Source organism: Aptenodytes patagonicus, chromosome 1, assembly GCF_965638725.1.
Source record: "Aptenodytes patagonicus chromosome 1, bAptPat1.pri.cur, whole genome shotgun sequence".
NCBI classification, from domain to species: domain Eukaryota; kingdom Metazoa; phylum Chordata; class Aves; order Sphenisciformes; family Spheniscidae; genus Aptenodytes; species Aptenodytes patagonicus.
The window spans coordinates 103,836,954-103,958,849 of NC_134949.1; the positions used below are offsets into that span (position 1 = coordinate 103,836,954).

A 121,896-nucleotide genomic window follows, 5' to 3' on the forward strand; every position below is an offset into this window, starting at 1 on the left:
CTTAGTGCCTGAATAGCTTGCTGTCTTGTTCGATCGGCTGTTGAGATGTAAGCAGAGGCAACATGGAATCACAGATGAGATATCCACGTGCAAACCTTGTAAAACACAGTGTTTTCTGGGGGAAAAAATGTAAATTCCAGGTAAGTGAGAACGAAAAACAGAGACACATGAGAATGGGGAAAGGAGATTTAACATTTAGAAGTGGACCCCTCCATCCAGGCATTTCATCTGTGCTGCTCTTACTGGCCCATTGCTCTAGGTAGTAGGAGCAAGGCTTCTAGCTGCCAGTCAACCATTTTCTTTTCGATAATTATTCACATTGCTGTAGAAACAGAAATTATCTCTATTTTCTCACTTCCCAATTGAAAACTGTAATTGCAGCTGCTCCCTCCTCCTTGTTTGGAAGTCTTACATGCAGAGAGTCATCAGCCAGGCTTGCCTTAAATCAAATCTTCCCATGCAGCCTGGGTTATAATCTAGCGAGCACAGCAGCTGCCTAGTCTCAGTAAGGAGAAAAGCAACACATTTCTCCAGCCACTGGCTAGGGAATTCCTGCTAAAAGAAAGGGGCTATGCCTTGTCTGATGCCTTTATAAAAACGTAAAGGAGTCAGTTTCCTGAGGGCTTTCACAGATGCTGCTAATCATCTTAAATTGAAACAGGGCTTCCAAAACCAGCATGTAAATCCCCGTAACACACCTTCGATTTCTGTCTCCAAGGCTACCCAGCTGCCCTGATCCTCCGTGACAAGCACTGGAAATGCCGTGATATGTCCTTTCGCACTAGTCCTTCCTCACTCTTCAAGCCCCCTCACTCTTGGGTCATCTTGCTCGCAGGAGAGACCGCTCCACAGCATTGCTGCTATGGTGGTGGGTGAAGAGCTGGTCTGAAAGCCCATGGGGAGTCTGAGTGGCGGGGAATGCACAGGCTTTCATCCCTTCCACCAACAGAGAAATGCTGATTTCCTCGAGGATACAAGAAAATAGCCAGAGCCCCCACGCAGACCTGCCCTGCCCGGTTTTGCTCACTCATCTATGCAAAGGCTGGATTGGAGGTCTCTTTAAAACAATGCTAATAGTATTTATTCATGCTGTTTTTATCCAACCCTCTTATTCTGCTATAAGACATGCAATTCATGAATAATAGCAACTACTCCCCAGTCACAGAAGTGTACTTTGAGGGACACAGTATATGTAGCTTTATTGGACATTTTCCAGTGACTTTATATGCAGACACTGCTTTCTCACTGAGAGCCAAAATCTGTCCTCTTCTGAAGTCTCTTGGGTCTAAATTAGTGAGACTTTCATATATCGTGATTTGAATCTGAATGTGTTTCCTTGCTTGCAGTCCCTGCAGTCACAGAGTAGGCAAGAGGACTTTGTGCTGTAGTTTACCTCGTGATGGTTTTTTTTGGCTGTCCTGGCGAACCATGTGATCAGCAGACACATTCCCTGTGTTGCCAATACAGGAGCACCTTCTAAAAGTGAACATCCTCAAGGATGCAAGATTTGCAAAGGCACAGATGTATGGAGCAGTGTCCTAGCAGCCTGCAGGAGCCTCCAGCTGATGGTTCAACTGAAGGTCTGGGGTAAGATACAGCTTCTCTGAGAAGTTAGCATCTGAGTTGCTTCCCTGACCATTATCCAAGACTCAGAGAAGTGCTGGATGAGCTGATGAGCCTTTTGTACTGCAGATACCCCCAAAACGCTGCAGGGTCAAGAGCAAAGTGCCAAACTAGAATCACTGAGGCCTTATGTAGACACTCAAGAATAACAGCCAACCAGTAGATTTGCAGGCAGACTGTAACAGCTTGTTATCTGATGTCCCCTGGGCACAAACACTGAGACATCTGCAGTTTTTGACCCGTTTTTTTTTTCTCTGCTGGCTCAATAGCTACTTAGCTGGTCATCCGATGTGAAAACAAAACAGAGGGAAGAAGACAGCAAATTGCAATAAGCAGGAGATGCTGGACTATTAGGATGCCAAAAGGACTGGAACTAAAATAAGTACACAGGTTGCTTTGCTCTCCTTTATTATTTGTGCATGAAGCTCTCGGAGTTTGTTTCTGGAACTCTGTTAAAAGCAGAGGTTTCAGTTTGCCAGTTGTCATTGAACTTTTATGTTGGTTTTATTTTGCATGTATTTTGCATCTCTAATCTCTTTGCTTGGCACTGCAAGTTAGAAATGAATCTGAAAAACACCCATTGATGCTTCACTGCCTTTCCCTGATTTTTGTCTGAGAACACAAAGTTTTTTTCATATCATCTCCTCCGGTCCCATCAGGGGGAGGGAAGAGCCCCAGAAGACTAACTTCTGGATTGTCCTTTGGACTGAGATCTCTGCTCCTTGGGATGCAGTGACTGCACTAGCTTACATCATGCCTCTTTCCTGTTTCTAGGCTCTCGTTAATAAAAGAGTGTGCCCAGATTGTCAGACGGGGTCATGATCACCAGTCCCAGCCTAATCACTTAATTAACTCCTGTTAATGTAAATGCACTTGAAAAGATCTTTTAGCCACAGTGTTTAAGAAATTAGAAGTCCTCTCAAGAAACAGCGTGTTTCTTCTTTCATGGTTCGGCATAGTGACAACACTGTCTTGCTGTATGAGAAGGATTTGCCACATCCTATGGTGCTCACTTCTTATCCCTGGATTATAGATTATTTTAAATCAACTCAGGATAATAGGTGACAGCTCAGTGTATATTATGTGTAGCATTTCGGTCTTGCATAGGCATAGACCTCCTGGCTTCTTGTTTCTGTAATTTCCATGTCTCAGAATAGCCTAAAGTCAAGGTTGGATTATGCACCTTGTGTAGTAGAAGGTAACAATATGTGAGGTTCTGGGACCTGCCAGAGAAACGCAGTTACTGCTTCTGATTTAATCTGATTTATCCTCATCGCGTGGATGTCCTACTCATTGCAATCAAGGTCAGAAAAGGATTTGAGCCCGTTTCTGATGTAGGAAGACAGCAGTCCCACAGGTAAAAAAACACAAAGAGCTAAGCTCAGGTTGACCTTAGTGGAAAAGAGCAAGCTCCCAAAATGGGAGTGCAACTGGACTGTATCAAGAGAGTGAATTTGGAGCAAGGTGAGAATTGTACCTGCTCATGTTATAAGCAGAGACTCTCCCCTCCCTCGTGATTTCAATTTTGCCTAGGAGAACCCATATAAAAACAAACAAATGCCAACAGAAACGTTTCTATTGTTTTCCTTCTCTGTTTCTAATGAAAACTGTTCCTTTAAAACAGAGCAATATCCTCTCCTATGATTTTTGCAGTCACAACGCAGAAAGAAAGAAAACCTGAAAGCAAAATTGACTCCTTTTGATTTTTCCTAGTTCAAGAGAGGAGAGATGCCAGCGGGAAAGAAAGAACAAAAATCATGCCGAGTAAATCTGGATTTTAAACTGCCTCTAATGATCAACAGCAATCATACAAATATTTATTTCCAGTTTTATAGTTTATTTGTGTTCAAGCTGACAGCTGGCAGCAGACCTTTAATTTGATATTCAGTCTTTCTTACATAAAAATATGTATCTTTTAGATCGGTTCTTTAATTATTCACTTCCGTGAGGAGTTCAGACAGCAAGTTGTTGGGGGATACTTTTGTCATATACTGCCTTAGCATGTACTTTCTGTTCACTAGTTCTTTGGTTGCTGATGCTCAATTTGGTACTAGAGATCAAATCGTGTTTGCACTGAAGTTGACAAGAAAATGTCCAATAGTTTGAATAGGGTGTTGATTTTATTCTTACTGTTCATGCCACAGTGGGAGCTGCCATAACATCTAACACCAAATCTTTAATACCTACCTAGTGCTCTGAAGTGCAGCACCTCATGTTGGATAGTAAGCATTCACAATTTCAACCAAAAAGCGAGGGAGGGACTGCAGCCCTGCTGCTGGAAGTGCAAAAGAGAGGCATGAAGTAGGAGGATGTCTCATTTATTGCATAACAGGTTGGATAACTTCTTTGCATGTGGTTTGCTCATGTAGTGTCAGTGACATGGATGCGCAACCCACAGCCACGGACAAGTCTCTGCAACCTGCCTGTTTCCTAGTTATTATGGCTCTAACCTGTAGACCATCATGCAGGCAAGCATCTAGAGATATGCTGCTAAATCTATACGTATGCACAGAAATAGCACGATACATGGGATTTTCTCCTCATGTGTTTAGTGCTCAAAAATTCCATCAAATTCAACAAGAGCTCAGCATGTAATATAAAGCAGCTGTTTGTGAGTGCTTAAGTAGTTACGAACCAAACTTCAGGCAGCCAGATTTGAAAAATGTAGTCAGTCTTTAAATGATGTGCTCTATTGAAAGGAGTCTAGTCTAAAAACGCTCATGAAGTCGGAGAGTTTATGATGTAAAGAAACCTGTAGCACGTGGTGTGCGCTTCCTACTTTTCCTGGATTTCATTATGCCTTCCTGCCTCACAGGACAGCTGTAACATTAAACCCACTGAAATTTGTAAAGTGCTTAGAGATCCGCTGAAGGGAGGCAGTAGTGGAGTAAAAGGTACTCAATTTTCATTGCTATTATATCAGGCAAGATTGTTTCCAGAGTGTCTTCATAATAAATAAGAATAAATAACTGCAGATGTAGAATCTGTTCTGTGCTCATTAATAGGTATCTTTTGGGCTGTGGTTGAGGAGAATCTCTTTTAAGGAGAAGGTGAGTGTAGATTTGAAGATTTGAATTCATATTTCAATACCTTTCTTAAGGCCATGGCTTCAGGCATCGGGGTGCACTTTACTTGTGCATGAACACTATCCAGGTCTACTGGAATGTGAATAATAGTGGCAAATAGTTTGTTTGACCATTTTCTCCTGTCAAATTTCAACTAGATTTTCAAATAAATCATTCACCAATATTTTTCCTCATGATTTGGTTAGCTCAATAGCCAGCTGAACAATATTCATCACATAAATTACTTTTTCCCCATCAATATGCAAATAATTTATTCACAAATACTTTTTACATGAGGCAGCCAGCTCTAGCCAGGACAAATCAAGGTAATTTCCTACTCTTTTGATCAAATGCCAGTAGGACTTTATCTTGGACAGCTCAATAGAGACAGGTTTTAATGCATAATACATAATGGGTAAGCTGAGTTTTTCACAGTTCTTTGTGAGCTCTCTGCTATTGCCCATATTTCTGTTCAACTACTGAGAGAGGAATGACAGGGGGGCATATATTTTTCATCCAGGTATGCTTGGAAGCATTTCACAAAACCGACCGTACAGCTTCGAGGGCATAGGGCTCACGTCAGCCACAGCCGTGATGGGGCAGCCCCTTGGCTGGAACATGCAAGCTGTTTAATAGAGCAGGGCAAAATTTAACAAGAGTTGAGCAGAGGAAATGAAGACAAGTATTGTGCCCGCTCCGAAACACAAAGGGAACCTAGAGGCAGAATGAAATCAAGCAACGTGGAATTTGGCCAGCACACTGGGGATAACATCTCTAGCTCTTGAGAAAAGGGTCTTTAATGAGCAGCCAAGACATGAGACAGCACATCCCCATGTAGATGTCTCCAGGACAATGTTCGCGCTGTGGTTCCCTTTCTCCGGGGTTCTCATGCAAGCAGTTTGGAAGCTGCTGACAGTCCCCTTCCTACCCTTAGTGGCTTTCGTATTGCTGATGGAGCAGTTGAGCGTGGCCTTATCTGCCTGTCTGCCTATCCCTCTCTTTTGTTGTGGAGAGCGTATGGCTGCCACGCACCAGCAGCAAGGGGCCTCGCATAGCTAAGGCAATGGGACCAAAAGATTTCTCCCCTGCTGAAGGTTTGCAGCCAGCAATCTGCACTGCACGCAAGCAGCACTTTTGCAGCCCCCGCCACTAAACAGGGTGCTGGGTCCTTGTCAGGGTGGGTCCTTCTGCTGTTGGTCAGACATGTATGGGACTTCTGAATGCTGTTTACCCTTGTGCTCCACACTGTATGCGGGCCCGCTACACAGCTGACTTGCCTTTGTCCTCTGCTGCTCAGGCAACAAGATGGGGAGAACAAGATTTGTTTATCCATGTTTGTCACGAGAGAAACTTTGCAAAAGCTAGCAAGTATATGTTGGAGGAGTGGCGCAAGTAGGGAGTGGTTGCACGTGGGTTTCTTTAGGATCAGCATGTGTTCATGTTCATGCACATATGTGCACGCATATTATTTAATATAACCCTTCAATCTTGATCCTTCCCTGGAATTCTGTCAGCTAATCCAGTTACCCCAAAATGAGAGATGCCTTCAGTCCATGCATTATGCAGAAATCTAGGTATGAAGAAATGTAGGCAAACATTTCTGCATCATCATCAATAAATGAACTATATGTGGTATCTACCCAACAACAACAACAAGCTAAACACTGAAAGTCAAATGGGATGCCCTCCTGAGAAACAAACAACTGACCACATATTTACTCTGCATCTCATAAATAAACATGGAGAAAGCACAAAAACAGAGGAAGATTTTGTCTCGACTTTATACTCGAAGAAAGCTTTTGACTCAGTCTGGGTCTCATGGCTGAATTATACAAAATGGAATTGGCAATGGGGAAAAATGACATAATCACATACATGTAACAATCCATTGAAAGTAGGACACACAAAAAAGAGAAGAAAACAGGCTTTGGAGGAGAAGGTAGACTAATACAGCGGTCAGCTTCAGGCTTGCTCTTTCTGTCATCTATGCTGGCGTTTTATCAGCCCCAGAAAAACAGCTCTCAAATTGAATGAGGGATCTCAAACACCTGCTTAAATTGTCACAACATTACGAAACGTATTTTAACACACCCTTCTGCAAGGCCGCGTAGTGAGGAAGGAAGAACATCAGTGATGAATGGCAGGATAAAGATGGTCTCTTGGAAAACACAGATGCAGAGACTTGGGGATTCAACATGGGTGATGGACTCCACGCGCTTTTTGTGCAGTGTAGGCAGTTAATGGTCTAATTCCATTTTTAGATATGTGAGAAGGGGAAAACCAAACAACGACTGAGAAAAGATTTTTACTCTGTGCACAGTATGTGTGTATAGACCACAATGACATTGTATCCAGGGTGGGTGCCTGTGAGTCAGAAAGCACTTAGAAACATTGGAGAGTCCAGAAAATTCTGCAGTGGCTGAAACTGAATCTTACAAGGTGAGGCTTCAAAGAAAACAATCTGTTCGGTTTAGCAAGGAGAGGTGATAGGAGCACCATGTATAGTTACTTATCCATGAAAATGGGATGGGTGTGCAGTTTTGTAGACAAAGGCATAACAAGTTCTGATGTCTCGAAGTTGAAGTTAGACAAATTCAACCTTGAAAGAAGCAATTTTCTAGCAGCAAGGATAATTAAACATTGGAATAAATTAGTAGGTGGAGTAAGGCACTTGCCATTACTTGGAGTCTTTAAGACAAGATGTGTTGTCTTTCAAACTCACTTTGATCCAGCTGCTGGGAAAAAAAATCTATGGCTTGTGTATATGGTCAGATTAATGGGTTACAGTGGCCCCTTCTGTCTGGAAGTCTGACTATATGGGAGGGACAGTCTTGCTAGATACGAAGCAAAAGAGTGAGATGACACTTGTTGAGAGTACCACACACCATAGCTCAGGATAGCAGGGGTTTACCTATTCTTTTCACCAGTGTAACTAACGGTGCGTAGCAGTGGTGAAGTAGATGCTGGTATCTGGCAGTTACAGTAAGGACAATAGGGAGTTCCAAACTGGACAGTCATAAGGAAAATCTTTCCAAGGACATAATGAAAATCATCAAGTCACTGCTGTAACTTTTCAGCACAGTAATTCAGGTCCCGGATCGGTGATCCTCAACTAGCAACAGAGCACAGGAAATAGGAAGCACAGAGCAAATGGGGACTGGGGTTCCTGCAAAGTCAGTGGCCTTGTGCATACAGTGAACTTGCATCCATGACTACATCCATGCGTACGTATCGGGATCACTGCTGCAAGGCTTAAGAGGCACAAGGGGATATATTTTCAGGACTACAGTTTGATGAAGGATCAGCAGTTTAACCAGCATGACAGAAGCTGACCAGTACGGGTGAGAGATCTACTAACCTGTTTTCTGAATTTGACGTAAGGGACATGTCTTAGTTTACAGAAGTGATGTTTTCCAGTGAAGAAAAAATGTGTTTGAATGCTGGCCAAAGAAGGAGGTAGAGCAGAATAATTGGAAACGGGAAGCAAGAACAAACAGGCACATGAGGGTATTGTAAACGTAGGTGAAGACAGTCTTGTTTTGTTTGGGCAGCCCTTTCTCAGTCACTCTTGTGGATTCAGCCTCATTTGCGGTTTGGGAGCTCGGAGAACTTCAGTGTGGACAGGACTAAGTGTCCCCCAGGCGCCTCATGGCTGCAGCTCTGCAAAGAGATCTACTGTGTGCGGGAGCTCAGGTAATTGTGGTTGGAGGGTGAAAGTTCTCCTCATCAATTTTAGGAGGGTCTTGTTTCATTCCTATCAGGCAACACCCTCTCTCCTGTAAAGCATTACAGAATTAATAACAAAGTCCAACCTAAAATCCAGTCTGATAACCATGCTCGGTTACGAACTCAGCGTGCATTTCCTGCTAGTGGGAGCAAACAACTTTGCCCAAGCCAAGGCATGCTCAAGACCAAGGTGGCTGGAGATGCTAGAATAAAGCCTAAACCAGCCATTTTGTGTGGGAGCAGCAGCCCAAAACCGTGCATAGGCTCTGGAGGTTCCCCACACAGGGAAATGCGTAACATGGATCTGGCTCCACCAAACAGCAGAAAATCAGGTAGCCTGAAGGGAGCCTGGGCAGCACACAGCAAAATGCACACAAGGAGGGCATCAATTTTGCAGTTAATGTGGCAAAGCGATTGAAAGAGCAGATAACTGTCCAAGTTACTAGAGAGCAGGCCAGCACCTCAGTTCTTTGTTTTTACAAACAAACAGGAAATTAAATCCCCAAGCAAACAAAAATCTCTGTGAGCAGGCCGGGAAGAAAGGCGGTGAGCGGTGGCATGAATGCCATGTGGCAGCAGCCCTTTGCTGAGTCGAGCGGGAACACAGGCAGGGGAAAAGAAACCCACTCCCAAAAGTGGGCAGCGCTGCTTGTGGGACGGCTGCCTGGCATCGGTGGGGAGGAGCAGCCCTGGCCACGCACCACCTGGGGCAGAAGGCATCCGTGCTTCCCAGGCGGTGAGGCCAGCGGGACTGCTCCGGGGAGCGGGCAGGAACACAGGCAGGCCGACAGGCAGGCCCACTGCTGCCACGTGTGCCTGTGGAAGGGCAGGGGACACGAGTGGGCCCACCCAGCAGTGGTTTTCGAGACTATGCGTGCATGGATGGGGACATGAGCGGACCCTGCAGTTAGGGCTGTGCGACCAGGTGTGGGGGAGCCTCCGTGCTTGGGGGGTGTGCGTGGACCAGCAGGCAGCCCCCAGCTGCGGTTTGTGTGCGGGGACAGGGGTGGGAGTGACGGCCCCCCCCCGTGCGATGGCTCTATGTGCGGGGATCCTGTGCTGGGGGTGCGTCTGTGAGGAACGGGGCCATCAGCCGACCCCCACGCTGGGGGTACCCGCGTGTGCTAGAACAGCGGACACGAGCAGACCCCACCCCACAGCGGCGGGGCCGGGGCGCCCCGCAGCCGGGGCAGGACGAGACTGGAGCGGCGCCACGGCAGCCCCGCGCGCCCGCAGGGCCCAACGGCCGTTCCCCGGGGGCCGACCGCTGCCGGCAGCGGGGCGCCCCGCGCCGGGGACCCCCCCCAAACCGGCGAGCCCTCCCGCCGCCCGGGCACCGGGGCTTTCCCGGGCCACGTGTGCGGGGCGGCGGCGGGGGCAACCTCACCCTCCGCACGGCCCCGCTCGGCGAGGGGCTCCCCGCCCCTTTAAGGGGGTGGGGGCCGGGCCGGGCCGGACCCCCGCGCCGCCCCCGCTACCTGCGGGCGGGGGCGCGCGGGGGCGGGCGCTGGGGAAAGTTTGTCTCTCTGGTTGGCTGCGCCGCGCGGCGCGGCTGGTCGGGGCGGGCGGGCGGCTCCGTGTGCTGGCAGGGCAGCGGGAGGCGAGCGGCCGGCCGAGGAGCGCGTTGCCGCCGGTCCCCGGGCGAGGCGAGCGTGTGTGCCGGCGATCCCCCTCGAGTAAGGAGAGGCACCCGCGCAGCCCTGCCAGCATGGGGCACCGCGGGGAGAGGGCGTCCTGCCTGCCTCTCTTCCTCCTCCTGCTGCTGCTCGGTGAGCCCGGGGGGTGCGCGACCAGGGGCGGGGGGAGGGGCCGGGCTGGGCTCGGCTACCTCGCCCGCAGGTAGCGAGGGAGGGCTGGGCCCGTGGGCGCGGGTCCCTTGGCGGGGAGGAACCGCCCGCCGTGCTGTGCCCGCCTGAGGCGCGGCGGAGCCCAGCCGGGGCGCTACCCTCCGAGGGGCGGCGGGGGGCCGGGCAGCGCCGCCTGCCCGCCGGACTGTGCCGTCCCCCGGCTGGCCGGGCCGTCGCCACCTTCGCTCTCTCCCGGCCCGCCCGCGGGCGTTAACGGCCGGCGCAGCCCTAACGGCTCCGCGGCCCCCCGGCCCCCGCTGCTCCCTCCGAGGGCCGGGACGCGGATTGCTGCCAGGTATCTCCCCGAAACTTTAAGGGGCCTCCTCAGAGTAGAAATGGGGCGTGGGGGGTGCTGCTTGGCGTGGTTCCCCGGTGAGAGGGGTTTCCACAGGCGGCCGGGGTCCCGCGGCGCGCCGGCCGGGGTAACGTGATGGTGTAGCCGTAGTGCTCTTCCGCGACCTGGTGCATGGGCTGTGGCCGCTCTAAGGTAAGGGCAGTGAAATTTCACCTCGCAGAGCGTGAAGTGACTCGTTTCAGGGCCCGGGGTGGGGATCCTTCTCCCTCCTGCTCCACGAGGGAGACTGCAGGAGGGGCCCCCCACACCCTGCATGCCGGCAGCAGAAACCGGGGTTCTCCGGGCACACAGGTGTTGTGGGGGAAGTGATACTTCTGTGCCCTCCCCTCCTGGCTCTCAGGGTTTGCTGCCTCTGCCGTGAAGTTCTCCTGCTAAGAGATAACGAGTAATTGTGTCGGTGATGTTTTATGCCGCGTTCACGTAATTGTGTAGCTGTCGTTAGCTTAAGATGTGGCATTGTTCCTTACCGGTGTCTATGCCAGGCAGGCAGTGTGCAGAAATAGACTGTAGCAAGAACTACACAAAAGGGTGGGTGGTGGGTTTTGGTTTTTTGCCTTTTTTTTTTTCCCCCCCCAACATTGGACTTGTAGCATTGTTGCTAACGGTGTTACTGAAGTAGCAGTGAGTTTAACTAGAGAACAAGAAGATTGTTCAGGTAAGATAGTTACGCATATTATTTAAGCGGTTCTGTGTCAGCTCTGTGCACTCAGAAGTACTCTAGGTGCTGGTGAACAAGCATGCCCCACAAAGTACTACATACAGTTCTTGATTCAGAACACTTGACTAATTGCGGGTAGTAAGTGGGAGCCTTTTCCAGATTTGGGGTGGAAGGAGTGAGTAACTAAACGGTGCCCCAACCCCATGCTGCAACGCTCTTCTTTAAACAAAACTCTATTTGCTGACTTAGTTTGTACTTGTACTTTTGACATTGCTATGACTAATTCTTTTTTTAAAGTCTGCCAGAGCACTTTCCTCATGGTTTGTCTGTTGAATCTTTCATAGCCAGGTCTGCAGAGCAGATAGTTACAGTTGAACAGTCAGCTTCCTAAACCTGAGCTCTTCCCAGTCTCTTTCCTGAGGCTGCTTGCAGGCAGTGAGGCAATCGGGGCAGAGGGGTGTCTACCTACAAGTCAAGATCCTACCACACAAAGGTGTCCACTGTGCTTTCTCTTACTTGCAGCTGAGGTTAGTAATCTTGTTTATCTTTACAATATAGGTATTCTGCCAGCTGGGGAAACAGTGAAGAACTGGAGAGAACACATTTAGTGTTTTTGTTTAGAAACAGAAAGGGAATAAAATTTTTCAAGAGAATGGTTTAGTAGGACAAGTGGAAAATCAGGACTCTCAGATACTCAAGGTCATGCAGCAAAAAGGAAAAACTATTAAGGCTGATGTGCAACAGGGAAGTTGTTTCCTTAATTCCAGATGAAATAATTAGAAGAACTTAAAATGTACATGCACAGATATCTGGCCACTGTTTATGATATGCTTTGTCTGGATGTTCTGAGTTGCCTTTTGAGGATATATATATATTTTTTTTTAATTGGCATGGTGCTGTTAAAATTGAAAGTGCTTTTGTTTGCAGGAAAAAAAACAACCCAAAACCTGAACTTTTCAGTCTTACTTGTGGTGTGGCTATCTTCTGATACCATTACTTGGTAGCTTCTGTGAGATTCCAAATGTTAAGAGGTTGGGAAGGTGGTGGTGTTCTCGCTCAGGATGGGAAAAGTATGCTTCTGTGAACATGTGTTTTCTAGCAGTTCTTTAATAGAGACAGGTTGGGGCTTTTTGTTAAATAATGTGCTGCAAGTGTTGAGGAATTCTTGTATAAGGGAGGTGGAGGGAAGGAGTTGAAGCATAGGAGAGTTCATCCCTTGCGTGTACTTAGACTTGATTGTTTTGTTCAGATCTTTACAAAATAACCCAGCAAAAGGATGCAAATGGCTGAAGTATTTGGCTGTAACAAATAAGAATGTTTTCTTATCCTTTCTCCTGGATCCTTATACAGTTATAATCTGTTTGGTAAGGAGATTGTGGATCTTGAGATTAAGGCTTGATCTAGTCTCTCTCTTTTCTTCCCTCCTCTCTTGTGGTTAGATCCTGAGGAGAGGGCAGGATGAGGGCATTTCGTACTGCCATTGCCTGTTTTATGTGTGATTTCATTCTGCAGTCAATCTGCCTAATCAACCTGTGAAATGCTCTGGAAACCAAAGTATGCCTCCTAGGACAAGACATCCAAAAAACAGAACAGGTATCTGGTGGTTACCAGGGCTCAGACTGTAAAGTAAACAGTAAGCCTTGCAGCTCCTGAATTTTTTTTTTCCCTGGTTCTTGTTTGAGATTCAAGGTAAGAATTTCGGTGTATCTGAAAAAAGCTGGTTTTTGTTTAAGTGCCATGGGGCTTGAGGAGAGCAGACACTCGGCAGAACCTGGGGGAAAACTGTTGATGATCAGTTTCCCAGAGATGGCCTTTTTCTTACTACCATTTAGACACTCGCTGTCCGCTATGATGAAAGTCAGTTCCAGCATGCCAGATCCCCAGGAGCCTTGTGTATACATGAATAGAGTTGTTTCCTACAAGTCGTATCTGAAATTCTTTTTTTTTTTTTCTTTTCCTCAGAAGCTACAACAATTAGTCATTTGAATCAAGGTTTAATTCAAGCTCTGCAATAGAAAGCTTTTGGTAATTAGTATAAGTTATTGTGATCATGAACTTCAAGGAAAAGCATGCTTTAATCTTTCCCTGCATTTGCAGCTAAAGTGAAAGCACTAGAAAATGGGAGAGCCTCAAGGTTTAGGGCAGGGAGATGGTGTAAGGATGATTGCCCACGGAGTGTTCAAGGTGTTAGAGTGGAATCTGCTTCCTGTTCCCTTGCTGGTGCCTGCTCACCTGCTGGTGAGCTCAGGGCTGGTGCTGGTGGCCTTTGCCTGCTCGGATCCTCACTGGTACTCGGAGAAGGAGCTGACAGCTAGGCCAGGCCTGCCTGTCTCTGTTGTAGCTTTAGAGGTGGTTAAAAAGGTTCCCAAAGGGGAAGTACCGACAAGCCTGTCCTGGTCTTAGCAGCTGCAGGCTGCTAAGGCAGTAGAAGCATGTAGTGAGCATTGGAACTGGATTGGTGAGGCACTGAAGGGCAGGTGGTGTTACTGAGGAGGAAGCGCTTTCCATGTGTAGGCTGTGGGAAGATGTGGGAATCAAAGGGCGAGCAGTGTAGTGAGTGTTTTTTCCTTTACATCCTGTGTTCTTTTGGGTTGGCGAATGATAGCTTAGTCACTTTTTCTGGCTCTCTTGTGTCTTTGTAGGTTCCTGTCCAGGGCTCCTTTTTAGGGAGTCCGTGTGCTTTTTCTGAAATTCTTCGACCTTGTTCTCCAGGTTTCTTGATTGTTACATTTCAACATAGCAACAGCTTGCTCTCTTTAGGTAGCCTCTGTTGTATTTGGCTCTAATCCCTGAACTGAGGTATAAACCTGCCTGAACAAGATTTGAAGTAAGCAGTAGGGGTCATTTAAAAATGCAGCCACATGCTTGATTAGAGGGGAATGTACTTAAGAAATAATATATATCCATAGTCTAGCTATATAAACAAACATTCAGGGACACTTGTGATTTCTGCTTTCACATGTAATAAATTTATGGGTTGATTTGGTTTTGTGTGGTTGTTTTTTGTTGTTGGTTTGTTTTTTTTTTTTTTCCCAGTCTCCATAATTCTTGTCGAACACTTACCTGTGAAACAGACTTGTATATTTTTTTTTTTAGTAGGGAAATGGTTACATATCTCAATAAGATACTTTTAGAAAGTGAACATTTCAGTTGTCTGGTTTTAGATGCCTTTCACTGATATATTTTTTGCGTGGAGTTCTATGTTTTAGAAGGAAGGGAAATGGATACATTATCTGAAAATGCGAATTCTTTCTGATTATGTATAGAAATCAATCACTTGAAAGTTAAGTTGGAAAGAACTTGAGGAAAACATTACTAACATGAGCTGGGTCAAAGTAGGGGTTATGTCAGTGTCTATCAAGGTCTCTAGTAGTTTCGAAAGAAAGATATTAGGTGGAGTATAAAGTAAGAATCTATATCATAATGCAAAGAAAAATATCTTTTTAATACTTTGACTTTTATTGGAGATGTTGCAGTTACTTCCCAGGCCCCTGCAAGACGTCCTGCTTTCTTAGAAGATCTGCAGTAGTAAGTGATAGTCTGTTTTCTAGAGACCTGTAAGGTGAAATTGCCTAGGGACACCAGTGTTTCAATTTCTGTCCAAGAATAATAAGCAGTTTCCTGCATGACCCTAGTTCCTAACCTGAACAAGGTACCCCAAAACTGTATCGAACAAGACAGGGAGCGACTGTAACACAAGCAGTTTTTGTCTGGGCTGTTAGTATCTCCTGTCCTAAAGAAGGAATGAGCTTGTATCAATGAGATACTAAGTTCTCCAATTGTCCAGTTTTTTGTCAGTTGATTCTTTAGAAAACCTCAAATTGTAGCTTTCTTCCAAGGCTTGAATACCTGCTGAGAAGGGCTTTGAAAATAATGAGATAAACTTTTAATACACCTTATGCATTAGGTTTTGCACAGGGCAAAGGTGTAAAATCAGTTTCAGACCAAACTCCTTTTGGGATAGGATGATCTGAAAAATAGCGGCTCAGATGCCAAAAGCCTTGAATAATGTCCTTCAAGATCATCAGCATATCTAAAATAAGATAAGTAAGACAGAAGTTACGGAACGTGAAGTTTCTTAGTTTTTTGAGTTTCATATCAGAAACTGGCTTATTCATTTACATGTAAGCTTTCATAATTGTAAAGTATAACTGATTTCTTCTAACTGAATGAGACAGAAAAAAGGATGGTCTTTTTTTTTTTTTTCTCTGGAGTTGGAAGAGGTTTCGAAGCTGGGTTTCCACTGGAAACCCAGCTTATCAACTTTAACTATGGCATTCTGACTACGTTTAAAGCAAGCTAGATATAAGGTAGAACCAGTGTTGCTAAATGCCTTTGAGTCTTGTAAAATTATAAAGCAGTATGGTAATGCTGGTAGATTTGAGTTGATGTAATTGCCATGAGGACTGCTTGAAACTTGTGGGAGAGCATTGCAGTTGGTGCTCCTTTTCATTACACTAGATGAGGCAAGTTACAGGGAAGGTCTTATGTGACAGGGTCTAAAGAAGCAGCCTGGAGAACAGTATCTTTTGTATGCAGTGGTGGCAAAACACTGCTGCAGAAGTATGAAGAATTGCTGAAGCAAGCTGAAGTATTTGACTAGTGATAATCTCTGTGGCCAGACGGAATTTGCATGGATGCTCTAAAGGATCTGAACTGTTAGCTGAGCTATGGGAAGAATAGGTAAGTAAGGCACTGAGTCCTGGACAGGATTTCCTTTAAAAAAGGATCTGAGGATGTTTTTTGGAATTAATTGACTTGTGAACTTCAGGAATGAGAACTAATTAAAGACTGGAGCTCCCAGGCAAGCTGTCACAGCTGCTGATAGGCAGGGCTGCCAGCAATGCCTGTAGTATATCTGCTTGATACTTTTTGTTATGAGGGCCATCTCTTAAATGGTTTATTATTCTGCAAGACTTTAGGCATTCATGCTGAAATTTTCTGGGCTGGGTGTCTACCACAGGTTGACTTTTTTGGTAGGAAATACACCTCCCTGCTGCCGCGCCGCCCCTCCCCCCCCCCCCCCCCCCCCCCGAAAAAAAAAACAAACCAAAAAAACCTCCAGTATTTCCAGCCATTACACTTGAGGAGGGAGCAGGGAGAAGCAGCTTTTTCTTCAATTCTTGCATGTTCTGGCCAATTCTCCCCCCTCACTCTTGAGCAAATAATAATCTCAGCTGCTAAGCTGAGAAGTTCTAGCACCTCCATGCTTTAGAGCAAGAGCTGGAAATTTGGCTGGAGGGTTAACTTTGCATCAAGAACGTTGCTTTTGCTGTTCTTATGAAAAATGTCCAAATTTGGCCACATTATAAGACTTGGAAAAGCATCAGTTTGTAAATGCTCGGTAGGGAATTAGTCTCAGGTCCCTAGAGAAAGCACTCTGTCATTGCTTTTAAGGTGTCAAAGGATTACAGCTGGAATTGGGGGTGGAGAAGTGGAAACCTCCTTTTTATTCCAGTTTCAGACTTCCGTAAATGTATTGTGAAGTTTTTTTTTTCTTTTTCTCTCTCCCCCTTCTGACAAATTGGCCAATGCTGGAACAGCGTGCTGGTCTGTGTGGATCACTGATCATATTTGCTGTGAGAGTCTGCTGCTTGTAGTACACAAAGTATATATATCATCTTTCTTATATGTGGCTTTAAAAAAAAAAAATCAATGTAAACTTTATGTGTGGTTTTTAACTTTTGTTCTCTGGCTTCAGTTCTTCTCTCAGGCTTTTTCCCAGGTGTCTCCCATTGTCCTTTACTTCATGCTGGCTGTAAAACAACTCCTGCTGCTATAGTTGCTCTCAAAAAAAAAAAAAAAGTAAGAACTTATGCCACTCTTTCTGTTTAACAGGCTTGATTAGTCTGGACTTGCCTTTCTGCTGACTTTCTTAAAGATGTGGTTTAGCTGTGCTGCTTAGTGCTTTCTTCATGACTGCAATTTGCATGCTTTCATGCTTTTTGGTTCACTCTTTTCTTGCCATATCAGTAGCTATTAAAAAGAGTTTGGTGGAACCATTACTGGGGGTCATGTTGGTTAGTAAGAGTCCAGTTCTGACAAAAGCTAGCTCTGCTTAGGTTTGCCAATCTTAAAAAGGATAATTGCCAATGTAAAGGACTTGTTTCCGTGCGTGTTCCACTGTTAGCTCCAACTGCAGAGATTTAGCGTTGTGTTTCAGTCGGTCTTTGATGCAATGTGGCTGTGGGGAATCTTTGAGCAGGCTGTAACGGCATTGTTCTCCTACACGCATTAAAATGATTGTTGCAAGAGAGGCATCCACGGGGACCTCTGCCAGCTTCTTATTGATGTGTTCAGTTTCAGCTATTGACACACTACCCTTCATTATTACACAGTGAATCCTGTGGCAGTGGAATTTGCTATTAAATCTGCCCTGCAAAAGAGAATTGGCAGGACCTGCTTTAAAAGCAGCGTGACCCCTGCGTTTGCAAAGAATAGCTTCTAAATACGAAACAGATGCTGAACTAACAGAGGATGCTTCCTAAATTTTCAGGGTACCAAACATAATTGTTTTGAGGAAAAATTCAGAATTCACATAATTTGTGAATAATCATTTAAGTTTCAATACCCTTTTTTCCAGAAACGTATGTCTAATCAGTACATGTATTCATTTGTGCTTGAATACAGCAGGTAATACTGAGGTGAAAATAGGCAATTATTTGTTAATGGAAACTGTTAAATAAGCAGTGAGATGTTAGTCTTTCTGTCTGTGCTGTAATCCTCTTCTGAGTGCTAGAGGGTGGGAGAGGTGATGCATCTTCCTTTGCCTTTTGCCATTGCCACAAACTATTTTGTGCTTTCAGAGTGCCACCCATAATATTTACCCAGGTGTTACAACCTCCACCATCTCCCAAAAGAAGCATTATGTTCTTTAGAAGCCCAGTGACATACTGTGTATCGGGAGGTGGTGTCAGTGGATGGAATTTATGTCTATGTAAAGAACCTTTATGTTGTATGTAGAGTGTGCTTGTTCATATTCAGTTCATATGGAGATTTGAGTTAATGTGGAGTAATAAGTATTGCATCAACCTTGTTTCCCTTTGATCTCAGGGTTTGGTTCTTGACAAGGCATGCTGTACCTCTTGGCTTAGAGAGCTTAAGTGCTTGGAGCAGGCTTCATCAGTGAGAAAATAAAGAGCATGACAGCTTATTGGAGACAAAATCACTCTGTGATTGTCTGGAGGTGGGAGGTAGCAAGGTAAGCCTGGGTCTTTCATGTCTATCACAAAGCAGGGTTGAATGGACACTAAAGCTATTGACTAAGCCCTGGTTGCCAGCAACTGTATTGATAGGCACCTGTCAATAGTTGCAAAGCCAAAGCTGCTGACATCTCTAGGTTTGTGGGTTTATTTATTTAAAAAAAAAAAAAGGTTGAGAAAATAGCATATATAGCCAGGAGTCAATGGGCACAGAAGTGTGGCTTTTGCTAGAAATCAGAGGTGGGGGAAGGAAGGTGAGGAGAGAGTACTGGAGCAGGGCACACTTCCCAGAGAGAAAGGGAAGTGAGGGAATAGCTTGTTTAAAATGGAAGAATGAGTTAAAGGTGTGTCTGTGTGAGATGGTGGTGTTGGGGCAGTTATCACCAAAAAACAGCCTTGGTAAAGACCACAAGTTTCTCAAAGCTCTGCAAGTAAATCTTGAAGTACTCTAGTTTTCTAAGTAAGGTTTTCTGCTCACCATTGGTGGGTAAACGGAATACCTAATTGTAAACTCCCGCAGAGTTTAAAACAAGGACTGAAGTGTGATGCATGTGGCTGCAGGGTATGCTGTGGCATCTGAACTGATGCTGGTGTCTGCCTTTTGAGTCTGAAAGGGAGGGGCGAGGCGGAGGCTGCAGTACTGTGAATAGAGTTAGTGTGGGGATGTCCTTCCAAAATAGCAGAAGAACAAATGAGATTTCAGATGGTACCCTTGTTCCCACTCATGACCAGAGGGCGCAGGGAATGTGCCTGTTCCAGACTTTGCCTCATAAACCTATAAGGATCAACAGAGATAGGCCAAAGCTACTGAGAAAGGAGCTGTTAAAGGTGATTTAAAGTATTTCTCACTGACTCTCCTCTTGGTGTGAGCAGTCAGTTTTTGGTTTGTATGTATATAGAGAAATTTTTCTCCCTGTCTGAAGCTGTAGAGAAACGCTTAACCTCTTCGTGCATCTGGGCAAGGCTAGTAACCTACAGATTAATGCAGGGCAGATGCACTGGGCACTTCTGTACCCAGACTTGTAAGGTGGGTTCTTTCCTTGCTTTAATAATTCCTACCCAGAATAAGAAACTAGTCACCTTACAGTGGTTTCATGGAATGTGCATATGCCATCAAAGTAACTTGCTGGCTTTTCTTTCTTCTGTTTTTTCTTATTTTGCCGTACTTCTAGTATTGGTGCACTGGGGTGAGAACGCCTTTTGCATATGTGGGTTTGGCCAAAGTCCAGCGTGAATGCTGTTCTCACATGAGTGACAGTCTGGGGTCAGCAGTAATCCTCCAGTGTCAGGGTTGCCTTGTTGCTGTAGGATCTTGCTTGCAGTCCAAAGTGGGACTTTGGTCAAGGGACTGTCATAAGTACACAGATGTTTCTTGGAATTAAAGTCCTGCTACTGAGGTTTCCACCTCAGAGGAGGCTGCTAACATGAGACATCCTGTGACTGCCACTTAGGCTTAAACAATGTGTTCACAGAAGCTGTTTTCTGGGGAGATGATCAGTCATGGAGCTACAGAACGAGCCTTGAAGAAGAGCAGGCTGTGCATGGGGGTGGGAAGATGTTTGGAGGTTTTGGCAGGGAGGAGGCAAGGGCTGAAGCTGCCTATTCTGTGAATGGCATAGTGATGAAGAGCACTTACTTCATGCTGATGATTTCTTCATCTTGGCCTGGTGGCATAAGGTCTATTTTGACCTTGGGTGCACGGGTGGGGGCGTAAAAAGAAAAAATGGCACCTGGGGTACCTGGGTGTGAGGAGAGGGGGCCATGGGCTCATAGAATATCTAGCAATGACACATGCTGGGCCTCCTTAGGACCCTTTCCTTAGGACCTGCGTGTATTAAATGTATTGAAGGCCTGTCGAGAAGGCTGACTGTAGGTTAGGTATTCTTTCCCCCTACCTCCTTGCTTAGGTGTCAAACTCTTATGTTGACAGGGTTAATGTGATGGACAGCTTTGGGCTTGAAGCCTTGTGCTGATTGTCGGAGGACAGAGATACCTGATATAAGGGCCCATGTTGTGAATTGGTGGTGGAGGACAGCTAGTCTTGGGGAGTTTGGTAATGTGAAGCTAGAGCTTTCTGCTTTTGAGTGTGCAGGTATGAATCCAACCTTGCGTCTACCTTTTGCTGGGCCCATGTAAAATGAATTACTGGTTTTGCTTCAGTTGAGTGAACATATGTCTACTGGCCTCAGCAAAATAGCAGCAGGTACTAGGTGGCATTCTAGTCAACAAGGTTGTTCCCTGAACAATGGAGGCTGTTGAGGGGACAGCCCTGTTTGCCCTGTTCTAGACTGTTTTGTTTATGTGGGTGAGTGAAGAACTTTGGTCTTCAAAGTTATTTGAGTGTTTCTCAGTACTATTTAACATCACCACTTCCCTCTGCACCTCCCCATCAATTGTTGTTTTTACACGCGTTATAAATTTGAAAGGCTCATGAATTGATAATTGCTTTCAATACATACAGTCAAGGAGATTTTTAACTTGTGGTAATTAATGCCCTACCTTTAAGACCTCCGTGTAGTCCTGGATGTATGCCACCAGTTTATGACAGGAAATATCCTGATGATTGTTCTGGTCTGTTTAGCAAGACCCCTAAATTCCTCACAAGCAATTGCATGTACCCAGTCTTGTAATTTGATATAAAATTTGCTCGTTACATTTACCCTGTTTAAAATGGATCTCTAGTACTTCCTCAGAGGCAGTAGTGTGTATGGGTAAGTCATGCTGGGTTTGGACACTTACTCTCTAAAGGTGTGCAAAATGGAGCAAGTGGCTATCTGTGTTCTTGTTCTGCTGTGGCATTCTTTGGAAACAGCAGGTTCATACATTGAGTGTAGCTTGGATGGTTGGTGGGAGCTTGCGGGGATCTGTGGCTCTGCTTCAGTAGCCTCTGTCACAGGAGCCTGAGACTGTCTCCTATCTAGCCTGCCTGTACTGAGGTGGTTCTTCTTTTTCTTGAAAAAGACGGCATGCGTGCTTTGTATCGAAATAGATAAAGGGTAGTGAATACCTGTTGGGAAACTTGAATAGCACTCATTTAGACAGAATTCTGCTTATCTGGTGGTATATATTGTTGGCATTTTTAGGAGAGTGGAATCCCTCTCTTGCCTTCTTTCAGAACATCTGTTTCTGTGCATGAAGTCATCTTTTGCCTGCCTTTTTTCCTCCATTTGAATCCACTTCTACTTAGACAGTCTTTTCTGCAGCATCAGAAGTATGAATGCCAGCCAGCATTTTGTCAGGTCATCTTGGGTGTTTTGTTCTGTAGGAAAGTCACTATGGGTAGAAGCACTGGAGTGTATACTTCTGATAGGGCAGAACTGTGGGAGGCTGTGGGACTTGAGCTGAGTTTGAGCTCGTTGGTGCAGGATGATAGCAAAGGTATAACTGCATGTGAAACTTTACAGAGTTCACTGCATCTGTCTCAGAAGAAGGACCTGTATGCCATCTCTTCTGACTGTATCAGCTGGTCCAATGAAAGATCTCTGAAGAATATTGCCTTAGACCACTGTGGTTACATAAATACTGCTGCTAGATTTTACAGTTACTCTGTGACTTGAAGTTATAATTCTGATGATGATTTCTGCCACGTGCATGCTGAATTATGCATTGCATGGAAGCTCCTGTCACAAGTCCCAAGTAATAATAAAACTGGAGTTTAAAACCAAGTAAGCTCTAAAAATGAAACAGTTGGCAGAACATTCTTTGAATTTATGGTGATAGTCATATAGAAATGCCACTGTCCATTTCTGGAGTGGAAATGGACATTTCCCTGCCCCCTCCCCCTTAGCATCTTCTAACTCTGAGATTGTTGTACAAGGTGGATTTTTTTGTTGAAATAGAAACTAATTGGAATGAGTTAGTGTTTTCTTTCCCTGTCCTTTGACACTTCTGGCATTTAAGGAAGAAATAGGGACAAACATTTAACTGAGTGACATCCAGACTTAGCAGGAGCTTGTGAAGTTAGGCTGAGGAAGTCTGTCCTTTTTTCTTGCCTTTTACCGGCAGAAGTTAAGAAGCCTCATTTTAAACTTTTCCTGCAGGATGTTTCTTGTAAGTCCAGTACTGTCTCATGGTCTTAGTCTGGCTTTGATGTCTGCAATTCAACATTCAACTGTTGTGCATTTCCACAAAAATATATAAATGCTGAAACAGTCCACAATAGTGATGCTAAATTTGTTATTAGCTTCCAGTGTATTAGTAATATTCTAGTACTAGCTTCCAGACATTCAAGGATGCAGCTTTTACCTCTGCTGTTGTTTCAGGCTCTCTGCAGATAATTTATAGCCTTGGCTTACAATGCATCTGTTTGGGTGGATTTCACCCAAAGTTTGGGTTAAACAGTGTATAAATACATATCCTTCCTGTAGAAAATAGGGTTCTGATTATAATCTCAGTTGAGCTCTGCTGCTTAACAGATGATCGTTTCAGTGATAACCGGTTGACTGACCATGCCTGTGACTCTTCCCTAGTAGTCAGCTATGTACATACCCTTTCTTGAAGCGCTTATCAGGTAGGAATCAGAAATGTTTTTGATGATTTACAGCACCATGCCCGAGAGCTTTCTTTTTCCAGAGACTTTGTAATCTGAATAATGTGATGCGAGTACAGCTTTATTAGAATTGTAAACTCCCATAATGATTAGAAGGGAAGAATACATCCGCCAGGCGGATTAATCAAGGTGGTTCTTTTCATCAGTAGAGATTTTTTTTTCCACAGGATGTCAGAGAATTCTGGGAGATCTCACTGATTGTACTGAGCAACTGTAGGTGATGGACAGGTAGTGAATTTCTTGCATTGAACTGCTAATAGTTGAAAGTACAGTACTGTGAGCAGGGCAGGCAAAAATACAAATACCTTAAACAAAACTGCCCAGGGAGGATAATTACTCAAGTGTTAAACTGATTTGATTTTTTTTTTTTAAAAAACACCAGTTCTCTTTGGCAAAGAGAATCTCCTTTTACGATAAAGGCAAAGAGTGCTTCTTTTCAATCTAGGGATAGACGGGACTTCTGTACTTTAAGACTTCCTAGCAATCTGTTGTCCAAGGCTTGCTTATTCCTTGTGAAAGGGACAAAGATCTTGAAATAATCTGTGTTTTGTCTGGGGAAAGGCAAAACCTGATCTAGTTGTGTGCTTTGTACCCTGCATTTTGACTCTTGGTAGGCTTAGGCTATAAAACTACAAACAGTGGAGGCATTTGTAGGCTGCTCTTGCATTGCATTACAGCGGGTGCTCTTCTGCTTGAATTCTTTGAAATGTCTTAATTTGATGTTGTGCATTTTAACTGGTTTAAGCTCCTGGGAAATGCTCTTCAGATCATTAATCTCTAAAAACCTGTTCTTTTTTCTGAAAAATTAAGCGGGGGGGCAGGGGATGAGGTGAGAGGAAAGTTGTATAGTTAACTACAGCTCTGTAAATGCTGTATGTACCTTCTATTTAGGTCTTCGCTAGCAGCAGGAGTGCCTTCTAGGTACTTTGTTACTTTCTTATAACAGTAATAATACTGATTACTCTCTAATAATAAACAAACTTTGTTACAGGATAGTGCTGTTAACGTGATTTGTGACTGCTGTACCAACAAGAGAGCTAAACCCAGTTGATTTTGTGATGTAGTAAAATAAAAAGTGAGCAGGGAGTATAAATAGTACTTTGAAGCTTTAAAGTACGAATTCACAAACAATGAAGAAATTAAAAGAGAAATAAACAGTTTTGTATTTATGTATGAAGGGCTTGTCAGTCTTTTTGTTACGGTTCTTAAATTGTTGTGTATTGCTGACATTGGACATGGATAGATGCAGAGCTGGGAGGAGGATCCTTTATTTTTAAACCATGCATTGAGAAGTCTGACTACATGTATACTGTGTCTCTTTCTGAGTATTAATGAAGGCATAACTCCTTTTCTTTTGCCCACTGGGGTTTAGATGTAACACTGACTTTTTCAAGCAATGCTATCTTTTCAGATGTTATCATGAAGCATGAGGGCAAGGGGAGTTTCCTGATACTGCACAGCATTCATTGCCTTTCTTGCTTATCCTTTTTTTTGTTGATATTTGTGAGATCAGGCTTTCAGTTCAGTTTTTTGCAGCCTGAGTTCAAGGCCTAAGTGCCAAATGAACACCTCTTGGGTATAGGTTGGCGTGGTACAAATGTATTTCACATTCCTGTTTTCTTATGTATGGGTCTGTTTTGTGTTTCCATTCTGAAGGATATGTCAGTTCATATCATTTCTGGTGCTAAGGCTGGGTGAACAGGTCTCCTTGACTTGACATGGCTTCCAGGATATGTTCTGATAAAGGGATCAGAGCTTGCTCTGCACATTGGACAGCAATGTTTCATGCTCTGGCTTTCTGGGCCTAATCAGAAGTACCTCTGGGGAATATTAGCTCCCCCTGTGCATTGAGTGCATCTCCTTTGTTACCTGAGGGCTGTTTGCCCTCGAGTGAAGGGGGCGGTTCAGGGAGACACCTGTTAGCTAGAAATCTCAAAGGTGCTTAAAAGGTATTACTAAGAATCTTCTCTCACAGTTTGAAAGTGTGGACTGCTAATTCTAGTGTCTGTGGCCAAGTCCACCTACAGCTTTCCAGGTGAATTTTAACACCCTTGACTTTCTAAATTGGTGGTGTATTTTCCACTTCTGTTCTTATGCTGCTCTATATTGTGTGCTGTTAAGACAGCTGCTGCATTTGCACCAGACATAATTTCTTCTCAGTTGATGTTAAAATTGTTTCTTTGTGTTAACACAGTGGCTGGTAGAGACTTCTGAGACTTAGTCTGCAGTGCACTATTGCTTTTGCAATGGGTATTTGGAACTTGCAATGTTGTCTTTAGTTCTTATGCTACATACGTGTACCAGTTCAGGATCCAGAAAATGGCTGGCATGCTCTCTGTTGGGATGAAGTTTGGCTGTAGAGTCTTTTGTTCTGTTAAACAATGTACTATGGGACATAACTGTTCTACCCAATGTAGCAAATGTGAGGATGCCTAGGGTGAATGCAATCTGCTGTCTGTTTCAATGTAAGCTGATTGTAAGTGTTAGTTACTGAATAATTTCAGGATATCCAAGTTTCACCCAAATATTAACAGCTACTTATTTTGTACGTAGGTTGTCTTATTAAATAGTATAACCTAGAACAGCTCTGCAAGGAGACTGGAGCAGAAAAGAAACAACTAAGCATTTTCCCTCTGGGCATCTTTCAAAAACTGTATTCTCTTCCTCCTGCTATTTTAATGTCATGTTGGTTCTCTACCTGCTTTTCTCTCTTGTTTCATGCTCAAAAGGATTCCCTCTCCTGATTTTGAAGAGTTACTTGAAAATTCTTTGTTCTTTCATTGTTTTTTTTGGCTCTCTTCTCACTGCTGGGCACAGCCTAGTCACCAGCCTGGGTGTCACTGAGGAGCAACAGTAGTAAAAGGGTACTTCCTCCAAGATCCTACTTCCTAAAGCTGTAGGAAAAGAGGGAAGGCTGACACCAAAGATCCATACAGTCTTGTGTCTTGCCTCTGACAGTGGCCAAGAGCGGATGCCTAGGGAAGAGTGAGCATACCCGGTTACTATCCTAGTGTATCATCTCATGATCATCTGTAGCTTGGAGACCTCTTAAGTTAGAGGTGGTATCCTCATGTTTAACCTTGGATATTTCCTCCAAGAGTTTGCTGGCTCATGGGTGTTGCATTTGGCTACCCCTGAAGTTTCATTTTCTGAAATGTTCTGCGTGATGGTGCATACTAGCTGATCTCTGACTGTGTGTTAACTTTCCCTTTCTCTTTTATCACCTGTGGTGTTGACCTTCCTATACGCAGCATGCCAATGACAGCAGCAAAGTAAATACTTCTGAGGTACACTTCTGAAAAGTGGGAATGACGGGAAACGTTTTAAGATGTGTATTTAGGCATGCCTATCTGAAAATTAGTAGCTAATGGCTGAACGCCAAACTTTACTGAGACTCCAAGCAGTAATATGTTGTGATGCAGTCTTTTATTACATGGCTACACGTGGGTTTTCTCAAATGTCTAATGGCATAAAATTCTCCCCAAAAGCTTAAATGTGCATGACATTCTGTCGCGCTATGTGTTACTGTGTATACCAGGGAGACTATTCAGTATTGGTTGTAGAGGTAAGAGTAGATACTACTGCAAATGCTGCAAGTTAATCAAAACAGGTAACAGTGAAAATTTACTGGCATATAATCTAAAGGGAGAAAAGACTTTCAATTTTGGATGGGGAACATGAGAAGACTGCTGGACTTCTTCAGCCAGGTACTGAATTGATGAACCTTGCTATTCTGCTACTGGAAATAACAAAATACCTGCATTGAATACAGGGCAAGATTTTCAGAGGTGATGGAAGACTTGAGGCTGTGAGCCTGAAACTTTAAAAAGAGACTTGGTTCCCCAGAATGTTAATGCTCAGGGTTTTTTTTTGAAAATTGAACCTCTTCATTTCTTGAACTAGCTAACTTTGGTCATAAGAGTAGAGTGTTTCTTTTTTTCTGCTTGCTCTAGAAGGCGCAGGTACAAAGGAGTTTGTTTCTCTCCAGGACTGGGGTAATTGGGAGTGCCGTCGCACCAGATGTGTCTTGCATGAGGTAGTTCAGCTCTGCTGGTTTCTGAATATCTTGTGTGTTGCCCTCATGCACATGCCTGCCTACCCGTTCCAGAAAGTCTCTTCTTTTTGTCCAGTAAAATTAATCTTCTAGTAAATTAAACAGCAGCCGCATACAATACCATTTCCTTTCATGTGTGAGAATAGCTTTCTAGACGTAGAATTCAGGGGCACAGACAGCTAATTACACAGCTAATTTGCCTTCAACCTCTTGGAGGCACTGAATGCCAGCAAATTTTTGACTCTTGCACGCTTTTTTTGAAAATTTTGGCTGTTAAATTTGTTGAGCAGGGATAAGCAACACTGCAAAGTGTGGGTGGATTTCGTATCCTAGCCATACATTTGTTCATGGCTTAGCTCACATTTGTGATTTAGGGAAGAGTTCCCATTTCCACACTGAAGTTCAAGTTAAATGTGAACAGCCCTTTAAGTATCCTTTAGGAGCACACAGGCTACATCTTCATTTCCATTTTAGTTGGGGCAAGGACTGAATTTCTGAGGTGAATCTCCTTACTGTCCCACTTCCTGCACATTGCTTTTTACTGGGAAGCAATTTGAGTGTGCAATTAGGCTTCCTTTGGATGTAACTGAACCAGAAGTGTCACTCCAGGAGCGTATCTGCTGTGCTTCAGGTGCCCTTGGGTCTTTGGCCTATGGGACCAAACCTGGTCCAATGCAAACCCCCAAACATGCATAGTGGGATTCTTGGGGCCTCAGCACCAACTGCCCTCTACAGCCTTTTCTCCTTTTGGACTGTGCCAGGTGCTGAAGTAGACAGTTGTGCTAGTCTTAAATTTCTATGTGACGGGGGATAAGCTTTTTTGCTTTTTAAATGTTAGTGAAGTAAATAAGCAGGCTGTCTTGAGTTCCACTTACTGATCTAATACCTTATTCTCAATTTTCAGGAGTCTTAATGCAACTAACCAGATTGATTTGAATGTTGTTTGTGAAGCTTTTTCCTGTGTTTCCAGAACTGTCTATGTTGGTATTTGTCTCTTTCAAATAATGAAGAGTGCTGTGGCATGCCTGTTTTTAAAGCCAGCTGTTTTGCAGACCCATCTGGGGGTAATTTTATTTAATGGTCTGTGTGGGGGTTACACAGACCCTCTTAAAGACCTTGACCGGAATCCCCGTGTGCCTTCTAGATGTTGTTTTATTTCCCTGACCTCTCATCTTTTTCTTATCTGGACCTCTTACCTCCTCTTGCCCCCTCCGAACCGCTGACCCTCTCCTTTTGCAAGAGGGAAACAACACTGTAATGAAAAATGTCTCTTCCTGAAACAGGGGTAATTTCACGTGCCCACTTTTTTGTGCCAGAGACCAGACTAGCTGCCTTTTCTGGGGCAAGAGAGTTTCTCATCATCAGTGCCATAGCAAATAATAAAAGCTCAGCAGCAACAAGTACTGTAAATACCTTGCAGTCCTGTTCTCAATTACAGAATTAGTTATGCAAATCTTGTATTAAAGGAGGAAGAGACCTGATGTCTCTTAAATCATACTCTGTGTGTGCACACATGCGTACAATTCCTTCTTGTCTAGGAGAAAAATATCTGTGCTCCTAACGTGCAGGCTCCATAGAGATTAGCATACTAAACAGTATTGCTCTGCATGACCCGAAATTGGCTTTTGAGTACTAGTTGGATCTATGGGCTTTGAGAGAAGGGGTTGGAAAACATTGCAACCTGGAAAACCTGACCAGACAGCAGTATGGATATGGTGGTGGTGTAGGTGCCCAAATGAAGTCCTCGGGGGGGCTCCTGAGCTGCGGGGGCACCAGTTGATAGAGCGCAAGCTAACTGTCTGCTTCGCATTTGCTTATGTCTTTGCCTAGCTGTACGTATCTTTCTGTTTTCATCTTTATGTAAAGAAACAGTGTGAAACAGTGAATTGAGCACTAAGCCTGAAACCAGGAATGCCTGTGATCTATTCCTAACTGCTCCTGTTCTACTGTGTGAGTTTGGTCTAGTCGGTTAATCTGTCCAGGTATATCTTCTGCAGCAGAAGAGCTGGCAATAGCTGTGCTACTGCACTTACCTGCATGTGCCCATGAGGCACAGGCACTCATTCCCATGCTGTAACACCCATTCTGTGTGCATCTGTTGTTGGCATTTTTAACGTGGCTGCTTGCTTGGAGGTTATTTATGGTGAAGATGGGACCGTTAGATAATTAAATTACAGACAAAAAGGATTACTCTATAAACACTGAGCTCTATCCCTCCACTGGCTCCTATGGCTGCAAATCAGTTGTCAAGCGTGGAGCCAAGGTGGGCCAGTGCCATATGCTGCCTTGTTCAGCAGTTCCAGCAGCCTTGCTGCCCAGCCACCTCCTTCCATAATCTCTCACAACAGCAGATGCAAACAGGCTCTCGGACTCTCTGGTTGGGATCCTGAAGGGCAGCTTCACTCTAATGTGTGTGTTGGGTTGTTCAGTGTTGTGGCTGCTGACTTCTGTAATCGGGCTTTGCTCTGTTGCTATTTTTGCTGAAGCCTACGTGATGCCTTCACTCATGCAGTGGAATGCTTGCTGGGAAACTAGTCTCTGTGTACTGAGACTTGAAATGATCCCCAAAAATTGTTTTTGGGGAAGTGGAGGTTAAGATTAATAATATCTGGATTATGAAAGCATGTGGCTTTTTAATCTCATCTTCCGATCCCCTTTAGACTTAACTTGGCTTTAGACATGACTTTGGCATGGATGGGGTGTTTGGTTAAATTGCAGCGGATGAGTGCCACCAAATTTAAGCAGGTAAAAAAAAAAACAAAACCAAAAAAGCAACAACAACAAACCCCACAAACCCCCCTGCAAACCCAAAGACACAACCCCGCCCCTCCCCCCCAACCCACCAAAAAACAAAGCAAAACAACCACCCAAAAAACCAACACCACAAAAAACCCCAAACAGCTGTTGGTGGGGTTTTTTTGTTTTGCTTTTAGTAGAATTGTCAATGAAAAGTAAAAGACTTTATATTGGATTCAGCACTTCTTATATTTGAAAGCATTTTGAGTGTTTTTGGGATATTACCTAACATTAAAGATAACTTGGAAAACAAATGATTACTTCACACCAATAAAAATCAATACCTTCTGCTCTGGAAGGAAAAGGGGATGATAATAATGGAAATTATTTTTGGGAGAGGGGAGGAGGGAGTGTTCCAGGATTTCCTTTTTTAAATGTATAATTTGTGAAATTTTAGATTTGTGAAACACATGGATATTGCTATATGTGCATCTTTTAAAAAGTCTTTTGACAAAAATACTTTTTCCTAGCTTTCCAGCTTTCTCACCTCTGCTAGGTGCTATGTCCTGTTTAAAATCATGCTGGTTAAAAAATTTATTAGCTTTTTATAGTTTAACATGATCTTGTCTGGGATTTGGATTTTTTTGTCTTGTCTTGGATTTTCACACTCAGTGTATGATTTTAGTATGATTTTAGTTAATGTAGATGCAGATTTAGAAATGATCTATTCTAGTTTGATTGTTTTCTCCAGTTAAATCCAAAGAAAGTTCAGTTTAATCCTCGTGGTGTGCTGCATTCCATGTACAGCAAAGAAAATGGTTGGTCTCTGCCCAGAGGAAATTGTAGTATAGAATGAATGGATTTGGACTGCTCTGCTCAGTTTCAACTGCTTTGGGAAAGATTTAAGATAACAGATAAGTGCAAGTTAATGATGTTGCAGAACAGCACTGGTTTTAATTCTGTATATTCCAGTTTGAGGACTTTTTTTTAAAATATTGGTAAATGTACACACTCCTCGAGTTGGAATTAGTATTACAGTTTTTAACCTGTGTCCTTCCTCCCCACTAAAGAAAATGTGAAGATACTTTAGATACAGCATTTCTGCAAATCTTTGCAGCCCTGCTTCCAACTGTGCTAGCTCTTCAGCTGTGAGTTGTGGGCTTTACTGCTTTGTCAACTGTTTTCCTTAGAATGTAACATATTGAACCTCTCCTCTGGCAAAACAAATGCTTCTGAGGCAGAACAACAGAAAATCACCTGTCTTCTGTGGCAGTCTAAATACCACTTCCAGAGTCCCTGGACTTTTTGGGTCAGATGTCACCAGCTAACCTAAATAGGCTGCTCTGGCAGGGTAGGGTAAAAATGGAGTTCTGTGAGACTATTTGGAGGAAAGTAAATGAAGGTTGTTAGCAGGGACAGGTATTTCAGGTGAGACCCAGGAAGAAGCAGCATCTTGACTCTTGCATTTCATTGGTGTTTTTTTTCCTCTCCTTCTCCTTTTGCTCCCAGCTGTATTTTGGAGACTTATCAAAAGTAGTTCTTTAGCTACAGCCTTTTATCTTCAACTGTCAGCAGTGGCAGGGAAAGGAAATAGAGATCATATGTGATGGAGTTGTTTGACATCCAGAGGAATCTAAAACACGATCTTTAGTATTATCTCTGCTTGTTAGATGTTTGTGCTGTTTGGACCAGTGATGCCATGGTTCTCTGCCTGCCAAGGGCCACTCCATTTGACAAACTAGCCTTCTGCTTTGTACAGCTGGGAAAGGTTTATATGCCTTCTCCTTTCCCCTCTACCTGCCGTATGCCTTGCTCTACCTTCCAGTAGCATACCTCTCTACATGACTGAAGCAGTGGTACACAGTGGGATCTGTGCTGTCAGCAGCCGGCGATAGTGTGTTAAACTCTAATTAGTACTGCATATGCAACCTGGTTTCTGCCTTATGAGCTTCTACTGTAATTTACTCGTCTCTTCTCCTTGTATTGTAGCAGGAATAATCCACAGAAGCACTTATGGCAAATTCCTGTGGCTCATTTTGGCAGAGAATTGAAATGGGTTGTGTGCTTGGGTGAGAGAGATGCCAGTCAGTTGGCCTTCAAAAGGGTGGAGCTGAACAGGTGAACAGTGCTTCATTCCCCATAGCCTGAGAGATAGTCAGAGAGGCAGTTCTGCTTGTTGCAGTTGCCTTGGCAGAGAGACATGGCAGAGGAAGGAGGCTTTCCTTCTTGTGAGACAGTTCAGTGAAGTTTTTCCAAAATAGATCTTTTGGGGCAGTGAGCAGATGATCTGCTGACTATCTGCAGTGATACAGTGTATTTTATATGGTGAAGTATTGTTCTCTTATTGTCCCTGTCTTTTTAGATAACAAGGCCTTCTGACTGCTGTTTCCAGATCTGAACTTGCTAATTACTATGTATTTATCCAAAGTAATATCATCCAGATGCTTGTGTTGGGCTGAACAGATCAGATCAAGTCTGACTTTCTGACTCACTGGATGTTCATCTGGCCCATTGTGCTGATGTGTTTTGTGTATTTAGAGTGGTTGGGATTTTTTGTTGTTTTTTTGTTTTGGTTGGGGTTTTTTGTTTGTTTTTCTGGTTTTGGTTGGTTTGTTTTTAAAGGCATGGGGGAGAAGGGGAGAAGCATGGAAAATCTATGTAGTTTTTCTGCTGAGCTCAGGTGGTTGTCTCCCTAGGCTCTAACTATAAACAGCAGTGGGAGAGAAGTTTTTCACAGAGCTTCTCTCCATTGATGACAGGTAGAGCTTGGGTAACTAGCCATATAAGGCAGCAAACATCTAACAGCTATGCAGAAGGACTCCTGGAAATGGAAAGATGCGCCATAGCATGACTTAACTGCTTGACTAATCTGGTGGCCTTCTATGATGGAGTGACTGCATTGGTGGATAAGGAAAGAGCAACTGGTGTCATCTACCTTGACTTCTGTAAGGCCTTTGACACAGTCCCACACAACATCCTTGTCACTAAATTGGAGAGATGGCTTTGATGGATGGACTATTCGATGGATAAGGAATTGGTTGGATGGCTGCATCTAAAGAGTTGCAGTCCACAGCTTAGTGTCCAAATGGCAATGAGTAAAAGTGATGTTCCTCAAGGGTCTGTATTAAGACTGGTACTGTTCAGTATCTTCATTAATGACATAGTGGGACTGAGTGCACCCTCAGCAGGTTTGTGGGCAACACCAAGCCGAGTGGTGCAGTTGATTCGCTAGAGGAAAGGGATGCCATCCAGAGGGACCCTGACAGGCTTGAGGGATGGGTCCATGTGAACCTCATGAGGTTCAACAAGGCCAAGTGCAAGGTCCTACACCTGGGTCAGGGCAATCCTCAATATTAGTACAAGCTGGGGGATGAAGGGATTGAGAGCAGCCCTGCAGAGAAGGACTGGGGATACTGGTGGATGAAAAATTGGACATGAGCCAGCAATGTGCGCTCGCAGCCCAGAAAGCCAACTGTATCCTGGGCTGCATCAAAAGCAGTGTGGCCAGCAGGTCGAGGGAGGTAACTCTGCCCCTCTGCTCTTGTGAGACCCCACCTGGAGGACTGCGGCCAGCTCTGGGGTCCCCAGCACAAGAAAGACACGGACCCGTCGGAGTGGGTCCAGAAGAGGGCTGGAACACCTCTCCTATGAAGAAAGGCTGAGAGAGTTGGGGTTGTTCAGCCTGGAGAAGTGAAGGCTCCAGGGAGACCATATTGTGGCCTTTCAGTACTTAAAGGGGGCTTATAAGAAAGACGGAGAGAGACTTTTTACCAGGGCCTGTAGTGACAGGACAAGGGGCAATGGTTTTAAACTGAAAGAGGGTGGGTTTAGATCGGGCGTCAGGAAGAAATTCTTTATGATGAGGGTGGTGAGACACTGGACAGGTTGCCCAGAGAAGTTGTGGATGCTCCATCATTGGAAGTGTTGAAGGTCAGATTGGCTGGAGCTTTGAGTAACCTAATCTAGTGGAAGATGTCCCTGCCTGCAGCAGGGGGTTGAAACTAGATGATCTTTAAAGGTCCCTTCCAACCCAAACCATTCTGTGGTTCTCTGATAATGAAGACCTGTGTCCTAGTGAAAACCTTGTGGTTTGCTTAGGTGCATTTGAAATCCCTTTTCTTGGGGGTGCTGGGTGAGGTGGGTGGATGGGGAAGACAGCAAGTCATTACTGTGCTGCAAAATATGTTGTTTTAATCTTTTCGTGTGAATCTTAATCCATGTGGTATAGATGGAGTCCAGCTGGGAAGGTACTTGCTTTTTCACCCAGTGCTGGAGATGTGGCTTTTCTGAGATACCTCAGATGGCATGGAGATTAGAGCAATCCAGCAGCCTTGCAGTTTGATAGCATTTCTGAGGCTTCACTTAAGATGCAGTATGCGTTTCTTCATCCTGATAGAGATAATGGGTTTTAAGCAATTACACCCAGGCTAATTCCTTTTGATAAGAGCTCTGCATTATCTAAAAAAAGAATCCTAGCCGCCTGGGAAAGAACAATGTAAATGTCTCTCTCATGGACTCTTTCATTTGCTCTTCTCCGATAATCTTCGGATGATATGCTGCAGAACTTTCAAGCCATAAAAATCTATCAGTCTTTTTTTAGGTCTTGAGTATTGCAGTCAGGGAGGTGTAACAGTAGCGTTGGCTTGCAAGGTATGAAGGGAGCCCTGCATGCTTCAGATGATTCTGGGCTACTGTGGTGATTACATCTTCGACATAAGTAATCAAATTTGGTCTCTCTTAAAGGAGCCCCTTGTTCCCTCCCTATGTAGGCTGTCTGGTTGTGAGGTGTGGGTTGCTTCTGCTGATTAGGGCGATCTAAATTTTGTAATTTGGAAAGAGTAGCAAGAGCCTACCACTTTATTTAGCATAGATCCCAACCCCTACTGTGTGTTTGTCTGCACTGGAAAGAAGAGTATGATATTGTCATGCGTTAAGCAGGAATGGTAAGAGATCTCACTTAGATTTTTTTTTTTTTGAGACCAGTAAAGAAACTTCAATAGTTAGCTGCATTTCTGGTACTTAAAGAAATTCCTTTTATTCTGCTTAATTTCTCTGACTTTTCCTCTCATACATATACAGTGTAGGATAGAAAATTTAATTGATTGCATTTAAAAAGAGGGGGAAATCCCAAAGCAACATGCTGTTTGTGTAAACGTGCCACTTCTAGGAAAATCATGTTATATATTTAAAAAAAATAAATCACATTAACAGCATGGAAAGGTTTTCAAACATCGTAGGCATGTTTGTAACAACTTGTTCTTTCTCTCCCAGATAGTCGCAGGTGACATTCTTGACGTGTAACTGCCTGATGATCATTGGAGCTGGGAGGAGAGGCAAGGGGAAGATTGGAGATAAGGATTATAATCTCCCATGCTGATATGCTTTGGTTCTCCTTCCCCAGAGAAGAGCCTGTGAACGTGTGGCATGCTGTCTGTCCCTTCACCTGCCTGCTCGCTAGGGAAAGTTGCTGAATGCCTCCCAGCGGGAGCCTGATCAGTTCTCTTTCAAGACAGAGGAAGAGGATTTGTGTGGACGTGTCTCTTTGGTGGGACAAAAAAAGATGCAAAAATAAAATCTTTTTTCCCTCCATTTTGTGAAATGGCTTCATGGATCACAAACACTGTAGTTAAGCAGTGCAGTACAGAAGTGGGAGATTTGGGATTTTGCTAGAAGTAGGAGGCAGAGTGCACAGCTTTTAATGGTGGGGAATCCATTGCTTATTCTCCAGTGTGGCACAAGAAGGGTTGTCCCTGCTCAACCCCCCCTCATTTACACAGTGCTGCAGCAAAGTGATGCCTAGATTGAAAATAAATGGAGGAGTTCAGGGAGGGAAAATTGTTACCACCATTTGCAAAGTTGGCTGCAGTATTTTTCTTCCTGTCATAAACTGTTGTGAATTTGAAAGGGCTGCTGTATTTCCTTCCCAGACATGGTAATGTTTAGTTGGCAAATGAAACAACCTTTTGTTTGGAAAGCTCTTTTGAGATGAAAGGCATCAGCAAAGTTGTTGCTGTGTCTCCTGTGACTGTCTTGGTTGAGGAGCTGGACTGTGTGTTCTAAGTCTTTCTGATGCAGAGGCTCGAGTGCTTAGTCTGAGCCAATTTACTTGTTCTTCAGCTCTTACTTTTTTGGTTTTAATTGGCTTCCTACTGCATGTCACATTACATTTTCCTTTGGCTGGTGGATGTAGAGAGTCAACCTCCTTCTCGGGGCTGCTGAAAGAACATGTTTTCTTATTAGATAGAGCTGTCTAGTGCAGGCTGGAGGAAGTACCTTGTGTAAGAGAGTGCTGAAGCAGAAGTGTGTTCTTTGCAATGATAATACCTTCTCAGCTTTGTGGGCGACTCCACAGATTACTTCTAATCTTGTTCTTTCATAAATGATAATGTAGATGCAAAACCTGTGTGAAGATGAAGCTCCTAGAAGACTTTCCTCATCTATAGCAATGTCCCTAATGCAAGAGGAAATCCTCACCAGCCCTTTCCTTGAGGAGTTGTGTAGCTTGTTGAGAGTTTAAACAGACCACCTGTTCTGTAGATCCTGCATAATTTTGCTGCCTTGTTTTTTTGGTTATCCTAGAAATGACAGGTTGCTATTTAATGTACTTGGATTGACTTCACGACCTATCTATTCAATCATCTGCTTTCCTTGTTCTCCTCTTTGAAAGGATTTCATTTAATGACAGCAGTGAGATGGTGCATCTAGGTGATGGGACAAATTAAGTACTTCATGGACCATTGCTAGGGAACAAACACTAGCTCAAAACTGCCTAGGCTATGTCTGGGCTATCTTGCCTCTATTATTAATATGGCAGGCCCCAGTTTATTATTCTGCCTTGAGCCACACTTTGCCTGTGTTGCTGGTGGAGTATTTCATGCGTTCCCTTGGGAGAATCCTCTAATCAGGTGCTTGACAAACAGCCATGAAGGCTCTCTGGTTGCCCTACTTTTTGGTTGTTTCTAGCCCAGCCCTGCAAAAGCACCAGTGTTGCCTGGTAGTTCTGTCACCTGTCTAATGAGCCCAAGGAACAAGTTCCATCCCTTGCGTTTGTGTGCTGGCCTCCTTACAGGGGCTCCATTACCTTTTTTTTTTTTTTTTTAAAATAGTTCCGTGCAATTTCATCTGGTGGTTTGGTAACTCTGTAAAAATAAAGTTTTGTATTTAGGCAATTAATCTTGTGCTCAGGCAAGTTTGATGTCCAGCATTGCAGTTTATGGTACAGAGCCAGTTATTGAGTTCTTACTAAATACACATCTTTGGTGGTCTCAGTGATACTGAAAATACTGTTGTTTTCTGTCACTAGTGTATACACTGTTCTGTCCTGCTCCATCTGTTTCTACAGTTAAATGGGATTCAAGTGAGTTCATTAAGAACATGTCAGCTTATATTAACAGTGAAATATATTAGGTGTCATGAAAAATAAATGTTTCCAACAAATTTACAGAGTTTGAAGCTCTCATATCATGAAAGCTGAACTTTGATTGCTCTGGGAAGATGGAGGGGATGTATGCGAGTAACACAGGGCGCTGCAAGAATAAAATATTTGTAAGAGCTCCTCGTTTATCTGCCAGAGTAAAATGGAGCTCACCTCTTGCCAGGATCAGTGTCTGTAGCTCTATGCCTTCTGCTACGGCTACATGAAATGTTAATCCCTAATACACAGCAAAGAACATAACACCTTGTTTAGTAGCTAGGGATACTCTTCCTGTTGACTGCTGCAGGACAAAAGGCAGAACCTTGAATTCACAGCTTGCTAGATTCTGAGGCTCCTGGGTCACTTAAAAATGCAGCTCACCCTTGAAGTGTCTGCCCTGTGCACATGCCTCTTTACCTGTGGGCAGGGCACAGCAGATGCTCTGCAGTAAGTTCTCATTCTCTTATCTTGTGATGCTGTCCCTGTGTGCTCCTGCCTTACAAGAATCCTAATTTATCTTAGCAGTAACAAATGTTATTGTTTGTAAAGTATAAAATTGTAACTGTTACAGGCTGTCCCTCTTCTCTTCTGCAGCCTGTTCCACTGCCCCCCTTCCAACTTTGTGTTAAACTGGAATTGCTTGTGGGACTGTGCTGTGAGCAGGGGGATAGTCATTGCTTTACAGCAATAGGGTACGAACTCCAAACAGATTCGTTGAGGAGTCCCTGTGCCCCTATCATTCCCTTTGGCCTGCCTTCTCTTACGAAGGTGCTAATCACCCCCTACCTTCATTTAGTGTCAAAGGGTCTTTAGTGACCTTGAAAGAAGAGAAACTGAGCTGTCGGTGCTAATCTCAAACACAAATGCGCAGCCCTTGCCACATTAGTCATGCCTTTGTCACCTCTAGATTGGATTAGTGCAGTGCATGGTATGTGGGTCTACAGTTGAAGACACATTGCAGAACAGTGTTGTCTGCTTGTTTGTGTCACAGGAGAGTATTTTCTAGAGAGATGTTGGCATTTGAGGCGTGCCCTCAGTCAGGATCCTGAGCTGACTTCTCACAGTGGTCTGCTGGAAGCTGGTTTGGCTGTCAGGCACTGCTTTAAAGCTTACCTGCTGATGTTACGGCTTTCTGTAAGAGGATAAGTTGAAGGATTGAATGGGGCTGCAACTTAAGACCTAGTGAGGAAGTATATCGGAGCCCTGCAGCTTTCTTTATTTTTTTGTTGGTTATTTTTCTGTATCAATGTTTTTAGTATATGGTGCTTGTGTTTAGAGAGATGTCCTTAAAGACATCTGGTTGTGGAACAATACATTGGCAGTGGAGGTTTTTCTCTCCGATTCACATGTGAATGGTGCAGAGAAGTCCAGCTTCCTTATTAGGACTAGTCAATCACTTGATCAGGTACATAACAACTGTCTTCTGGGAGGGACATAAAGGGTAAGAGATTAACCCCAGTCTGCGTTACAAATAAGTTTAATGAAGTGCTAATGTTGAATACAGAAGGTCATGGCAATGAGGAAATTGGACTATTTTGACTGAGCCTGTACACATGAACAGCCTGCAAAGCAAAGAGCATGCTGGGAGTTATGAACTGGGGAGGTAAAGACAGTGTCAGTCCTTGGTTCAACTGTTTGCTGAACTGTAACTGGGCATAAAAATACGCTTTTTCTCTCGGAGTTATGCTTAGTGTGTACAGCTGCTTGTGTAGTTTTTAAATGCCCACAGAAATCTTGATTCTTTAACACATCCTTCTCCACGCTGCTCGGAAGGGGACAAGCTGCACTTTATAGCAGGGTCCCCAGTGGGTGGTTTCTCTCCACGAGACTAATTTTTTTGCTCACACCTGGATACCTATTGGCATGATGGTTCTGAGCCAGTGAGTGGGGTCTTAATCTACAGCAAGAAGACATACAGAGTGATAGGAGGGGAAGGCTCAGCAAGTGTATTGGTGTTCGTGTCACTAGCTGGTGGCTTTCCCAATGTAGCTGGTGAATTAGAGCAGCTGTGGGTTGCTGGACTTTGTGTGTTGGGGGGTTGTTTGTTTAAATTTGGCTTTGCCTCTGTGGTATCTCAGATGAACCTTTTGGTCCAACTGCTTTTGATGTTGTTATGGCCATCTACTTGTTTTTAGCAAGATCTGTCCTTCAGTGTTCTGGCTTCTCCTGTTCTCCCTGCCTGCTAAGATATTTTGCTGTGGATACGGAGCTGGTGGGATGCAGTAGGCTGTTCATGTTTGGAGACTGAGTTTAGGTAGTACCCCTCTCTCTCTCTGAAAAGATTTCTCTGGTTGGAATTATGAATCAAAGCAGTTTGCTCTTTTGGGAAGTAAAAACCTGCCAAAATCCATGTGCAGCTGCTGGGGTTATTCTTTGGGCTACAGAGCCAAATCAACCAGAAAAGTCTCCTGCTGTGTCTTTGCCAGGTCCTCTGGCTAGTTTAAGTGGTTCACACTTTTGCCTGGAGCATAACATACTGCTTTGCCAACCTCCTGCAGAGAACTTTGTTGTCGTTCTAGCCTTCTAGTGAGACAGTCCCAGAAAACATGGTCTGAACACTGTGTGTTCCTCTGCTCTGGCGTGCGCCTGCTCTGCTCATGCTTCCATGTTCTGGGACTTCCACCAAAGAGGAAGTGTGTGCTAGAAACAGGTGTGGTTGCAGAAATCTGTTCAAGCAAATGTGTCTGAAATTAGTTCTTCCTTTTAAATCCATTAGGAAGGTAAGGAAGCTCACCTGTGTTAGAGAAGACATGACCCTTCAGGGCAGAAGTGACTATGCTCATTTTCGGAGAAAGTCAACTTACCATTCTCTTACAGCCCTCAAGCTAGGGGAAAGTTAGTTTCCTACTTCGAACCCTCTACTGATGTCAGCAGAAGACTCATAAAAATGCCTGATTAAATTATGCCCTCACTGTAGTAACGAAAACCACTTATTAATGTTGTTTAAGTGTCTCACATAGCACTCGGCTTTTAGTAGAGAAACTGCTACCCATTGGATCTATGGCTAGTTCTCTCCTTTTTTTTTTTTTCCCCTCCTTACAATTTTCTCTCCCTCAGTATTTCGTTACCTAATGTGTTACTAAATAAGCAATGAAACAAAGATTGCCCACACTAAAAATGGTGTGTTTAGGGGCTCCTGCTCCAGTGAGATTAAATGTTAATGGAAAACACTGCTCTTACTAGTTCAAGCTTTCCACAGAGTGGGGTGCCCGACCTTCTTCTATTTCATATTTTTTTTTTGGTTGAAATCTATCCTGGCAATTCCTTTGTTAATTGTGTTCTCTCTGTCTTTATTCTCCTGCCTAGCTTTCTGCAGAGGGCGTGTTGTGAGGGTGCCCAAAGGTCCTCTTATTCGAGTCGTGGACACAGAGGTGGTGATACCTTGCAGCGTTAGTGATTACGATGGACCCAGTGAACAGAACTTTGACTGGGAGTTCTCCCGGGAGACTGACTTCATGCGGATAGTGAGTACCTGGGATTCTACATTCACCTCTGAGGAGTACCAAAAACGCGTGGGCCACGGGGATATCAAACTGAGACGGAGCAGCAACGATGCTGTGGAACTTGTGATTAGAAACATCCAGCCAACTGACCAAGGGAGATACAAATGCTCCACGCCCAGCACTGATGCCACCGTTCAGGGAAATTATGATGCAGAGGTCCAAGTGAAAGGTATTTCTGAAGAGTGAGGTGTGCTCTAAATTTGTTTTTGATATTGATTATAGGTGTACCCTTAAGAATGTTGAATTTCTGTTGCTTATGAGCATTGTGATTTTTTTTCTTTCTTCTCCCTGTTCCTGTTTAATTCTCCTAAAGCCAAAATCGAAAATTGGGAAGTACGATAGCAAAGGCAAGTGAGGTGAAGAAGTGAAGAGAGGCTGTTTACTATAAACACCTCTTTCCTTTTGTCTGTCTAGTAAATATGTAAATAAAAATGGGAAAATTAAGCAGTGGGTTTTCTGAAGATGTCTGCAAATATTTAATGTCCCTAAGCCTCTGGGTAGAGAGGCTAACTTCAGGTAAACAACACAGCCTGTCTTCTCTCTTATTTATAGTGTCATTTAGGGATCCTTCTATATGAAGGAGGTAATCTTCCTTTTCCCCTTCAGCATGTTGATACTGCAGTCATGCCCTAGCTTTGCTCTGTCACTTAGGGTTCTTCAGTAATAACTTGGGAGACTGGTTTTTTTTCAAGTGTCTTATCTTTTACTCCCATGAAAATCAAGATGGTTCTGGATGGGAATAGTCAGAATGATGAGAAACTAAAGCGAGGGGAAGGATAAATGAATTTGAATGCTTGTCTTGGCTTGTTTAAAGTGGAGCACTTCCTTTAATGGGTTTTCAGCTGAACTTCCTTGTTCCTGGAATACATTTATGTGTGGAAGAGGGAATGACTGGCCAGGTGTTCTTCTGTGGTAGTTTTACTGCCTTGTATCTGAACATGTCAGTGTGGGTGTTTTCTTGCTTCTGTTTTATGATGCTTGTGTCTTTTGGTCTTTTTTTTTAAATAGTGATTTCCGATGGCTTATCGGTGAGTGGTTCAAAAGCACGTTCCTCAATGTCTCTCAGGCTGTCTGAGGGTGACTTCTTCAAGTTGCGCTGCTCAGCAATTACCACCTCACCGGAGCACACTCACTTGCATGTGACTTGGCAGATCAAAAGTGGATCGACTTGGCGGGACATCCTATCTTTGACTCATGAGGGCAAATTCCAGCCGGGTCCTGGCTATGAAGAGCGCTACCATAATGGAGATATCCGCTTGGACACAGGAGCGAATGACACATATCGGTTATCTGTATCCCAGGCCTCATCAGTGGATGGGGGTGCCTACAGGTGTCTTGTGAGCGAGTGGGTGAGAGGGGCAGATAGCTCATGGCAGAAGATTCAGGAGAAGAGTGTGGAGATAGCAAGTGTGGCAATCCAGCGGACTGGTGAGTGTTACTGATGGGCTGGGGTTACAGCTCGTAGCTACAGCAGTGCTGTAGCTGTGATACAGCTGTGATACTTTGAGAACAGAAATTGGTTAAGCTGAACTAAATGAGGATACATTCCAGGAGAACCTAGAGTGCTGTTCAGGTAGCTGGGCTGTTTACATTTGAGTTGATAGAAAATGCTTGGCATAATTTTTCTAGCTTTTATTTTGGGGAGAAGGGGGATGATGGCATGGAAGGATTGACTGGAACCTCTTAGATGCCTAGACCTAGATTTTGTCTCATCCTTAGTTCACTTCAGGTTTTTCTATTTCTTAAATAAGCCTTGTATTTAACCCCTGAGCACCCCAAACTTTCCCTCTCCTCTCTCATTAACATAGGGTTGTCCTATAGCACTAAACCGCTGCACTTCCCCCGTAAAAGCGGCTTGTGATTCAGTGACAGATGTGAAACTTCTCTATATGTTGTTTATTAAAATAGATCAAGAGAAAGGAGGAAGGCAGTGGCAATTTAACAGGACAAATTATCCAGTGGTTTTTATCACTGACACTGGATCACTGGCCTGATTGCTCCACTGTGTTGGCAGGCGTCTAGCACAGTAATGGTTCTGTTAAACACATCATTGCATGCTTGACTAAGGAGACAAAAATACATATAGTGCTGTGCTGAGGATATCTGGATATCCCTGCCCATATAGATTTCAGGAGTAGATGCACTCAGCACTTAATTGCATTAGCATTACCACTGCTAGTTGGAGGAGGGAAAGCAGGAGGTGACACATCTTGTCACTCAATAGGTGGAAAAACAGGCAATGATGGCCCCTCAGAAATGTGAGATTATGATGATATTTTAGAAGTGTTCAGACAGTAAGAGTATCTCTTCATTTTTTGTAATCCTTTAATCACTATAGGGAGAACCCAGAACTGCTGGGTTTTTTGGCTAGCTCATTTGGATGTAGTGTTAGTATCCTGGTGGTACTTAGCCTGTCAAATTTCACAGGCTATCTGCCCCCTCTTTTTCAGGGTGTCTGTTACACAGTAAAGCTTGCAGGTGCTCTCTGCTGAGGCAGGGCTTACTTAATTAAGAGCTGTAATTCTCTATTTTGTCGCACTTTTGGAGAGTTTCGTTTAAGTAGGTGGGGTTTAATCCGTGGCTGAAAACAGGGTGAGGATGGCCAGGATCAGTAGTAGTGCAGTTTTTTTAATGTGGTTCGGGTCTGTGGTTTTGTTTGTTTGTGGTTTTTTTGTTTGGTTTTTTTTGGCCTTCATTTTTAGCTCAGTTATTGGCAGCACTGGCATTTTGTCAGGGGCATGAAGGCTTTTTAAAAAGTAATGCTAAATGGGATAGGTTATTCTCCAGCAAAATGTTGTGGAAGTTTTTACCCACACGTCCTGTAGTAGGACTTGAAGAGCATCTTGTGCTGACATCTGAAACCTCTGCACTTGCATGCTGAAATGAACTTGAGTTGTAAATGGTATGCCTGGTTGCTGCACTTCCCTCATTCTCACTGGTTGTAAACTGTGGGGTTGAATTTGTAGAAACAAAATTAAAAAAAAAAATTGTCATATCTAATGAAAAAAGTCATGCAGAGGTTACTTGCGTAAACTTGGGGGTTTTTTTTCTGTTGTTGCTCTTTCATCTACTTGCCCATCACTTTCATCTCCTAAAATCACGACACCTTTGGGCCCAACTTTGTTCTTGTATGTCTTTTTTTTAATAGTGTCTTGCACCACAGGTGTATAACCCTAAGTGAGACCTTCAGACATGTCTGTAACCAAAAAAGGAGCCTTGAGAAATATACATATGGGTAAACTGTCTTAGAGTCCCTCTGTATGCATATACTGGTGGATTCTGAATGTCCGTCACTATTTCACGAAGACAGAAGTGTTCCTTGGAGAAATCCTGCTCTTAACCTTGCAGATGAGTCTTATTTTGTATTCTGGTATTAGTCTGTTAAATTACCTAGGCTTTCCTGCTGATTCCAATCACATAAGACAGTGAGGGAAGTCCCAATGAGGTACTCAGACAGTGGACTTCCCTTTATCACTTGGGTGGGGCTTGCTACCGTCTGTTCAGTTTGACTGCTCTGTGCTATCAGGTGGTGAGCGCTGAGATGAGTATTGCTTGGTTTTATTGGCAATAGTTGTGGCTGCTCAGTTTGGCTCTGGCCTTTATATGTTGTGTCTCATTCCTAGATGACAATCCTAGAAAGCTTTTACAGATGGGTACCTATTATGTAGTAGAACATGGTTTTACATAGAAGTCACTAATCTGCATCAGAGACATAGCTGCCTGTTTAAGGCAGGAATCGGTATTCTTGCTCGTGGTCTTGGTCGTAATCTGCTGAGAAGAGCCACTGCTGTAGCAGCCCTGTCTACTGGCCTCAGTTGAGACTTTAAGAGCAGCTGCATTATACGCTGTGGGTACAGTGCTGCACTGAGATCCAAATCTAATCTTTAGGCAATGTAGAATGAGGGAATGAGTGAGTGAAGACATGTGGTGGCCAGGTAACTTGGTGAATGATTTGCACTGAGGTTTACAAACAAAACACACAGCACCCCCAGTTCACCTCTCACCAGTAACTAAGGCCAGCTTTTCTGCTCCTGGTCTTGACACTTTCATCCCGTGGCTTTCTTTAACAAAGCTGTGGCCAGCCTGATAACCTACAGAATGTAGAAGGTCCCCTTTGAATGCTGGTTATGACCATATGTGCTATGTATGTTAAAAATATTCACTGGCCAGTGGAGGAGTTTGTTCAATGTGTTTAAAGCAATGCCAATAGTTGCTTAAAAGTCCACAGTGTTTGTTGGTCAGAGCAGTAAGTGGAGGAGTCAGCAGTATAAGGAGTTATTGCTGCCTTCTGTTTGCTTCCATTTCATGTCTCTGCAACACACCTGAGGTCAGTCAGGAGTCCAACGTGTGGCCATGGCTGCTTCTTATCTAAATCTGTTCTGTTAGAGGAGCTCAAAACCATTTCAGCAGAAACCAAGTTGAGTTCTAATGTAGCTCCTAGTGATTTCAGTGGACGCTTTTTCTTCGGAGAGATAGTTCCAAAACACCTTGACCCTCCTATGAGAATGGAAAATCCTGTACATGTTTTCCTGCTGTGTGAAGGTGACGTGTGGTCTGTGATTGGGACAAAGCCTTCATGGACCAGTTGCTGTTGAGTTATAAAAACCCTGTTCTCCCTCCCTTCCTCCTCCTGCCCTCATCACGCATCCCTTGCTTGACTGATAATGTGTACTTCCCTTGTAATAGATCATGCAGCTCAGTATCCAACAGGCATTTGAAGGTAGGGCTATGGAGCTATTTCAGAAGCTTCTGTAATAGAATCTGAAGTCCTGGATAACTTACAGTGGACTCTTTTAAAAAAAAAAAAAAAAAAAAATTATTTTTTGTTTGAATTTTTGTCTCTTCATTTCTAAGCTCTAGATGTGGTCATCTCAACAAGCAATGTGTCTGTGACCGAAAGAGACTCCCTGGATCTTACATGCAACATCACAACAGACAGGAGTGGTATTTTCCAAGCGGAGGTGATGTGGTATTTTTCTGCATCACCTGATGATACCTTGTCAGATGCTCAGGTTTTGCTGAGCATGGACCGTGATTCTGTTGTCAGTGATTCAACTCTCATCAGCCTGAGCCATGTAGATAGGAACTGCTATCACCTGTTGGTGCGTGATGTGGATGTGGAAGACTCTGGCTACTACTTCTGCCAAGCAGCTGTCTGGGTACCACTGCACAATGGGAGCTGGTATAAGGTGGTGGAGAGGACATCTGCACCAGTCAGTGTGGTGGTGACAGCATTAGGTGAGTGATTCTGCTTTCAGACTTCATGGGTAATGTACCACTCATTCCTTGGTCCCATCAGAAAAGGGAGAGGACCTTGCAGAATCTCTTCTGTGCAAGTTTCTCTCTCGTTTGCATCTATCATCTATATGTAGGGTCTCTCTCTCACATATAAAAATACTGATCTATCCTACAGGGTTTTGGGTTTGTACATTAATAGGGTTTTAGGATCTCTTTACCACATGTCCCGCCCATGCACTCCACTTTCTGGTATCATTGAACAGTCTGCAATTGGGAAATAGAACTTAAAAGCCTGCCTTGTTTTCCAGGGGCTGAAGCTGCCCCTGTTGTCATGTTGTCCCCTTTCACCTCCCTCGTACCTCCCCCTTGTTCCCAGCTTTGACTGGATGCAAGTATCCAGGCCTAAAGCCTCTCAATGTACCCGTTCAGAGCCTCTTGTCATCAGAAACTGGGGGTACTGTCCAGTTACAAAGGCAGAGCTCCTCCAACATAAAAGTACTGAATGAGGCCGGCATATAGAGAGCCCGCTCTGAAGCCTGGTTTTCAGAAATAAATAGCTGTGTCACAAGGTTAAATCCCAGCGACAATGACTTTAAATTTTGCATTTTAGCATTGTACAGAGCAGTTGAGCCGTGGCCGTTTCCAAGTATACTTGTAATGTGTGCTAGAAGTACGCAAGTGATGAATGTCTTCATTTCCTGTCCTCATTTAGCCATTCAAATTGCACATTCAACTTGTGTTCCCTCCTTCCCCCACTTGTGTGCACGTGCATGCATGCACACATGTTCGTGTGTGCACAGGTGTACTGCATTCTCATGTACTCGGTCATAGTGCCCGTACCTGTAGGACTATTCCTTACTCTTTCTATTCCAATTTGGCATTATTTGGGAACAGGAGAGAATAAAATCTGTTCTTCAGCAGATGCTTGGTTGCTAGGGCAAGGGAAAGTAGAATAAATTTTCAGCATTTGAGGTTTTCAACTGCATCCAGAATTGACCAACTCCTTCTTAATGGAAGTTAAGAGCTGCTGGAGTATTAAGTCATTGAACAGTCAGTGAGGCTGTTCTTTGACAGCTGACAGAGTGGAGGAATGAGGCTTATCCAGCCAGCCTCTTATTCTTTCTAAATCCTCTGTTTGAGTGTCTGTCAGGGTGAAGCGCCTATCTGGAGTGGTGCTGTCAAAGCCAAAACTCTCTTCTTAGCGGTTCTTCCCCTGTCTGCAAATAAAACCTGAAGTGATTTTCTAAGAACTTGAGTTCCTTGCAGCTTTTTCCTTCTTGTGTTCCTGTCTAGGGAAGAGTTTCTGCTTTCATAGTCTTTGTTGCTGTGAAAATATTAATTGGTCTTGAATGCCTTCTTTTTTTGGGGGAAGGGGAGGTGAGGGGGAATGATAAGAAAATGCAGAGCATGAGCAATATATCATGAGGCCCTGGAGAAGACTAGTCTCTTGTAAATGAGACAGGAAGAGTAGTGTAGCTGTAGGATCTATGGGGACTTACACCAAAAGTGGGATTTGGCCACCATTAATAATCTATGTCTTGGTTGCAGCAGAGGAATTCTCTGCATTTTCTTTTTATTTTGCCTTACTTATACTTGAAAATGCGTAGAAATCTGCACTTAGGTTCACTGGTAGTAGGTACTATGGACTTACGTAAACAGTACTTTTATGCTTGTGTGTTACTTAACACCACAGAAACTCACCATCAGTATCACTAGATACTCTAGTCTCTGGTGTGTATTAATGCCCTTGTTCTTGCTAGATGCAAGGACACTGCATGCATAACACTTAATGGTGAGAGAGCTTTTCTGCAAGCTGACATAGCAGCAGCCTGCTTGCTTGATAGGATTGGTTTTTATCCTTTGCATCTGAAGTCCAAAAGTGCATGTGCACACGCAGTTTGTGTAGCAGTTCTATTAAGATGCATTATTATCTTGGCTCATTGGTGAGCTAAGCCTAAGTTTAGCCTTGGATTGCCTTCTCTGTCCCAATTATAGCTTCAGTTAATTGTTTCTAGGAGGGCAAAATGCCAAATAAAACATAAAGTAAGAAATAAATATAGAGCGCTGAATACGCTTACGATACAAAAGCCATGTGATGAGTATTGGCTGAACAGCTGGAAAGCTAGTCTTTTTTCTGAATTATAGTAGACAGCAAGACAGAAAAATATTCTAACACTAGTAAATAAATATGTATTTCCTTTGTGGTGTGAGGTTCTTGCTGTAATCTTTTTCCTTTACTATCTCTGTAGTCTGAGAAAATAGTCATGCGGCTGCCTTATCGCTTTTAGGCTTTGGACGGCCAGCTACTTCAGATTTAAATACAACAGCCCCATTCTTAACCCATGAATTTCAGGCACTCCTTTTCAAGCTTGAGGTATTCCAGCCTCATAGCTGTACAGCACGTACATCTCTATTCAGACTGTGAAGTTCTTCTGATCTATGCATCTTCGACTCTTAACCTACTTAGTATTTGTTATGCTGCCCGCTGAAATTTACACTGCTGTTGGTGCTGCCTGTGGCCAGTGCCAATGGTGGTACCCATGCCCCCTGGTTTTGGTGTGTGGGTGAGGTGTTTGGTTTTTGGGTTGTTTTTTAACATTCTTAAACTGTACTGTAGAGATATGGGATGGTTAAGTGTGGAAAAGAAGGCATTTCAGGATGGGAAATGGCTTCTTATCCTGGAGAGAAACTGGGGAAATGGGATGTTTCTGGTCAGTCCAAAGCTAGAGAATAACCAGTCTCCTGTTGCTGCAGGCTGCCGCGGGCATTTGAACAGATGCAAAAGGTGACTGGCTGGGCTGAAACTGAACCCACATGGTGGGTTCTTGGGGCCAGGCCTAAAGAAGGGAATGATTTTGCTTGACAAGATCTCTCTGTCCTGATTTTTCTGAAATGGTCTGACTAGACATACAAAATGAAAGGTTTTGTTTGGAAATTCAGACCCAGGGGTACTTGTGTCAGGCTGGTGCAAGTCTGAGAGCTGGAGTCCCAAGTTCCCAGTCACCAGGTCTTGTAAGAAAAATGCATATTCTGGCACTTGGCTTCTAGCTCAGGTGCTTTCACAGACTGGATGTTAGAAGTTAGCAGTATCTCTTAATAAGCTCTGGCGCTTTCTCCTTTGTGCTTGTAGCTTCTAACTTCTGGGTTTCCTCTCCTGCAGAGCCAGACTACGAGGTGTTTCTGAATGCCTCTAAAACACCCAAGTTTTCAGATGACCCCACAGAGCTCAATTGCAGGATCACAAATGCACAGGACACCGAAGCAAACATCCGCTTCACAGTTTCCTGGTACTACAGGCAGCGCTTGCGCAGCGACGATGTGGTGACGGGGGAACTCCTGGCCACGATGGATGCAGACTGGACTCTGCTGCTTGGGGACAGGAGCAGAGAGCGGACTCAGAACGGGGAAATAATCTTCTCCAAAAAGGCTGCTGACACCTTCAGTTTACGAATCCAGTGGACTTCAGAAAGTGACAGAGGGGATTATTTCTGTGTCATCTCTGCGTGGAGTAGGCACCGCAACAACAGCTGGGTAAAGAGCAAAGATGTGACTTCTGCATCTGTCAGCATTTTCTGGGCTATACAAGGTAGGAACCTTGCACCTATTCGCTGAAAGATCTGGATAGCTGAGATAGTTTTCTCTTGAGTAGGCCTGTCAGCCAGAAGGCCTGCTAATGGGCTTTGGAAATCGGGTTCTGTGTTATGAAGAGGGAAAAACACTACTACCTTGTGTAAAGGCCTCTTATTTGTGGAGGGAAATAACTACTTAACAGCACTCACCAGTTTTATGCAACAGTTTGGAGTTGAAGTGCAAAGCAGAGATACGTCAATCAAACTGTGCTGAGACTTCCAGGAGCCAGGCTGTCATTGTAGCAGGGGTGGCATCCAGCAGTGATGCTGGGGTCATTGCCCCCTTTCATGACTCAGAGTATTTCGGTCTCTCTAGGATGCATCTTGCTGCTAGCAATAGGGTTGTCTTGACGTGAAAAGAGGAATGTCACTCACTTTAAGTGTTCTCTGTCTGCCAGTTTGAGAGTTTTTTTTCCTCTCTCCTCCAAGCCCATGTTTAGAAGGTACTTCTGAGGAAGTTCATAGGCATAGTAATACCAGAGTATCAAAAAATAAGTGGGTGGCAGAGCAAAAGTCATTCAGTGATTTGCTTGGATCCGGGCCTTTTTTAGGCAGAAGTGAACTAGCTCTGGTCAGTATTTAAACTGACTCTGGGAGCATTTCTTAGAAGCTGGATAAGGTTATCTGAATTGCTAACACTGGTTTAAAATGGGTGTATGTATCCTGGATGTTCTGTAGAGTGATACCGTTTTGGCTTAGGTGTTGAGGTCATGCAAGAGGGTCTGTTGGGTACGGACCGAAGGAATAGGATAACCTAGGATGTAACATCTTCGGCAAAAATCTGTGCTTAGCTAAGCTGCATTTATCATGATAGATTTGTTCAACAGCCTAGCCCAGGCAGCCACAGGCAGAGAACTATATTTCAGAGACAAGTAGTTTGAAATCAGTTTAAAGTTGTTTAAGGATAATCCCTAAACAGCTAATTGGAGAGCTTCTGCTGTGATTCTGCTTCAGTGGAGAGAGAAATGGTGGGCTGCTTGCTCAGTACTCCCTTCGTTCCCACACCAAGCATGGTCAATGAAAAGGTCATTTTTTTTTTTTGCTGAAGCTGGCTTCTCCAGCAGGAATGAGATCTCTCATTAATGCTGAATGCTGGTCACAATTAGTTCAGTTGTTATGCCACAACACGGAGTGTGTGTGTATGTGCATGCATGCGTAATGGATCATTGCCTTTGGAGCAGCTAGAGAGACCAGCTGGAGTTGAAAAGTCTCAGCCTGTGTTGACATTTCTGAGGGAAAACAAACCGTGACAGGTGTGAACATTCCCTTGTTTCTGGTTTTATTCCAAAAACTCTGCTAATTTTGCAATACAAATGTAAATGTTATAGTCCCCATGCTGAAAAGTACATTTTGTTGGCAAAACTTGGAGTTGGGGGATTTATGATGTGAAAGTGAGCTCTCCTACAAACACCTTCTCCTCCTGAAAAAGCATATTATATGTATATAAGGAGGGGGAGGGCAATATATAGGTTTGATTTCCCCTTCTTCCCTTCCACCCCTCACGTGCCTCTCCCCCCGGCTCTTTCAGCCGTCTAGCCCCAGATGCCTTTCTCTGCGTGCCCTGTACTCTGCCATATCCTATTCGTATGAGCTCCAGACTCGGCTGTGAACCCAGTGCTGTAGCCAGCTACTATGAAGGAGTTAATCTGCTGCTGCCTCTGCTCTCTGACTGTTGTTTTGACAAGTATCTGGTGATTTGAGTCCCTAACTGCTCCCAGTGCTTATAAAAGCAAGCAGCCAGGCTCCCACGTGTTTGCCTAAGGAGAGAACAGAAATTTGCCTCTTCCTTGTATAGCTTGTGCCTGCATAGAGGCTTTTCTTCCAACTATTTCATTACTTGCATCGTCTGTGTTAACTTTAGAGTGGTGCTTGGGGGGGAGGACTTCAGAGAAATCCCACTTTGGAAAAGGTTGTCCTGACTTTTTGAGAAAGGAGAAATGGTTTTATGTTGCGTCTATGGGTCAGTCAGCACAGAGGGGTGTTCAGGATAAGGAGGGCTTTGCTTGAAATGTAAACATCATGCGAAGATGTCAAAGTCCTTTTTGTGTGTGTTGTATAATAAGTTGTATGTTTGCCCATTTTAACTTGAGGTTTATCTTCTTTTTCTGTTTTGTTCTGTTGGGACCAATAATGCTCACATGTCTTTCTGCTTACTCAGCTTTGCAAATGCAGCCAATCGCTATCATAGATCACTGTTTTTGACATGGTCTGCCTGATTTTTCTTCCCCTCTTTCTTCTACGCTCTCCCCCACCAAGGTGACAAAGAAAGCATCTTTATCTCACCTCAAAAATAAAAAGTATCAATTGTATTGTTATTTTTTGCTTATTTAGAGTACAAATTCCAATCAGTAAAAAGGGGAAAAGGAAGGGAGGAAACCTTTTCTGACTGGCTCCGTAGATGATTTTTCAACCCAGAAAAAAGTTTAATAGTTTAAAAGATAACTTTATTAATTTGAGTGTGAGTACTGCCTATATTTAAAACACAGTTGCTGTTTGCAGTGGAATGCAGAATTGGTGCTTGTTTCCTAAACCAGTGTTGTCAACTTTGGTCTGCATGGAATTCTTTGCAAAAGAGAACATTACCTTTTAATTGAAATTCCAAATCCCAAAGGTGGTATTATTTGGGGTTTTGTTGATGCTTCTGTCTTTAACTTGCAAAAGAATTGTATTTAACATGTTACTTGTCCTAAATGCTTGCCCAGGCCCTCCTGTCACATTTAATTGGGAGCAAGGGCATCTTAATCTTTCAGAAAGTCCTGCAAATAGAGAACAGGTGATATTTCTGCCACCCACTTGTCTTTACCATTGCTGGTATATAATAGACACTGCATAGTACAGACGTGCAGTTCCTCTCGAGCAAAGAAATTCCCATACCCATGGCACCAAGCTGCCAGGTGTATGTGCCGGTTTGGGTGTAGGAACAAGAAAGTGCATTAAGGTAGGTGTACAAGCCCCAGTCAGGGGTGGCTGGGCTCCTCATGCCTGCATGAGGGTGAAGTGTTTATGCTCTTTGCTTGGCAGGGGAACAGGCCAGTGAGGGTGATCTAGTTGTGTGTGTGCAGCAGCGGGGAGAGCCGTTGCGTTGTATATACACTTACCAGGCTGTGGTGCGGGCCTTAGTGTGTCTGCTGAGCACTTGGTATCAGAGCTGCTGGGGCTTCAATTGTACCTCAGGGTGCTGTATAGTCTCCTCCTACGAAGGCAAAGCTGTCATTACCTTAATGTCTGCTGCATTCCCTGTACTTGCAATCTAGCTAGTGCACTGGGGGATAAAGAAGCCTTTATGAATACTGAGATGGCGTTACTTGAGGCTGCTGCTGAGACGTTAGGCTCTGAGGTTACTGTTAGCTGTGACCATTGTGCTGCTTTTCCGACTGAAGTCAGTGGAGTGCAGGGAAAGTGTTTACTGTTTCCTAAAGTCTCCTTGCCCTTGTAGCTGTTAGGCTTCTCTAGCAATTTGACTGGCTTAGATTAGGTGAAAACTCTTTTTGGTCACTACCCAGGAAGTACTCTTGAACCTGAGCACGCACTTTGTGGTAGAGAGCAAGAGAATTATAGTGTGGCTTAACCACTTGGAGTGGCCAGTGATGGAAGGCAGAGGCATGCACTGCCAGGCTCCAAAGTACAGTTTATTACTCAAATTTTATCTGAATCATTTGGCTAGGATTTCTTCTGCTAGCCCTCTGTCTTGGAGTAGGGCCCAAACTGGTTATAAGCTTTGGGTATGATTTACTTAGGATCTCTTCCTCTACTGCTTTCCAACATAAACTTTGCTGATTGCAGCCTCCTGTATGTGACGGATCAGGGTGTGTTTTATTGTGCTTTTCATTCATGGAGCTTTACAAGAAGGAGGTGAGACTCTGCATGGGATTGCAGATGTGCGTGTGGAGGCGCAAGCATGCAGGGTAGTGGTCAAGACACAGACATTGCCTCCTTGGCAATTCTTGGAAGATTAGAAGTAAGATCTTAAGATGCAGTTCTTGGAAGAAAATGTTCTTTGACCTCTCTGGCCCTTCTTGTGCTGTAAGATCTGATGAGTAGTTTCTGTTAACATAGCAAACATGAAGAAACTTTCCTTTCCCACTTAACTTTTCTTGCAGATTACTGTTATTTCTAACCAAATCTTTGGTTTCTCCTCTTTCCCATACTGTGCACTATTACACGCAGAGACAACTACATGCTTTTCTAGGTGGGGGTGATGGAGTGCTAATTACATTTTGTCTGCTGCTACTGAAGGAAAACAGTTTTGGCACAGAACTATACTGTTAAGAATGGTGATCCAGGCTTTTCTAGTTGATAGGATATGGGGCTTTTGTTTTGTTTTACTTTACTACATACGTAGGTCTCTAATATTATTGCTTATTCAGAAATGTTCCTTTGATCTCTTTTGACTTTCTTGCAACAAGAAACATTCAGCACCTGTATGTGCTGGTTTTTGTGTCCCCTTCTCTATTCTGGTCTGCATTTCTTAGTCTCACATAAGAGGAGGTGCTTCTGCCTTCTGTATTCATCCAACCTAAGGAATTCTGGGTTTTTAAAAGGCAGACAAATCCTTTGAAAGGACTTTCATAAGAATATATCTCGCTGTTCTCTGTTCAGCATCCTAATTTCTAACCCTTTTGAATTCTACCACTGTTCTCCAGCTGCGTCTCTGGGCCTCAGATGTTCTCTTCCACAAACTCTACAGATGGCATTTCTACTGCTGCCCCATGCTACCACCACTCCTTTCTCCTTTCTTTAGCAAAAATAATAGGTAAAAGCAGCATTTTCTGTTGCCCTCAAATGGAAAGTCAAGAAAGGATGTCTAGGAATAAAGTTTGCTCTGTCCTTACTGGGGACAAGACACTCCCCTGTGTACTTGTTGCCTGACCTGTGGCTCAGGGAATAGTTGAAGTAAGGCATTTGGAGCTCAGATAGTAGGGAGAGTTGTCTCTTCTCAGCTACATCTGTACTGCTCTGATCATGTGAAGGTATTTGTCTTAAGTACATGTATAAGAGACCAAATGCAAGATTTCTTTTTTGGTGTCTAGGACCCAGTGCTCTAACATGAAGATCAACAGCACAAAGAACATTTGCATCAGGAGGGATTTTTGCCGAGAGCCTCCTCACAAGGCCTAGAAAGCAGCAAAATGTGGCAGAGAAGTACGGCTAGCTGTTTGTGCTTCTGCTTTTGGAGCAAAAATATAATTGTGTCCTAGGTTCCTAAGATATGTGGCAAGCTGGTCTGTGCTGGGCTCCTAAGTGCTGCAACCTTATGAAGAGGGTGATATCAGAATCTCATGGACACAGAATGAGGAAAAAATGGATCTGAAGTCCAGAATCAGATGCATGATGAGTCCTCATATAAGGGAGCAGAGATTGACTCTGTGTGTGCAACTTCAATTGTGATTGTATCCTGAGTGCCTAAATGTGCAACTCTTGTATTCCCACTCGCTTAGCGGGTGGAAGCTTGGGCAGGGGGGTTGGTGTAGAGTATCAAGCAATTCTGTGCTCAGCTAGACCACTAGAAGCAGCTCAGCCTTCCCTGCTCCTGCTGTTTCTTTATATAGCTTTGTACTGTGATCTGCTTTATACAGTACTGATTTAAAGTTGTCATACCGGGTTTCTCATCTTGTGGGCTGTGTTTACTCATTGTGAAAACTGCTGCTTGAAGGCAAAACACTGTAATGTAATCTTGACAAGTATCTTGTTGCTTTTGTGGGGAGGGCATCAATATTACTGCATTTAGTTCAGTTTTGGGGAATGTGTAACAATCTCACCATTGCTTATTTCCCTTTTCCTGAGAGGTTTCACCTTGCATAAGGGTGATGTGTAGTGTTTTGTTGTTTTTTTTTTAACATGTCTACACCTGTTTTTCATAAGGGGGGGAAGGGGAGAATATGCTGCAGCAAAGTAAGTCCAGAAAGTCGGACTGGCTGAATTCTTGCAATACTGCTACTTTGGGAAGTAGCTGTAAGCTGTGTGTTCTGCCCCAGCACCCTTTCCTTAGGAAGAACCTGAGTGTGTGGGATGTCTCTTCATCACAGTGCCAGGAAACTAGCAACTCCCTTTCCTTTTATCTGGTTCTGATTTCAGTCACACCTCATTTTCTCAATTTCTTATTGTGAGCTTGTATTTTTTGTGTCTTGGGGCTGTGCTCCTAGATGTATAATTTTCCCAAACCCTGTAATTAAGGGATTCTTGGGATTGAGGAGCTGGCAGACTTGGAGAATGCTGAAGAAAGGAAACTGAGCAGTAAGTGTTGCTGGCATTCTTGATGCCAAATGGGCTGTTGGGAAATGTCAAGGCTTCTGGTAGGCTTGTACTCAGGTGAACGCATGAGAAGCAAGGGAAAAAAACACACATGGAGGCAGAGCTGTCCTGAACTCTTTCAACACAGAGGTGTGTGTATGGGGGTACTGGGGATGGAGACTTCTCGTGTTACCACCAACTTTTTTGTCATGCAGTTTCAACTGATCTTGGGAGTTCAGCTGAATGTGTCTGGATTGCTGTTAGGGTGGATTTTCAAGGGAAATAAAAGAAGCTACACTAAGTGCTGCCAGTTCAGTTAGTGGCAGCTTTTGTCACTAGTCATGAGTACTTTCAGCAGTGTCCTTGTACCCTGTAGCTGAGGGTGCTCTTCCAGATCCACTGTAAAACTGAGACTCTGAGTCTTGTCTGACTAATATCTTTACTCCTGAATAAAAAAAGTCCTGGAGGTCCTGTCACGCTATGACCTGTGTATTGCATTATCTGTTCAGTATTTGGTGTTTGTTTGAATCCTTGCATCTTGACCCAAACTGTTGTGTACTGGTGTGTGCGTGCTGTTGAGTAGCATTCTGGGTTGTCCATATGTGTTTAGATAAATGTGCTGGGATTTGTTTCCAAAAAATACTTTTCTTATTTGTAATCTTCTAGATTGAAAGGTGCTGCAGAAATATCTGCACCTATTTATTAATCCTTCTCTTGCTGCTTATTTCCTTCCCTCTTCAGATTACATGCTTACAGTGGAGGCAGTGAAATTGAAGCCATTCTTTGTAGCAGGCCACACCTTTGAGATGACATGCAAAGTGTCTTCGAAAAACATCAAGACACCACGCTATTCTGTCCTCATTACAGCTGAGAAGCCACTAACGGATCAGTCGAATCCCAATGGAACCACTCGCATAATCTCTTTGAACCAGGACTCAGTAGTGCGGCTGGAAGACTGGACGGACCAGACTCGTGTTGATGGCGTGGTTCTGGAGAAGGTCCAGGAGAATGAGTTCCGCTACAGGATGTATCAGACACAGATTTCTGATGCTGGGCTGTATCGCTGTGTGGTGACTGCCTGGTCTCCAGGTGGTGGTGGCATGTGGCGTGAAGCAGTGAATGGCTTATCCAACCCTATCCAGATAGACTTCCAGATGTCAGGTTGGTATAGAATCTGGCAGCTGTGTGTCTAAACCAGAAAGGGAGAGAGTTCTTTGACGCTCTCCCAGTGGTTTCCCTGTCTCTGGGAAATACCTACTCTTTGGAACATGGAAGGGGTCTCCAAATGGTATGATGGCTGAGAGCTTTGCTTGACTCCTTTGGTGGTGCGTTTGTCCTTTGTGCTATTGATTGCTTACAGAAAGATGTTTAATGAATTGGCTGTAATTATAACCCCTGGGTTTTTCTTTACTAATGCAGCTTTTATGGTCCTGCAGGCTCAGAGCTGGTTCTCAGTTTGGAAAAACTGCTGCCACATTTGCCAGCTTTATCACTAGATTGCTGTTAGGTAGTGGCAGCTCTGGAAGAACATTAATACAAACTAGATTTCTGTTCCAAAACAGGCTTGATTAGCATAGCATTAAATTGCCTGAGCACACCTTCCTGTTGATGTAATTGCAGAAAATGGTCAGGTCAAGGCAATGGTAACATTTCAGCCATCTCAGCAAGTGTATCCTGCCACTGGAAGACCTTAGAGGCCCCTTGTGGCTGGACTACAAAGCTCCACAAATTGGGATGAATTTCAGTATCGGAAGTGCATCCTGTTCCTCACATCCTTGCTGAAACCCTCACCTTCAGCTGTAACATAGCCTGCCTGTTGAGATTTTTCTAGAGAAGTGTGCCTGTACTTGTATATTGTTGAGGGGAAGAAGAGGGGGACAGGGTTGGTTTGGGTCATCAGAGATGCATGTTAACACTGACTTCCTATCATGCTGTGTGGGTGGGAAGTACTGCAGAGTTGTTTTTATAATGATGGTACACTTACGAGTGAGGGGTTCATCTCGTGATTTGGTAAACCAAGCTGGTGACTTCTTGAGCGGTTTTGAAGAGCTCTCGGTGTAGCCGAAAGGTGCATCCTATGTTGGAGCTCTCTAGTTAGCTGCTTTATCTCAGATCTTCTGCACTCCCCCATTCCTGTTCACAAGCAACAGCTTGGGAGAAGGTCTCTCCTCACATCCTTTGTTCTTCATGTGAGTTACTCTGCTTATAACAGTGGGGCTTGTAGGGTTTTTAGAAGATGTGTCTGTGACTAGGCAAGAGCAGCCTGACTTCTGGTTGTATCCATAACTAAAGTAATCTTTCTCTACGAGGTGATTTCTAAAAACTGAACTTCCTTATACTAGGCACACTGAGAAAAGGACAAGGGCTGAGCGTAGGGGGACAGCCTTGCAATGAAGACATCACTTTGTAAGAAGCTTTGAAACGTAGCATCCTGATACAAACCCTAATGAAGATGCAGCCTGACCTAAGCTGGTGAGAGAGAGGATGTTGACTCAGCTCAATGCTTCTCTCAGTTCTAGGTAATTTCTGGTTGGCTTTTTGTTTAGTTTTATGGTAAGTTACTGTTCTGAAAATAATCTGTTAGTTGCCCCATGTTCCAAATGCCTCTTAGAGCGGCACTATCACAGCTGAATATTGCTGTAGATTTGTTGTCTTCTCAAGATGGTTTAATGTGCTATAGTTTTAGCCTTATTACTCTTGATATCTGGGTCAGACACAGTGGGAGAGCAGCATTTGCAAAGGGGTGATGCAAGAAACCAGCAGGAATGAAATCTGTCCCAAACCCCTCCCCTCCAAGCTCTTAAGTGGAGGCTTTCCTGCACAAGTGGTGGTTGGTGACTCTCCCAACATTGCTCGCGATATGTCACTTTGAACTCCAATGCGAAAAGTTTGGCAGCATGCTATTAATATCCGTGGTTCAGAGGGAAACCTATGAGCTATGCAAGGGAGGAAAGTACGCATGTTGCAGTCTTGACTTTTTGCTGTTACCCTCTACTCCCAGCCTCTTCACCCGGATAGGATTTCTGGCGCATAGAGCGAAGAAAGGGAGGCAGCCTGTAACACTGCCCTGGGAATGTGTGAATTCCAGTAGCAAGGCTGGAGCAGGGGGAGGGATGGTCCTGAAGCCCTGTCAGCCTTTCATTCTTTACAAAAGAATGAAGAGAGAAATGAGATCCCAGGCACAATTTACTGGAGACCTATTTCCCAAAATAATCTTGGCACGTAGCAAAATCTGGCTTGAAATACCTTCCTTTCTTCAACTGGTGGATGAACTTTGTGTCCTTCAGTTGTTACTCGGATATCCTTGCTGGACATTCATATCTGGGCATGATGAGGACATGTGATGAGCACAGTTAGAATGGACTAACTGTGGAATTATTATTTGGAATCAGGTATACAAGACAGACGATGTTCTGTGGGTGTGTTACTTTGGTTTTGTTTGCTGAGGTGTACTGTCTGATGCAAACTGTGACTGAGTCAGGGAGCCAGAGGTAAATGGCAAAGTTGTGGAGCAGCTATAAAAGCACAGCTCGGATATCACGCGCTTGTCTTGCATCCTGTAGTACAGGCAGCTGTCAAACTTGTTCTTCAGAAAAAGAAGCTGGTGCCAGATTTTCTGTAATGAGTGGTGAAAGGCAGAACTGCTGAGGTAGCTAGTGGTTTCTAGGGAGAATGAGAGGCTTCCCAAAATTGGAGGGAAGATACTAACAGGAAAAGGTCAGAAAAAGCAGAGGGGCATGCCGCTCTCCAGGTAACTGTAAAAGCTGGGGAGCACTGCTCTACTAAATCCTGAGTTAAATGAGTGATGAGTAGCTTATGAGTGTGTTTGCCCCTAATAGTGCAATTGACTCGTTAACAGTTTTCTTGACTTTTGGGGTTCTCAAAGTGTAACAGGCATTTTAACTGTGGCCGTTGGGGGGGGCATATAATAAGGCAGTACAATTTCGAAAAATAGAAGGTATTCCAGTCTCCTCCCTACTTTGAAAGCTTGGACTTTATAGCATTTTTCAGCTTGCACCATGAGGGATGAAGTGGGGAGGTGATCAATATGGAAGCAGCATTTTCAGCAGAAGGAAGCCCTTAAAGGGTTTTACATGAAGCTTTTAGTCACAGGAGGAATTTTTCTCGGTTTTTATTGATTCCTTTTTGATAGGGGGTGGGGAGGCTTGCTAGGATTGGAAATCCTTTCTTCCAATTTGACTTCCTCCCAGATCTCTGAGTTGAGTGATGTTTTTCAAGGAGGGTTTTTTGGTGTGCGTATGCATTGTGCAACGCGATCTATCTGAACGGCAGGAGGCCTGTAAGCTTTTTATATATGAGCTGGGGACTGCGCGCATGAAACTTCAGTGTTTCCTGCCACAATAGGCTTGAAATGTGGCAGTGCTCTGAAATGTTTTTCCATGAACATCTGTGGAAAATGTCTTGCTCAGATTCTTTCCATTCAAGGCAGAACTTGCTGGCTGCAAGCAGAGACCTCCTCTCTTCTTTCTCCACTTGCTGTTGCAGAGGGACGTATTTATTCCATTTGGTTAACGATCTGAAATGTTAATGTAAAGGCATTTGTTTGAAACTTCCTGTTCAAAAAATGAAATGTGGATTTTGTCCACTGAATTATAAACTGGCAGTTGTGGGGGGGTGGGGGTGGTGAGGAGGAGCCTAGTATGTCATTAGTTTTCAAATATTCAATCAATGGCAGATTGTTCTCTGCTGGATATATTTTAAGACCAGAGAGGATCTTGCGGATCCTCTGGTCTGGCCTTATGAATAATGTGGATCACTAGACTAATTTCATAAAATGAATGCCTGCTGTATGTCCAGTAGCTGTAAGCAAACTAAGCTTATTTGGGGGACAGCGGGAAGCTGTCCCATATGAAGACTTAAATATTCTTCAGTGCTTCTGTTTGGTTTTCCCAGTCTATAACAGAAGTTCGGCCATCTCTTTTTTTTCAAAGGTTGCCCAGCAATGCGAGGGACAAGAGCAGCTGCCAGTGCTTGTCTTGAAATTTTCTCTTAATTTCATTGCATCAGTTCTGCTGAAACTCAAATGCATCCTCTCTCCTCCTGAGCTATTGGATGATGTATGTGTACATAGCCTTTCTTTCAGCCTGGAACACACCTGTCTTCTGTTCCTTGCTGTTCTTCTGAAGCCAGTGTATCAAGAGTTTCTTGTAAGACTTGTGATCCTACCCACCCAACCTGAAATCTCTCACTTGTCTTCTAGTAACCTGGAGGTGTTGCTCCAGTGGCAATGCCTTTGCACTGCAAGGGCTGAGCAGCGGATGAGAGAGGCTGTCTTTTTTTCGTGCTTCCCTTTGCCTGCAGCCTTAGCTGAGCTGGCCAGCAAAAGTGGAAGTCAAATAGCTGGGAACTTGCTTGAGATCAGAGTGCTTATCTGATGCAGGCCTGTGTGCTGGTATCTGGTTCAAATGGCTCCAGCTGGCCTGCAGCTGGTTTTTTAATGCTGAGGCACCTGGTCTCTGTGAAATCCACCTGGTTTATCCTGGCATCATAAATTCTTCTGTGGCATTTGTCCTTTAATTCTATCCCTTTTACCCTGAACCTGGCAACCCAGGTTAGTGTTTAGAGTGTCTTTTACCACTATACACTCACAGGGATTTCTACAGAAGTGATTTATTTTCCTCTCCCTTGAGGGAAGCAGGGAGAAGGAAGCTTTTAATCTCATATTGAGAAGTATGTTATGAGAGAGAACCATTTGGAGCTTGGCTGTGCTCTGAGCTGGCTTCCCCCTGTGCCATTCAGCAGAGGGCCGAAAGCTCTGGAGAGGCAAAAATAAAAGAACTTTAAGGGAAGCGTCTCAATGAAATTTTCAACTCTGGATTACATCTGCATGTGAGCTCATTGCACAACAATGTATTATCATTCACTTTGGAAGAAGCTGAGATAAACTGAGAGCTGCTGAAATATGAGCTGAGTATTGATGTTGAACTTGCAATTAAAATGAAATGATGCCCTGCAATGACCCCGAGAGATACTCAGTTTCAAGAAAGGAGAATAGAAAGATTCTTAAAGGAAGGAAACCTTAATCATCAAAATGAATGAAGAGCAATACAGCAGAAACTCTTTGGCAAGAAAGGCTGGTATTTTCCAGCCACTGTTAATGGGCAGGAACGTGCTTTGTCATTGTGTGCCTCTGTGCCTGTGTGCATTAATTTGTAGCTGGAAGTAGAAACCACAGACTAAACTACTGTGGGCTTCTTCCAGTAACAGCTATTATGAGGCTTGGGGTAAAACTTTTTAGGGAACAGCTTCATGAAGAAGCAGGGAGAGGGCAGGGGGCTGGAATAGTGTGGGTGAAGGAGCTCATTATCTGGAGAAAGGCAGGTCATGGCATTCTCAGTTCAAGTGAATGATTTGGTGCTAGGGCAGATATGAGTAATATTTTGGAAGACAGAAAACTTGTGGGTTGCATCAGTTTTTTCCCCCGTTGTGGTCTGTGGTGCTGGCTGATTGCAAGTAGGGAAGCTCCATGCGGTGATTGCGGCCTCCCTGCTGGGTAATGGACTGGGCGCAGGCTTCTGGGGTAGAACAGCCTGCTCTGGATCTCTGTTGTCAGTCAGGTTCCTTGACCTTTCTCTGCTCTACTTTACTTGTCTGGAAAGTAAAGGTAACTCATGTCTGTGGGGAGACTATACCTTATTTTTGTAGAGAAGTAGTGGCTAAAATGATACAGAAAAGGCCAAAATGTCACCTAGGACCTAGGTAATTGGGATCTCTTCTGTTGTAAATCTGGATGTTAACTGGCTTTTTGTTATTCTTGCTCCTTTTCCCCTTCTTTTTCTTGCAGATTTAAGGTGGTGTCGCGGTTTAACCCCAGCCAGCAACTAAGCACCACACAGCCACTCGCTCACCCTCCCTTCCCTCCCGTGCCCCCCCGGTGGGATGGGGGAAAGAATCGGAAGAGCAAAAGTAAGAAAACTCATGGGTTGAGATAGGAACAGTTTAATAATTGAAATAATAGAATAATAATAATAAAATTGTAAAGAAAAGTAGAACAACGAGAGAGAGAGAGAAGAGCAAAACCCGGGGGGGGTGGGGGGGGGGAAAGTGATGCAACTGCTCACCACCCGCTGACCAATGCCCAACCAGTCCCTGAGCAGTGATCGCTCCCCCCTGGCCAACTGCCCCCAGTTTCTATACTGAGCATGACGTCACACGGTATGGGATATCCCAGATATGGCCAGTTTGGGTCAGCTGTCCTGGCTGTGCCCCCTCCCAGCTTCTCGTCTGGATCTTTGGATAGTTGTTCATTGTTCAGGTCATCATAAATCACCTCCAGCACAACTAATTCTCTCAGAAACTGGATACCCTTTTCCATGGTGGCCCACTTGCTTGGGCGACATATGACATCTTCCTTAAAGGGATACCTTTCCTTCACACTTGACAGGAGTCGCCTCCAAAGGCTGAGGATACGTGTCCCTTTTCCAATTGCTTTGTCAATGCCCCCTTCCCTAGAAAGGGATCCCAGCTGCTTGGCTTCCCTACCCTCTAATTCCAGGCTACTGGCCCCATTATCCCAGCATCGGAGCAGCCAGGTGACAATATGCTCACCTGGACGGCGGCTGAAATCTTTTCGTATATCTCGCAGCTCACTCAGGGATAGAGATCGGGTGGTCACTGCCTCGTTTATGAGTTCTTCCTCTTCCTCCTCCCCGATCAGCGGCCGGCTCTCCTCCTCCCGTTCTCGTGATGGCCCTTCTCCAGGGTACTCGTACAGTTCTTCCTCCGGTTCCCTTTTAGAAGAAGCTTCTTCCTCCCTTACTAAACGAGCCGACTTCCGCTTCCAAAATTTCTTCTTGTGTACAGGGGCGACTGATACCGGCACAGGCTCGTTCTTTGGTTCAGCCACAGGGCGTGTTGCTGGGGTTGGAGTGGCCGCAGTGCAAGTGCATGTCACCGGAGTCTGAGTGGCCGCAGTGCATGTCGCTGGGGTTGGAGTGGCTGCAGTGCATGTCGCCGGGGTTGGAGTGGCCGCAGTGCAAGTGCATGTCACCGGAGTCTGAGTGGCTGCAGGGCCTGTTGCCGGGGTTGGAGTGGCCGCAGTGCAAGTGCATGTCACCGGAGTCTGAGTGGCCGCAGGGCCTGTTGCCGGGGTTTCAGTGGCTGCACGGCATGTCACTGGGGTCGGAGTGGCCGCAGGGCGCGTTGCCCGGGTCTGAGTGGCCGCAGTGCGTGTCGTTTTACTGTCAGAGCCAGAGACCTTCTCTTCCCTTTGAGGGTACTGAATGGTGTTGAACAGGGCTCGGTAGGCATGGGCCAGGCCCCAGCACGTTGCAATGATCTGCATCTCTCTGGAGTTGCCAGGGTGACAGCATACTTTTTCCAAATATTCTACTAACTTTTCAGGATTCTGCACTTGCTCAGGGGTGAAGTTCCAAAACACTGGGGGTGCCCATTGGCCTAGGTACTTGCCCATCTTGTCCCACACACCCTGCCACTCATAATTATTCAGCCTTGGGGCAGATCTCTGGATGATATTCTTAAATTGCTTACCAACTTTAGACAAAACCAAAACAATATTCCCAAGAAGTATTAATAGAAGTATCTTAACTGCCCAAGGATGCTCAAAATACTGAAAAATTACTGTAATGAAGGAGGAAACATCATAGAAGAAGGTAGTGACCCTGCCATTCTGTATTTCCTCCGAAAAAAAACTCTCAGAAAAGTTACTGCAATTGCTAGTTGTCTCCACGAAATGGTATCCATGGTACAGTAATGGCTTCATTGCGAAGTTTACATACCACAGAAACGTCAAGGTCAATGTTCTAAAAACAAACCTCACAAGCGAGACATTACTATTCACTGCAGACCACAGCAAACTGCAAAACCCAACACCAATCTTTAACATGTACAGCAGGAAAAAGAGCGCGATGCAGATTATACAAATTAAAATCGAGAACAGAGAAACCAACATTGTGACCCACAACTACTAACAGATATAAGTTCCTTAATACACTCCGGTTAATCTGTTATTATCTCAAACCCTTCGAGCCCCACGTTGGGCGCCAAAAAGGACTGTCGTGGTTTAATTTCAGTCGGCAACTAAGCACCACGCAGCCGCTCGCTCACTCCCCCCCACCCGGTGGGATGGGGGAGAGAATTGGAAGAGCACAAGTGAGAAAAACTCGTGGGTTGAGATAAAAACAGTTTAATAATTGAAATAAAATGATAATAATATGATAATAATAATAATACACAAAACAAGTGATGCACAGTACAATTGCTCACCACCCGCCGACCGATGCCCAGCCAGTCCCCGAGCAGCGGCCCCCCTGGCCAGCTTTCCCCAGTTTATGTACTGAGCATGACGTCACATGGTATGGAATGTCCCTTTGGCCAGTTTGGCTGTGCCCCCTCCCAGCTTCTTGTGCACCTCCAGCCTTCTCAGTCGGTAGAGCATGGGAAGCTGAAAAGTCCTTGGCTAGTGTAAGCATTACCTAGCAACAACTAAAACATCGGTGCATTATCAACTTTGTTCTCATCCTAAATCCAAAACACCATACCAGCTACTAGAAAGGAAATTAACTCTATCCCTGCCGAAACCAGGACACTAGTGTAAGCACTGCTTAGCAACAACTAAAACATGGGTGTGTTACCACATTATCCTCATGCTAAATCCAAAACACAGCACTGTACCAGCTACTAGGAAGAAAATTAACTCTATCCCAGCTGAAACCAGGACAGGTGTTTGGATTACTGAGTCGGGAAGGACAGCAGGGAAATGGGATGACATCAGGTAAATAGGGCTCAGGATTTTTTTATTTTTCTCCACTATGTAAATCCCTAAGCTGAATAGATAAACTCAATAAACTTGAACTCCTCCTTTCCACCCTGCAGCCTGTTCAGTGTGAATCTGAGCACAAAGTAATAAACCAAATTTGGTGCAGCTTATAAACACTTCTTCCTTTCATTTACATACGTGGAAGAATTTGTAATACACTTTCTAGCTGAAAAGTATATCACTATAGGATTTGGATCCTGGAGTTTCCTTCCTGGGTTGCATGAAATCAATGGTTTGAGCAATGAGATCTGCCATAAAAGGGGAAATTCAGAAGAAATTACACCAAACAGGTCCTGATCCTGGAACCTGGTTTCTCTTTAAGCACTTCTAGATTTGTACTAGTAAACTTCTAACCTCAGTTTCTTCACTTTCTGTTTAAAATTATATAGTGTTTTTCAAGCATTCAGAAGTTGAGAAATGCTCTGAAAACTCTTTTTATTCCTATCTGTACTGCAGATGCTGTAACTGTAATTGTTATTACTTTAATAAAGAAGAAAACTTCTTTTAGGGGTTGTATCTAAGCTTACATATGGTCTTACTATAGTGAGAAAAAGAGATTTTGACTTAGTTTAAATCAAAGGTCTCAGCAGAAGATGGCAATTTAGGGGAAGGTTGATGCTTAGCTCTTAGAATTGGGAATGCTGGTTGGTTTTGTAAATCTGTGCTCTTTAGTTTCCAAATTAGCTGAGGTTATGACACTTATCTGCAGATCTGAAGTTATTAAAATCCAATTATTTCTCAGCTTTCAAGCTCCTGAGCAGCTTTCCTACACTTAACTTTGCTTTGTTCTTGATGAGCTTTACAGGTCATGCTTGATCTGTCAACTCTGCAATTGAAACTAAATTCTGGTTTGTTTATTCTTCCGAGTGACCAATAGGTGCCAATAACAGTATTTCAAACTGTTAAATCCAGGTGGCAAGGTGAGCAAAGCCACATCATCTGTTATCTGTAGAGTTCTATTTTTCTCAGTGTTAATGTAGCATGAACTCAGATCTCATCGAAGGAGAGTTCACGTCGCCTCCCCAGCCCTTCCTGTGACACTGCAAGTGCTTGAGCGTGGCGATGCTGAGACCCAATAGTTGGTGTCCTCAGTGTCTACTGGGAGTTGCCTGTTACCACATGCCTGCCTCTGTAAGCTTGGGGTTGAGGGTTTTTTTTGGTGTGGTGGGGTTTTTTGTGTTTGGGGTTTTTTTGTCTTGGAGGGTAAAAACTTAAGAAAAGCACTTGAGGGTTTTGTGCTAAGCCCTGCTTGGTGGAGTCTAGATCCAGGGCTTCTTGAATACTGCGGTGTGATCGTAATGGGGGAAAAAAAACCCAACAGGATCTACACTTTGCAGAAGGTTTTTGTGGCATGTTTGTGACCTCTTGGGAGGTCCTCAGAAGACTTGAAAATGTGTCTGGAAGCATCCCATGTTTGCTCTGGTGCTGTTTTTTGCCCAGGTGCTTTTCTTGAGCCTGCAGTAAAGCATATGTCCGGTTAGGGAAGGTGATGGTTTTGCTTGTAACCCACTAACAAACACTGGTTTGCTGCTGCTTTTGTTTGAGATTGGCATGCAGCTCATTCCTGCTTCTCTCATCCAGTTGCCAGACAGGTTCAGCTAAAGCCAGAGTAAATTGTTTAAGCTGGGGACATCAATCAGGCAAGTTATAATCAGGTTAAAAGCATTGGTCAGTTTGGTTTTTTAGAATAAAACCAAACAAAACCAAGACCAGAACCCTTTTATAGAGAAGGGCGGCATGCAGATGACTTTTAATGAGGGAGTAGAGCTGTGTTGTCAGCTTCTGTGAATCTTTCTCAGGCTGTGTAGCGACTACAACTCTGACTCAAGTGTACCTTATGGTGGAGGGTAGGGGATTAAATGGTCTTTGTGGTCCAGCTCAGGGCTAATGGGTCTCTGTTCAAAACAGCCTCCTGCCTTTTCAGGTTTGATAGTGTGTGTGGGGGAAATCTACGAAGATGCTTTATTCTGTCCTTTCATGCCTGAGGGCCATGGCCCCATGGGCAGAAGGCCTGAGATACTTCCAAAGAAGAAAGATGCTCCTCCTAGGAAGTTGCAACTACACAGTTTTCAAGACTGAACTAAGAAACCTGCACTGTAATGAAGCTTGCTTAGGTTTAAAAAAATAAAAAATAATTGTTTTCCCTCTTCAGCTGGAGAGGGAAGAGCACAACCCCTGACTCATCTCTCGACTCCTTGTTGAAATCCAGCTGTTCTAACACAGGACAATGATTTCTCCCTGAAGGTACAGAAGGTAATCTGCAGTAGATATACCCTAGTAGGAAAATAACCAAAGGGAAGTACGATCATAAAATGACAGAGCAGCTGCTGCCTAGTAGCCACCTTACTGCCCAGGAAGCTTTGACTCTTCATGTGGGAGACAGGGTAGAGATGCACTTGGTGACCCAGAACTGAAGAGTATGTAGGGAGTGCTGCATTGCCATGATATCTGGCCTTTTCTGGCTGAGTTACCAAACAAGCTTAGCTTTTACCCTTGTGTGACATTCAATGGCCAGGAGTGCTCAGACTCCACTCTGCATTAGTGGTTTGTTGGCATGCCAGGGTTTGAAGCCAGTGTCTGTTCAATGCAGTAGATGCTTGGACTTTCAAGCTAGAAATAAGGCCTGAAAAGTCCTGTCTGTATGCACCCTCTGTCCTTCCTTGTTTACCCTGCCAGGGCAGGGGTAAGGCAGCCCATCCTTAGCCTGACAAAGTTGGGATCATGCAGTTCATCTCCCTTGCTCAATCCCTGCCAGCGTCTAGGCAGGACAGAGCCTGTTTGCTGGAGTAGAGCATGTCCCATATTCCTGACATGATGTCACCTCACTCACTGCTGGGGCTTAGCATAGATCCTGAGCTATAGACAGTACCAGGATTATTATGGTGCCGTTTTGTCTTTGATCAGTGCAACAGAGGGTATGTGCTGGGAATGCAGGGATGTTCCTGGCAGATTTTGACAGTCTCTTTGCTTCTGTTGCTCTGACAGTTCACACACAGCTTGAGACTTTTCTGGTTACAGTTGGCTGGAGTGCCCTGGTCCATGCTGCCTTTAGTCCCCTAGGACCTTGAACTTCTGTCTGCACAACTCCAAAGAAAATGATGGAAAATGTCTTGTTTTATCTGAAGAAGAATAATCAAATAGGCTGCAAGGGGAGTATGGTTGGGGGGTGTGTGTGTGTGTGGGGGGGAATGTCAGGAAACGGACTGAATTCACACAGAAGGAGTTTGGATAGAGGCTGAGGAAGCAATCAGATTAATCTCTCTCCGTTTCCCCAGAAAAGGATCCCATCATGCTGAGCTTAAGTTAGGGCTGCAGGCTGCTCGTGAAGTCACTACGTGAACAGCCGAACTTCAGAGCATTCTGGGTCTCTTATTTCCTTAAATATGTTCTAGCATAAGCATGTAGGAGTCTCAGCTGGTAGTCCACATGTAACCTCTATTGCATCTCTACCACCCTCTTATCCTTGCTTGGTGGGGTAACTTGCAATCTTAATTTTTAATAGAGAGGACTTCTAGTGTCAAAATGGATACAAACCTCTGGGATTATATGTCTACATACTACCCTTGTGTACAAAGTACAACTGCTTCTGGGGCAGAGAAGAGGGCTGTAAGAAATTTATGGTATAACAAAGAGCAGCACATTGTGCCCAGTGGAAATTGTGGGGGGAATTTTGGAAGCCATGGAAGTAATTATTGCGTTATAATTGGAATTCATGTCTTGGTGTGCTGTGTAATCTCTGCTGACCAAAACAAGCCAGGCCCTTGTAGTCTAGAATAGTTTCACCAAAAATGACAGCTCTAGCTTCATGGCACATCCAAGTTTCTTTCCAGAACCTCAGTCTGGAAGTGATGTGATAAGTGTGTGCGGTGTGGTGAGTTATTAGCATAGCGTTCCACAGAAACCTGTTGGGAGGGCAAGGGACAAGTGGGTTGTCTTGGATGATTTCCTTAAATGTTCTCCGTCAAAAGCATTGTTTGCCACTGATCTTCAGTGGATTTGAAATTTACAGTTCCTGTACTAAAATAGTAGCATGTAAGAGTGGAGGAGGGCAAATCTTCCAACAGCTTTTCTTTCTTCCCAAACTACCTTTCTATGTTGTTGCTGCTGCTGTCCCAGAGGTAGCTAAGCCAGGTAATGATAGCAGCTAATGGAGTCCAGTGGCGGTAAAAAGGATTACTTCTTAATCTGAGTCCCAAGTTCCTTCTTGGGTTCCCTGGCCCCTTCCCCCAAAGCCATCCTGGAGGCCACCATTAGCATCAGCTTTCCTCCTACTCATCTCCTTCGCCTTGTTTAGTAGAAAAATCACTAAGGGTATTTTACGCATTCTTCAGTTTCTGCCCTGTGAAATAGAGGGTACTAGCGATGTTGGTATATCTGGGGAGTTGTGGTTTTGTTAATTTTGCACCAGAGATGCAGTTGTTGTCAAAATTTGGGAGAGTTTTGTTTTTTAACTTATGTACCTCAGAAGTCAAACACCACGTTATCATGGTGTCTGAGCATTTTATTAACAGCCTAATGGTTTTCACCAATATCATCACCACTTTGCAACTGAAGGAGTTACTGTACCCTTGGGCTTTGAAACATCATCTACAGAAGAAGCTATCTGTGGCAGAGCCTGAAGGAAAACCCACAGAAAAGTGTTATCAGATGCACTTGTATTGTCCGTGTTTCAGTTCCGTAGCAGAACCATGTGTATTGTTAAAATACTGGTTTGCTCTAACTTGAATTCCTATTGACAGCCTCAGCCAAAAAGATCCATGCTGGATTAGCCTGAAGACCTGAACTCTCATGCTCTTAAAGGAGTCATCAGTGGAAGACGGGCTCCTTTTGTGCAGGACAGTAGACGGCAGACTTGGGCAGCAGCCTCTGTGTTGGCTGACAGGTCTGGCAGTTTGGGTACTTTCTCTTAGTGAGGAATTAATGGCTAAAAATGGATAACTATTTTGCGAAAACTTAGATGATTGCTTAGATAGAGCTTTGTCTCCACAAACTAGCAGAGAATACTTCAAAAACATGCAAGAAAGGTTTTGGACACTGAAGAAAAGCCTGTCATGAATAATTGTGGTTACTCTTTTCTAGGTCCTGTGTTTAATGTCTCAGTGCATTCTGACAACCCGACGATTTACCAGGGTGAACTGGCAGATTTGCTGTGTATCGTCACAATGGAAGGAATGGCACTTGAGCCAGGTATTTTGGCAAAATTATTTTACTTGTAACTCATTTGCTTTCACCAGGCAGAATAATACCAGCTGTTACAACTCTACGTCCTTTGAATGAGGCTGGAGAATTGAGAACCAGCATTGAAAATCCTATAGCACTAGATAAATACAGGAGAGCATGTTTGTTTTACACAGCCCAATTTAAAACAAGGTTTTTTGTTTCACATTCTGAGGGGAGGGGAAAAAAGTGTTCTTACTGCTAAACCCCACTGTGCCATCTGTACCAACCGACCCTGCAGCTGGCAGTCTCAGCCTAAAACCACTAGATGGGCCATGAAAACTATTCCTGTTTCCTTTAATTGGAAAGGAGGTCCATTGGCAAAACCGGTTAAGAGAAAATGGTCATCTGTAAACAAATCTTAAAGTCACTTGGCCAGTCAGCTTCATGCTTCAGAGTGAATTTAAGGCTTAATGTAAATCTGAAAATCACAGTAATTGACTACTGCAGCCTCAATGCCAAAAATGAATGTTTATTGATGATGCCTTCAGAGGTGAGCCTCATTTTTTGTGTGGAAGAAAGAAACACAGTACCTAATTGCTGTGAAAAGGTAGCAGACACTTTAAAGGCAAATTTTTATGAAGAGCTGAAAAGTTCAGAGAATTGCTCAAAACCTAGCTGCTTGCCAAGCATTGCCTGAACTGCTTTTCATCAAAATGCTGTGACAATAACTCTGGTTATTATACCCAAAATTTGGGTTCGGAGTGAGTTTAGTTTTTTTAAAGTAATTCTCTCTCTATATATGAATATAAAAATGTATTTAAAGTAAATCTATAAATATGTATGTAAATATAAATATATAAATGTATATACCTAAATATAAAGATTTCATGATTCATGCGAAACTTAGAAATCTACGTGTAAGCCACTACAAAAGAGGTGCTGTGCAGAAAATATTAGTTATAATGTAATGATGATTAATAATGCTCATAATGCTGATGAGATGAAGTACCAAGCTTAGTAAAGGCCCATCACTTTGAAATTCCAAGATGTCTGTTCTACATTAAATCTGAGTGTAGCGGGGAAGCAATTTGCTAGATTACAGTTGTGTGCTGCCTGTGAAAAAATGATAGAAGTCTGTGGATTGTATTATTGAAATGCTTAGTAGGGAGGAAAAGCTGAGTAAACTTTATTGCTGTCAAAAGATTCATAGTCTGGGATATTGGACACAGTAAGCAGCGACGTATGCCTGTATGTACACCTCAGTCTGTCCTGTGGTTTCTGCTCAGCAGGAGGCCTCTTCTAAGTTGAGGTGTGCCCAAGCTCTTACAGGTATTGTTGCGAGGCAGTACCCAAAGCAGCTGGTGTCCTTTGCAAAGCAATAATTGCTGGCAGGGAGCACCTGCCGCTTCTGCTGGTGTTCGACAGCTAAAATAAGCTTGGGGTTGCCTTGTGAAAGAGGCCTCAGCATCCCTGACTCACTTAAAACTTGAAAAGAGGCCAGTTAGTAACAGTGGGGCTCTCCTGTTAGTGCTCCGCTGCAGTTGGGTTTGTGATGGTTTTTTGTGTGTTTGGTAGCTTGAGACTGGGAGAAGCACTGACAAGATAAGGATAATTAATCAAAGGGATCGAAGTGAAAAGGTGTCCTCTTCGAGGAGCTGCACATCAGCACAATTCAGTTTTAACTAGGCAACTTCATAAAGGTTCATGGATGTCTGTTGCATTGATAGATGATGCCTGGAGTTGGAAATTATGCTGTTTCCAACTGTCATGAGCAGCCAGTGCAGTTTTAAATGTCGGCACTGTAATCTGTTCTATAGCTGGGTAATGCCATCTTGAACATGGTAGATCTCTGCCCCTGTGTTTGGGGTTTTTTTTCCTTGTTTTGGGTTGGTTTTTGGGTTGGTCCTTTTTTGTCTCTAATGGGGCAGATGAGGCACAGGCAACAGATACACCTAGAACGGAGTAAAGTGTGGCATTGTGGCAGGTTTTGAGGGAACCTTTCAGTCTATGCTCTGAGCCTCCAGTTGCTGAATGAGCAGGATTTGGGGCCTAACCAGCCATGCTGTGTGGAGAAACCCCATATGGGCCTGAGAAGCTGGCCCCTCTCCAGTCCTTGCTGGTCCTCTGGATGAGACCAGCAGAAGAGCTGCAGGGAACAGCTGGAATCTATGCAACAGCTATAGGGTGTGCAGACTTCCCTTGTCAGTCTGCCTTCTTGGCCTTAAGAGATGGAGGGGACTAGAGCAGTGGGATAACAGAGCAGGTTAGGTGAAGAAGGGCCTTAAGGGCTCATACGATAACAAACAGATATAGTTCCTCAGTAGTAACCTTATTTCCCTGTATCCCATCTCTGATCGGTCTCTATGCTGAGTCAGTATCATAATTTAATTCACAACTGGAATGGAGAACTTGTTTGGCACTCATTAAAAGCATTAGACAGACTGTGAAAATAACAGGGCTGTCTCATCCCAGTGGGGAAATGAGGCACGTTGTTAGGGAAAGCCGACACCAGGTAATCAGATAAACAGAGCAAGAGTTGCTAGCATCTCCTAGAAGAAAACAGCAGTACAGACATGGTCTTTCCATTTGGGAATGTGATGAGAAAGAAGAGCAGAGCAATTGCATTTGACTCTCTTCTGAGGGGCATGATGACTTTCAAAGGCCATCTACTCTTCTGGTGTCAGACCTGCTGCAGGGCTGTGTTTTGGGCCCTCTTGTGAGCAAAGAAGCATCAGGGAATTTCATAGGATGTCTTGTTAAATGTGCATCCAAAACACTTTGAACACACTCGGTATGACAGCCAGCTTTGCTCTTATAGACGTAGGCACTCAACTTTGCAAGCATGCATGTGGGTTAGTATGTATGCTTCCTGTAATAAGTTAAGGTGTCACATGCCATCTCTTCTCCCTCTTTGTATGCACAATCAGAAAAATAAAGTACTTCCAAGGAGCTGAGAAGTTAAATGACCAATGTTCTTTGTCAGTGCCCTTCTTTGTTACAGTTAGATTGAACCATTTGTTTCTAGAAGCGTTACTTATGGGTTGGACCCTTGTCTAGTAGAGGCAATTCACAATACTCTGTGTGTGTTTGTGTGTACCCATCCTGTGGGAAATTTTCAAAAGGGTGGAAAAGGTTTTGGCGTGACTGCTGTGTGCTTTAATTTCCTCTGCTTCTTTGAGACCCTGCTGAAATGGAGTGTGTATTACTAAGCTCAGTACATGGCAGCAACTGCTCCATCTAAAGAAGTGCTCCTTTGGCTTGGCAGCTGTGGTTGGTGTTTTGAATTGATATGAGGGGAGTATGTGTGTGTCGGCGGGAATAGTAGTTCTTCTGTGCCCTGAAGATATAAAAGCTGCTTCTGATACTTCTGTTGAATACACATTTTCACAAATGATCTCTCTAGACTTCCCAGATCACCCCTTCTTGGGTTATGTGCTTAGGGATTTAAAAGTATTACTTACTGTGCCTGAAAGGAGATGTGTTTTTATCTGCTCCAGACAGACCCAGTGGGTACTCTGGAGAATTTAACAAAACCAGCTTGTTTACCTCTTGTATGACTTGAAGTGGTTTGCTCAGCTCTCTAGGAAGCCCTATTCAACCTCATTTAAATGTAGTAAACAAAAAGGGTCTCAAAATTGTGATTCAGCACTGTAACAAGATGCTGAGAGAGCTCCATTCTAAGTAGTGGAAGTGTATGGTTCCTAAGAGCTGGTCTAGAAATAGGATTCCCTGTTTTGAGGAGTAATTGGCCAGGGAAGCAGCTAAGACCCAGACAGCTTAGTCCTGTGTGTCAAATTGAAATGTGCATAAAGATGTGCTTTACATGTTGATGATCCTCACTAACTGAGGAGGGGAGGAAGCATAGCACCACTATTGCTCTGCTCACAGAGCTCTGAAGCATCCAGCTCCCAGTGCTTTGTGTTCCTTTATGAAAGCAGCTGAGTTGCATGACCTGGGGCCACTGAGGTCCTTGATGGCCTTCTGAGCTTGGCACTGAGATGTTATGCTTTCCTCTGTGGGACACCTGGACAAGGTGTCCCACGCTACTTACAACATTGTGGAGCATGGAAGGAACTGGTGGAAGAAACCTTTGTAGTGTTAAGTGTGAGTGTGGTTCTTGTGGTTGGGTTTGGTTTTGGTAGACTGGGGACAAAAATTGTGAGTATGACTTGTCAACATTGATGCAAGATGTGTGTGGAATGGTACAGGTGCTTTTGGGAAGCCTAGTGTGTGACCTGTTTTATGTCAGTAAAAGTACATATTTATTAGCACTTGGGAGCTGCTAGGCATGGTTATCACTGATCTTTAGAGAGCACCTGATTTATGTCCTGGTTTTGCTAAATTTTCCGGTGGTTTTATTGCATGAAAACCAGGGATACAAAGAAATGAATCAGATGACTTTGCTGTATTAAGCTATTTCAAGGAGGATAGTGACAAAAAGTACTCAGAGCCAAATCCTTCCTCTGACTGTAGTGAATCACTAATTGCACACTGTGTATACTGACTAATAAAATATGTTGGCATAATACTGTTGTCCCATGTTGTAATTACAGAAGATAGATTCAGCTATTTCAAAATGACAGCAAGTGCCTGCACTCATTTTTGTATGTGGAGGGAAGGGAACCTCAAATTAACTGAAACTGAAAAGAAAGAATTCTTCAAAGGTAGCAAGTTGTCTGGGAATCTGAAGGCTAGATAATTTTTTTTAATATCTAAATTTATTGTTCAAACCTTTTTTAGCAAGTGCAATGGTGTGTTCAGCATAGTTGGACTAAGCCTGGAAGGTGTCCATATGCTCCTGCGGTACCTGGAAACACAAGAGCTAATGGCACTCTTGATGATCTTTGGAAGGAATTGGTCGTTCCCAATGTGACTGCCTGTGGACTGGTGCTATTACCGTATTTGGCATAAACAGGCAGCAGAGACAGAGTAGTTTATAGAAACAGAGCTCTCTCCAGTAGAGGCCGTTTCCCACAGGCGGTTGGATGAGTACACAAAGCAGAGGTCAAAGTTTTTGGTCCTGTTAACTGAACATGTGTTTATGGTAATTTTTATTAACTTTGCTTTCAAGGGAAGCGGTCTGAGTGCTATGCCAAGTAACTTATAGTAGTATTTATAGTACGATTGGCAGGAGTGATTGTTGTGGGGGCTGCTGGTCCTTATGACCTATGCTGACCCCCGTGTAGGACTGGGAAACCTACTCCTGCTGTAGGGCTGCAAAAGAGGCAAGGTGCTCTCTTGAGGTTCTGTGCTGTCAGCCGGGGTAGCTGGCTGTGGCAGGGAGGGCAGGAAACTGGCTGGTGCCTCAAAACAGTTTGATCAGCCAGGGTCTCTGGTAGTAACATCTGCTTTCTCATCTTTTTGTTTCGTTTTTGAAGATGTGTGTAAAACCAGTGCACCTTACAGGGGAGTTAATTATACCCCAAACAGTGGCTGGTTTTTGTCTGCGGTAAGGGAAAATGTTCTGTCTGGCCAGCTGATGTTATACTTCAAGTAGCAGAGCTGAGGATGTCCCTTTACTTCACTTTACTTTAAAATAATATTTTAAGGTTCCCTTCCTTCCTGAAGTGTTAGCTTGCCTGATAGAGGCTTAAAAATTTTCTTCACTTATATCTGCAAAGAATTTGAGTACAGCAGTATGTTTAGGGCTTTAATTTTTCCATTAGCCTGGAGATCAAATGTGGAAGTTCAGAGAAGAGCAAACTCAATTAGGTGAAAGATCAGTTTTAAATTTCAGATTGCTAATACTGTATTTTTCAGAGATCTCAATACTAGCAAATGGAGGTTTGATACATTGCCAAAATCACTGGGACTGTCTTAGGCGTGAAAAGGTTAAGCCCTGTGCGCATTTTCTACCAGTACCCAAAACTCAGGACAGAAATAGTAACCTCTGTTTCCAGTTTGGGCCCATCAGTTTGCTCATGTGCCAGGAAGGAAGACCTGTTGATGAAACAAGTGAGCAGGCTTTCCTGTCTATGCTCTAGGTCATGCCAGGTTTCAGACGCTGACAGGTGTTGCTGGGCTCACATTAGCAAAGAATAGCAGTGATTTCTAACGTAGATACTCAGCTACATGAGCCTAATAGGGTTAAGACTGAGATCTGCTAATGGGATCAATAGGATCTTGCATGAATGTAGAAAGAGCTAGATGTGTTGATGCATTCTGACTACCTGTCAGCTATGTTAAATGTTAAAGGTGTTGTAAACGCATTTTTATAGACTATCTCCTTGGGTGGCAAAACTTGTACAAGGCATGATGCCTGATGATGCATGACAGTAACCCACAACTCTGGAAAAAAATGTATAAAAAGCATCATGGTCAGGCTTTGCTCCTGAATGCTTTGTATTTTTGTAGGTAATTTTTTGTTCTCCGTGTAGAATCTCTGTATTCATTTAGGCAGACAGAATGTAAGGAAGGAGTCTGAAGACTAGGTCTAATCTGGAAAGATTAGGTCTAATCCAGAAAGAGCCTTCTGACACTGTGGTTGTGTAGGTCCTGCATGAGGATAGTGATTGCACATCACTCTCCGCTAGCAAATACTGAGCGCTTCCAATCTCTTTTCAGTGTAGATTCAGCATAGTTATAGAACTTATTATGACACTAGGCCTGCTTGGTAAAAACTTAGATCAGAAATGAAATACAAATTTTAGAATGGCAGGCAAGAAAGCAAGAAATCTCCTCTTTGTTGTCCCTGTAGTAAGTCACCCTTTTCTGTGCAGCTACGTTCTTCATGCCAGTGCATTTCGTCGCAGTTCACTGCTTGAATCCTCCTAGAAAGGACATGTTCAGGGCACTCTTTTTTCCTTTTTTCTTTTTTCTTTTCTTTTTTTCTTCCACTGTCAGACCAGTGTCGGCTATGCTTCTTGCAGATTAACCTTTCTGTTGAGAAGTGGCACTATGAATACTCTTCGGAGCTCACCAACATGTCCAAATTCTTCTTTGTCCACAAATGCAGATGATATGTCCTTTGATGTCTCCTGGTTTGCTGTGCGATCCTTTGCATTGGACAGAGAGCCTGTCTTGCTGGCCTCGCTGGACCGGAGAGGGATTGTCATGCAGAGCAGGAGAAACGGGAGCAGTGATCTCAGCCTGGAGAGAATCAGCCCGCTGGAATTCCGGCTCCGCGTGCATGGCTGTGAGGACCACGACTTTGGGAACCACTACTGCGTAGTGACCCCGTGGGTGCGATCTGCCACCGGTGTATGGCAGCGGGAACCTGACATCAAAGCCAAACCCATCTTTCTATCTGTGAAAATGGATGGTAAGAGATTGCAACGTGTGTTATGCAATATGTTGTTTAACACCTTGTTATATCTTTCTGTGACAAATACTCCCCATGGCTGTTTTTAAAGGTGCCTGTGATAATCTCATGAGATTTTGTTATCCTTTTCTATTGTTTGCAACTTCTGATTCCAGATTCTGTAGACTAGGTAGGCCTGAACAGATCATACTTATAAGACTGAAGTGTTCTCTTTTGTGATCATCTCTTGGTGGTGATTTGCATAGCTGGGACATCTTTTAGTCAAGGCATAGTATTCTCTCCAAGTGTTAACCCTTCTGCTGCCTACAGGAGGAAGCCTTGGTTTGCAGATGGGGCGTGCTGAAGTAGTCGTGTTGTGGTTAATATCAAAGCTGAGAACAAAGTCAGAGCTCTGACTCCTTCCTCCCTCTCCTAACCACAAGATATGCTGCTCCCTGCACTTAATACCTTGTCTGCTTTCCAACCTGAGCTGCAAGTGTTGCTAGACTTCATGAGAAGCAACTTGCAAGCTAGATGCTGCATTCAGCACATAGCTAAGGAGGAAAATTAATGCGGGAGGGGTTTTGAACTAGTTGCTTTCTTCTCAGTATTTCCAGGAAAGGTCATATTGGGAAGTTCCATGAACTTGAAAGGAATCAGAAGTTTTTGTTCTCCCTACTGTGCAGAAAACTACTATAACTGTACTTTCCAAATGCCTTACAGTTCTTGACCCTGCCTTTTAACTGAGCAGTAGGTGCCTACAAATCAAATTTCTTGTTTAGGTACCAACTTTGGAGGTTGATTAGACAGGGTTTCTGAGTGGCAGGGAATATACTGTATGAGTAGTTCTAATCAAGCAAAGCGTAAAGGAGTCTACTCCTTGCCATTTGGAAACATATTACAAAGAGTGCAGCCACAGTCTGCCTCTGATGGGGAAACTTTGCAAGGCTTTTGGAGGAACAGGTAATGGAATACCTCTTGGAACTAGCTCTACTTTGCTGTCTCACTCCAGGGTTCCTCTGGTGCTTCCAGCCTCCCTGAGGCTTTGAAATGGTGGAGGAAGAATTAGGGTGAGGGGGTAAGAGAGTCCAGTAAGTTGAGTTCCAAACCTCAAAAGACAGAAATCAAGAAGGAAAACTAGTGTAATTTCCTTCTGAAATAATTAATCTGCCCATGACTGAATAATGTGGGATCTTCTCCTTTTTTAGGCAAGAATAAATAAAGGGGATCTCTGAATTTCTCAGTGATATCTAATGACTTTGCCTTCCTCTTTCAGTTCTGAATGCTTTCAAGTATCCCCTGTTGATTGGCATTGGTCTGGCCACTGTCATTGGACTCTTATCCTGCCTCATTGGCTACTGCAGCTCCCGTTGGTGCTGCAAGAAGGAAGTACAGGAAACAAGACGAGAGCGTCGCCGGCTAATGTCGATGGAGATGGACTGAGTGTGGGCGCCAGACACACTTGCATTTTGGGAGAGACTCACAGGGCTTTTGGACTGTGCTGAGACACTCGCTCACAGGCCCAGACAAGACAGTGCATTTCCTCTCTGATTTCAGCCTGGACCTCAAGCTTCTCCTTGTTACGTGTCATGTCCTGAGAGCATTCAGGCCATATTTAGTGACTCGGAGTTCTCCTTTTCTGGCAGCACTTTCTGCATAGGGATCACTTCCTTCAATGTGTAAACTGTTGAGCCTTCTTTCAGCAGGGCCCTGTGACAAAATTCACTAAGGTTTTTTTGTTTTGTTTTGTTTGGCATTTTGTCCCGTCCCCCCCCCCCCCCCCCGCTCTTGGTTTTGAAAAGATGTCCCTGTATGAAAGCATGATGGGCAGGGCGATGGGTGGGAAAGGGACTCGTAGAAGTGTTAGACTTTCATTGTATCAACCACTCTACTTTTCTCCTCTACCCCCATCGCACCATCCTGTTCCCTTTCTCTGTCCACCTTGGTTTCTCACAGACTTCTGTGTTCAATTGAAGGCTGGAGAAGGTTCCTCTGCTGGTGCCTCATGAGACTGTTCCAGCAAAGAATTGGTTTATGGTTGTCAGCATGCCTTCTCTTCCCTGGCTTTCAAAGGGTTTGCAGTTAACACCAAAACATAACTTGCCTGGAGGTCTTTGAGACGCTTTTTTTTAAACTTTTTAAATTTTATTTTCAGTGCTCAAAGTTTTTAGCTGTGGTGAATAGGGACTAACTTGGCAACCCTGAAGAGTCAATCCTCAGACAAGCATTTGTTGGATGTCTGCTTATGGTCACCTTCCTCCCCCACCCTTCCACCTTCTTTTCTCACCACTACAGCTGCTCACGTTGTGCCTGAGACCCTGTTCTGCTTGTGGCAGGGGGGCATGTGGTGTCTAGGGACAAGGCCCAGCCTTCTGCTGGCCTCAGCAGAGAGGTGGGAGACCTTGTCCCACTGGTGATGGTGTGACTTACGGAAAAAAAGTAAAAATGAGATGGGTCTTTGTGTGCAGTTGGCCAACTGATCATGTTTAGAGAAGACTTGTAAACTGTGTATTACTGGATGCACAGACCAGACTCCAATGCTGCTTCTGCCAGTCACTCAGTGGTAACCCTTGAACCTGTGAGCAAAGTCTGAGATCTGCAGTAGCTGAAGTGCGGCTCAGGGTAGGAGTAGGAGCAAGCCCAAGAGGGCAGCAAGAATCCTTCAGGTTCCAATGATCCTGATCTTGTGCATGGGCCTGCAACAGGGCTTTCCCCATGGGTTTGGGACCTATTCCTAGGTGCTATAGTACAGAAGTCCTGCTTTGGTCTTCCACATACACTGACCTGGCTCCTGAGTGGGAGCAGCTCCTTTTCCAGGCAGTTCTGTCTTCCCAGCACAGCTGGTGTTTTAAGCAATAAAAGTCAGAATAAAGATACTGTGTATAAACAAACAAGGAAGTAGGACTGTACCACACCTGATGTCACAGCCAGGGTTTGGCTCGCATCAAGAAGGGTGAGAAATGTAGAGTTGAGGCCAGGGCTCAATCCTTTCCAGATTTTTTTAAGATAAAAGAAAAGATGCTAAAGGAGAGCATCTATGGCCGGTAGTGGCTGTGGTGTGCTGTTGCCAATCTAGACATTTGTTACGTATTTGGTCTGCTTCACTAATAGTTCATACCACTGCACATTCTAGGGGAGCTGCAGGTCTCGTATCTGTGCTATGAAGGCTTCATTTTGCATTAGTGTTTGTGGAACCTTGCACTCAACACTGTTGCTATTCCAAAATCAGGGTTTTTCGCAGCAACTTTTCTTTGTGTGTGTTTTGGTTTTTTTCCTGTCTTGCATTGTGACCTTTGTTCTGAGGCTGACATGAGGGTTTTTTCTAGAAGGCCATTTTGCTTCCCCCATGCGAACACGCATGCAGTGACATATGCATGCATAGAGGTGTCCAATGATTTTTGGAAGCTGAATGTGAGACATCTTCAAAATGGGCTTGATTTGCAGAGTTGGGGCTTGCAACTTGTTATTTGACTCTCTTAGACATTTCCTGTAGCGTTCCAAAACTGGGACACCCAAAACGTATAAACCTCTGGAAGACTTTGGCCTGAACATTCATAGCAACTTTTCTTTCTGGCCTGATGTTTTCCTTTCTGGAAGAGCTCTGAAAAGGCCTGTGTTGCAAGCAAACGTAGCTGCCTCTGCTGAGGAATAGGGCAGAAGCAGTCTCTAGCTTCTGCTGTGAAAGCCCAGAAATCTGTAGTGATGCTTTCCAAAGGAAGGGAGTTGAGGAAAGGATTGACTCAGATATTACTTTGACAGCAAGAATTTTTCTTCCTCTCCTATCTGTCTGCTGTAGTGAAATCTTGCTTTTTCCTTGGGTGTTATGAAACACCATTCTGATGTTTGGGATGCTGGCTGTCCTTCCCACACTGATCTAGCAGCTTCTTTCCTGCATTAACATCTTCTTTCTTCACGGAAGGCCTGTGACATTGGGGCATCTTGGGAGGAGTGGTAGTGGTGGTGAAGTTCGAAGCACAGAATCAGTCACTTTCTGTCCTTGCAGACTGACTCCTTGTTTATGTGCTCTTAGTTAAGTTTTAGGGAGAGAGGATCATGACTGTAATGCAATAATTAGGGAATGAACGAGCAGGGAACCACCAGCTCTTCCCAAGCACACAACATAGCACACTTTCTCCCTGCTGGAAAAAACTCAGGGTTATTTTGGTCAGAGCTCCCTGCTCTAGTGAAAGGTCCCCATGTCCTTAGCTAATGCTGACCTTCCTTCACAGCCCATAACAAACCATCTTTGTCATTCCAAGTGAAGCAAGTTTGCTGCTAGCTCGTACTGCTGCCAGCCCCTTGGAAAGCAAAGCTGCATTCCCTTCCACCCTGTATTTGCTGTAGTTGGAAGGCTAGAAGCTGAGGGGCTAGACTTACCCGCCAGGTTTCCTTCTACTTGTGCCAATTTTGTATTATCCCCTTTTTTTAAAACAGAGTGGGAATCTTATCTCTAATGAAAAAAAAATCTAGGTCACTTTTCATGGTTTTTTATTATTATTATTTCCTGTGTGACCGGGGTTTGTGTGAGTGGAGGTGTGTGTGCATCTGGTTGTGTATTAAACCTGCAGAGCATCAGGAGAGTAAGCTGCCTGAGATGCAGTGCAAGCATCCATATCCTCTCTGCTGCAACCTGTGGTATTGTCAAAGTATCCTAAGGGCTCACGTTGATCTTCCTCTGTTTGCATTGCCACCTGTCCTGGTTAAGCTGGTAAATTCCTCTAGGCACTTGAAATTTCGATCCAGGACAAGCTTGAACATCAGATAGCAGAAGGGCAAGATATTTTCTTTCTTTTGTTTTAATTTCAAAGTTATAAAATAAAGTGTTTGGCACAATTCTGGAATGCAGGTACCGAATAGTTCTAACAATGCTGTGTAAAATGTTTCTTTTTATGTTTAAAATAAAGAGCGAGCCTTTTTGATTATGTCTGTACTGTGGGTCTGGATGTTTGAGCTATGGGCATTTCTTTCCTTGTACCTTGCATGCATGCAGACGCTGCTGTTGAGGAAAGGGTATCAAATGTAAACCTTACAGTCCTGTTTCCAGCACTGCTTACCCTGTAAAATAAGCATGAGCCCTATTTTACAGTAAGTTTTAAATATTTGCCTACATTTGTGTGATGAATTGGGGAATGTAATTGTTTTCTGAGTCTATCCTGTTTCTATCCCACTGTAAGTCAACCTCTTTGTTGGGGGAGTTTACTTTGAGACTCCTGGCCCTAGGTAATCAAGTTAGGAGTGTGTGTTCAATATCTGCTGTAAAACCTGGGCATTAGATGTTGAGTAGTCTTTGAACCTTTCCTGAGGCTTCTCATTTCCAAGGTACCGGGAAGAAAATCAGTAGTGTTATAAGTAAACTTCCTGCTTACCTTGTCAATGGCTGAATTTAGGATTTTTTTCCCCCCAGCAACCATGTAAGGACACCATGATAGTACAGCAAGAAGTTGCTTGAGGCAGAAGTGGTTTTGGGAGGCCAAGACAGGCTTTGGCAAGGTCGGTTTGTGTTCAAACTGGTGCATGCTCTGTCCGAGACAGCTGCAGTGCAGGCCAGTTGACAGCAAAGTGTGTACCTTTGGCTTCTTTCCAGATGGTGGTGTTGCAGCTGGCATGGACAGATATCCTCTGTAGAGTGTGCTTACAGGAAGCTGGGAGGTGGCACTAAACTGTAAGTTCTTAAGGAGTGACAGAGACCATCAACTGAGATAAAGAAATAACATAAATGGTCTCTGATCCCTCAGCAGAGCCTTTGGCAGCTGCAGACGTTTAACACATCCATGCCCACGAGTAATGAGTGGCATGCTCATGGGACAGCAGCTGTTGGCCTCTAGCTGTGCAGGTTACAGCTTACTGGTAAGTTTGGATTAGCTTTATGAAATGCTCTTGCATCCCCCACCCCCTAGGATGACCTGGATCTTAATACAGTTTTTGAAATCGTGCTAGGATTTTGTCATAAAAAAGAAAATAAAGCCAAAACTTGAAGTCGAGATGAAGGGAGATACTTGCAAGTACCTGCCTGAATGTTGCTGTAAATCATAGAATCATTAAGGTTGGAAAAGACCTTTAAGATTGAGTCCCACCATCGACCCAACACCACCATGCCCACTAAACCATGTCCCTAAGCGCCTCATCTACATGTCTTTTAAATACCTCCAGGGATGGTGACTGAACCACTTCCCTGGGCAGCCTGTTCCAATGTTTAACCACTCTTTCAGTAAAGACATTTTTCCTCATGTCCAATCTAAACCTCCCCTGGCGCAACTTGAGGCTGTTTCCTCTCGTCCTATCGCTAGTTTCTTGGGAGAAGAGACCGACACCCACCTCGCTACAGCCTCCTTTCAGGTAGTTGTAGAGCGCGATAAGGTCTCCCCGAGCCTCCTTTTCTCCAGGCTAAACAACCCCAGTTCCCTCAGCCGCTCCTCAGAAGACTTGTTCTCCAGACCCCTCACCAGCCTCGTTGCCCTTCTCTGCACACGCTCTAACACCTCAACGTCCTTCTTGTAGTGAGGGGCCCAAAACTGAACACAGTATTCGAGGTGCGGCCTCACCAGGGCCGAGTACAGGGCAACAACCACTTCCCTACTCCTGCTGGCCACACTATTTCTGATACAGGCCAGGATGCCATTGGCCTTCTTGGCCACCTGGGCACACTGCTGGCTCATGTTCAGCCGGCTGTCAACCAGCACCCCCAGGTCCTTTTCCAACAGGCAGCTTTCCAGCCACTCTTCCCCAAGCCTGTAGCGCTGCATGGGGTTGTTGTGGCCGAAGTGCAGGACCCGGCACTTGGCCTTGTTGAACCTCATACAGTTGGCCTCGGCCCATCGATCCAGCCTGTCCAGGTCCCTCTGCAGAGCCTTCCTACCCTCAAGCAGATCAACACTCCCGCCCAACTTGGTGTCGTCTGCAAACTTACTGAGGGTGCACTCGATCCCCTCATCCAGATCATTGATAAAGATATTGAACAAGACCGGCCCCAGTACTGAGCCCTGGGGAACACTGCTCGTGACCGGCCGCCAACTGGATTTGACTCCATTCACCACAACTCTCTGGGCCCGGCCGTCCAGCCAGTTTTTGACCCAGCGCAGAGTCCACCTGTCTAAGCCGTGAGCTGCCAGCTTCTCTAGGAGAATGCTGTGGGAGACGGTGTCAAAGGCCTTACTGAAGTCCAGGTAGACCACATCCACAGCCTTTCCCTCATCCACTAGGCGGGTCACCTGGTCATAGAAGGGAGATCAGGTTGGTCAAGCAGGACCTGCCTCTCATGAACCCGTGCTGGCTGGGCCTGATCCCCTGGTTGTCCCGCACATGCCTTGTGAGCGCCCTCAAGATGAACCGCTCCATAATCTTCCCAGGCCCCGAGGAGGTCAGGCTGACAGGCCTGTAGTTCCCCGGATCCTCCTTCTGGCCCTTCTTGTAGATGGGTGTCATGTTGGCAAGCCTCCAGTTGTCCGGGACCTCCCCTGTTAACCAGGACTGCTGATAAATGATGGAGAGTGGCTTGCCCAGCTCCCTCAGTACTCTCGGGTGGATCCCATCTGGCCCCGTAGACTTGTGAGCATCCAGGTGGCGTAGCAGGTCATTGACTGCTTCCTCTTGGATTATGGGGGGTTCATCCTGCTTGCCGTCCCTGTCTTCCAGCTCGGGGGGCTGAATACTCTGAGGATAACTGGTCTGCCTGTAAAAGACTGAGGCAAAGAAGGCATTAAGTACCTCAGCCTTTTCCTCATCCTCGGTGACAATGTTCCCCCCCGCATCCAATAAAGGATGGAGATTCTCCTTGGCTCTCTTCTTGTCATTAATATATTTGTAAAAACATTTTTTGTTGTCTTTAACGACAATGGCCAGATTGCGTTCTAGCTGGGCTTTTGCCTTTCTCATTTCCTCTCTGCACGACCTAACGAGATCCCTGTACTCTTCTTGAGTCGCCTGCCCCTTCTTCCACAAGCGGTAAACTCTCCTTTTTTTCCTGAGTCCCAGCAAGAGCTCCCCATTCAGCCAGGCCAGTTGTCTTCCCCGCCCGTTCTTCTCTATGGCACATGGGGACAGCCTGCTCCTGCGCCTTTAAGACTTCTTCCTGAAGAATGTTCAGCCTTCCTGGACCCCTTTGCCCTTCAGGACTGTCTCCCAAGGAACTCTCTCAACCAGCGCCCTGAACAGGCCAAAGTCGGCCCTCCGGAAGTCCATGGTTGCGGTTTTGCTCCCCCCCCCGCCTTACTTCACCGAGAATCAAGAATTCTACCATTTCACGGTCGCTAAGCCCAAGACGGCCTCCGACCACCACATCTCCCACCAGTCCTTCTCTGTTAGTAAACAGCAGGTTGAGCGAGGCACCTCCCCTGGTAGGCTCACTTACCAGCTCTGTCAGGAAGTTGTCTTCCACACACTCCAGGAACCTCCTAGACTGCTTCCTCTCTGCCGTGTTGTATTTCCAGCAGATGTCCGGGAAGTTGAAGTCCCCCACGAGAACAAGGACTAGCGATTGTGAGACTTCTGCCAACTGCTTGTAGAATGCTTCATCCGCCTCTTCATCCTGGTTGGGTGGTCTACAACAGACTCCCAGCAGGATATCTGCCTTGTTGGCCTTCCCCCTCATCCTTACCCATAAACACTCGACCGTATCATCATCACAATCGTTGAGGTCTAGACAATCGAAACACTCCCTAACATACAGGGCCACCCCACCGCCTCTCCTTCCTCGCCTGTCCCTTCTGAAGAGTTTATAGCCATCCACTGCAGCACTCCAATCATGAGAGTCACCCCACCGTGTTTCTGTGATAGCGACTAATTCATATCTCTCCCGCTGCACAATGGCTTCCAGCTCCTCCTGTTTGCTGCTCATGCTGCATGCATTGGTGCAGATGCACTTGAGCTGGGCTATCGATTTTGCCCCCAGCATTGGTATGCCACCCCTATGCTCATCTCTAGCGAGCCTGGTTTTATCCCCTTCCCACTTCGAACCTAGTTTAAAGCCTTCTCAATGAGCCCTGCCAATTCATGGGCAAGAATCCTTTTCCCCCTGTGAGACAGCTGAACTCCAAATGATGGGAGTTACCAAGTCTCCAGCATCACCTTGTATCTGCCATGGGTTCAGCTCAGCTACCTGCCTATAGAGGTACCTAGCCGCCTAGTGTCATAGAAACAGCCTGAAAAGGCACTTTTGAGCCAGATCCTGGGTGTTTAGTTAGTTGCTTCTATAGCACTGGGCTCAGGCAATGTGCTTGGCTGTGCTTGTTCCACGGCAGAACCCAAGCCAGTCCTAAAACCTCCACTGGGCTGAAGCTGACTGGAGTCGAGTAGAATGCATGAGAAGACTTGCCTCCTCTTTGTCATGTGAAGGTGAAGTTGGTCATGCAAATCTTCCAAGGAAATGTATAGCTTTTGCCTTTTCAGTGGGACTTTCTACATTTCTATGATTGCAAGGGGCTGAGGCCTGCACAGCAGGTATCAGGAGAGGTGGTGTTTCAGGAAAGAGCCTTTAGCAACTGATCCAAGCTGTGGGACGTGCTAAATGAAGAAAAAGCCACTGCTCATCCTTGTGCGAGGTAAACACACCTTAAATATAGCACATAGCCTTCCATCAGACAGCCCTTTGCCAGGGATCTCCTTCCATTATGGAGGAAAACGGCATTATGCCATAGCCAGCAGATGATTGATACTGAGAGCTCCAGGGGAATGCCTGGGTTATTGAGGAAGCCAGGTTCTGAGGATTTCCAGGTCCCTCAAAGAGCTGCCACAAAGACAAGCTGTTCTCCTCTCCCTGGCAGCCGAGTTGCATTCCACAAAGTACCGGAAGTATAAGTGCATGTCTGCTTCTACCTCTGCCAAGGGGTCAGAAAGGCAGGACTTTCCAAAGCAGGCTTTGTGAAAGCAAGTTAGTATTATATCATACTTTGTTCATGTGGGATTTTATAAACCAGCATGTACTGGGCCTTAGACTAGACCACAGACTTAATCTGAGTGCACCTCTGCTGGCTTTAGAAGTGAATAATGAAGCTTCAGAAAGATGGACGTGCAGTTTTATTTCTTGCTGGCAACTTAACCTGGATCATGCCCTCTGGTTCCTTGTTTGTATGATCCTGCCAATGATTTGGCATATTGAACAGATGGCAAGGAGTCTCAAAGATACTATGTTCCCAAAAGTTTCTTAAAAGGTGGGGCTAAAGAGAGGGGATGATGCTTCCAGAGCTCCTCCAGCAGAGCCAGCAATATGAACATACCAGTTACTGGGCATCTGAGAACCCACAGAGGTGTCTTGAGAGGATACGACTGGTGTGGCCGTTGTGGCACTGTTGCCCCTGTACTGACTTCAGCTCTACAAAGGTCCTGGGCATGGTGTGCAGCGGCTGGGATGTTAGGGCTATAGTAAACAGGGAAAATAGCCATGCTGCTTAGCATCTGCCTGGATATATGAAAGCTGTATGCGGCTACAGCCAAATGCAGATTCTGAATGCAAGTACAGTAGTACTAACCTCCCCTTTGGTGTTCAGGTACATCCTCTTTCTTTCTTTCCCCAACCTTGTTTGCTCATTTCCTCCATGTTTTGTTCCCTCTGCCTCCCCGCTTTCATTTCCCGTTCTTTCCTTCAGGAGTATTTCCTTGCCTTTGCCATCTAGACTGATGTTTTTCTCTGCAGCTCTAAAGGACCATGCTCTTTTGTGTTCATCTCTCTGAGGGAGAGTGGGGATATGTTGCTGTGGTGCATCCCTGAATCATCTGCTGAGAGCTCAAGCTGCAGAACTCCAGCCCAGTGCCCACTACAGATCATCTGCAAGGCTGGCACCACACACACATGCACACAAATGTTTTGTAGTCTCTTTCCTCATGAGAAAAGACAATATGCAAGGAAACTAAGCATCTCTGATGGGGAAATGACTCTGAAGAGACATTCAGATTCCCCTTGCCAAAGCAGAAGGGACAGATTTTCTTTCTAAATAAGATGGTTTTGGTCTGCTTTCTCCTGAGCGGCTGCTTGCTATCATAACATGAATACTGCTATGAGTTCCAGGCAAGCGACCACTGTGCTGAACATTGTACCTAGTATGAAGCAAAGTCATTTCTCAAGGTAACTATGATGGGATTCATCTTTAACACCCAGGCTAGCCACCCTGGACTTGAGAAACAGATACCTAAAGAATGCAATTTATCTGACCTACTTGAGACATGCATTTTAGAATAAGGAGAACCTGAAGGTACCCATTTCTCACCATTAGCTGTAAAGGAAAGAGCAGCTCACCTAAGACATGAGAATTAGGCAAGATGAATGTATAAAAGTATTGGCCAGGTAGGTAGGGGCTGAGAGAAATGAGGTAATGGCAGCTCCCTCTAGTGATGGGCTAAGGAAAGAGGGAGGAAGCCACAGCAGATAGTTGTAGTCATTATTTAATCAAGAGACAGATGATGGGTCCTCAAGATCTCTGTAACAACCATTCTCACATAACTTATGTTTTTGTGAAAACAGTTCCAGGATGGATTTTAATCTTGATTTTGTTACTCGTATAACATCTCTGCCTTTGCATAAGAATAGTCTTTGGATTACAGTTATCAGGATGGATCCAATCCACTCTAATTGTGGTTTATATCCTTGTGCAGGCTCCTAGTCTATAGTCATGCACCTTTCCTGCCGTGTGACTACTGGAGTCAACCAAGTCTCATGCTGAGGTCCCTGGTGTGTTATCCACAGTGTCCAGTCCCTCTGAAGCTGTCTCTTCTAGTAGCTGTACCAATAGTGAGTGACCGGGCTTCTTGAAGTATTTATTTAAAGCAGAATCATTGCCATGAGATGAGTCTTCCAGCAATGAAAAGGATAATATGTCTTTCTACTTTATTGGGTGTTTGGCCTTCTTCCACAGGGACAGACCTTACCAGCTGTTTTCTGTCACTGCCCACTCTCTTCACCCCAGCAGCCCATCACTGTGGGCTGACAAGCCTCTTCCCCTAGCTCAGAAATGTCCACCTCTAATGTTTCAGGGAGAGCCCCTTCAGAAGCTGAGCTCTGAGGGCCCAGCCTGACAGAAGTATACATTTTCTTTAGAAATAAGACGTTAAGGTCCTTTTGAAGCTGATGGCTTTTCCTGTAGCCTTTCGGGTGCGTGCTGAGGTGTCCTTGCCTGGTGCCATTATCTTTTTCATTATCTTTTTCTTTCTCTCTTCCTTTCCGTCTCCCACAGTCCCCTGCATTCATCCAGAAAGGTCTTTTTTAAGTCACTATTCATTAAATTCCACTTCCTCGACCTGATTGTATACAATGTCAACAAGAACTCTCGGGACCCTTGGGCATGGCATTGCTGTGTTTAAACCGTCCCTTACCTTCTGTCAGTGGTTGCAGCAGCATGTCATCTGGGTGTCACCTCTTCCCAACTCAACTGAGACCGACGTTTCAGTGGTGAGAGATGTTGTCCAAGTCTTGGGGAGTAGCAGGGAAGGTGCTGCAGGCTGTCTTAGGTGGAGGGTGTCCGGCAAAAGTAAGAGAACTTCTTGTGTGTTGCAGTACTGGGTGCGTCCTTCATCAAGCCCTTCAGTGGCAACACTGAAGGAGGAGTTGCTTTCACACTGAGACTGACAATCCAAGCACAAAGAAGTGAGATCTAGTTTGTACATTTGCAACTCTTCCTGACGTCTCTGTTTAATCAAAGCTGTACACCCCGCAGGCTTTCCCTGGAGTTCACTGCAGCTCCTGCCTTTTGTTTGAAGAAAATTTGTTTGGTTTAGTGTAAATATAACTTAGCCTTTCTGTGACTATAGCCAAGACATCCTCCTTTAGTGCGAATGGAGGATACAAGCAGCAACAGCATCAGTACTGCCTACACCGTGTTCTGCTGATCTGCTCTTGGGAGGCTTATGCAGCATGGGGTGGTGTTGTCCAGAGTGCTCTACCCAAACAATGCTGAGGAGGGTGAAAAGGTGGCATATAGGAACAGAACAGCTACTGCATGGCCAGGTACAGCTGTCTGGTAGCTAAACACATCCAGCCCGCTAAACAGCATGTTAATGCTACATTTTGAGTCAAGGTCCCACTCTGGCAACCCTTCAGGCCCCAAGCTGAATTTCTTTGGACCACCTGCATATGTGTACTTGGAGAGAAGCTTCATATTCACAGATGAAGGATGCTTTAGGCGCTTCAAGAGGAACTGAAGTTGGAAGTTCTGGGATTTTAAAAAGGGCCACTCTGGCTATTGGACCTTGTGAAACTGCTGCTTTTCCCATGATCTCAGGGGAGTGGGAAAGAGGGAGTTGTTTTGGGTAGATGAGCAAAGGCTTTGAGGCTAGGTGAGCTGTGAGTGTAGTTCTGCCATTGCTACCTTGCTTTATCACTTCAGGAGCATAGCTGTGCGTCACTCCCATGTTCTTAGTGCTGGGGTGGCCACACTCCGCCTGTGCGGACAAAGCGTTTGTGTCCTGGGTGGTAAGGATGGGACTTTCTGTCTATGTAGGTGATGGGGTTTCCCTGGGTAGCCCTTGTGCTGCTCTGTGGGACCTACAGCCTCTCCCTCTTCAGCCCCAGCCCTGCACTTCCCTGCCTGCGGCTACCAGATGCTGTGCTCACTGCTGTTGATTCAGGGCGGGGAAAAATCCATGTGCTTTCAGATTCACGTGCTGCCATTGGAGGGAGGCACGTGCTTCCTGAAGGGCCTTGGAGACCCTCTGCCTACCTCTAGGATTGGGAAACACATATTTTGTGCATCTTCCACTCAGGCCTGTTAGGAGAGCAGCTCCCTACTTCAGCCACCGGTGCAGTGGGTTTTGGCAGCTGGAGTTGTCATTTTTCCCAGCTTAGATGTATTTAACAATTGGCTGCAGCAATGGCTGTTTAATTCCCTTGCTAACATTTCCAGGGCAGCTATTTAATTTTTTTTTTAAACCCTCTTGCTTCTGGAAATCCTGTAATCGAATCCAAGCTCTGTCAATCTAATTAGTTTTGAAGTGCAGCTTCTCCATAACTTGGAGACCTAAATAAGCAGCTTAATATTAAAACCTAGCTTCTCTCCCAACACGTAATACTGTTCTGTATTCCCCCACAGAAGTTCCTACTGAACAACAGCCCACTGTGATTGCTCTCCCTCTTTCCCTCTCTTAACCTCCCTCCTCTGTTCCCCGGCCTCTGCCCTCTCTGTGTCCATCGGGAACCAAAATGACCAGGCGCAACCCTCTGCTGCTCTGCTTCAAACGGTCTTTCGTGATGCTGCTTGCTCAAAAGATGCTGATGCCGCTTCGAATGCCAGTGCAGAGAGGTCCGGGGGCGGTGCATAGCAGCTCCTGGTGCTGTGCAGGAGCCGAGCTGGGCAGGGGGGCTGCGCTTGCAGACTGCATGGTGATGTGATCGGCCCCATGTGTGCTGTGGCGGGGGATTGCTGGGATTTACAGAGGGCAGGCTGCGCTGCCCCGGCGCCAAGCCCCGCAGCCAGAGGAGCATGACCTGATGCGGCGCAGGAAAGGACAGCTGCTGAGCAATGCCTCTTTGCCGAGGTGCCACACGCGCTGGCTCGTTCCTGGGGTGCTGCGAGGAGCTGGCAGGGAGGAGATGAATTAGCTCCCTCGGTGCAGCATCCCTCCTGGTCCCCAGCAGCACGCTGTGCCCCTGAGCTTTCTGCCACCTGCAGTGAAGGTGAGATGTCCAGGAGATTTATGTCAGAAATGCACTGTTGGCCCAAACTACAAAGGCTGATGGTGCTATGGCTATAGAGGAGTGAGGCTTTTCAGCCTTTTTGTGCGGGTAGAAGATTTTAAAAAATAAATAAATAAGGGGGGGGGGGGGGCTAAAGAGCACTTTTTATTAGGATAAGATACATGAGGCATGTGGTTCAGGCTCTACTTAGGTTCTGTTGGTGGAGCAGGTTCAGAACGGGTGTGTTTGCCTGCTGCTGCGGCAGTGAAACAAGAATAACCCATCCCACTTTCCTGAAGGACTTTGGTGTCTCTGTAGTGCCCTGGCCCATTTTTTTCTTGTTTGACTTTTTACAGTAGGAATGATAGTGCGAATGAGAGCAAATGCCAGTTCACCAAAAAAGAGCTGTGGGCATTCTCCTCCTAGGCCAGCCCTGGCTGCTCACTGCTGAGAGCTGCCAGAGTCCTAGAAAGCTGCAGTTACACAGGATGGGTGTTTCTCTGCTTCCCAACCTGTTTTGCTCTTAGATTTGAATTGCCTTTTTTAAATTATTTGTTTCAGTTTCTGTACCAATGATAGTGTGTTTTTTTGGTGCAAAACAATTGCAACAGCCTTTTTGTGCTGCTGTGGGTTTTGCTTATGAAGACCCTGTCCTTGCCGTGCATTGGAGCCATGTCCCACGAGGGCCCAGGACACGCAGGATTTGAGTAACAGAAGCAGTCCTTCCCACCGCCATGAGAAAAGGTCGCTATTTTCTTCACCTTTGCTAGGCTTCCCCCTGGTTTTGTGGCTGTCTGCTTTCCCTGGGACTGGCAGGTGGTTTAGTTCTGCAGTACGTCAGTGGGGTGATCTTTATCCACTGAGATCTCGCTTGGCTCCAACAGCCCAAGGTGAAAGCCCATGTAGCTGCGAGGTGATCTCCCAGCAAAGCGAGCCTGGCTCCGGCAGGAGCTGGAGGATTCGGGCATTTGTGCTCTGTCAGGAGGTTTCTGCCCACGAGAGCATGCCCGGGGGATCACGGCTGAGCCGGCCAGCCTTGGGGAAGCCAGGCAGCCGGCCAGCTCCCGCTCCGTAATTGGGGGAAGTAACCAGCCGCCTTTGATGTCTGAGCTGGGCTGAGAAAACTTGACGGCAGACTTCAAAGTCTGTTGTGCCCGCTCGCCTGATTATCTGTAGGCTTCTAGTGCGTCCCCCAAGACTACTAGATTATCCCAGCTAATGCTGTGCTCTTCCCTGCGTCTCCCCACCCTGCCTGGCACCAGCCCCTTGCTTTTGAGGCTGCAACCTCCCTCCCTCCCTCCCTCCCTCTCCTCCTGCCCCTCCCTGGTCACTGTGAGGACGTGGCAATGACATTTCTGGGCAGGGGACATGTCTCCTGAGATCTGTGAAGCAAAGGCAGAGGAGGCATTTTTGGACAGCTTGCCTATAGCCTGCACCCCTGGGCTGTATTCCCCCTCCCCGTTTGATCGCAAGAGCAGCCTGAAATGCAGGGAGCTCTTTGCAGCTGCTCTTTGCAAGGCACCGAGGTGTTTATAGCCAAGAAGGCACCGTGTGCCTTTCCTCCAAAAAGCCTTTGGGGAGCAGGGCTCCCATCCATGCTGTTCCAGGGAAGGTCATGCAAGGAGAGGGCTGTGTTGTCTTTGCCCCCTTCCTGGCACCTTGCTGCCTCAAATTAGTCTCTAGCTCCCTCGCCACCTGCTCCTTGGTGTTCGGGGACCCCCAGGGTGCTCGTCTGTGTGAGTAGAGATGCAGAGGGCAGGTCACTGCTGATGGCTGGCTTGCTCAGATGGGGGTGGGGAGGCGGCAGAGCCATGGAGTTGAGCAGAGGCCCCAGAGCTCATACTCCTCCCAAAGCAGCTTGCTTTCACCTGGGATGTTGCAGAGCGATGCCAAAAGCTCATGGAGGAACCCTCCCTTTTAAGAGCTGGGCTTTTTTCCCCCTAGAGGAAGCAACCTCAGCAGTGGCTGAAAACCGTTCCTGTGCAAAGCTGGATTTGCCCAAGACATGGTTTGAGGTCTGGATTTCTTTGGAAGTTGAGGTTTGTTGCTACTTTTCAGGAGTCAGGGTGGGCTGTGTCCTCTGCTGCAATGGGTGGAAGCCAGCAAAGAGAGTGGCAGCTGTGGGCAGAGGAGACCAGCATCACCTGCTGCTCAGGAGCCTTGCTGCCTAACCCCAGGCACCCAAATGGGGTGAGGGGGCTCACGGGGGCCATGTAGCCAGGCAGGGGATCTGGGCTGCAGCCTCTCCCCTATGCTTGCCTAATTGCTTTTGGGTCTCGGCAGTCTGTTCCCTCTGAAAACCAACACTGACCATGGGTTCACCTCCTTCCTCCTCAACGGCTTCCTCCGTAGCATGTCTACCCTACTTGTGGGAGGATCCTGCCCTACCCCCATCCCTCCCCAGGCTCCTTGCGGTGTGCAGGCAGAGCGTCCGGTCAGCCATTGTCTGTCTGCGAGGTTTCAAAGTCGTCATGGACATTGCAGATTGCTGCTGTGCTCTTTTAATTAGAGTTTAACTGTACCCTACCTGCACTGGGCTTGGTAATGCTTTCCATGCTGTATTTTGGTGGTGTTTTTCTGGAAAGCTTTGGCCCAAAGTGGCTGAGCAGCATCCAAAAAGGGTGCCCACAAAGGGATCCAGGGAGGCAGAGGGAGGGAGAATGGGTACAGAGGCATGCAATTAAAGATGGTCATCACCCACGTGAAAGCCAAAGCCAGTGCTGTGGGCAGCCTGACCTCTGGTCTTGTGCTCTAAAGTGGGAGATGGTGGTACCCTGCTGAGGTGTGCTGAGGTGGCCCTGCTGCTCAGGTCGGGGGCTGTGCTGAGGGCTGGGGGTCAATAGCATTTAATCCCCATGGCCCTGGTGCAGTGCTTCAGCTCACCAGGCTAGGTGCACGGGCACACGCACTGCCTAGCTTGGAGGAGGTGAGTCCTTTGCTCACTGTGGGTACGGGCAGGGACCCTCTGTGCTATCCAAGAGTTGTATTTCCCCCTTGCTTCCTGTCCTGTGTCTTCCCCGGGAAAATAGGGCAAGGGGATCTTTTCTTCCTGTGGATCTGGCTTCACTGATGTGGTTTCTAATGGCAATGCTGTCTTTGTAAAGGATTCTCTGATCCTCTTCCTTTACCCTGCCTTGAGTGGTCTATAGCCCTGCCCTATGTCTGGTTGCACTGATTTCCCAGGGAGGAAGAGAATAAGTTTTAGACTGCGCAGTCCAAGGAAGAGGGAGCTGCTGGTTTTGTCCACAGAGGAGCATCATTGCTGGTGATAGGGCTGGGCCAGGCAATCCTATTCTCCCCGGTTTCTCTATTGCAAATGTAAAAAGCGACTCATGCATCATTAGAGTTGCAAGCTTGGAGTTAAACTGTCCCCGTGTGTGCGTTTATGTGCACACTGATTGTCAGAAGCTCACTGAGGTTGAACTCCAAGTTTCCTTTCTATTTACTCTGTTGCTGCAGCAGAGATGCTTTTCCCTCCTCCAAAGTGGTAAGTGGGTTGGCTTACTGTCAGCAGAATCATCCCTGGGGCACTACTGGCAGCGGGTTGCTCTTGGAAAGCAAACCTCTTCATCCCTTACCTCTGAGATGGGAAGTTTTCATCCTGCAGCAGTGAACAGAAGCCTACCACGCAGTTATGGCTATGTGCATGTCCATGTCCTACTGCCATGGGACACGTGTCCTCCTCACCAACAGGTGTGCTGGGGCACTCCTCCACCGCTCGCCAGCCTCTGCTGTTTCTGCTCGCCTCCTCTGAGGAGCCAGCGCATGGGTTTCAGCCCTGTGTTGCAGCCTCTTCCCCCAAAACAGGTGCTGCTCCTTTGCTCCATTTCATTGCAACGAAATGGGTTGGGTGGCAGAGGACAGGTAAGATCCTGCAGGAACGTCTCTGCCTGCTGCGACAGCCTGTCCCCTCAGCCTGGATTTGGCTTTCTGGAGAGCTGCATGGTGCTATGGGGGCTGCGCGCGCAGGCTGATGAGGAGCTGGATAATGGAGGCGCGAGCCTTGCAGCGAGGAGTCTCTGCCTCCATCTCCTGGCCCCGCAGGCCGTCATATGAATCCGTTTATTAAATGGCGAAAGGAGGGACCTCGTGTTTTCGTTCGTTACATGAATCTCTTTCCCTCTAGAAGTCCGTGGGATCAAGCAAAAGGATTTGTTTTACGGTTGGTTTTTGCTTGTGAATCCCTGAGCTAATTTAGTCATTCAGTCGATGCCCCAGCAGCATGGTGAGAGCAGCATGGCTCAGGGGTAAATGCTTTGTGCTGCCCTCTCTTCTGAAGGAAAAAAAAAAAAAAAAAAAGAGGCAAACCAAACCCCCCTCCAAAAACCCCAAACAAATCCTTTCAGAGAGTGTCTCTGGTTTGAGCCCCTTGCTAGTGTTTGGCTGCATGCCCGAGAGGCTGGGTTTCCCCTACCTGGGATGCGCCCCTGTCAGCCTCCCACCATGCCCCTGGCACCTGCCGGCAGGAGCAGCAGCATGCCCCAGGCCACGCAGTGCCGACGGTGTGATGCCACGCAGCAGCCAGTGCAACCGCAGCGCTTGCCTCTGGGGCTGTGGCCAGCAGCCTCCTGGCCTCAGCCCTCCCAGTGCAGCTCCCTGTGGTCTCACTGCCCCTGAGCAGTGCTGGTCCGGGATCCTCTGTATCCAGGTGCCTGCCCTGCCGATAAGCTGCCTGGGTTGGGCTGGCTGTTATGACGGAGGGTTTCCTGCCCATGTAGCCGATGGGCTGGTGGGGGTGCTGTGGGAGAGACACCACACTTGGGGTGCCCCACTGCACCCCGAGGCAGAGCTTGGTCAGCCGTCCTCGGGGAGCACTATGCCAACCCAACCTGTACCTGAGGCATCATGCTGCTGTCTGCAGCTATGGGAAATAAATAGCTGCAGGGAGCTTCAGCCCTAGAAATCTGGTCACATCCCTCCTGGGGGTCCAGCCCCTCACCCCCTGTGTTAGCAGGGAGCAAGCTACTCCATGCAACAAAGTTGGAGTCGTGAGGCAGAGGGTTAGCCTGTGAGCTGCTGACGGACAGCAAAGCCACAGCCGGTAGCGTTGGGCACCTGGCACGCACACAGCGGCAGAAGGGGCCTTGGGCATCACCCTTGCCCAGGCGCTGTGGGGCCTGGGTGCCGGCTGTCACCTCCCAGAGGCGTGTTACTTTGCTGTTGCACCCCACTCCCTGACGTCTCCCTGCTGTTTCTAAGCAGAGGAAACCACTGCCGCCAGGCGGCTTCCTCCCAGCTGCTTTCAAAATAGCGGGGTGGCTGTTGCCATCGCCCATGTGAGCCTCCACCACCCCTCTGGGAGAGGACCCAAGGAGAGCCATTTCCCATGGGGCTGGCACGGTGCCTGGCGGCTGCCTTCCTCCTCCTCCACCTCCTCCTGGGTGAGTGCCCTGCCCAGTGGCGGGGGCTTTCCTGGGGCAGGCAAGGGGGAAGTAAAGCTCCTGGGGCTGGGAGCAGCACCCGCGTGGGTCAGAGGTGCAGGCTGTTACCCTGGCCACTCTGCCTTCCTAAAGTGGGTGGACGGGACCTTTGCAGGTGGGTGGCTCAGCAGGGCGCCTTGCAGGGGCTGCGGGGTGAGGACGGCACTGCCGTGGCCAGTGCTGCTCTGGCTTGGTGGCTGTGGAAAGAGGTGCGGCAGCATGTTGTCCTTTTGGCACTGTGGTTTCACTCCAAAGCGATAGCCCAGACCCTGGCAGGGTTTTGCTGAGGGGATGTGCACGCCACTGTTGTGTGGCTGCTGGGGGTCCGGAGAGGTTACCTCACTCCCCCTTCCCTTGGGAGGGAGTTTCTGAGGGTTTCTTAGGCTGTGCTGCCACCAACTCTCTTCCCTGGCCTGGCCCCCATGGTTATTTTTTGACTCAGTGCCCACGTCCTGTGGGCATTTTGCTTGGTGTGCATGCTGGACACCAGAATAGAGCAGGTCACCACTGGGAGCTCTGTGGGAGGGGAGGGTGCATGGGTGGCCATCACCTCCCCAAACCCTCTGCAGGCAGAAATGGAGGGAGCCCTTGATGCCTCTCGGTGCCCTCTTGCCTTTGGAGGAGCTCTTGCTGGCCCCCTCTCCCGCACCCTCCCCAGTTTCTATGGAGTGCCTCTGCATCACCCAGCCTGCCTGTTCGTTCCCTCTGCTGTCCCATGTCCCTTGGCTTCTGCATTGCATCTCCTTTTCTGGCAGTGGTCAGTTCTGGCACCTGCTCCCTTTCCCCCGCAGCTTGTGCAGGACTCGAGTGCTTGGTCCTCTTAATTTTAACATACCACAAGCTGCCTCCAGTGATCTCAGCCTGGTTGCTGCTCTCTCTGAACAGCTGGCTGAGAGATGCTCTCCAGCCTTTAACAGGTTTGACAGCCCTCTGGCCATGATGCTCTGGTCTCTGTCATGTGACCCTCGCAGTGTGCTAGGAGACAAGAAAGTTCGGAGGTCTGTTGTTATAGGACTTGTTCTTACAATTGCAAGGGGCGCGAAGTCCCTTGGACTTTGTGCTTCAAAGAATGAGACTGCACAGCAATTCTTTTCAGTATTACATTGCGGTCCTAGGCACATCCAGACCCACTGCCGTTTTGGGTGTGCAGCCCTTGGGTAGCATATACCCCTGCAAACACCACATGTGCCGACTGTTTGCCGGCAGGTTTGAGCACTGGCCAACGGGTGGTGACTGTTCAGAAGGGGCCCCTCTACCGTGTGAGGGGGTCCCACGTCACGCTGTGGTGCAAGGTGAGCGGCTACCAGGGCCCGGCGGAGCAGAACTTCCAGTGGTCCATCTACCTGCCCTCGGCCCCTGAGCGGGAGGTGCAGATCGTCAGCACTGTCGACCCCTCCTTCCCCTACGCCATCTACACCCAGCGCGTGCGCAGCCGGGGGATCTACGTGGAGCGGGTGCAGGGGGACGCCGTCCTGCTGCACATCACTGACCTGCAGGACCGGGATGCCGGGGAGTACGAGTGCCACACGCCCAACACCGACGAGAGGTACTTTGGGAGTTACAGCGCCAAGACGAACCTCTCAGGTGGGTCCTGAAAGAAAGCCTTGCTCCCTGCCGGGCAGGTGTGCAGGCAGGCTTCCACTGTCCCCACCTTTGCACTGGGGAGAAGTGCTCATCTCTGGGTCTCTGACAGAGGGGCAGCTGGGGAAAAGGGTGATTAATGGGACTGGTGGGCACAAATTTTCCTTCTCTCCCCACAGTAGGATTGCTATCCTACCCCCAGGTGGCAAAGGTTGGGATGCCCTTGGCAACCCTTGCAGGTTGCTCTGGCCGTTGTCTCCCAGCCAGGGTAAGGGAAGGGAGAGGAAGCCTCTGCTGTCCAATGGCCCAACTTTAACTTCAGCTCCTGATGCAGCCGCAGCATTTCACAGCTAAGCCCTTAGGAGGTCAGGAGTTTTCAGGCTCTGTGTGTTAGCTGTTGGTGTCCTCTCAGGTCAAGGTGTGGGACTTGACCCAAGCTGGATAGCCACAGACGAAGGGAGGTAGCAGCTCCAGCAGAGCACTGGGAGAGGGAAGGCAACGGGGTGGAGAGACAAAAGGAAAGACCCTACTGTGAGCCTACCAAGTCTACATGGTGGTATGGTACTTCCACTTAGTATTCACCCCTGTTCCCTCCTTTATCCTGGTGGTGTACCAGCCTGCACTTGGGATCATGAGGGACTGGATGTTAATCTCCTTGGGGTTGCCTAATTAATACTGCCCGTAGTTTGACTGAAGAGGATACTGCAGAGAGATTTACTGTGCTTTCTGTACTGCTGAGGTTTTAACTGCTTCACACCTTGGTATAGGCTGATGGAAGCCTTGTCAATCAGCTACAAAAGATATTTCCTCTACACTGTCAGATCCCTTAGGGCCTGGCTGCGGTTTCATAGTGGCCTGCAGGTTGCCCACCAAGGCCAAGAGACAATTTTTCCCGTGACCAGCTGCTCTCTGTGTTTCTCCCCTGTGCTCAGTGATCGCAGACACCCTCTCGGCTTCCATGGTGCCCCAGGTCCTCACCCGCACCGAAGGGGACACGGTGGAGCTCACCTGCGAGGTGTCCAAGTCCACTGCCCAGCACACGCATCTCTCTGTTGGCTGGTACCGTCTTCAGGGAGCAGGAGAGCGCCGCGCCGAGGAGGTCCTCACCCTCTCCAAGGACTTCGTCTTGAGGCCAGGGCCCTCTTACATGCAGAGGTTTCTGGCGGGAGATGTGCGGCTGAACAAGGTTGGGAACACCACATACAAGCTCTCCATTGGGGGAGCAGAGCCATCCGACCAGGGGCAGCTATACTGTGAGGCAGCTGAGTGGATTGAGGATCCTGATGAGACGTGGAAGGACATCTCCCGCAAGCAAACAGGGAGGACGTCGCTGGCGGTCATGAGCCAGGGTAAGGCCCTCACAAACTCATACATTGTCTCCAACTCCTTTGTGCACTGAAGGCCCTATAACAGCAGCCTTCAGTGGCCTTTGCCTGCCTCCGCTGCAGCCCAGGGACCCACCGGTGGGTCTGGCTGCCTCCGCCAGGCACTGAGGGAGCCGACTGGGCTCAGGGCTGTGGCAGCCCCTGGTTTGGGAGCTGTTGGTGCTTCTTGCTTTGGAGAGCAAGAAGCCACACAGCTCTCCACACAGCTGAGTCTCCGATGCCGGCAGCAATCATGCAACTTCACAGGCCCATGCGAGGTGTTAGCAGAGAGCAGCGTGTGCCTGCAGCAGCCTGGCTCCTTGGCAGCATTAAGCTCCTGTGTGTGGAAAACCGTGTTGTTAGACTGCCTCGAGGGTCTCACGGCCTCAAAAACTGAAGTACATAACAGTCAGCTGCCCATCGTGGTGCCTCGGCCACAGGCACTGAGGGACATGGGGATGTGCTGCATGTGCTACAGCTCTGGTGGTCATGCCACCGCTGTGTGGGGTCACAGTGCAGGGTTTCAAGGCACCCCGCGAGTCTCTGCCTGCAGCCTAGCTGGACTGAAGCCAGGAACCAGAGGGTATTAGCAGCAGAGGCTTTGAATGCCCCGTGAGGAAGGTGAATCGTATCATAGGACCCGGAGACGGGGTCCTTATCTCAGGTGTTGCTGACTGCCCAAGAGGGTCTGCCAAGGAGAAGATGACTTTGTGCTCCCCCTCTTTGCTCAGCACCTGCTGCTGGTCAGTATGGGGGACAGGACAGGGGCTAGGAGATGACGTCCACCTCCTCTTGCTTCCCTCTGACCTCCCTGTGCTGCGACAAGTCTTGACATTTCTACTTTCTGTAGGAACTAGCCCAAAACCTCTCCAACTTCGAGAGCATCTCTTGCCCACATCCCGCAGCAGCCAGTGAGGGCTGCAGCATGCGGGACCAGCAGCATCAGATTCAGACAAGCAACTTGAATGCCAGCCCTCCATGCACCTTCTCCCACCACAGACAGCAGAGTTAAAAACACCACTGAGTGATAAAGCCCCTTTGTGCCCCTTTCTGATTTAAGGGTTATTTGTTACATGAAGCAGAACAGCTCCAGGAGGCGAGACAGAGCAGACCCCCACAAAAGCCAATGCATGGCATTGGGTTAGGCATCCAAACCGAGGGCTGCCCTGAGTTGAGCAGGGGGTGGCTGCGGCCCGAGGCCATCCTGATGGGTGCTCTGCTCTGGGGGGGGTTAGCTGCCCCAAAGCGGGGAGCTCAGCTCCTCAAGGCTCTGGTGGTTCCTCTGCCTGCGACTGCTGGTTACTGCCTGGAGCTGGTAACCGTCTCCCCATAGGCAAAATTTTCCAATCTGATCACTTTTCTACTGAAAGAAAATGTTTCAATAGCGTATTCTCTCCCGTTTCCCTCTGCACGGCCATCAGTGCTGCCAGGCGGGAGGGAAGTGTGGGCAGGGCCACCCAGCACCCTCTTTGCTTTTGATTGTCTACAGGCAGAGACCTCTCCGTGGACATCGCTGCTGCTGAAACCTCTCTTTCTGAAGGTGATACCTTGCAGCTAAATTGCATGGTGGGAGCCCAGAGGAGCAGCAGCAGGCACTTTCAAGTGCTTTGGCTCCTCAACAGTGTGGAAGTGGCCAGGGTTGACCCCCATGGGGTATTGATTTGGGAGGATGAATATGAGGAGAGAGCCAAGCTGGGGCAGCTCCGAGCATTCAAGCAAAGCAACGTGGTTTATGTCCTCACCATCTACGAGGTGGAGTTGAAGGACAACGGTACGTACCACTGCTCTGTTTCGGAGGTGAAGACTCCTGGAGACTTTCACAGCATCCAAACCAATTTTTCATCAGGCATCCAAGTCGACGTGAAGCCGATAGGTTAGTAAATCCTAATGGCTGCTCTTCTGGGTAAAACCTGCCGTGACCCCTGACCGGAGAACGCTTCAAGTCTGGCCTCATCTTGGCAGGGGCAACACACCTGCTCTTTGCAGTAAGAGTGCAAATGTGCCATATATTTTGGTAGATAATAATGGGAAAAGCACTTGCTCTGGCAAACATTAGCATGACAGATGCAGCAGCTGTCAACAAAGTGTAAACCTTTAGCTTAGTCTCTTTGCAATAAGTTTTGGGGCAAATAGGTAGAGTTCTGGGGAGGTTGGGTCCTCCTGTGTCTTTGGTACAGAAAATTGTGAGCAACACCTGTTGCTACTCCTGAGGATCACAGGATGACCCAGCAGAACAGGTACTTCTGGATGGGCATCATCATTGCCATTTCCACCAGGGTGCTCTCTCTGTTTTGGAGGGGTGACTTGTGAGAAACCACTCTAAGATGTGTCGGAGACTCTTGGTTTCCTTGTCATAGCTAGATGATGGCTATTCTGATGTAACAGGGGCTGCCTGTTGGGACTCTATTTCTTAAGTATTTCTTTATGTATCTATGTCCCAGGAAAGATGTTAAAGAAGGAAAAAAAAACCCAACAAAAAAACCCCACATAGCCCTCTCCAAAGTTATAAGAAAAGGCTGGTTGAAAATTTCGGACAATTCATTTCCTTTCCCAATGTCAAGATTTATCTAGTCTCTCCATTTAATGCCACAGTATCTCTGGCTTTCTCTGAGAAGCACAACAACATCCCCTCCCACGCAGTAACTGTTGTTTGCAGAGAGCCGCATGCAACTGTCCGTGTCCACCAGCACACCACAGGTCATGGAGGGAGATGCCTTGATCCTGTTTTGCGAGGTGCAAGGAGCGACCAGCCCCGTGTCTGTGCAGTGGTGGCACCTGCCACCACAGCACCCAGGTCCCCGGGTGCTGGTGGCCACCATGGAGTGGGACGGCACCCTGAGCCTGGGCAGTGCCTACCAGGATGGCAGAACTCGGGGGAGCCTCCGGCTGGAGAAAGCGAGCTCTGGCGCTTTCACCCTGGTGATCCCCAAGACATTGGATGAGAGCGATGGTGGGCGGTACGGGTGCGAAGCGACAGAGTGGTCCCGAGGCCAGAGCTGGACAGAGGAGGGGGAGACAGTAGTGACAGTCAGCTCCATGGGTGAGTTGGGCCACCCCTATTTCTGGGATTTCAAGCTGGACACGCTTGAGGCAAGGCTGGAGAAGCGGGTGGACACATGTGGGTAGGACAGAGGTCTCTGTGCCCTGAGCTCTGCTGCTGCTGCAGGGTGACCCGGGGCTGATCACTTGGCCCTGGAGTGCCTCAGTTTCCCCATTTCTAGCAGGGTGCTCGAGTCCTCCATGAGATGTTTTGGGAGAGACAAGTGGGAGACAATAGCTAAAGTGCCCAGAGACCTGAAAGGCAGTGGCTTGCTCGGCAGGTCTTTCTGTCTCCTTAACTTGAAATACAAAATATCTGTTCTAGCAGTATAATTACTTACAGTAATTAAGCACAACAAAGGCACTTGCTGGGTTGTATGGTGGCCTTTTGTCAGAGATACACCCTGGTGCTGGCATCTGATCGCTTCTCCTGCCCTCTTGCCTGAGCACAGAGCCACTAACATCCCTGGCGTGCAGTGCCCACACGTTTCTTCTTTTGATTGCTGGAATGGGTGCCTTTATGGAGAGGCAGCTTTTGGCTGTGATTTAGGGTGTTTTTCCTTCCTTATTGCTGGACTGGGTGCCTGAGAGCACTGGTCGGGCCACAGGAGTTGTTAGGCTTTTGTGGAGAGTGAAAGAAGCAGCAAATAGGGCAGCAGCAGCAGCAGAGGATCCCTGGCTCCCTGCCACGGGGCGGGACTGGGGAGCCTGGAAGAGAAGATACTCAGGGCTGCCTGGGAGGCTGGGGGTGGGAGAGGGGGGGGGCAAGGTAGGAGAGGCCAGGGACTGTGTGGGGCTGGAAGAGCACGGTGAAACTCGGCGGAGAGCAACGCCGGCAGAGGAGCAGCAGGACTGCTGGCTGTCATGGGGCTGCAGTGGCTGAGGCAACAGGGACGGTGCTGCGTGGGAAGGGTGGCGGCGAAGTGGCGCGGGGCAGGACTTCTGTTCCTGTGTCAAGGGTTCTCTCCTCCCCAGCAGGTCTCGGTCTGCACGCCATGCTGAGAAGCCGAATTGCCACCGTCAGATACGGGCAGAGTTTTGAACTCGACTGCCAAGTAAATGCCAGCTATACCCTCAAGGAGGTGCCGGTGTCTGTGGGGTGGCTTTTCCAGCCCAGCCCACCCACAGGCCACTACCACGAGCTGGTCCGGGTCCTTCCCAGCGGCACCGTGGCCTGGGGGACAGTGCAGCCACACTTCCAGGGGAAAGCCCAGCTGTCGAAGGCTGCCACCTCCTTCAGGCTGCGCATCCACAACGCCATGGCTGCCGACAAGGGGACATACCAGTGTGAGGTGGAGGTCTGGAGGAGGAATACCCTGACGCTGGGGCAGCCAGCGGCCACCGCCAGGTCCAATGCCGTGGGGATAAAGGTGGTGCTGCCAGGTAAGCAGTGCCATGGGTGCTTCTTCAGCAGAAATCTCTCCTTCTGCAACTTTAAATCCATCAAACATGCCAGGGGCAACCAGGACCACTGATGGCTGGGATGTCCCCAGCCAGGTCACCTCCTGGGGCCGCACGAGACAGTGTTGCCTGTCCTGTTTCTTCCTCAGCACCCACAGCTCCTGACAACACTCTTGAGGTGAATTTGGTGTTGGCGAGTGGCAATGTCTATTTGTTTGCAGATTATGCCAAGCATATAGGGACCAGCCTTGCCACTAGGATTTTTAAGCCTTGCTTCTGGGAAGAAGTAGTCCCCTCCAGGAAGCTCAGTTGAATGCTGGGGGTGTGAGGTCCCTCCCATGGTGTGGGCTTCTGGGGGGCTGGAGGGAGGTGGAGAGAGACTGGCCCCCGAAGCTGGTGCTGGGATATGTCTGTGTCCCCCTGAGCTTCCCTCAGTGTATTCGAGGTGCGCTGAGAAATCGCCAAGGCTCTCTGCCAGGCTGGGAGCTAGCACTGAGCCGCAAGGTCCTTGGCAGCTCTGGGCAGAGGTATCTCCTCCCGCGCACGGCTGGGCTGTGTGGCTGGGGGCTCTGCCTAGGGTTCCCTTTTATGGACACCTCTGCAGGCAGGGTCTGCGCCGCCACCGTGCCTGCCAGCATTGCGCAGGGAGCTTCATCCTCTTATGGAAGAGAGATGTTGCAAATGCACTGCAGCCCCCCAGCTGGCCCGCCATGTGCCTGCTCCCTGCCACCCCTGGCAGCAGCACGGTGTCGGCTTGCCCTGCTCGTGGCTGGGGCTGCTGGAGGAATTGAAAGGATTGTCCCAGCCAAAACCTCTGAGCCTGTGGAGGCGGGCATGAGAATATGTTTAGGTTTTTTTCCTAGTGTCTGTTCTGCCAGCAAAGGAGAATTCTTGCTCTTTTTTCATGCATTAAGTGCTCCTTCCTCTTATCCTTGGATTTTTGGGATCATAACCCAGTGAACTGAAATTATGCGTTTTCTGTGTTTTTTAACTGATGGGTTTGCTGTAGCATAAGCTGATACATTCCCTTCCCTGTTTGGGCTCGTTTCTATGGTGCTCTCCCTCCTGCTCCGCTGCTGTTCTTTCCTCGCCCCTGCGGAGCTGGGTACTGGGGTGCTCCGTGTTACACCTGAGCCAGCCCAGAGCGGGGGGGTCTACGGGAGGCTAGGGGTGACAACAGACAGTGGCTGTGAGCGTACATTAGTAGTGTAAATGGCATTAAGATGAGCAGGTGTAATTGTAGATCGTCTACGCAGAGGAGACGGTAGCAGCAGAGTAGCAAGATATTACGACATTTCGCTCCAAATGTATTGCAGCCGTTACTGGATACTGCGATGTTGTAAAGATGGTGGAAACTGGGAGGGGGTGATGTGCAGTGGAAGGTGGCTGCTGGCTCTAGTACCGTCTCTCTGAGAAAGGCAGCATGAGCCAGTGAAGGATATTTGGGAAGGTGGAGAGTAAGTCTTGGAAGGAAGCCGGCAGCAATGGGATGAGGTGAAGCTGCAGAAAATGAAGCTGCAAAGTATGAAAATCACCAGCCTGTTTCTTTGCATATAAAACCTCATAGTCGGAGCCTGCAGAGATACTCCAGTTCTTGACTTTTGCTTCAGCACTTTATTTACCACTTGGTGTCTGTCGGCGCTTTAGAAGTTTAAATGCCACTGTGGATCTAGCCTGTAGCTTGAGACAGGAGGGACATGCGTGAAAGGTCGTAACAGGAGGGGAAGGAGGACAGGTCCTTTCCATCTCCGACTTCCCAGGTAGTTCAGCATCCGACCCTTGGAAGGGTCCCATAATTAGTGCCTTGGGCAGGCAGATGCTGCCCAACCCTAGCAGGGATGCTCTCACCAGCCTCTCAGCACAGCCACCCACGGTGGCTTCCCCCGGCTCCGGAGTGAGCCACGGGGGGCTTTGCACCAGCTGCCTGACTGGCCAGCCTGCACAGGTCGCTGCAGTGGCCATGCCCTTCTGTGTGTCCCGCTGCTCCTGGGCTGGGCAGAAAGCGTGGCGTCAGCAGGCAGGGTTCACAGTGAGACGGGCAGCGAGAGGCTCGGCTTGGTTAATTAAATTGAAATAGAAAGGGAAAACAGCACTACGTCTTTCTGTGCCAAAGGAAAAGGCAGGCAGCTGCTCTGCCCTTTTCAGTAATTGATCTTTAGCGAGAGGAAGGAGAGGAGACTTGGGAGTTGAAAGAAAGGGGCTTTGCAGCAAGTGCTCCGCTTCCTCTCAAGGTGATCCTCTCTGAGAGCGTAACAGTAATTTTTCTCATCAAAATCGAGTGCTCACAGCAGCGGTTCCCATGGCTCCTCTCTGAGCTCTAGTAGCTTTTGCTTCCCTGGGGTATTTTCTGCCCCGGTGGGTGTCAGGCCAGGCCATACTCAAGTGAGAGGCCCCCCGGGCAGTTTGCTGTCTCCTGTGCTGGCAGCCTCTCTGGGTTTGGGGAAAGGACCTGGGTTTTACCCACCTGCCCCTGACCGCAGCAGCACTGCCGGGAGGTGCTCACTTGGAGGGATGTACAAGTTTTGGTCCAGCATGGCCCCACAGCTGACTTTTCTGGAGCTCATTTTTGCTGGGAGAGGTGGCAGAGCTGCTTGTGATGAGCGGTGGGGCTGCTCTGCCAGCACACTCTTGCTGACAGCTGGAGCTGGGGAAGGCACATCCATGTGTCTGACATGGGAAGGCTGTCCCTGATGTCCACCACCTTCCCCGGTCCTGCCTACTTCTCTTCTGTGGCCTTTGAAATGGGGGCAAAGCCTCCAGTTAAAATACCTGGGAGTATTTTTAGTTTTCTCTTTGGCAGAGTTCACTTCTGGGTCCCTCCTGGACTTCAGCAGGCTGGCTGAGTGATATTCCTGCTGTACTGAGCAGTTGAAGTTAAGAACCAAGTGTCTTATTTTTTCCAGTGTGATCAGTTCATCTGTCACAGAAACACAGGATGGCTGAGGTTGGCAGGGACCTCTGGAGGTCATCTGGTCCAACCCCCTACTCAAGCAGGGCCACCTAAAGCCGGTTGCCCAGGACCGGCTTTTGAATATCTCCAAGGAAGGAGACTCTCCCACCCTGAAGATTTGTGCTTCCGTAGAGCTGGCTCTGGGCTGGGTGCACTTTTAACTGCTGAAGTTGGAAGACATCAACTTGCATCTGGTTCCTAAGTATGGCCGAGTCTACTTGGTCTCTGCACGTGTGGATCTGATGAATTTGCACAGCTTCCTAATTAGGGTGATTGCCTTCCTGTCTCTTCTGCTTCTTGCCCTTACCCATTCCTTGAGAGCAGGGCATGTGCACTGTGAAATGCAGGACAGCACTTTGTTGATCCCTTGGGAGTGGCCACCTCCCAGTGACTGTCACTGCCAAAATCCTCACCACTGAGGTGAGGCAGTAAGCAGATATTGGGACTTATGGACATGCAAGTCCTACTATGGAGGAAACTGTCTACCTTTTGGTGATAATGCGTCTGCTTGCAGTGTGGAGAGAAGAGGAGGAAGTGCAATAGGGTGCAAAGAGAAAAAAGCGGCGTAAGTGGACGTGAGCAGGGAGATTTTGTTCACAAATTTGAGATGGAGGCAGAGGCAATGCGCAGGGATGTCAAGGGCCATCAGTTGGGATATTTTGCATTGACTGGTCTCAGGAGAGACGGTGATGGCCTCTGAAGTGGATTGCTTGAGTTTCGAGAAGAAATGCTTGAAGGAAGGGGAAGCATGTGGGCTCCCTTCTGTGGTGTCCTTCTTCCCCATCAGCCCCTGCAGGAGAAGCCGCAGCTCCCTCCTGGTCCACAGGCTCTCTCCCTAACCTGCTGCCATCGAATCCCTCGGGGAGGTGCCGCGGAAGAGAGCGCCCTGCTGAGCCTGTGGCTGAGGGCAGGGGGCTGAGACGCTCCGCAGGGGCATCTCAGCATGTCCTCTGCAGCCCGTCCCTGAACCAGCACCCAGGGGCTAAGCTTAAGGGTGTTCAGTTGTCCCCGGCCGCCGCAGCACAGGGCGTTCTGCTGCTGAGCACGTACACAAGGAAAATGCCGAGAATGGAAACTCAGCCCACAGTCGCTTAAAACCCTGATGGTGTCCCATGCTGAGTAATTTCTGTCTACCCACGGGTAGATATCTGTGTGTACTGCTTCACCTGACTGCTGGCCCCATCTGACAGAAGTGGTGTCTCAGCGTGGAGGGGAGGGCCAAGGGGAAACGCAAGCAGTTGGAGGCCCTTCAAAGAGACCAGTTCGCAGCCTTTCCACTGCTGGAGGAGAAGGAAAGGCGGCAGCAATGGGTGATGTGCGGCGGGAAGGGGGTCCGTCAAACTAGGCGCATTGGGAGCAACTGTGTACCCTGCGGGGGGGCAGAGCTGCAGGCACCACTGGAGCTCTCCTCTCCTGAGCTGCTCAGCACTAAACTGAATGATTGCTGGGTATAATCACAGCGGATGTTCAGGACCGTGTTATGTGGTTTCTGGTTAATAACCACAGCAAACACCTGAGACGGTGACTGTTAGCAAAACCCACGCAGGCTCTGTAGTCTCTGAGATAAAAGACACTTGTTCACAGTCTCCAAAGCTGTGGCCTGGTTTTCTCACTTATGTGTGAGCCTGCCGACAGGAGCAGCGGTAGATGGACATTTTTGCTTCAGACAGAGGCTTTGCCTCCAAGCTCCAACACGGTGGCTGTCTCCACCCCCCCATTCCTGCCCTGTGGTCCCCCACGCACCTCCTCTGCTACTCTCCTGCCCAGTAGCACCCAGTGATTCCCCGCCACAGTTCAAATAAGGGTGTGTGGATTTGCTCTTTCCCTCCTTCCCCCACCGCCCTTAGCACTCCTGCTCCAGCATCACCTAACGGGTCTTCGTCCCCTGAGCACCCTCTTCCTCCCTCCTCTTTTGGCGGATCTCTCAAGCTAGCCTCATTCCTCTCCTTGCCACCATCCTCGTATTGGCAGCTGCAGCCAGCGTGATTATTTTGTTTCTCCTTTTTAGAAAGCAAGCTTCAGGTATCTACGAAAGAGAGCTCTGTGGAGATTGCTGGCGGTGCTGACACAGCCATTGAGTGCAAGATCATGTTTGCCCAGAATAATTCTCAGTTCACCGTTACCTGGTATCTCCTACCTCCTCCTCCGGCAGATGCAAACCCCCTGAAAATCATAAGGGCCCACTACAGCAGCATACTGGAATATGGGGCTGAGTTCAGCTCTCCTGCACAAAAGTCCCGGTTCCTGAGCCAGAGGGTGTCCAGCAACATTTTCTGGCTGCGGATACTCTCTGCGAACCCCAGGGACCAGGGCAGGTACTACTGTGTGGTAGAGGAATGGCTCTGGCTGGTGGACGGCTGGTACAAACTCAGAGAGGGAGCATCGGGAAAGACCACGCTGGAGTTCAAGCTCCCAGGTAAGCAGTGGTTATCTCTCGCATAGGTGCTGCTGGAGGAGGTTGGACCTATCTGTGATGGGCCGCCTGCCAGGCCACTCCTAAGCTGGCAGGGCTTAGGAGAATCAGCGGCTCTGGCGTTGGATCTGAGCCTTCGAGATGCAGGAGGTGTCAATGCCTCTCAAACGGAAATAGGGAATTAGGAGGATTTACCACATCCTCCCAAACCAACCAAGCTGGTATTCTTGCCACTAGCAGATGATGTCTAATGCTTCCTAACAAAGTGAATCGTGGCATTTTCTTTTCCCTCCAACACATGGTGTGCTTGGTCGGTTGTACAGTGCTGTGAATAGGGAAGTAGTCCTTTCCTGGTACTCCCGAGCATCCTGAAGCAAGAGACAAAGTTTTCCCTACCCTGCTGCACATAGCCACAGAGAACAAGACTGAATGCTCAGCTGCTCCCACCTTGGGCACTGCGCTGCTGGGGTGCACGGTGGGTCTCGCTGGCTCAGTTCTTCCCGCTCTCTCAGCATGACCTGGCTTATGGTTGCAGCCCTAAATAAAGTGGATCAGAGAATTCCAGCTTCCTAAATAGCTTTTGGTCCAAAGGATGCCTTATCACTTATGTGGAGGGGGAGGGAGGTATTACAGCAGAGGGTCGTGAACAAAAGGCAGAGATGATGGGGGGGGGAAACCACCCCGGGGAGAATGTGTCACAGGAGCAAGGGGGCCCGTGGGTGTCCTGCCAGAGGCTCTTCCAAAAGGCCATCCCAATCCCCCGTGGTTCGCTCTGGAAGATTTCCATCAGCCTGCAGGCGCAGTCAGGAGCATTTCTATGGCAGCACAACACCACAACGTCTCTTTCTGCTTGCCTCCTACCCTAGAGCGCAAACTGCACCTGGAGAAGACCAACAGCAGCATCTCGGTGAGGGAGGGCGAAGAGGTGACACTGCACTGCCTACTGCGGGGCACCCACCTGCCCACTGCCCACCTCTCGGCCACCTGGTTTCGGGGGGAGGAGAGTGGCCGCACCAGGCCCCTGCTCATCCTCCACTGCGACGGCGCCATCGAGTACCCCCAGGAGAGCCTGGTGGGCAGGCTGCACCTCCGCCGCCCCACCGCCAGCGACTTCAGCCTGACACTGCGCAGCGTGGAAAAGGGTGATGCCGGGGTGTATCACTGCCAGGTGCAGGAGTGGCAGCAGCAGACCCAGGGGAAGGACAGGGCTCTGGAAGCCTGGGCGCACTCGGGGTACATTTGGCTCACCACCATCCCGCCAGGTAATGCTGCTGGGCGCGAGGGGCTGCTCACCCTGCACCGGTTCCCCTTTAGCCATGCTGGGGTGCGTCGGGGGGCATAGTAGCTGCTCTCTGAGGGTGATGCTGGCTGCAATGGCAAGGATGCAGCAGGGCTGGGAGGACTTGCTAAAGGATTGCAGCAGGGGTCAGTGCTGGGGAGATTGCCAGAGTTGTGTTGGGAGCCAGGGGAGGGAGGGGAGCCCTTCGAGGGAAGGCAATGAGATCCCATTCCCAGTCCCATCGATCTGCCACGGCTGAAACCCAGGTGTTTGGCATTGTAAACATTGGAGGTGGTGGCCGGATGAGACACCAAGAGCTCTGACTGTGAGGCACGGGGTCCAGAGGGTACCATTGAGTCCACTTGTGTCTGCAGTGCTTTGACTTGTGGGCTCTCTGCGGGACCACGGGCACAAACCCCTGCTCTCAGTTGTGCCATTGGAGCCAGAATGCTAACTTTTTTGGGCAAAAAATTCTTGCTGTGATTTTTCTGGCAAGTCCATCTCCAGTGAGGTCTCTAAAAACAGCCTCTGTCCTCTTGGGGTGAGTTGGGGTGCATGCCGGATGCAAAAATAGAGCTGGATTCTGCATACAGAATTTCAAATAAATAAAAGGAAAGGTTTCAGTCAGGCACACACAGTATTTTTAGGGAGGTAACAAGCAGGAAAAAAGTACTCTCTTGTTGCCTCTTTGGGGAAATAGGAGGCTCAGATGGTCCATGTGCTGAGAGGAATCCTGCAGTTCTTCTCATGCCTTCAGTCTTGGAGTTGCCATGCCTGAAGCCAGCCTGGGTGCCCACACGTGGTTATAGCTTCTGCAGCAATTACCAATGCTGACTGACGTGGAAGAACTCAGGGGACCCTGTAGAGCCCTCCCTTGTGCCTGCTACTGGCACAGACATGCATGGAGCCTGCTCACATGACTCTGCACCTACAGCAGAGCTAATCTGAATTTAATTGCACAGGGAAGGACTGACAGCACTTCATCCCTCTGCTGTTATGTTCCCGCTGTTGTCCATCACGGCTCCCTCTAGCACCCAGATTTCTCCTTCATCAGCTCCCTCTGTCTCTTGTTACCTGGTACTGGTGGAGTAACCATTGCTAAAATTGCTCAGTAACTGCTGGAAAATTCTCCTCCAATAGTGTTTTGGCCAAGTAGTTTTCACGGTTTTCACAAAATCCAAGAGATGAGCTGGGTGGGGTTTTTTGTTGTGTTTTTTTTCTTTGTGTGTGTGTGTCTCTGTTTCTCCAGTGATGCAGGTATCTCAAAATGCCCCTCTGGCTCACATATTTCAATGTTTTGGAGTTTTCTGAGGGGTAAGGAAACAGCCATGTGCAAGTATACCTGTAACCAGGAGTAACATCATCTCTAATCTCTGATGCTTATGCTGCCCTTTAGGATACTTCCCTAGTACTACAGAGGCATTCATATAGTGGAGACTTCACCCTGTTTTCCTACGGGAGAGTAAATACTGCTTCCGTCTATATGGATGGGGTGCAGAGCTTCAGAGGTAGAGAGGTAAAAGCCAGTTTCACAGCCAGGAGTAGCCCCCAGGTTGGTTCATCCCTAGGGTCACACCTAGCTCACCAGGCTGTGTGGGTCCCCCATGGACAGCTTCAAATCAGCAGACCCGCAAGCTCAGCGTGGTTCTGCAGAGCAAGCGTAAAGCATCTGTGCATGGGTGTTGGGTGAGGAGGAGAGTTGAGGAACAACACTTTGAGGTGGATAAAACAGACCCAAAGGAATTGGCATGACCCTTCATGGTAGGCCAGGTGCATCTGAGGTCAGTCTGTGGTGTTGAAGCTGTGTGCCAAGTGAGGAGATTTTGATGGCCAGGATTAGTCGGTGGCTGTAAGGAGCCCGGGACAAAAATGGAGAGCCTGCAAATGATAGCTTTTCAGCTAGCATGGGGCAGACCAAACCCAGTCTTTTGTAGTACCCAGAGGGTCTGCCAGCAGTACAGGCAGCCTCCCCCTCAGCCGGGGAGCTGTCCTGCAGGAGCTGCCGGGGATGGGGCTCGCAGCCGCCTGCAGCTCAGGGTGGCTGAAATAGGATAGCAGAGCGGCAGAAGCAAGGAGGGGCAGGTGTCTGGAGGAGACAGGGACCTCCTTTATCTGGTTTCCTTTGCTTTCCTCTTGTCCCTCCTTGTTCTGTGGTGCAGCCTCTGGCAGACCTCTGCCTCACCCCACTGTCACCTGGTGTCGGGCAGGGACCCAGGGGGTGAAGAGTACGTGGCTTCTCCTTACTGAGCCCAGCCTGGAACGGGTTAGCTGAAGAGCCGTGCTGTTTATGTTGGGATGCTTCAGCTGAACAAGCTGGGACCCTATCTGACCTCCCAAAACAAGAAATTGAGGCAAATTACCTGGTTTCTCTCCCCCTTCTCCTCAGGTAGCCAGTATGAATTCTTAAAAATTGGTAGGTGTTGAAGACTGAGGGAAAAGTGATAAGAAGATAACCTATAGAAACAGTAGGAGAAACTCAAACTAGCTTAGGGCGTCATTCACTTTTTTTTCTTTTCTCTTCCCTCCAGAGTCAACTGTTTTTTCTAGGATCTGCTCATCCCCACCACTGCTGAACTTCATCCTGTACTTACCGCTGGTCCTGATCCTTCTCCTGGCCCTTGCTGGCTTCTGCTGGTTCTTCAAATTCAGAAAAAGCAAAAAGGGCAGCGTCACAGGAGACCAGCTGATGGAACTGCAAGGGGCTGGAGAGGTCAGGAAAACCTAGCTGGTCTATAATGGCGGATGTAACTTGAAGGAGCGGAGCTGGACAGCTGAGGAGGACTGAGTACTTGCAGAGGGGCTTTTTATTGTTTTGCAGTAGCTCTTGCAATGAATCCTTGAAATTGCATGTTTACTTTCAATGGAACGAAGCAGCTTTGAATTACTAAGCAAATAGGGTTTTCATAACAGGTGTTCCTGTCTCTTAGGTTAGGTACCCACCCGTTTCACGTTCTGTTCATTGTGGTATATTTGAGGTCCTTGCAGTATGTGTCTCCCAGTGTGGATGGAAGTGCTGTTATTCCCCTACAGGTATAAGGGAAAAACCAGCTTTTTTTGTACTGCAACACAAAAGTATCAAATTGCTGCTTATTTTAGGTGACTTGGTAAAATCTATGTGGTATGCAGACTAAAAACCAGTGGCAGAGCCTGAAATGGAGTGTTGGTGTCCCATTTAAGGCAATGCACTTGCCTTTGCCCATCCCTTGCTGGGGAAGCTCTCAGACACTGTCCCCTCGTTCTGAGAGTGCCTGTGCCCAAAGAGCATGTTCTCCAAATGGAAATGGGTCTTCATCACAAAACCTGTCATAGGAAGATGAGGACTGAGCAAGGATGGCTGGGGCTGAAGAAAGTCCATAGGAGGAGCACCACGGTCATCCACAAAAAAGGAATCCTGTTGACCCAATAAGGGACTCGCATGGAGTCTTGGATCCCAGAAGGAAGAAGCAGACACCAAGCCATCTTGGAGATGACTGTACAAAGACTTTCCAGTTCCTTCCTTTGCTGGGACTGCTGTAGGAGAAGACAGCATCCAGCCCCGTGTGCCTGGGCTGTCTGTGGGTCAGGAAGCTGCACAGCTGGGACCTCGTATTAGACACCTCCAGGTTGTACCATGTAATATATTGGGATGCAAGTGGGATCAGCCACCAGCAGCTTACAGCACAGGAGCAGCCTATATCTGTAAAGGGTTATGTGTATAATGTACTAGTAAATTGGGGGTGCTTCTTGAGCTGAGCTGCTGCCAGAGCTGGTACCAAGCCCCCCATTGCCTGGAGAGACATCCTGGCAGACTCCCAACTGTGCCTTAGGGCAGTATGGAGAAAATGTGTAAACCCCTAGGGCTCTCACCTGCGTATAGAAGAGGTCTTACTGGTCTGCGTGCTGGATGGACAATGAACCCCTGTGCCTTCCCTCTTGGAGAGGGCCTTCCTGAGCATGTGCCCCTTACGCTAACTGCAAAACCACCTGAGTCCTCCTTCTAGCTGCCACTGAGTCACATGCAGGCTGTGCCCCAGAAATTTGGCACAAGAAGCCAGTAAGACACTGTCTAAGGGTTCTGTTCCTCCTGGCAAAGCCATGTGTATGCTTGTGGGGCAGCTACTCTATGCCCTGGGATCCAGCTCAGACTCACCTTTTCAAAGCTGAAGAGCTATGCTACCTGAAGGCTGGCTGGCTGATGCATTAGAGGAAAGGCGCTCAACCCCTAACTGTGCAAAGTGAGTCATGGTCCCAGCGGGTTGTAAGGTCAGGTGTCAGGGCGACACTCAAAGCACCATCTTCAGACAAAAGCAGCCATATGGAAATCATGGCAGATGTTTATGGACCTGCTTCCTTTGACCAGAGGGAGGGTTGGAGACACCACAGACCCTCTAGATGATCTGCTCAAGTCCTTCACTTTCCTTAAAACTAGAATCATAGAATCATAGAATCATAAAGGTTGGAAAAGACCTCTAAGATCATCGAGTCCAACTGTCAACCCAACACCACCATGCCCACTAAACCATGTCCCTAAGCACCTCATCTACACATCTTTTAAATACTTCCAGGGATGGGGACTCAACCACTTCCCTGGGCAGCCTGTTCCAATGTTTCACCACTCTTTCAGTAAAGACATTTTTCCTCACGTCCAATCTAAACCTCCCCTGCCGCAACTTGAGGCCATTTCCTCTTGTCCTATCGCTAGTTACTTGGGAGAAGAGACCGACACCCACCTCGCTACAACCTCCTTTCAGATAGTTGTAGAGAGCGATGAGGTCTCCCCTCAGCCTCCTCTTCTCCAGACTAAACAACCCCAGTTCCCTCAGATGCTTCTTATAAGACTTGTTCTCCAGACCCCTCACCAGCCTCGTTGCCCTTCTCTGGACACGCTCTAACACCTCGACGTCCTTCTTGTAGTGAGGGGCCCAAAACTGAACACAGTATTCGAGGTGTGGCCTCACCAGTGCCCAGTACAGGGGCACCATCACTTCCCTACTCCTGCTGGCCACACTATTTCTGATACAGGCCAGGATGCCATTGGCCTTCTTGGCCGCCTGGGCACACTGCCGGCTCATGTTCAGCCGGCTGTCAACCAACACCCCCAGGTCCTTTTCCGACAGGCAGCTTTCCAGCCACTCTTCCCCAAGCCTGTAGCGCTGCATGGGGTTGTTGTGGCCGAAGTGCAGGACCCGGCACTTGGCCTTGTTGAACCTCATACAGTTGGCCTCGGCCCATCGATCCAGCCTGTCCAGGTCCCTCTGCAGAGCCTTCCTACCCTCCAGCAGATCAACACTCCCGCCCAACTTGGTGTCGTCTGCAAACTTACTGAGGGTGCACTCGATCCCCTCGTCCAGATCATCGATAAAGATATTGAATAAGACCGGCCCCAAAACTGAGCCCTGGGGAACACTGCTCGTGACCAGCCGCCAACTGGATTGAACTCCAAGAAGCTGTCTGCCCTGTATCCCAAGGAACTGGGAGGTGCTTCAGTCCCTTTCTCCTTGAAAAAGCACTTTTTGCATAAGTTTGAAGACTTACTGCTCCCGTTTCCCTGTTCAGCCACTTCCTCTGTCTGCACTGGTTGGCTCCAGCTTGCTCAGCCTTTCCCTGCGGGTTAGGTTTTCTGGACCTCATGCAGCTTTTCCCTTTGCTGGCCTGACCCCAGCTGTCTCTCCCACCACGTGAGTGCTCAGAGCTGCGCACGGGGTGTTCTGCAGAGGTTTCTCCACTGTCTTCTGGGTTACATCCCGTTTACACATCCCAGTAGGATGTTTGATTTTTCTGTGTGCGTGTGACAGCGCGGCACTGTTTGCGCTTGGCTTGCAATCGGCAGGCTCCTCTCCTGCAGGTTTGCTGTCTAGCAAGTTGTTTCTCCACTGTGTGTTCAGGCTGTTGACTTTTCCTATCTAATTGAAACACCGTTTGCATGGGTCTGTTGAACAGCTTTCTGCACCAGTTTGCGAAGGATCCTGCTGTCTGTTTGTCTTAGTCCTGTCTTGATAGTGCTTTAACTCATGGACCAGTTTCAGTCTGTTTTGACAGAGGAGCAGATGCTCCCAGGACATTAAAATCCTACAAGTTTCATGAAAAGTGGTAGCTGGATGAAGAAGAGGAGGCAGGTGAGTTGTCCCACCAAGGGAAGGCTGCAGTGTGAGTTGCCTGACAGCCAGCCCTGAGCCAGCTGTACACTGGCTGCCTGGCGCCCAGGTCGTAATTAGGGGATACAGAAAGGAGATGTAAGTGTGTTAGGGCATGGGAAAGGAAAGAAGGAACCATTTTTGACCATAAACTGTTAACAATTTATCTGTGCGCATAGTTTGTTTAACAATTCTGTGCTGTCCCTCTGTGTTTTTGTTTGGATTGTTTCCTTAGCTTGCCCATAAGAGTACCTTAGGAGCATACTTCACAAGCCTTGGTAAAGTCAAGAATATATGATGCCTACTGCTTACCCTGTCCCACAAGGCTTGCAGCCTTCTTGCAGGGGAGTTTAGATAGGTCTGACATGCTGTGTTCTTGTTTAAAACAAACCAAAAAAAGTTTCTTTTCTTTTTTCTTGCATTCTTCTAGTTGCTTGTAAGTACTTTGTCCCCGTATCTCCCTGAGGATTGTAGTTAAGATGCGGGTGTTCAGTTTCCCGTTCTTTTTAAAAATAATTTTGCCCTTTTCTTGTCACTTGGTGTCTCACACCTCCTGAGGTGTTACCGCAGCAAACCACTAACAGACAGCTTGACAGCCCATTCTTTACGTGACTTAGGATGAACCTCATTAAAACCAGCCTTCTGCTCAAAAATCTAACTTATTTAGATTGCTATTCATTACCAGAGTGCTGGAGTGGTGGTGTGGGACAGCCCCTACCCTGCTGCAGCGGGTGTGGGTCAGTGTCCATAAGCCATGTGAGCCCTATGAGTGACTTGTCTGGGTTTGGTGCATCCCCCAAGCCCACGCTGGCTGCTCCCTCAGCCACCTTGGCACTCCATTGCAGGTCTGTGGAGGCATCTTTGCTGCCATCTGATCTTCCTGTAAAAAGCTGCAGACTCTACTGCAACACAAGATTTTTATGTCTGTTGGACTGGGGGAAGAAGGTGGGCAGAGAGAGGGAGGTTTCTCCATCAATGGGGCACTTTCTTCTTCTGTTCTGTTTTCGCTCAGTTAACCAGAGGCCTATGTAAGTAGCAGCTTTCTATTTAGGCAGGTTTATAGGTTTTAATTTAAGTTTGTAAAGTGTGCCTAGGGCCTTGATGAAGCGGTCTGCAAGAAGAATGTGTGTTTTTGCAGTGTGTGGGGGGTTTCCTCTTTATTTTTTTTCTGGCTTTGCTGGATCACAGCCAAACTTTTCAGCTATATTTTTTTGAGATTTATTTTTTTCCATGAGTGAACTTAGAAAGAGTTGTAACTTATCACAGCAAAAACTCCAAAACAGTCCTATTTTTAAAGAGAACATTTCACTCGGCTGAGTGAGTATGAGTATGTATGAGAGGGAGAGAGACGTGTGTGCATGCTGGGTCAGGGGATGGTGTTGATTTTGGTGCTGGGGCTTTTAGCTACCTTCACCCACCCCCATCGCCACCTTTTTTCCAAGTCCAGCCTCTGATGTAAATTAGAACAGCTGATAAAATATATGTTTAGCTGTTATAGCCCCGTGGGGGGAAACAGTGCAATAGCATAGACCCTGCAGCACAGGAGTGCTGCTGTTGCACCCTGTCCCCCAGATGCACCCTTGCCCAGGGAACGTCCTGTGTGAGGGCAGCACGCGCTGGGAAGGTCCAGGGTCCTTTCATAGGCTTTAAAGCAGCTTGAAGGGGCTACAGGGCAATGCAGAGCTGGGTCCAAGAGGAATTAATCCGCTGGGAAGCAGTTGCACGGGGCTATAGAAACACAAGAGCTGTGTTGTGCTCTTGTGTTTCTATAGGAAGGTATGGAAACTGTAAGGCAAGGGGAGAGCAGCACTGCCTCCCAGGCAAGAGAGCACAACCCTGCAGCTTGGCAGACCCTCGCTGTTCAGAAGACGGATGACGTGAGGGTGGGACGGGTGGGAACATAACCCCTGCGTTGCGTTGCCTTCCTGGAATGCTTTTATGGCACCTGCCTTTGGGCAGGAGCAAGGCCAGTGCTCAGTGACCAGTGGGGCGGCTTGCCCAACATGCAGTGGGACAAAGGATCACACCAGTGACTCTCTCACCTGAAGATGGGTACACTGAGGAACTTTTGCTGCAAGGCTCCTCTATCCTGTGAGGAGTGAGGGTGGGTGATGAGTTAGTTGATGTGCAGAAGCGGTGGGAAGTGGCTTGCAAGCAAGGAGACGCTTTGCATCCCCTGGCAGCCGATGGCTCAGGGTTTCCTGGCCTGCCCTGCTCCCTGGGAGCAGAGGACACAGCAGCAGCGTGCTGTCTTGTACTGCCAGGGCAAGGTTGTTGAGGAAGGTTGCCAAACTTTCAAGAAATGCTTCCAAACAAATGACTTGGAGTTCTCCTGGGATGTCCCCTCTCAAACATCATCTCTTCATTCCTTCCTATTAACTCTGAGTTGGTTTTGAAATTTGACATTCAGTTTTCTTCCTGTGATAAAATATTTAAAAACTGGAAGTAAAAGATGCAGTTTTAATATGTGCTTTGGTCTCACTTGATGCCATTCTGCATTCCAGCGGGTTCCTGCAGCCCCTGCTTGTTTCGCGTGTCCTTCGGCCTTGGTCTTTGGCACCTAAGACAAAGCAGAACCACTCCTAGGACTCTAAACCTTCCTTAACGACTAAGAAACTGCTGCATCGTATCTGCCTACTGCTGTTTTTTTGGTCCTTCTCCTCCAATCCTCCGCCTCCTCCCTCTTTTCTTCCAGCAGATAATATGGGATTACAGTCCTGTTGCACAGGGCAGGAAAAGGCAGCCCTTGCCCTAGAGTGATGCTTTCCAAGGCAGAAGCAGTGTAAACAGTGGGGCTTGATGTGGGAAGGATGTGTGAGAGGTAATGAAGTATCTAGCTCGCTTTGCTACCGCAGCAAGCAGGAGGGACCAGCTCAGTGTCCTTTCAGCCAACTGCGCTCACCAGCGAAAAGGCTGGTTGTGGTGGTGTGGGACTGACAAGATTAATGGCACCCTACCTGCTTGGACATTTAAAAAAAAAAAAAAAAATCCTTTCATGGGCATCGTTTAAACCAAATATAAGTGTGTTTCTCTAGTGGCTCCTATTTAGAAATGCAAACAGGAAAGCCAGGCCCAGAGACTACTTGCTTCTGCAATCCGGACAGGGAACGGAATACGACAGGCAACAAATTTGAGCACATGCTCATCTGGGCTTTCTTGCTTTCATTCATTCATTCATTCATTCATTCCATTTTTTCCCTGTATGTTTCTAAGGAGAGTTATGTTTATAAATGACACTGGCAGGGAGCTGAGCCCTCCTCTACAGCCACCAGTGCCAGTGAGCTCTCCAGGGACATGTGGGCGCAAGCTCGCTACTGCCATTGCAAACCGCTTGCCTCCATCAGCAGCTTTATTTAAAAAGAATGATCTGGGCAGGGGGTATTTTGTCTTCTAACTGACATTGTGCTCATCCCCCCTGCAGGCACTGGGAGCGGGTCCTGTGCCTGGGCTGCTGGGCAAAGCGAGGGGAGAGGGAGGGAGCTGCTCCTCTGGCATCCCCGGAGCCTGCCCTCATGATGGGTGCCGCCCTCAGACCCCTCCTTGGGGACCGTCACAAAAGCAAAGCGCAGTGGGGGTGGCTGCAAAGCAGGGGGTGACCTGGTCTGTGGCCTTGTGCATGCTGTACCTGCTCCTTGTAGGGGTGGAGGGAGCATTCATTTCTGGGACCGTCGACTACATGTGAAAATTCACCGGCAGGGGGGAAAATACTGG

The 121,896-nt window shown here is 46.8% G+C and overlaps 2 protein-coding genes across 4 annotated transcripts; both read left to right on the top strand.

Annotated features, from left to right (window-relative positions):
- Positions 1 to 10,052: 10,052 nt before the first annotated feature.
- Positions 10,053 to 82,951, top strand: PTGFRN (prostaglandin F2 receptor inhibitor). 3 transcript variants are annotated; one of them, XM_076351490.1, is made up of 9 exons: positions 10,053 to 10,183; positions 40,536 to 40,901; positions 41,741 to 42,160; positions 45,587 to 45,970; positions 49,131 to 49,556; positions 56,572 to 56,991; positions 70,709 to 70,816; positions 77,745 to 78,050; positions 79,306 to 82,951. In XM_076351490.1, the coding sequence occupies exons 1-9, from the start codon at positions 10,123 to 10,125 to the stop codon at positions 79,470 to 79,472; spliced, it is 2,658 nt and encodes an 885-aa protein (XP_076207605.1). In that variant the 5' UTR covers positions 10,053 to 10,122; the 3' UTR covers positions 79,473 to 82,951. The 3 variants fall into 3 exon arrangements, with proteins under 3 accessions (XP_076207605.1, XP_076207610.1, XP_076207618.1); XM_076351495.1 differs by lacking the exon at positions 56,572 to 56,991; XM_076351503.1 differs by lacking the exon at positions 10,053 to 10,183 and having other exon boundaries at positions 40,625 to 40,693.
- Positions 82,952 to 97,951: 15,000 nt separating this feature from the next.
- Positions 97,952 to 114,908, top strand: CD101 (CD101 molecule). The gene is made up of 9 exons (XM_076328855.1): positions 97,952 to 98,006; positions 99,252 to 99,629; positions 100,559 to 100,975; positions 102,480 to 102,863; positions 103,647 to 104,030; positions 105,008 to 105,412; positions 110,389 to 110,796; positions 111,660 to 112,055; positions 114,601 to 114,908. Exons 1-9 carry the CDS (start codon positions 97,952 to 97,954, stop codon positions 114,795 to 114,797), a joined length of 3,024 nt encoding a protein of 1,007 aa, XP_076184970.1. The 3' UTR covers positions 114,798 to 114,908.
- The last annotated feature ends 6,988 nt before the right edge of the window (positions 114,909 to 121,896 follow it).

Bases quoted from the DNA above. Each gene is read 5' to 3' on its own strand.
- CD101 (XM_076328855.1), top strand. From the start codon at position 97,952: ATGGGGCTGGCACGGTGCCTGGCGGCTGCCTTCCTCCTCCTCCACCTC. The intron at 105,413-110,388 runs GTAAGCAGTGCC...TCTCCTTTTTAG, and splicing joins GATAAAGGTGGTGCTGCCAG to AAAGCAAGCTTCAGGTATCT. The intron at 110,797-111,659 runs GTAAGCAGTGGT...CTCCTACCCTAG, and splicing joins GCTGGAGTTCAAGCTCCCAG to AGCGCAAACTGCACCTGGAG.
- PTGFRN (XM_076351490.1), top strand. From the start codon at position 10,123: ATGGGGCACCGCGGGGAGAGGGCGTCCTGCCTGCCTCTCTTCCTCCTC. The intron at 45,971-49,130 runs GTGAGTGATTCT...CCTCTCCTGCAG, and splicing joins TGTGGTGGTGACAGCATTAG to AGCCAGACTACGAGGTGTTT. The intron at 78,051-79,305 runs GTAAGAGATTGC...TTCCTCTTTCAG, and splicing joins TCTATCTGTGAAAATGGATG to TTCTGAATGCTTTCAAGTAT.